Source organism: Carettochelys insculpta, chromosome 21 (genome assembly GCF_033958435.1).
Source record: "Carettochelys insculpta isolate YL-2023 chromosome 21, ASM3395843v1, whole genome shotgun sequence".
Taxonomy (NCBI): Eukaryota; Metazoa; Chordata; order Testudines; family Carettochelyidae; genus Carettochelys; species Carettochelys insculpta.
Window position 1 is genome coordinate 2167150 of NC_134157.1, and position 107994 is coordinate 2275143.

General features: G+C 49.0%; 4 protein-coding genes across 6 annotated transcripts; 3 read left to right on the plus strand and 1 right to left on the minus strand.

The window, feature by feature from the left end:
• Window positions 1-12646: 12646 nt before the first annotated feature.
• UAP1L1 (UDP-N-acetylglucosamine pyrophosphorylase 1 like 1) lies at window positions 12647-36494 on the plus strand. Its single transcript, XM_075015469.1, has 9 exons — window positions 12647-13063; window positions 21440-21644; window positions 24525-24700; window positions 25826-25998; window positions 26898-27091; window positions 28737-28877; window positions 30880-31065; window positions 32512-32578; window positions 34526-36494. The coding sequence occupies exons 1-9, from the start codon at window positions 12775-12777 to the stop codon at window positions 34619-34621; spliced, it is 1527 nt and encodes a 508-aa protein (XP_074871570.1). The 5' UTR covers window positions 12647-12774; the 3' UTR covers window positions 34622-36494.
• Window positions 36495-42853: 6359 nt separating this feature from the next.
• On the plus strand, window positions 42854-71938 carry MAN1B1 (mannosidase alpha class 1B member 1). Of its 2 annotated transcripts, none has more exons than XM_075015727.1 (13): window positions 42854-43075; window positions 45261-45369; window positions 46176-46303; window positions 47073-47233; window positions 49130-49239; window positions 53336-53521; window positions 54363-54511; window positions 55168-55356; window positions 57267-57457; window positions 58925-59045; window positions 62106-62303; window positions 63321-63452; window positions 65678-71938. In XM_075015727.1, exons 1-13 carry the CDS (start codon window positions 42956-42958, stop codon window positions 65879-65881), a joined length of 1998 nt encoding a protein of 665 aa, XP_074871828.1. In that variant the 5' UTR covers window positions 42854-42955; the 3' UTR covers window positions 65882-71938. The 2 variants fall into 2 exon arrangements, with proteins under 2 accessions (XP_074871828.1, XP_074871829.1); XM_075015728.1 differs by lacking the exon at window positions 42854-43075 and adding an exon at window positions 43537-43560.
• Window positions 71698-103777, minus strand: DPP7 (dipeptidyl peptidase 7). The gene is made up of 13 exons (XM_075015731.1): window positions 103573-103777; window positions 103093-103206; window positions 98840-98979; window positions 98169-98332; window positions 96263-96398; window positions 92121-92202; window positions 90552-90718; window positions 87644-87704; window positions 78204-78322; window positions 77970-78126; window positions 77140-77204; window positions 74337-74407; window positions 71698-72096 (listed from the first exon to the last, which is right to left on the minus strand). Exons 1-13 carry the CDS (start codon window positions 103691-103693, stop codon window positions 71976-71978), a joined length of 1518 nt encoding a protein of 505 aa, XP_074871832.1. The 5' UTR covers window positions 103694-103777; the 3' UTR covers window positions 71698-71975.
• Window positions 78348-87633, plus strand: LOC142024075 (kelch-like protein 9). 2 transcript variants are annotated; one of them, XM_075015729.1, is made up of 4 exons: window positions 78348-80224; window positions 81953-82205; window positions 84200-84360; window positions 86119-87633. In XM_075015729.1, exons 1-4 carry the CDS (start codon window positions 79172-79174, stop codon window positions 86416-86418), a joined length of 1767 nt encoding a protein of 588 aa, XP_074871830.1. In that variant the 5' UTR covers window positions 78348-79171; the 3' UTR covers window positions 86419-87633. The 2 variants fall into 2 exon arrangements, with proteins under 2 accessions (XP_074871830.1, XP_074871831.1); XM_075015730.1 differs by lacking the exon at window positions 84200-84360 and having other exon boundaries at window positions 86119-86416.
• Window positions 103778-107994: the final 4217 nt, after the last annotated feature.

The following is a 107994-nucleotide window of genomic DNA, read 5'->3' on the forward strand; positions in this document are numbered from 1 at the left end:
TGACACTCTCTTGTCTGCTGGGGTCTGGGGATCAACCCCGTGGCTGCAGAGAGCCAGGCTAGGGCAGGCAGCCACCCACACAGCCTGGGGGCAGGGAGCTGGTGATGGCCAGGAGGGTGAGCCTGGAGGCCTGACCTCCCCTGGTCTGGCACATTCCCTACTTCGGAACCACTCAGGTTGCAAGGGTGCCGGACCAGGGAGGTACAACCCGTACTGCCTTGTGCTCCACTTGGGTAAAATATACTGGCTGACTTGGACGCAATCTGGTGCCAAAAAAGCCCCCCACCCCACCAGGCGGTTATATGGAAGAAGCTGTTGGGAGTGCTCACAGTGACTCCCCGCAGGTGGATCAGTTACATTACAGGACAGTATTGAGCCGGAAAAGCATCAACCCAGGAAATGGGGATGGGAAGGACCCCAGGGCAGGGACGTGCAGGCAGAGGAGCCCTGAGCGGGTGTTTCTCAGTGAGACATTGAGGCTTTATTTGCAAAGGCTGAAGCCTGTGACGTCTCCTCCCGCCTCCTGGCAGGACCCACTCTGTTTGCTTTGGACAAGGCCTTGTGCTTTCCACAGTGACTTTTCTTTTCCCGAGCACTCAGCTGACCGGCTGCTCAGACTGGCCCCGGGAGTTGGCTTTCCTGATGACTGAAATCAAACCTCTTGATCGTCTGCTGCCGAGCGAGCCTGGGGCTGAAGAGACGCACACTGAACTCTTGTTGCATTCTTTCCCTTGTACTGTAGTTTCCCTTGACCTAATCCAGAGGTGTTCCACCCTATTCAATTTGCAGGCTCCTAACACTTTTCAAACAGACCCCTCTGGAAATCAGACACTGTTGGATGATGAACCTTGAGTGTAGGCAACGTTCTGCTAAGTCTTCCAGCCATGGGCGGAATAAATTTTGTTCAGCACGCCGTGGCATGCGCAGCTGTGCTCCACCAGTACAAACACTGCTGCTGCTCTGGGCACTCTGCTAATCAGCTGGGTGGCATTTGACTCTCCTTGTTGGCTAACTGAGTGCTCAGCTTACAGGGAACACTAACCAGAGGTGGAAAACAACTGTTCTATGGTAACAACCTTTCATGGACCCCTTAGATGTAGTCTCCGTGGTCCCCCCAGGGTCTGTAGGCACAGGTTGCAAACCAGGGATCTAACTCAGTGGCGTAGCCAGAGGGCCCACTTGAGTGGGTCCCAACTTTGGATGGGTGGGCAATGCTGGTGGTGGGGTTAAGCCCTGGCCCTGCTCCCCTGCTGCAGGGCTGGGTGGGACGTGGTAAGCTCCAGTGCCTGGACCCGCTCCCCAGCTGCTGTGCTGGGTGGGCTGGCCTGGGAGCAAAGTGAGTGGGCCACGACCTACTCAGGGCCACTTATGGCTACGCCCCGATCTAAAACTAAAAGCCACCAGGGAGCAAGTCTTGGCATTGCTCATTGTCTGTCTCTCTGTGTTTGTCTGAGTGCTGATAAAAGAACACATTTGAACTACAAAACTCTTCCGCTGTGAGAAACAACTCTGGAGGGTTCCCAGTCTAGTCTCAGTGTCCTGAAGAACAGATGCTGTGGCCTGTTTCAATTGAGCCATCCTAGCAGCTGCCAGTCCTATGCTGGGATGCAGGAAAGGGGTGGCAGTTTACCAATGCTATGCCAGTTGTTGGATTCACGTTTGACTTTAACTTTTCGCCCTATGTGCACTTTGCTGCCTCCCAGCTTGGACTGTAACAGCCCTCTTTCTGATTTCTCAGGTGGTCTAGTTCATCAAGCTTTGAATTACATTAGAGTTAAAAGTATCAGAGAGGGAGCCGTGTTAGTCTGTATCTTCAAAAACAACAAGAAGTCCTGTGGCACCTTATAGACGAACAGATTTTTTGGATGCTCCAAAAAATCTGTTCGTCTATAAGGTGCCACAGGACTTCTTGTTGTTATTAGAGTTAAAAGCTTTAACCAACATGTTAGATCCATTCATCTGGAGAGCGGTGTGGAACTCACTGCTGCAGGAGCTCACCATGCCCTACGAAGCGATTGGATTTGAGCAAAGAGGTGTGTCACTGCACAGCCACGAACAGCATTTGTTGCTAGGCAACTAACATAATTAGGATATTTGATGTGATGCTGTAAGTGGATCGCTATGAGCGACAGGAAGGAATTTTTCACCCCCATGTGCAGAACTGTGCGGCTGGACCAGCATAGCACAGTTGTGACTTGCCTTTCTCTGAAGGCTCAAATACTGACTGCTGCTGATGGTGGAGTCTGTGGGGCAGTAACTGTGGGCTAGTTCTGTGTCTGTTCAGACCACAAAATGGGGCGTCCTGAGCCATTCCTACAGGAATTCCTATGACAGCAGCTGGGCAAGGGCTCTCAGGAGATCACGCACTCCTTAGCGTGACGCACACCAGGGGATCGCAGGAAATAAATGCCGACCGCACCAATTCAGACATCACGCAGAGAGAGACCTTGGCCACACAAAAGCTAGGGAAGGATGGCAGGGGCACTTCAAAGCCAAGGCCCTAGTAAACTCAACAGATTCTTGACTGCTTCATGGGAACAAGAGAAACTTACGAAGCAGAAGGCGAGGACTGGGGGAAGGTTTACAGGGCAGGACAAAGCTGGCAGAATGGAGGATTCCTGAAGAGTGGGGCTGGGTGCTCTGCTCACCAGGCGAATGCATGGTAGGCGTGGTGTGGCACTGAACGGGACTGTACCTGAGTGGGTGCAGCCAGAGTCTGCTCCCAGCTCTGGCCCGTTTGCCTCCTGTGGGGTGAATGAGGTGGGATGGCTCTTAGGGAAGTCCCACCCCCGCCACATGCACACACCAGGGTAGGACTGGTGCAGGACCAATGGATGCGGCCCATCAGCAGCCAGGCAAAGCTCTTGTAAGTCAGAGTAGCTTTTAGGGCTGCTCTCTGGGACTGGCATCCTGCTGTCCCCTCAAGCAGCCCAGGTCATGGGAGGTGCAGAGCTGATCTCAAGCTGCCTTTGTGCCATCTCCCCCAAGCGCCACCCCAGAAGCCAGCACAGAGCTGAGCTGGACCTTTCCCAGAGCTGCCCAGCATGCAGACTGCTTGCGTGTCCCCTGGGGGCTGCATGGTCCTTCTGCCGATGCCTGCTGCCAGCTCCTCCCCTTGGGGAGGGTTTGCTCCCCAGCTGCAGAGTGAGAGGGCAGTCCCGGTGCTCATGTTTTGGCTCTGCATGGGCAGCAGAAGAGCTCCTCATGTCTTCACCTGTATGCGGCCAGGGTGACCCATAGCCTCACCCTTGCTGGAAAGGGGCCATGCATACCTGCTCTGCAGCACTGCCTGGGGGCTCTCCTTGGTGCCTCCATGCTGTGCATCTCAACCCTGCGCGGAAGCAGTACTGTCTTTTCTTTGGGCTGTCCCTCTCCCCTCCAGCCCTGGCGATGCCAGAGTGACAGTCTACCCCGTCCCCCTCTGTTAAAAGAGTTTGGCGCAAAATGGCCATCCAGTTAGTGAACAGGGCTATGCAAATCAGCCAGGACACCAGGGCTAGCAGATGGAATCAACGGGAGGCAGTGTTGCCTAGTGAAGAGAGTACTAAACTGGCTCCCCGGATACCTGGTTCTACCACGGCCTGCTGGGTAACATTGGGCAAATCATTTCAACTTGCTGTGCCTCAGTTTCCCCATCTGACCTTCTTTGTACAGCACTTTGAGATGTACGGGCAAAGGGCTATGCCGGCCTGCGAACAGTGGGGTGGGGGTGGGAGAAAGGGGACAACTGACCCAGGGCTTGACAATTCAAAAGGGCCTGCAGGGACAGGCTTCATCCTGCTGACAGAGACCTGAGCCTTTTAAATCGCAGCTGGAGTGCAGCGCTGAGGGCTACCTGGGACAGGCATGGCACACTCTGGGTGGCACTGAGGCTGCCTACAGAGGCTAGTCCCAGTCCTGCCCCTTCCGGGTCACAGAGCTGGCCCCAGCAACTGCCCCAGCAACTGGCGAAGCTGTCGTTCCCATTGGTGCTATGTAAGAGACAGTCATGATTAATTCCATGCCATTGTACTGATACTGAAGAAATTCTGCAAGTCACCTTTGTATGTGGGACAAAGAGAGAGCTGGGCTGGGCTGGTGAGATCTGGCATTGTCTCCAGAGGACAGGGGTTTGCAGGGATCTGGGGGCTGGGCCAATCTCTAGTGTTTGTGGGATGACACTGATGCCTTGGCACCTTGACGGGTGATTTGTCTCGTGATCTGCGCCAAGGGCTGGGTCCAGTGCAGTAAGCAGCAGAGGTCTGTGCATCCACACAGTAGCAGATTATCCCACCGAACACAAAGCGCAGTTGCTGGGTCTGATTTGAAAGAGCAGACAACCAACCACAGGTCTTCCATGCAGCACAGTGGGAAACTGAAAACTGACATACAGGCAGGTGCATAATTCAGAACGCTGGAGTTTCAGTGAGGTACAGTATATATATATATAGAGAGAGAGAGAGAGAGCGACAGAGACAGAGAGAGAGAGCTATCTCATAGAGCTGGAAGGGACCTGGAGAAGTCACTGAGTCCAGTCCCCTCACAACTCAGTAGGACCAAGCACTCTCCCTGAGGGATTTTTGTTTGTTTGTTTGTTTTTAATCTAATTGCCCCAAACCCCTAAATTACCTCTTCAGGGATTTTGGAGCACAAGCTTTCATGGGCAAAGACCCGCGCCGTCACGTCTTTACCCACCAGAGCTTATGCTCTAAAGTATCTGTTAGTCTAGAAGGTGCCACAGGACTTCTTGTTGTTTTTGAAGATACAGACTAACACGGCTACCCCTCTGATACACTTCAGGGGTTGAGCTCACAACTCTGGGTTTAAGCAGGCCCATGCTCAAGCCACTGAGCTATCCCGCCCCATAGTCACAGCTTCACCCTGCCTAGCATTGCTCCTTGTAGTCACGGTCCATGCCAGGCGTGGCTGCAGAGCTACAGAGCCTTTTGACCTCGCCAGTCCTTATTGTTTGTTTTGCAAGAGGGCCCCTCCTGACTCTATCCCACAAAACAGGAATACGGCCCTAGCCGCAGAGCACATGATGGAAACTGTCTGCCCTCACTCCCTCTGAAAACAGGATGCTGCAGAGAGGGTGAGACTGAGGGCACCTGCTCACATCCCCTCTTCCAGGGCAGGAACTCGTGTCTAGCGCTTCCCAGAGGAGGGCTGGCAAATGCCGCAGCCACTCTTCCCCTTGGGAGCTGTCGTTCTTTTCGTTACGCCTCCTTTCTAGTTGATCACTTGTTGCGACCAATGCCTGAGTATGACTGGATCACAGCATCAGTGTGGGAGGCAGAGGGAAGTTGGGGGCGGGAGCATAACTCTGGGGCCTGTATTCCCACCAGGGCTGGGCAAGGTGCAAACTGCATTGCTTGAGGCTGCAACATCTAGTGTCTTGTGACACTTTGTGAGCAGTGTCAATAACTGCAACTTATAACAAGTTTCTAATTTCAGCAAGGGCCTAACTTTATGCAGTGGAGGGATTCCCATTGAGAGCAATGTCAGAGGATTAGATTTTTGTCATTAAACATTGACAAACATCAATTGCACAGTCCACACACAGACCTATGGAAAAATCTCTCTGTCCATACTAACTGGAACGTGCAGAATGAGAGGAGTGGTTCTTGTGAACTTATCAGAGTTTGCTTTAAGGATATTTACTTTGGAGAGCATGGGACGAGGGGGGCTGGAGGGGACTGGGAGAGGTCATTTAGTCATGTGGTCCAGGCCCCTGCTCTCATGGTAGGACTAAGACCATTCCTGAGCCGTGTTTGTCTGACCTGCTCCTAAAAATCACCAGTGATGGAGATTTCACAGTCTCCTTGAGCAATTTATTCCAGTGCTTAACCACCCGGACAGTTAGGAGTTTTTTCTATTGTGCAACCTAACCTACTTTTGCTGCTATAGAAGCCACTGATTCTTGTCCTTGCCTCAGAGGAAAACAATTTTTCTCCCTCCTCCTTGCAACAAGTTTTTGTGTAATTGAAACCTGCTCTGATGTCTCCTCTGTCTTCTCTTCTCTGGACTAAACAAAACCAGTTCTTTCCCTCTTCCCTCATAGGTCACGTTTTCTAGACCTTTAATCATCTTTGCTGCTCTTTGGACTTCATCTCATTTGTCCCCATCTTCTCTGAAATATGGTGCCCAGAACTGAGCACAATACCCCAGCTGTGGCCTGACAAGTGTGGAGTAGAACTAGGGTGATCATATCACAGAATCACAGGGCTGGAAGGGACCTGAGGAGGTCATCTAGTCCAGCCCCCTGCTTCAAGCAGGATCAACCCCCACTAAGTCATCCCAGCCAGGACCTTGTCCAGCCAGGACTTAAAAACCTCAAGGGATGGAGAATCCACCACCTCTCTAGGCAACACATTCCAGTGCTTCACCACCCGCCTGGTGAAGTAGTTTTTCCTAATATCTATATCTCCCCTGGCTAAATATGGGACTTGGGGAATGAATCCTGTCCCAGCCAAAACGGGATGGATGATCACCCTATCTGGGGTGCCGGGACCAGGGCTGCTCCCTTGCCAGCGGTGCTCCTGGCTTCCCTGAGCTGTGGGTGGCAGCCAGCACTGCCACGCAGTCCAGCTCCCAGCTGTCCCAGCTGCGGGAAGCCAGGCGGCTCCAGCTCCAAATCCCTTGGGGCCACGGTTCGCCCCTGCTCGCTCCACCCACCCCCAGCCCAGCTTCAGCTGAGCTACTGTCCGGTCTGGTTCCCAGCTCCCACAGGTGGGGGGAGCCAGTGAACCCTGTGAAATACAGGGCAATAAGCGCCTTTTGCAAAAGAAATCAGGACACCAGAATGGCGCCCGAAATATGGGGCTGTCCTGCCGAAAACAGGACGGACGGTCACCCTAGGTAAAACAGAAGACTTACCTCTTGGATTTTGCTTAAAACGGGGCTGCTAATACAGCCCAGAATGATGTTCACTTTCCTTCCAGCAGTATTACACTGTTGACTCATATTTAGCTTGTGACCCCTTATGACTCCCAGATCTCTTTCTGCAGTACTCCTTCCTTCCATTTGCCATTTTGTACGTGTGCTCCTTTTCAGTGGAGTACTTTGCATTTGTCCTGATTGACTTTCATCCCATTTACCTCCTAACTTTGTAAGTGTTCCCTTCATGGCTTTGAGTACACTAGCACTTTTGTCAACAAATCTTTTGTTGGCTAGAGGCATGAAAAAAACACCTATGTATCACCATATGTTTCACCGACGCAAGCATTGGTGTGTATAGCACTAAGCAGACAGGAGAGTATCTCCTCCCACCACAAGCCACGCCCAGTGAGTGGCAGTAGCTAATTACAACCAGGGAGAGAGCTCTCTCCTTCCGGCATAGAGTGACCACACAGGAGACGTTACAGTTGTGCAGATGGAGTGGTACAATTGTGTCCTGTAAGTTCTGTAGTGCGGATGTGGCCTCAGTGAATATTTTGAACTATTTGCCTGATGTGGTGACATGTTTCGAAGCAGAATGGGGCTGGACAGAATGGAAAGGACAAGCCAATCATAGAATCCTGGGGCTGGAAGGGACCTCAGTAGGTCATCAAGTCCAACCCCCTACCCAAAGCAGGATCAACCCCAACTAAATCATCCCAGCCAGGACTATGTCAAGCCAGGACTTAAAAACCAAGGGGCAGCCCTCCCTGCTAGCTCTAAGGGAATGGAAAAAGTGGGGGTGAAAACCCCAGAAATCACATTGTCATTATTAAAGACTAGGGACAAACCCACACTGCAGGTGAAAGAAAACAGAAAAGGTCAAACTTCTGTAGCCTGGCACCCTCGGGATCTCAGGTGCCGAACATGACGATTTGCTGGACCATGGGAGGTCAATATTGTCTAGAACATTACCAACACCCCCACTGCTTACTGAGCTCCTAGAAGACATTTCGGGGTAAATTACAGCTAACTAACAGCACAGAACACCGACAGCCAGGACCAGTGGCTGGAAACAAACTTCATGGGACCAAGGGAAACTTGGCCACGACCATGATAAGTGGTCGTCCAGCAAACTAAAATCATGCCAGACCACGGATATTGCCAGACAAGAGGGCAGGATTAGAGAAGCTCAACCTGGATAAACGTAGAAAGAAAAATTGTGATTGCAAAATACATAACCAATCCGGAGGCTGTGTGCCAAGGAAAAGCCCTGAGCTGTGATTACTCAGCTCCTGGCGTGGATTTGTTCTGTCAGACTTTGTTACGAATGCCGTCCGTTACACAGCACTACGACACCGAGGGTGCGCCAAGGCCTTTGCAGTGACAGAAATGTTTGAGCATTGGCCTGTGTGATGGGGTACTGGGGTCCCCCAAGCTCTGCACCCTGTCTGCAGGCAGGAGAGTCTCTCACTTAGCAGGAGAACAGCGGGTTTATTAGCCGACAGGACACAGCATCGTACAGAGCAGTCAGTGCAGCAGGCAGACACAGCCAGTCCAATCCATGTTGGGGAGAGGAGGCCCCGAGGGGCCCCCAGAGCCGGGGCCTGGCCCCCTCCTTTGTCTCTCTCTCCCTCAGCCCAAACTAACTGCTTCCCAACTCCCAGTTCCAATTCAAACCCCTCAGGCTCCACCTCCTCCTTTGTCTGCAGTACAAAGGTGTTACCTGGTCATCAAGGTTACCCTCAGCAGGAGCCCCACACCCTCTGTGAGTCACTCACACACACACACAGGTATCCCCCACTCCATCACATCTCTCCCCCCTTCCAGACCGAACTGAGCGGGGTCACTCAACTGGTGACCTGGGGAAGTTCGGGGCTCTCCCCTTGTGACAGGGCATTGGCTGTACCCTCTGTTCTCCCCTCGATGTGCACCACCTCCACATCATAGTCCTGCTGGGGGAGGCTCCAAGTCAGGAGCTTGGTCTTGGCCCTTTTCATGTGATGCAGCCGGGCAAGTGCCTTTAGTTCCCTTGGGTTGGTTGGTCTCGCTGCTTCGGCCCCGGTCCGTCAGCCACGTTCTCAAGTCAGGCGGGCAGAGCCCATACAGATGCTGCAGCACCAACAGATCAAATAGTTCTTTTCTGGTCTGGGCCCTGCCCTGTCTGACCACCAGCCCATACAGCTGCTCCGGCCAATGTCTGGAATTCAGTTACAGTCCAGTAAAAGAAGGTACGAATGCTTCCACCCTTGGCATTTAGCCAGACCACCACAATGGCTGTGTGCCTCAGTTTCCCCTTCCATGCCACACAATAGGTTTGGAATGTTCCTCCTCATGTGAGAGGTTGCAAGACTAGTTACAGGGAACAATGGTGACATTTCAGAGTTACAGACTCCTTCAACATACAATTCATGCTTCTACATCAATGTCATCATGTCAAATGGCTCTTTCCAAACATTCAGTACATAGTACAATTCTACAGCTTTTGGTAGCAGCACCCCTTGGTTACAGCAGTCAGCGTGAGTAACAGAACAAACCCATTGCAACTGCACATTTACGTTGCTCTTTGGTAGACCACAACCTTTGTGCAACATCCTCGAGAATCTGGTATTTTGGGGATAAATGGCTGAGGCCTTTCTTAGCACCATCAAGTTCTAATCTTCTCTCTTGCCCCCTGGGGTGGAAATTTGATCTCTCTGGCTGTGCCCTCCCTTCTAACAAGAGCTGGGCCATTGATGATCTCAGGGAGACGGCCCCCTCCCAGCCAGCCTGGAAATTTGCAAACCAAACTGCTTTCTAAGAGTTGTTTTGTGAGTCCCAGACGCAGAATCCACATGAAGGAATCCCTGTTTATCCCTTACTGGCCCACCAGGCCCACAGCACCTTTGTCCTTTTACCTCCAACTTCTGCCTCCCTGTGGAATCAGAATTGGAGTCCAGTGTGAGAATATAAGTGTTTCTAGCATCTGGAGATGGGGAATTGCTGAACCTCTCCTGCATCCTACAGAGATTGACTGTGCAGCTGTTTTACTTGGTTCTCACAGGGCTGCTCACATTCCCTGATAGTTTTTACTTTACTTGCACCAGCTTCCAATTCCTGAGAAACTTTTACACTGTCTGCTTTGGACCCTTGCAGAGCACAGCCAGTGGTTTCACACTCAGGCAGGTCCTGGCCATCAGGAGCTGAAACAAACTTCTCCCCAGGCAAAGGGCTGCTCTGGCTCTTACAGACAAGCACCTTTCCTGTTCACTCTTCTTCACCTCACTACCATTTTCTGCAGTCCCCACAGACGGGTCAGGAAAAGTTTCAGGGAAATTCTCTTCCTCAAGAGCTCCCCCAAACAATAACTCACCCCTGTCTGGCTCCACAGGGGCACTGCTCCCTTGAGCCACAACCAGCTCCTGGGGTTCACCTACACCCAGGATCACTTCTGGCCCATCAGGCAGATTCCCATGTAATCCCCCTCCAGGCAGACAGCCAGTACCACCGGACAGAAGGTTAGGGTCCCTTTCCTCCCTTCTGCTACCAGCTCCTTTATCTTCATCAGTCAGCATAACTCCATTGCCCGTCTGTTCTTGTGTCCTGGTGAGAGGATGACTCTGGTAGGACAGAGTCCTCTCACCCCCTCCCAATAACACCTCAGCATCAGGCAAAGAACAAGTACCAGAATCGTCTGGTCTCTGGGATTCCCTGATGATCCTAACTGGATTAGACCAAGTTAAAGCATCATCCCCCCTGAGAGACACAGAGGTAGGCCCACTTCCCATCTGGGCTTCAGCTGCCCTCAGATCCAGCTCTGGGATCTTGGCTCCATCTCGAGCCCCCACAGGCTCAGGCAAAGGATTCACTTCCCCAGAAGCAGAAGCACTTTTCTTGCACCAAGGACCAGTGTCCTTAGCAGGGATACCACTGCCCATCCCAGAGCCATTCCCTCTGCTCCAGCCCCCATGGCTGGATTCAGAGACACACCTGGAATGCTCTTTTCTGGTGGATCCTTCTCCAGCCACCCTAGGCTGAGGAATCCTCCTCAGACAATGGGCTAGTTTCCTCATTGGCACCTTTTCCAAACGCAGGCTCTGCTCTCTCCCCAGGCTGCTGCTGCTGCTGTTCAACACAGACAGACAATGGGAGACACTCTCTCCTTTGTCCCAGCCCCCCGGCTGGTCTCCACACACACCCAGAAGGTGAAGCAGCTTCTCTCACAGACAACTTGCCATTCCCAGTGGATCAGCTGCTTTCCTGCACAGACACACAGGCACCTTCCTTGGCCCAGGCCTGGAAAACTCTTCGCAGGTCTGTCTTAGCCACTAGCAGATGATGGGTTGGAATCGCTCCTTCCCTCCTTGAGCTGTGGCAGGCCACTCGGTTCAGAGCTCCAGGCAGTCCAGGGTTCCCTGCCCCGATCCGGGCTCATCTCTGCAGGATTCTCCCCAGCCCTCAGCTCCGCCACTGCACATCCACGCTGCCTTGTCCAGCTTCTTTAATCTCGATTCGGTTTCCAGGTGCTGCCACTTCACAGCGGAGTTGCTCAGCGTGGTTGCAGGCTCTCAGGCTGATGCCCTCTGCACCCCACGATTCCTGGAAGAATCCCTTCAGTGTGCCAGGCTTGTTGCGGGTCACAAGCTCCCCGGGGTTAGGCCGTAGGCCCCTCTGCCCTCTGGGACTGACTCCAACAGACTCCCAGCGGAACCCCTTCTTCAGTGTGACACCCGCTCTCAAGGGCCATGAGCACCCTGTCTTGGGAAGAACTCATTCAGCGTCAGCCTCCTCAGGGGTCACTTGTTCCTGGGGGTTGGGCTCTCGGCCCCTCCACCTTCTGGGACTGACTCCAACAGATTCCCAGGAGTAACCCCTCCTCGGGTGTGACACCCCCTCTCGAGGACCACGACCGCAGTTGCCTGGGTTCGGCCGCAGGCCCCTCCGCCTTGGGGAACTGCACCTCACTGCCCTTCAGCACACCTGGGTCTCGCAGGCCCCTCTTCTTCTTCCGTGGCACCCGTCACTTACTACTAGATGCTCCATCCTCGGGGTGCAGAACATCCCACTCCTGACACCAGTGTGATGGGGTACTGGGGTCCCCCAAGCTCTGCACCCTATCCGCAGGCAGGAGAGTCTCTCACTCAGCAGGAGAACAGCGGGTTTATTAGCCGACAGGACACAGCATCGTACAGAGGAGTCAGTGCAGCCGGCAGAGACAGCCAGTCCAATTCATGCTGGGGAGAGGAGGCCCCGAGGGGCCCCCAGAGCCGGGGCCTGGCCCCCTCCTTTGTCTCTCTCTCCCTCAGCCCAGACTAACTGCTTCCAACTCCCAGTTCCAATTCAAACCCCTCAGGCTCCACCTCCTCCTTTGTCTGCAGTACAAAGGTGTTACCTGGTCATCAAGGTTACCCTCAGCAGGAGCCCACACCCTCTGTGAGCCACTCACACACACACAGGTATCCCCCACTCCATCACAGCCTGCTAAGCCGCGGGTTGTGAGCTCCGTCCTTGCAAGGGCCAGTTAGGGATCTGGGGAAAATAGGTTTAAACCAGGGATGGTGCTTGGTTCCGCCCGAGGTCCCTTCCAGCTCTACGAGATGCGCGTAAGTGTTCAGAGTGACCTGCGTGGGGCGAGAGGCCGGCAAAGGGCACCACACCTCCCAGCGAGGGGAACCTCCGGTGTGCCGCGGCACGCAGCGCGCCTGGCGGGGACCTCAGGTGTGCCGCGGCACGCAGGCCGCTGGCGGGGACGCCGGCGGCGAAGGGCGTTGCAGCCACCTCGCTCCGTCCGTTTCCCGCGGGCGGCAGCCGGGGCGGGCCCTGCTCTGCCGAGCGCTCCCCGCGCGGGTCCCTGTCACTCCTCCTGCCCCGCCCCCGCTCCTCCCTGGCCGCGGCCGCGGCTTGCCGCCCGCCTCCCCGCAGACCGGCCGGGGCCGGGCCATGGCGCCGCCGGCCGAGAGCCGAGCGCTGCTGGAGCGGGCCGGCCAGTCCCACCTGCTGCGCTTCTGGCCCGAGCTGGCGCCGGCCGAGCGCGACGCGCTGCTGGCGGCCCTGGCGCTGCTGGGCGCGGAGGAGCTGGGCGCGCACTGCCGGCGGGCGGCCGAGGCCCGCGAGCGGGAGCGCGGGGCGCTGCAGCGCCTGGACGGCCGGATGGAGCCCGTCCCCGCCGAGTTCCTGGGCAGCGTCAGCAGCAGCCAGCCGGCCGCGCTGGCCCGCTGGGAAGCGGAAGGTGGGTGCGGGAGCGGGGCCCGCTTCGGCGCGGGTCGCCCGGCCCTGGGCCCCCTGCTGGGCCACGCGTTACTCACCGCCGGGGCGCGGCTGCTCGCCTGCCTCCTGCCGGCCGGGCCTCGGGCCTCCTCCCCTGCCCCTCTGGGCCGCGCCGCCTTCCTGGCCCGGGCCCAGTCACTCACCCCTCCGCAGCCGGGAGGCCGAAATCCCTTCTTCGGGGAGAGCTGGGAGTCAGAACACGTGGTGACGCCGCCGTAGAAAGTCAGGGTGCGCCCACTGCTTGCGGGCCGCGCACAGAGCGGGTCTCCCCGGCTCCGAACAGATCTGGGAATCGGGAAGGGTTCAGAAAAGGGCAGCGGTGAGGTTAGGAGAGTGGGTGACGGCTGGCGAAAGACAGGGACTTCCCTTCCCCCCGCCCCGCCGCTGAGTAACAGACGGCTAAGGGAGGGTATAACCAAGGTTTGTTAAATCACGGCTGGAACGAAGAAAGTCATCAGGGAAGTGTTACCGACTCCTTAGCGTAACCAAGAAGCAGGAGTCACTCAATGAAATTCATTAAAAACGTCTGCCCTGTAGCCCCTTAAAGAGGAACAATTTTGTTTATCAGGTAAGTGAAATTCAATGACATTCATAGGCAGCAGATTCAAATGAAAGAATTTCCCCTCAGTCAACCTGTAGAAACTTTGCTGGAGAATGTTGTGAAGACCAAGACCATCTGTAACAAGGATAAAACAACTGGGTACGTAGGTGCAGACAGGTCTGTCGATGGCTATGAGCCAGAACAGGCAGGGATGCAAAACCACACTCTGAAGTGTCCCAGGCCTGTTTGCAGAAGCTGGGAATGGGCGACAGCCCGGCTCCCTGATCACCTGACCTGTTCATTCCCTCTCAGGCATGTGGTTTCTGCCACTGTGGCCCTTCTTGTGTCCTCCCAAACTTTTGTTCTTCTTGGCCCTCCTCACTTCACAAGCTGAGCACGTCTGGAGCATTGCACGTCTGGGCAGTCCCGGGTGCTTGCGCTTTCCACTGCCCAGGTTGAATACACACACAGTATGTGTTCTAAGTTAGTGGTACAGAGACTTTATCGTGGGAGAAATAAACTGACAGGCCGTTAGTCGGGGGGTGGGAAGCTCAGCAGCCTTTCATCTCTCTGGTGGGCATCAGTGCAGCAAGCCAGACTGGGTGTGTCAAACTTGTCCGTGGGGAGAAGGCTGAGTACTTTTTTTTAAAAGTGTGTTTGTGGGCTGCGATTTAATTCCGGGCCATGTGCTAGTTTCAGTCCAACAGCCAAACTCCCACTAATGACAGCAGAAAGTTTGCCCAAAAACTCAAGGGTGTAATATAGGCCTTTATGTCACAACCAATCTCTCAGTGAAAAAGTTACAGACTCGTGCAGTTTCTTTTTGCTGTGTTCGGTGGCAATGGGCCTCCCTTTAAGAGTCCCGCTGTTTTACCCCAGGCTTGCTGTCGCTACAGCGAGTAGGCAGATTTCTCACCCCCCCCACCCCCCCCGTAGAGCAGGGATCGGCAGCACCTTCGGATAAGATGGTGGTGGGCCACAAGGCATTTTGTTTACCTTCAGCATCCGCAGACGCAGAGCCCCATAGCTCCCAGTGGCCATGGTTCACTGTTCCTGACCAATGGGAGCTGCAGAAATGTGTTGGCTGCCACTTCCCAAAGCTCCCGTTGCCGTTCCTGGACAAGCTGTGCGCACAAGGAGCTGCAGGGGCAGTACCTGCAAACGGTCAGTGCAAGCAAAATGTCTCACCTCCTGCTAATGGTTTTCCCTGATGGTTTAAGAGCCAAGAATTGCGAGCCACTGCCCCGGAGTAATCGGTTCAGGCTGTGTGCAGACTCAGCTCCAATTGCTTCACATTGAGCAGGGCTGGTTTACCCTCTTGTGGGCCTGATGCAAAACGTATCTGTGGCCCTCATGAAGGCAGTGGGGCTCGGCACAGCAGAGGCAGCTCCACTTTGCTCAACCCAGCTTGGGGGTGCAGTTTGCAAACCAATCACAAGGCCTGGCACTGGATTGCTCTGGCTGAGGGGCCAGACCCAGTTGTGTGGATGGGTTAGACAGGTCCATAGTGGCCCCTCTCCGTTGTGGGCCTGGTGCTATTGTAAAGCTGGTACTGACAATGAGGTTTGCTTTGCAACTCGGAGGCTAAACGCTTAGCTTAAAAAATTTTAGGTCTAAATTTTTTGACCGTTTCCCTTTTGTTGAAGGGGTCCAATCCACTGCTCTCCAGGGCTCGTGTGAGTGCTGTTCACTGCTGCTTGGATCTGCTGCGCAGCGTCAGGGATTTGCTTTCTTCTTCCCCTGCTGACCACTGTTGGGATTGTGTCAGCACACGCTGTTTGGCAGAATGAGACAGTCTGTTTTTCCTGCGACATCTATTTCTGTACAGTACATGCAAAAGGAGGCTCGGAGCAGTGTTTGGGGATAATTATGGATCAACACTGGCTCTCTGCTGAGCTTTCTGTGTGCTGCTGACAACACATCAGGCTGGGTTTCAATGCACATTGCAAATTTTTCAGTTGCCTGTGGGAAGTAGAAGTAACATTAATCATTTGTCATGACAGTTATATGTGCATTTGTAAACAAGAAGTGGGACCAGATCCATGATTTTAATTATTTTACTTAACACTCTAAAAGCACACAGCTTAAATATGTTTGCTAATTTGTCCTGCGATTGCCCCCATTGTAGTTCTAACTGTTGTGCATCCACACACAGGAAGCTGCGGGCCCTTGTCAACAAGCTTCAATCCAAGAACATTGCTTTTATGCCCCAGTAATTAAAGGTGTGTGTTGTACTGCAGCTCTTACGCGGAAGGATCCCAGAGTGGCTCCACCCTGTGCCTATTGAGGTCAATGGCCATCCTTACAGTGACTTCAGGGTAGCAGGATAAAGCCCTGTGCGGCATCAGAAACCCCTTAGAAGGCAGCCGTCTGGCTGTCCATTCGGCGGCAGCAGCCCCATTGTGCTGCGTTGTGATCAGGGGAGTGAAGAGCACATTTGTTGTTAATGTACGTGTATCGCCTTAGTGCCTAGGAGACCGAGTCGTGGAGCAGAAGCCCATTGTGCCAGGCTCTGTACAGGCAGGCTGGGTCAACATGAGCCCCTTCCTTTTGGAAGGGGCGTGTTAATGAGCAGGTTTGAAGGATGCTAATGAGGTGCTGCCATGAATATGCAGCGCCTCATTAACATAATGACAGCTGTGGTGATTCGAAAGTTGCCAGTGGAGATGGGACCTTCCGAAAGGACCCCCTCAGTTTTCGAAAGCCATTTTTCCTATCTGGTGTTAGGAAGAAGGGCTTTCGAAAACTGGGAGGTCCATTTGGAAGGTCCTGTCTCCACGGGTGGCGCACAATTTGAAAGCTGCGCTTTTCAAGTCACCATGGCCTTCATTATGCTAATGAGGCGCTGCATATTCATGAAAGCACCTCATTAGCATCTTTCAAACCTGCTCATTAACATGCCGCTTCCAAAGGGAAGGGACTCATGTAGATGTAGGGACACAGAACAAGATGGTCTCCAAAAGCAACTGCTGGGGGGGAGGATACAAAGGGGCACTGGCCCCATGCCCCCCGTGACTCCTCCCCACACCACTCCCACCCTCTGCAGCAGGGTGTAGGGCTTGGGACAGGCCCCCCAGGCCCTGCTTGTCCTTGCCTTGTCCCCACTCCACTCCTTTTCCCAAGCCACTGCCCCTTCTCTGGCCCCTCCCTGCCTCTTCCCACCCTTGCTCTATTCCTGCCCACCCCCACACTCCACCTCTTCCCCCAAGCCCCTCCCCAAGTGCCATGACTGGGGGCTCAGAGAGTGGAGCAGAGCAGACTGGGACGGGGGCTTCTGTTTCCGGGGGGCGAGGTGGGGAGTGGGTGGCTGACCCCCTGCTGCTGATGCCAGGTGTCCCACTAGTCCCTCAGGTTGCTCGGGCCCTGCAGGGCCTGGGGCAGTGGCCCCAAACCAGCCGATGGATGTGGCCCCTTGCCCTTCCCCCATGGTATTGGAGGGCACGTGATCCTTTGTGCACCCCCACGTGTCGCCTCCCCCAATGGTCGCTGCCCCAACAGCTGGTAGTCTGAGTCTGGAAACGAGGAGACGACACTGATCAATGAGGGAAGGAACTTGTGAAGGCAAAATGTGGATATTTGGACTGGAATTGCACCAGACACTGGGCTAAAACTGCTTCCCTCCTGGCAGGTGCCATCTTTGGACCCTTCTTGTGCACAGAATAATCCTGCCAAGGGGTGTCAATATGCAGGCCAGTTTTACTAATGGTTCGGATTAGCCTGTGTTCATGCTAAGGCAGGAGGGGAGCTGGGGTGCTGCACTTCAGACACAGCCCTTTGCTGCCTCAAATGCTGACAGAACAGCCTGTTCTGATGTTGGCACCCCAGTGACAGAGAGATGCTTCATTCTGCCCCACTGTTCCCTTAGTTGCTCCTCTCTCTGTGGTATAATTAAAAGAGCCACACAGCAAGCTGGCTCACCGTGTGCACCAGAGACTGACTCACGTCAAAAGGAGAGTCCTTGTTGCCCCAGGAAAAGACTATCTAGAGCCAATGAGACGTACACAGTGAGTTTTCTACCTTATATTTGAGAAGTACATGCCTATTTTGTGCAACCTCCCCGTCAGGCTGTACCCAAGAGAGTTTCTTACACTGTTGTTTTACTGTTCAGTCATTGCCCAGACATCCCTTTAGCAGTCTAAAAATGTGGCATCGTTAGCCTTCCTTTGAGGCTCCAAGCCTGCTCCATCTGCTGTTGCTTTAAATTTGTTTGCGTATAGTTGGGCTGACAAATCAGCCCAATTCTTAAACACATATGTGCTTATGTAGCTGGCTTTTAGCTCAAACTGTAGAGACGTCTGAAAGAAGCTGCAGAGGTCGCGGGGTCGAGTGCGCCCGTGGGCAGTTACACTTACAGACAATATCACAAATGGTAATGATGATGGGTGCTGTCTGCTTGATTACTGGAATCCCGCCTCAGGCATTCCCTGTTGCGCTACTAGTGTGAAGGAGATCAAACCTCCTGAACTGGCCAGCCTAGGGCCTTGCCTTTCCGATCAGCACTGCACCAGCCTTGCACAGCCTGGTCCACGCACACAGATTCTGGGGCCTTAAGTGTACTGGTATAGTTAAAAGTGATACACATCCCCTAGTGTGGATGGAGCTATTGTGGTATACTGTATAGGCCGTTCCTGTAAAGGAAAGGGGCAATTCATACTGTTGCAAGACCTCCTTATATGGGTACACCTGTATCCACAGCAAGGAGTTATTCATTGTCTTGATTGTCATGCTGACTTAAGTGGCTAATGACTGTGAGCATCAGCCTCAGGTCAGACTGAGAAGGCGTATGAACACCCCACGCTGATGGTATGTTTTATAATTAGATATCCTCGTGCCAGTACCAGGTGTGAACTCCTGGATCGCTAAAACAATGTTACCAGTTAATCCCCTCACACCTGGAATTCGGCCTGTGGCCCATGGCTTGCCTTGATATGGTCCACACAACTCGGGGCGCACCCCTCGCAGCAGTGCAAGCTGGCACCTGCACTCCAGCACACAGGGACCATTATGGCTGGGGCACCAGCTCCCCACTACTGGGGCAGGGGGAGACCCGAGCCTCATGGGCCCGATCCAAACAAGTCTGTGCCAGAACTCAGACTGGCAAGGGGAGGATGCAGCTCTGTGGGTTGCAGGCACCACCCTGCTGCTCCCTTGGCAACTGCACATCTACACAACGCACCTGCTATTTCAAAATACATGCACACTAGCGGCTGACTTATTTTGGAATTGGTGAACCTCATTTCACGAGGAATAGTGCCTGTTTCTAACGAGATATTTCCAAACAGATACTGTTCAGGCAGGGAATCGTACCTACTTTGAAATAAGCCATAGTGTGTTCCATGGCTCTTGAGATATAGAGGGCCATTTCAAAATGTGTTTTAGTGTGTAGCAGGTCATTTCAGAATAAGGCTGCTGTGTGGACATACCCTGAGAGAAGATGGAAGTGGGTAGCAGCAAGGAGGGATCTGTAAGAGGCAATGCACATGCCCATCATGGCCTGCTGAGCATTGTAAAATAGCCCCATAATTCCCATTTTCTGCTCCAGTGGGGAAATGGGGTTTAACTCCTCCTAAATATCAAAGTGATTGGATTTGTTATGGGGTGTTGCACATTTTATTTTTTTAATTGTAGTGTGGAGATGTGATCCGTGTGCTGAAATGTGTTCTCTCTCCGGGGGTTGTGTCCCTTTTGCTGCGGTGTGCTGAACAGTGACACCATAGTCTGCAATTATAGGTTTCTTAAGTGCTGTTGTTTTGGCATTACAAGCTATTTTGGAAGTGATAATATTCCCCCTGTGCCTGAATATGTCACCAAGACGTATCTGAGCCTTCTAACCACGGACAAACAAAGAACTGGCAACAAACAAAGGAGTGATGTTGAAAGCGAACTCTTAGCTAACCAGCTCAATGCATCCTTCATGCATATCTGACACCAGAGAGGGGTTTGGTCCCTAGCTTTTACTGTTGGAAGCTGGATCTTTGCTTTGTGTTTTGATGCTGGCAAAGATGAGATATGTCAAGATGGTCACAGGCCTCTTCTTCCTTGTGGTCATAGATGTGGACAGCTGTTTGCTTTTCTTCAGATGTAAAGTTGTCAGGAAAAAATGGCTGTGTGAAAACAGCTCTTTATTCAGTGTGTCTGCTGCATGTTGGAGTGAAAAACAAGATGATACACTTGGTAATGTTGCAGAGCTGATAGAGCACAGGTATACACTGGGCTTATCCCTTGCTCCTGCTGATTTCAGCATTTAATGTAATTATATATATACACATACATACACACACACACGCACCTCCCAGGCCCCTGTCCAGAGATCCCTGCCCTACCTTCTGCACCCCTTCCCCTGCCCTGTGCCCCAACCCACCTTCTGCCCTAAGTCACCCTGCCTCTGCCCCGCTCACTCCTGAACCTTCACTCCAGCCTTCAAATAGTATCACTGAAAAATGCATGTACACTTTTCATTTATTTTCAAAAAGTTCCTTCAGTTAAAGAGCTGAGCAACACCAGCTACGTCTGCTAGTACAGGGGTTGGCAACCTGCGGCTCCAGAGCCGCACGTGGCTCTTTAATGAATCATTTGCAGCTCTGGACACTGCTGCCACTGACTTCTCTGCGGCTCTCTAGAAGCCCCCTGACAAGAGCCCCTCAGGCAAGGCCTGGCCACAGAGCTGCCTCAGGAGGGCTCCCCACTCCACTGGCAGGTTTCTGACCCCAGAACACAAGAGAAATCTGGGGGTATGCACGCCCGAGCCACACGTGGCTCTTTGAGCAATCAAATGCTCTGAGCTGCAGGAGCACAGTGCACCACTCTGCGCATGTGTCCCTCCCCGGCGCTTTGAGGGAGAAGCACGTGACAGTGGCGATGGTGACGGCGGCTTCAGAGAGTCGCCGGCATTGGACTACAGCAGGGAGGAGGGGGAAGATGTGCCTGGCTCCAGAGGAGGGAAGTGGGGATTGGGTTAAAGAGTGGGGGGATTTATAATATTTTTTAAAAGCGGTACTTTGTCAAAACAAGGTTGAGAAACACTGTGCAGGGTTGATGTGAACATTGCTCCTTCCTGCTTAAGAGACTATCCCCAGGCACAGTGTTTTGCTGGTCCTCATTTGCTCTCCGACCCAGGGTGAGAGAAACTTAAGATTTCTAACTGGTACAAATCATTGCGTGTGCTCTGTTCTTAAAAAAAGCAGAGCTTGATGTTACTTAGTAAGGACGGTCTCGTGTTCACGTGCATTGTGGCTCTTGAAGGATTGATTTTGTAACTGAATTTGAAAAAATGGCTCTTCTCACTATTTTGGTTGCAGACCCCTGTGCTAGTAAGAACCTAAGAATGGCCATTGAGGGTCAGGCCAAAGGTCCATCTAGCCCAGTATCTTGTCTTCTGACAGTGATCAATGCCAGATGCCCCATGGGAAATGAACAGGGAGCACCTTGAATTTGATTCATCTTGGGTGTTGCCCGTTTGTGGTAACTTGCAAACAGAGAACCCCAAGAAGAAAAGCTCTTTACCATAATTGTACACGTCAGCACTGACGAGACTTGTGCTTTAAGATCAGGATGTCAAAGGTTCAGTTCTTGCCCTTGGTGACCCATCGGGGTGTGGTTTTCCATATAACCTTTGAGAATGTAACCGCTGTGTTGCCTCAGTTTCCCTAAATACTGGGAGAAGCTTGTTCGTGTCTGTACAGAACTGAGCTGCTGTGCACCTACAGAGGAGCACAGACACCTCCATTGCTTTTGTTTGCTGAGCCGCCCATTTCCTTCCCCCTTGTTTTTCTCTTGTGGGGCTTCTGTCCCAATCAGGTTTCTGTCAAATCGCTCAGAACAAAGTGGCTGTGCTGCTCCTGGCTGGAGGGCAAGGAACCCGCCTGGGGGTGGCCTATCCCAAGGGGATGTACAGCGTGGGTCTGCCCAGTGGTAAGACCCTGTATCAGATTCAAGCAGAAAGAATCCGCAAACTGGAGCAGCTTGCCAGCAAGAAATACAGCACAACGTGCACCATCCCCTGGTAGGTTTCGTGATACTGTATATATGTTGTTCGTTGTCTTTCTAACTCCTAGAGGCCCCAACCCATACCCCGGCCATTTTGTGCTAGGTGCTGTACAAGCACCCCTTAAGGGACAGTCCTTCTGATGTGAATAGACAAGGCAGACAAGGGATAGGAGGGGCACTGGTAGCACAGAGAAGGGAAGTGATTTGCCCATGCTCACCGAGTTCATCCTGGCAGAGCTGGTGCCTAATCCACTGGACTCTTCAGCCACAACCTGTTAGGATTCTGACAGAGAGACACAGATCCCACAGGGATGGGTGGGTTCTTCATAACCACTCCCAGGCGCACTGACAGTGGCAGGGCGTGTAGGCTTCTTGCCTTCCTCTGATGCCTACTTAAGCTTGGGCAAACCCTGTGGCACAGGTTACAAGACCCAACACTCATCCTGTTGCTGGGTTGTTAAGTGACACCTCTGCCTGTCCCAGGGTAAGTGACCCTGCCCTCCATTTCCACGTAGATTCTTTGTTAGAGTGACAGCAAGAAATCCTGAACAGCAATTCTTAAAATGGCTCTTCTATTTTAACCACCTGCTGTGACTGTCCAGCTGTGTGTAGAAATGCAGAGGGCACCCCGCCCCATAATTCACCCCAGGCCTGACACACTTTCTGTCCCAACTCACCACTGGCAGTATCTGTATCTAAAAGGGGTAGTGTACAGTACGCTACGCAAAGAGGGGATACACTGCTCGCTGATATTATTGTGTGATGTATGTACAGAAGATGTACAAATAATTACAGATGTGTGCTGGAAGTAGGTTCAGCAAGCAGTATATAAACCCAGCCCATCCTTGACCAAGACGTGCCTTTCTTCAGCTTGGCTGTCTCCAGTGTAAATTGTTTCTGTCCTTGCCTCGCTCAATGGAAGTACATTTACATATAAGGTAAACTAGCAAATGGGGGTAGATCACCACCTAACAGTCACCAAGAGGGATGGAGGTTGTACCCCAGTGAGCCTCCGTGCTTTTGGAAACCGAGATAATGGCCTTTTGGGAAATAACAGCAGAAACAGAAAGCCATTTGGGCAACTATCACCTCAGAAACACACAGGTAGTATCTGAGAGAGGTGGATCCTTCAGCCAGTGGGACTGAGGTCTCTAGGAACGAATTAGAGATGAGAATCCTGCTTAGAGAAAGATTGTGACTTGCTGAAGTTACATTTTAGTCTGCAGAAGGTCTTCAGCTAACCAGCGCATGTGCCCTCTCTCCTTTTTGGAGGTAGGGAACTAAATAACTACTAGTGGCTGGTGAGAGGGACTGCCCACTGCACAAGGATACGTCTGGGGAGCTTGGAAATTGGGGTTTACGGATTGTTACTGCAAGGCCGGTTTGGGCTGGGCAAGTCCTGAAGAATTTGCGGGCAAGGCAGGCAAGCTGGTGCGTTGGGTAGGAGACGTTGCCTGGCAGCATGTTATCACACAAATGGGAAAAAAGCAGTTCCCAGTAGAACGCTGCCAAAGACAGGAGGGAGCCTTGAAATGCCGTCTGTTTTAAAGGTGGTTTATATACAACTGAACTCGTGATCCCATGATTGCCAATGACTTATTTCCTTTTCCAGAACTTTAAGGCTTCGAAACAATCTAAATGTGCAACATGCAAATAAATAATTGTGTCGGAGGGTGGCGGGTGTGGAGAAAGGAGAGCACTGACAGCGCAGTTCGTGGAGCAAGTTGTTGCTAGCAATTCATTGTTAAAATACAATTGAGTTCTTGTAAACTTCACTTCCCTGCCTGGTCATAGGTAAAGCAGAGGCACAAAAACATCCCCGAGTCCTAATCCAGTTGCTGTTTGTAAAGCGTTACCTAAGCACAATGTTGCTTTGCTGTAGCACTAATGCAGTGTTAGTGGAAGTACGTGTAACACTGTGTGTATTTGACCAGATTTGAGAGGGCTCATGGTCCAGCACTTCTGGAAATCAGGCTAGTTATTTTTAGACTATAAGTTGATCCCATTTGGCATGTGCCTAGTACTCCGTTCATTATGAAGGAGACAGTTGGCAAATGCAGCAGAGCAAACCCTAAGGCCAGTTTATGCTGCAGTCAGGGCGCAGTAAGTCCCCTGTACATATTGACATTGGGCCGACCAGTGTTGGTGGTGTCTGCTCTGATATATAGGAAGGAGATCTTGTTTAGGCTTATAGTAATGGGATTTGTGGGTGGTGGGGGGTGGAGTTCATGAAAATGAGCACTTAGCCTCCTTGTATTAAGGGGGAAAAGAAAATTAAAGGAAGGGGAAAGGGGAGAAGAAAGACAGTGAGAAAGGAATAAAAAACTGGTGGGCAAATCCCACCTAGAGCTGTGAGATCAGGAAGTATTGCTGTGTTTTGCTGGCAGCAAAGAGGCACTTGAAAACTTAGGTTCAAGCTACTGGAAATTCATCATTGGTCCATGAGACCTGGCATAGACCAAAACCCACTCTGAGCCCTTCTTCCTCCCTTTCATGATAATTGTTTGAGAAGGCTGAAGAATTTTTCTATACCTTACCTTGGTTGCTAAATGACCCTCTAATGCACAGGTGTCCAACTCATTTTTGGAGAGGGGCCTGTTTAACTACGGTCAAAACACACATTCAGGCCTACGCTATTTCTGGTAGATCTCCTACAGAATGGACCAGAAATGGAAGCCAATCGTAGAACTTTGAAGATCAGTAGTAGTTGGCTCATTCTTTATTAAATGCTGTAGTTTATTTAAAGTCCTGAGAAATTACATCTTTCTAAAGTTTGATCTATGAGTCTTTTCTGTAAGGATACATCTTGCTTAGGTCATGTGTGTGTGCGCCTGTCGGTCTTTATATTATTTTAACTGCATTTCATCCTGACACTTCAGCTTCTGTTCACCTGTAGGTACATCATGACAAGCGAGTTCACACTGGGGCCCACAGAGAAGTTCTTCATAGAACACAATTACTTTAACCTGGAGAAGAGCAATGTGGTCATGTTTGAGCAGAGAATGCTGCCAGCTGTAACATTCGATGGGAAAGCCATTCTGGAAGAGAAGGGGAAAGTTGCCATGGCGCCAGGTACCCTGCAGTTTGCCCATGATAATCGCAGGAGGGTAGCTGCAAGTCAGGAATGAGACGCATGGGCAGAGCTGTGTGTGTGAGGTAGGAGAGAAGGGAGGGGTCAGGATTACAAGAACTGAAGTCCATCAGCAGAGCTTCTTATAGGCTGCTGTTTCCTGCTTATGTTGTGCCCGCATCCAGTCAGTGTTACTGGTTATGCAGCAAACACCAGAGAGAAATGCACTGAGGGTGGGGAGCAGTTGCATACCTGGGATTTTCTTCAGGGCAAGCATGGAAACCTGGGTTTTCTAGCAAAGGAAAATTCCACATCGGAGCTAAATGTGTCCAACACTGACAAAGTATCTGCCTGCAAATAGTGGCCTCCTATGCTTAGCTTGTGCCTAATTAAAAGAAGCAGCAAATCTGGGGAAGTGATGTGCCATGCCGGTATTGTTGCAAGGGTGACTCCTCTGATGCCAACACTAGCACTGGCTTCTCTTGGAGGTCTTTGGAGTGTTGTAAAGGGATAACCAAGTGAGGACGATCCGCTTTATGGTTATGTTGTATAAGCAGTCACAGTACTTCATATAAAAAAACCAACTGTTAAAGGGAAAATCCAACAGTTTTTTAGCATGACTGTATAAAGACAGCAGGCCAAAAGTGTACCCTGTTTTTTAAAGCTGTTCTTTGGCTGTGACTGAGCTTGAAGCTTTCAAAGACAAGGAGAATGGCTGCCATTTCTCTGCAGCTGTTTAATTCCTCTGTAAGTCCTGCCCTCCAAGGCATTCAGAGTGCCTTACAAATGTTGGTGAACAAAGTTCCCAAACCTCTGTTATGGTGTAGGTCAGCATAACTATTCCCACTGTGCCTCTCTGTTACCATTCTCACTCTCTGTTACCATTGTGCAGATGGAGTAACTCACGCACTGTGGTGAAATGACTTGCCCAAGGTCCGGCGGTATGTCAGCAGCAAAGCCAGAAATACACCATGTCTGAGCTGACTCCCAGTCCTGTACTTTAACCACTAGAAAAATCCTCCTTGTTGTAGATTGTTCAAGGCATGTGGAACCTGTGTTCATTCAGTGCATGGTTGGAGTGGCTGGCCATTAAGGAAATGGGCCTCCTTCTTTTTTCTGCATTCCAGATGGCAACGGAGGCTTATATCGCGCTCTGGTGGACAACAAGATCTTGGAGGACATGGCACGGCGTGGTATCCAGTATATCCATGTGTACTGTGTGGACAATATCCTTGTCAAAATGGCTGACCCTATCTTCATTGGCTTCTGTGTGTCTAAAGGGGCTGACTGTGGTGCTAAGGTAAGGTGGTGCTGATGTTGGATCACTCCCCAGCATGGCTGTTCATGTTCGTGTCTAGCAAAGAGCTACCAAAGAGCTCTGGCGTGTGTGCCACCATTCAGCTGAGTTCTGGTGGACTGGTCCATGCTGATTCTACCTTGCTACCATGAGGAGAGCTGCATCAGTGATGAATCATGCATCTGGTATGTACCATTATAGGTGCAATTATAAAACCCTTTCCGCAAGGTACCATTGCAATCAGGTTCACATTATTTTATGGGCCTCATCAAATTGCACAGGAAAGTACACATTGAAATTGTTTCTCTTCTGACACCCTGCTCTTTCTTCAGAGACCCTTGACTGACGTAGTGACCAGGGGCTTGTGTACACTGGGGTGTCTTTTACAAACACACCAGTCTGGACGCTCCCTTGGTGGGGATCAGATGGAGCAGAGCTAGTACATTTCAGTGATAATACAGCAGCAGGCCCTTGATGCTGATTTCATTTGTGCAGCACACAATTAATAGTGTTAGCACAGGTAAGGATCTTACGAGAGGTGACTAGAAATATTTTGCATTTTATGTTTGGTCAAATGAAAGGCGTTTGGTAAGAAAAATGTGCCCCAGAATACCCTGTTCTCTCTGAGCATTGCATTTCTTCCAAATGGTTTGGCTCGTTAGCTCATTGAATTCTGTCCAATAAGTAAGGTTCGTAGGGGGAAAATGCCCCGCCCTGCCCCGCCATGCTGCCTGGGGCCTATGGCCATATCCCCTTTGATGCGCTGTTATGACATTTGAAGATCAGCACATAGTAGAAACAGGCTTTGCACTAGCACTCAGCAATGCCGAAGGGATTAACTGCACCTCAGTAGAATCCCTGCCTCCTGACTTCTCCCCATGTCATCTCTCTTGTGGCTGCAGGTGGTGGAGAAGGCCTATCCCACAGAGCCCGTTGGAGTAGTATGCCGTGTGGATGGGGTCTATCAGGTGGTGGAATACAGTGAGATCAGCCTTGACACTGCCCAGATGCGGAGTCCTGATGGGCGGCTGGTGTACAATGCCGGCAACATCTGCAATCACTTTTTCACACTCGACTTCCTCAAGACAGTGGCACAGTAGGTTCCACTGCGCCTGCCAGTGGCTTTCAGACTGCAAATATACATGTAAAAACTACCCTGGCTGCTGACGTGTGCATGCTTCTAATATGGGTAATTCCCCACCCCTCTCTGCGAAAAACAGGTGCATCCTCTCAAGTCCCCCTTGCCGCCTTTATGAGGACTGGTTGCATGCACTGGTGTAACCAAACCAGTCTAGTACAACATTGCAACCCCCTAATATAGATGTGGTTTAACTCAGTTTAGCTCAATCTGGTAATTACCGAATTATGCTAAATGGGTATAATTGCAGTTTAAATCTGCTCACAGGGGAATGGGATTTGCCCTGGTGTAACTGAATCAATCCCAGACGGGTCAGTTATACAGCCCTGAGTTTGTTTGTGACTCTACTCTTGTGGAGATTTCTGTCCGTTGTTAGGAAACTAGCCACAAGTGGATCTGCTATGCCCTACTCCTCTTCAGTCTGATTTGCAATCTTGTTTGCAGCTCTGGCAGGGATGTGCTTCAAAGTCAGCTCGTGCTGTCTCCAGTGAGGGACTGCACTCAGCAGCAGGGTAGGGCTGATTAAAGAGCAGCTCTGAAGGAGTCGGGTCATGTCATGCATCTTCGACAGCTGACAGGAAAGTTTTGGCCCTGGTGTGGGATTTCAAGAGCAAGTGCGGGGGAAATGGGTGAGGAGGTCTTTGGGGCTCGGCCATGGCTGTAGAGGCTCTCTTCATAAGACTCGGCAGGAAAAAATTGGCAGTTCTGCGTTTGTTTTGTACCAAACCTGAGCAGAGAGTCTGCACTTGTTGATGGAATCACTGTGGTTCCTTCATCTTCTTAAGAAAGTAAACCTACAGGGCCAACACGGATCAGACAGGGAGGGAAAGAGCCACCCAGTCATGACCTCTAGCAAATTAAAGTCACACCAGTGGGTTCCAGTGGTAATACCATTTGGCCTTCCATTCAGGAAAAGGGATCTGAAGGTTAAGGGAGTAGGCACGATTACTGGGCTCTGGCAAGTAGTGGTGGGGATGGAGCTGTCCAAGGAACACCTGGGTGCTCCAAAGAGTGATGCAGGTGATTGGAGTCAGAGCTGAATCAATGGCTCAGCACAGTGGTGGGGACGCTGTGCTGCACTTGGGGGAGATGCAACCCTGAGAGGTTTTAGTATGTAGAGACAGATCCAGTGAGCTTTTTTCAGTGTCTGTTCAGTCTTGGGTCAGGCAAACTTTTATGGAGTTCAGTGCTAGGTTTGCTGAGTAGGGATCTTTGGCCTTGGGTCACTAAAGAGCTGGTGGAATTAAGGATCCCAATCAAATTCCAGCTCTGGCAGTTACATTTTTGAAAAATCTCTTCCTGCCTTTTCAGTTGGACAGAGGACTCTTCATTTCCTGCCCTACGCCCTTGCCTATGGTTGGGGGCACCGAATGTCTGCCACATTTCCACACAGAGGTGGCTAAAAGTCTGTGGTTAGTGCAGTGATCCCTGAGCATAATTTAGGTCTCCGTGTGGGAAGAGCTTTGGAATGATCGGCACTCAGGAATGCCAAGAACTGGCAATAGTAGAAATCAGCTGTCTTCTTCTGACACCTGAGATTTCCCTGGCTTTTGCTTGGTAGGAAGTAAATTAATTTGTTTTTTCTCCTTTTTCACCCTGGCAGGAAATATGAGCCCCACCTGAAGCAGCATGTAGCCCTCAAGAAGGTGCCCTATGTGGACGAGGAGGGAAATCTAGTAAAACCGCTGAAGCCAAATGGAATAAAGCTGGAGAAGTTTGTGTTTGATGTGTTCCAGTTCTCTAAGTTAGTGGCAGATGTCAATCTTTTCCTTCTCTGTTTTTTTTTGTGCAGCACGCCCACCTGGGTAGCACAGCCTTGGACATAGACATTGGGGTGGCTGGCAAAAATACTTGCAGCTGCTGAGCTACCTTGGCATTGTGATGGCCCCAAACACTCTGCCAGCTTCACATTTCAGATGTCCTGTCTGGCTCAGTGGGTTCTGGAGTGTGTAGCCCCAATACCGGTGACCCGTCCCGTGAATGTCTGCAAAAATGACTGTGCCCTCTGTTGGTGGTTGTCTGGTGGCATGGGGCTTTGTCTTATAGGTGAAAGAAGGAAAGACCATGCAAAACCTACATTTGCTAAATTCTTAGGTTTCTATGGCAAGCATGACTCTGTTAGATTTTACATACATGTTAAGCCAAGCTGTTCAATTAGCACTGCATGCAGATGTAACACACAATTTAAAGATTGTATGGCCAACTTACAACTGCTGTTAGAACAACTGGCTGAATTTTAATGCATTTAAAAGATCAGTCTTAATTTAGGTTTAATCTGTGAAGGAAAGGGAGTTACACTTAATAGCTCAGGGATCTATCATCATTCTTATTCTAAACCCCATCTTCCTGAGTCTAGAACTCCAGGTTGAAATATAAATATAACAGAACCTTAGCCTGAGTGTGGTGGCCTCTTGGGGTTTTGTTTGTTTTGTTTTGTTTCATTTTGTTTTTTAAATCCATTTATACTAAAGAGATATAATTTAAGATTGAGCTGTCCAAAACTGGATCCAGCTCTTTGTGATGTACAACTGCTTGCACAGTAAATCCTCTGTGTTTTGGAAGCATTATTTTTTTTTTAAATAAACAAGCATCCCTGAAGGGTTACTGATACAGACACGTCAGCGTGTGCTGCCTTGCCCTAATGGACAACTCTGCAAAAGTAAGCCAGCCTACCAGGATGGCAAAATAATTCTGCTACAAAAACAGATCCATGTTTCCAAATTTGAAAGGGCTAATTATAGACAAGGATTTTTGACTATGACAGAATGCATTGACAGATGCCTTCCACATATGAAATTCAATAATGTGCAGGTGCTGCTCCCATTTCTTGTTACTGAAACCAGCAATTGGGAAGGTATGTCTACACAGCCCACAGCAAGCAGTGAGCCTTCCAGTGCAGGAAGTAGCCTCAGGCTCGTGGGGTGCTGTGCAGATAGCGCTTTGACAGTGAGCTCCAGCATGAGCTGCAGGCTCTGAATTCTTGAGTGGGGGGTGGGCTTCGCTATCCACTCTCCAGCCTGAGGTGCAACATTAAGGTGCTGTCTGCACAGCTGCTTTTAGAGCGCTAGCCTGCTCCCTGACCTGGGATGGGAGGTTCACTTCTGCAGCTGTGGAGAGACACACTTAATATTCTGCTTGACTGTATTTTGCAGGGGACTTGTTCGCAACTGGGGCTAGCATTGCTGACCCCAGCCCCTCCCGAAGAAAGAGATTTCACTAACTATGACAATTTCTTTGTTTAGAGTTGAGCTGGACCAGTTTGTAACAGGTTTTAATGTGCCGTGTAGCAGGGCTTACTCACTCTAGCTTCCAGCCTAACTCCTGCCTCTCACTTCCTGTTGCTTGTAAACCACCCTCCAGGCTCACTCTCACTTGCTGACCACCCTTCTAGCAGGGCTCCCCAGCCAGCAGGTTGCTGCTCCGTGAAGGTTATCTCTCTTCCTTAGGCCTTCTGCAGAATTGTCACCTGCCCTCTTCACAACAAACTTCCCATCCAAAGTGTGACTGGCCCGCCTCTGGCTGTCCTTACTTTCCCTTTAACTCCTGTGTTCCCATCCCAGGACACTTGTATTTAGTCATTCTCTAGCTGGGAAGGCTGGATAAGCCTGGTTAGCTGTGCTGGGGCTATGCTTTATCAGCGCTACCCAAGATAAACCCCACCCTGCGAAAGCTGTAAGTGTTTGTACTGCCAGGAGAGGACCAGGGTTAAGCTGCTCTCTTTCCCCACCCCTCCTCTTCACTGACAGGAATTTTGTTGCATTTGAAGTTCTGAGGGAAGAGGAGTTCTCCCCATTAAAAAATGCAGACACCGCCGACACAGACACGCCAACCACAGCTCGGCGCGCCCTCCTTTCTCAGCATTACCGCTGGGCTCTGAAGGCTGGAGCCAAATTCCTGGACGAGAATGGCAGCAGGATACCAGATAGGCCCAAGTGAGACCCTCTGTGACGTGTTCTATTGTTTCCCTCCCAGGCACCACCAGAGCTCGGCTGGTTTGGGGCCCATACATTGGTGCTCAGAATTTGTCACTTCTCAGGATAGAATTTCATGCAGGGGTTGGTTGGTTCTTCTCCTGGCCTTTTAACAACATGCTGCTGGAAAGCGATATTGATAACTGCTCCTGCTGCGTTAGTGGTCACAGATCCTGTGTAAGGCTGAGATTTATTCGCGGGTATTTTGAGGAAAATCATAGACAGGTCAGGGCAATAAACAAAAATTCACAGGCTGTGACCTGTCTGACTTTTACTATAAATGTTTCTGACTAAACCTTAGCTGCCATTGGGGGCTCAGGGGACTGGGGGGGGCTGTTGCACTGGGGGGGCAGGTTCTGTCCCACCACTTGCTGCTGCAGGGGCCCAAGGACCAGCATCTGGTGTGGCTGATTGTAGGATGGCTCCAACAGCGCTGTGCCGTTGTCCTTGGGCTGCCTGAGCAGGTTGCCCTGGAGTCAGCCACGCTAGCCACTGGAATTTCATGGAGGTCACAGAAAGTAATGAAATCCATGATTTTCATCATCTCCATAACAAACTTGCAGCCTTAATCCTGCGTAAAGGCATGGCTCACCTGAGAGGTGCAGGTCGCAGGGCAGCCAGTGTATAGCTACCCTTCCTGGGTTGAGATGCTCTTCATCAAAAACTCTGGCAGAGGCTTCTGCCAACAGAAGGGTTGAGGTTGCAGCACTATAGAGTGGTTGTAGCCTGAGTTATCTCACAGTTGCACAGGAGCTTGTTGTGCATCTCCAAATGCCCATGGTGCTGGATGGAAAGAGGGTGTGGCCAAGGAGAGTAGTGAGTCAGTATTTCACCTCCATGCACCATGGAGCTCTGGCAGGACTTAAGGCTGATGCCCAGCATGGAAATCCTGACATGGAGAACGTTATCAGTCAAGTTTCCTCTTGCCATTAAGGACTTAGATGTGTAAGTTACCCCACTTGCTGCAGCTGTTGTGACTAGAGCCCCAGTACTTCTCATTGTACAGCAGTGTTCTTGTTCTGTTGGGTGCTAAGTGGTGGTTGTCAGCTACTGTGCAGCAATCCTCATGACAGACACTTCTGTTCTCAGACCTCATTCACACAATCTTTTCCTTCTGAGGGACTGTTGTTTCATCATCCCATAGTCCAGTAAACCTAGAAGCTGTTGATATTAGTTGAAAACCACATAATCAAAATCAGCAGGCATTTGTTTCTTTGGTTTTGAAATTGCTAAGGAATGTTAGCTCCTCCTATTTAATCACATCAGGGTTCATACTGTCATGTGACCTGGGCTTAATCTCTGAATGTAAACTACTTCTTGCCCTTTTCGTAGCCTGTTGAACTCTCCCCAGCATGCTCTCATTGTACAGCTGTATAGAGAGATTTAATCCCATGTTTTCTTCTTTAGTTTATCAGGAACTGAAGATCCTCCTGCTGTGTGTGAGATTTCTCCATTAGTGTCTTATTTTGGAGAGGTGAGAATAATTGCCTTGGCAGATATTTTTAATGGGTGGGTGGGTGGGTGTGTGTTTCCTGTTGAGAAAACCAGTGTGTTCATCTTGCAGTTTCTTGGAAATAGGGAAATGGTTAGACCACGGGGCCTGGGATTCGGGAGCTTTGAGTTACATTTCTGACTGCACCACTGACTAACTGAATCCCTTCATCACTGTGTGGATAAGATTTGTAATACCTACCTCCCCTGGGGCTGGGAGACATCATTAAGATTTAGAAATGCTTTTGAGATCCTCTGACTAAGAGCTCTCTGGAATTGTGCAGTATGATGACTACCACATTGATCAGGTCAGATTCTCAGGTGGGGTAATTCTGCACTCTGATTTACAACACATGAGGAGCTCTCCCATACTGAACAAAAAATACTTTGCAACAAAACTGCTTGGTATATACTTTGCCGCCTTGAGAGACTGGATTTAAGATGAACTCTGTGGTGTCTTGTTTCTGACACTGTCTTTGTAGCACAACTTTATGGCGGGAGGGGAGGAGAAAAGGATCCCTTCTTTCCATCTCTACTTACAAAACCATGTGGGAGAGGCTTTCTTTCTGTATTTCTCACATAAGCCCACTTACAGCTACAAGATCCCCTTGAAAGGGAGAGATCCACTGAAACACGATCCCCAAATAAATTCAGGGGACAAGTGAAGAGAAAACAGGGACAGGTGTGGAGGTCATTGGTCCAAAATGCGGGAGCCGGGAGGGGATATTGAGCAGAGAGCCCCAGACAGTGTCCACTGCCACCTAAAGGTATTGAGAGAGCCAGCAGATGCTGCCCAGAGGAACTCTGCCTGGATTCGTGAATGGCTTGAGGAACAAAAGTAGCCCCCTACCCCCAGTCGCAGTTCCCCCGCAGCCAGCCTCCTCTCCCTGGTCTTGTAAATGGCCACAGCATGCAGTCTTAAGTGGGGTAGGTAGGATGTGAAAATAGCCACATAAGAATGACATAAGGGACTCAGAGAACATTCTGGTGAAATAGACTTTTCTTACGTTTGGTCTATATTAAAAAAGATAGGTTGGCACAGCTGCATTGTTCAGGGATGCAAAAATCTCCCCCTGCCCCCTTGAGATATCTATGACAACCTAACTTCCAGTGTAGAGTAGAGTACAAGGTGGATGAGGTTCTCCATTGACCTAATTACTGCTTCAGAGAGGTGGATAACCTACACACCTGAGAGGAGCCCTCCTGTCAGCATAGAGAGTATATACAGTGTTTAAAGGTGGAGAAGCCCATGGAAGGTTTTTGGAAACACTTGGGTCTTGTCTTCAGACAGAAAAGTAAGTGTGTTCTTATCTCATGTGAGGTCACACAGAGCAACGAATGTGAGGCAAAACTGGTGAAGACGAAGCAGTTTGTCATTTTAAACTATGTTTGCACGTTGCAGTAAAGTCAAATATGTTGACTCTACTGTGGCAACTTACTTTTTGCCCATGTGCTGAAGCAGAGCTCAACCATGTGCATCTATCCCAGCTGGGAATTGCAGTTTTGCTGGTTTGTAGACATGGCTAAAATCAATTACCTCACCCTGCTAATACACTTAACTACAAGCTGCCTTGTATTCACTAGGATTTTGTCTTGAGTTAGTTAGCAGGTGTGTTGTTAATGCATGTTAATCAATCAGTTTCTTCCTCGTGAGGATGCACCCTTGGAAGTCTGTGGCAGCAGGGTCTGGCTGTGCCATTCCTACTGACTATAATAGGCACTTGATGGCTAAGCCCTTTGCATCTCCGTGCAAACACAATGATCAACTTTGTAGCCAGCTGGGGCTGTTTGTCTGTACTTATTTCTTTAGACAGAGAGCCTTTTGCCTCCTGGTCTGTGAGTCATCCTTCTCCACCACTAAATACACTAAAATTAACCAAGTCTGATGTTTTTACAGCCTGACTATATATTGTTTTTCTATATTTTTCAGGGTTTGGAAACACATATGAAGAACAAAGATTTCTATTCGCCCTTTATACTTGAGGAAAGCAAAACAGAAATGCTAGAAGATGCTAGAATGAATTAAAAATAAAAATCTGGCCATCAGCTCTGCGCTGGCAGCAGACACTATTAAACTTTTGGTTTCGCTATTAATAGTAGAGATGATTGGATTGCATTTTCAGATTGATGTTAAATGCTAGTCACAATTAAGCTGACAAATATAGAGACACATACTTTAATTCTGTTTGCTAACTTTGAAGGCAGCATACTTATCTGAGCATACTTGTAGGTTCAAGTCTGAATGAAGTTATATGTGTGCTCTAAGTTACTAGAAAGATTGTTTGTACATTTAAGCCTTTTCCTTTTATTTTACAAGCGTCCATTGGGACTGTCTACATTGCAGCTTAGTGTGTGTAATTCACCTCTCACTACATCTCATTGCCATCTACATAATTGGGGTTGTGTCTGCATATGAAGATTAATCTGACACCAAATTCTGGAAAGTTCTAACTTCCCTCAAGTATCATTCCAACGTCCAAGACTGGGCCCTTTCTCCTGCATATTTGGGATTTTTTTCCCCACCTAATACTACAAAGAGCCCAATTCTGCAATCATTGCTCATGAGTGATCCTCATTCAAGGAGCCCAAATGAATGGTATTGGGGCTGCTTATTTCACCAGTGCTCTGAATGTGTGATGTGTTTCTTAGCATATGGTTGCAGAATCAGGAATAAAAGGCAGCCTCTCCAGATGTCACCTCACCGAAAATATGAAGAAGAGGGAGATAATGTGAAGAAAAGGGATTCTGCTTGACACTGCTACATTTTTAGGTTGTGCTGTAGTCTGTAAAAATCAGTACAGAAATGGTTTTACAAGATCCTTCCACTTCTTCTGTCCCGAGGCAATTTTTTTCCATTTTGCTTTAAGTCATATCTCTAATGTTTGAACGTTATCTAAGTGCCTTAAAACAAGAATGGGAACAAATCCAGATGGTAAAGAAGACTGTTAAACCCAAAGAGCAAGAAATATTTACTCCTAGCTTAAGCTGTGTAAGCAAAAAACAGTAATGTGCCTTCACACTTTAGTGGAAGGGTGTGTGTCCAGTACTTATTACTCTTATTGTCAGAACTTCCTTCTTAAAGTTACCTTTAAATTATGTTCTGTAAAAAATGCAAGACTGATAACTTGAGTTATTAATTAACAGTACATGTGTAGCAAACTGCACCTCAGTCCTGATCTGGGAGAACTACCTGTAAGGCTGAGATGAAAGAGCCTTCTCCTTGGACTGTGCAGTACTTACTCTTTGACACTGGTGTGCTTTGTGGTAGAATGCCAGTCTACTGAAATGTGCACTGAGATCACCAAAGTCATTTCACAGTTGTAAAATATACTGAGTCTCTTGACCAAATACTGCATCTGGAGATGCAGTTTTACAGGTGTTGACAGTAAGACATTTTGTCACCCAGAGTTCCCCCTCTCTGCTGTAACAGCCATTTTATAAAGCTACAGCAGCAGTTGGGGAATACGTTTACTTTGGATTCTGATATTTCAGCTGCCCCAACAGGGAAACTGAAGAATTTTTAAAACTCCTGCCTCTGAACTGTACCTAGAATTTTGATGAAATATTAAAAAATAGCCTATAGAGTGTTCATAATGTATACTCTGGGCCCATAATTTTTAAAGAAAGCTTCTAAATTTAGACCACCAGGTTTGCACCTGTGCATTGTATCTGTACATGAATTGCAAATAGCATGTGTAACTGCTACCTTAAAGTGTGTGTCTAAATTAAGCATTTGCCTTTAACAGTATATAATATAAATTGTAGGATTTTCCTGAGGTAATTCTATTTATCGGTCAAGTTATTGAATACTACCTGAAGACAAATCACAGAGTGGCTATGTCTACACGAGCCCCAAACCTCGAAATGGCCAGGCAGATGGCCATTTCGAAGTTTACTAATGAAGCGCTGAAATGCACATTCAGCGCTTCATTAGCGTGCGGGCGGCCGTGGCACTTCGAAATTGACATGCCTCGCCACCGCGTGGCTCGTCCCGACGGGGCTCCTTTTTGAAAGGACCCCGCCTACTTCTAAGTCCCCTTATTCCCATAAGGGGACTTTGAAGTAGGCGGGGTCCTTTCAAAAAGGAGCCCCGTCGGGACGAGCTGCGAGGCGTGTCACTTTCGAAGTGCCGCGGCCGCCCGCATGCTAATGAAGCGCTGAATATGCATTTCAGCGCTTCATTAGTGAACTTCAAAATGGCCATTTGCCTGGCCATTTCTAAGTTTGGGGCTAGTGTAGACACTGGCCAGTGTCTCTGGATTGATGCTTGTTGTCAGGCACAGATGTTTTTTTAAACTACAGTGTGCTTTAAGGATACCTTTTTCCCATAGAGTGCCTCCACCACACATAGTTTCTTCAGAACCTGACTTACATTTCAGACCAACTCACTTTCATATCATGAACATGTAGCAGCTGATACAGGTTTTTATAATGTTTTCAAATGGGAGCTGAATCAAAAGGCTGAATGTTCTTTTCCTGGATCTTTGAGTCCTAAACTGGAACATTAAAACAGATTTGAAGGGAACTTTTTAAATACTAATTATGTGTTTCTGTGATATACTGTGTGAAAGTAATTCTAGCATTTAGTCTGAATTACACTTTTTACCCGATTTTATGTCTCCCAGAGTCTTCTTGACTACAATTCTATAATAAAGATATTGCTGATTTCTAGTCGGTTTTCATCCGTGTTTCTTGCATGTGGGTAACACACTGGTATTTTGTCCTTGCATATCATGGGTGTTGCCAGTGCTGCTGGGGAACACAAGCATAATATTATTGATGATCCATTTTAAAAGATATTGGCATAGTGCACTTTCTTCCAAAATCAGACTCTATGACAATAACCAAGAAATTGAGCACAATAAAGTTAAACATTACGTGTGATATATTTTTCAGCAGACTGTTTATTCATAGCCTCAATTTTTCATACTTATCCTACTGTATCTTGGAGCTAGTAACAACGCACTAAGTGGAAGGGAAATAAATTTGGGTCTAAAATAAGAGGTGTGCCTCTTGATAACGTACAGTTGCGCAGCATGGTTCTGAATTCAGTTTCACAACTGGTGATTTCTGTAGAAATTCTCATCAAGGTGATATGAGGAATACCACTTTAACATCATACATTAGTAATCACATTTCAAAGGGACCCTATTTATGGTAAATCCACAGAGAAATTGATTTTTTACAAGCAGAAAACTGGTGATGTCTGCTGGCTTGCTGAGCTCTAGTACTTTACAGTCCAGGGAAATTTGTTATACGCCTTCCCAAAAACTAGGGATGTTTCCTGCTATGCCCATTGCCTCCTCCATCCATCAGGATGAGTTTTCAAAATAAACTGAATTTTTAAACTGCAGGAACTGATAATTTATTATCAAAAGAAAATAAACACCTGGAAACTATACCAATTGGTTCAGAACTCTGGAATAATTAGTCTTTGTTTCTGTAGCATTCATCAGACTATTTTTTTATTATTATTTTTCTCATTTACTCCTCAAACACTTTAATGAGCTACCTAGACCATGGGTCTGACCCAGCATGGTTATTTTTATGCTCCTATCTGGCTGCAGTTGTGGTTTTGGGAGACCTCTGTGGGTTTGTCTACACTGCTGGGGTTTTTTTTCAGGAAAAAAACTTTTTTCCAAAGGGGTTGGGGTGGGGAAGCATTCACACAGTCAAGTGTAATAATCTGGAATAAGAGGGCTTTTACCTCAAAATAGTTACTCGAGCCAAATGAATGAATTTCGCCAACCCACTCTCCCTTCAAGGTTGAAATTGTGTACTGGGCAGAGGTATTGTCAACTTGGCTCCCAGGAGGTTTGACATCATGCGTGTGCAGATAGTCACTCTAGTCAGTGCTGCTGACTCTGCTCCTTTTTGCCAAGTGTCCCAAGACATCCTGCAAGCCCTGTGAATTTTAAAAGGTAGCCATTGCTGCCAGCTCTGCCCTTTTTTTCCTTGATCAGCAAACCGTGAAAGTAACCTGTGCTGCAAGTTCTGGGTTTTTTTTTATTTGGGAGCACAAACCACTCTGCTCTCCTCCTGCATGCCCCCCCTTGGCAAGCCTCAGGTGGCCCCCCATGAGCCCCACAGCTTCTAACATGTCCTGCCCCCAGCTGCGTGGCTTTGCTGGGTTTCTTGTCCCTTGTTGGACATCTGCTATCTTTCTCTGCTTTCTTGGTCCTCATGGCTTCTGCAGATCAGTCTTCCCAGGGTGGCTATCACTTCAAAAGGGGCTCCTGCTGGGATGCATGCAGAACTTCTGGATTTCCTGAGCACATGGGGTGAGGAGTCAGTTTTCTCCCAGCTTTGTGGAAAATGGAAGAACAGGACACCTATTAATTGATTTTTCATTTCCTGCAAGAAGGGGGTTATAACTGAGATCCAGACCAGTTTAGGGCTAATATAAAGGAGCTTCACCAGTCATACCACAGGCAAACAAACATACATTCTGGGGCTGCCCCATACATGAGTTGCTCCTTTTCAAAATGCTTTGGCTGTGTGAATGCAATTTTCCAACATTACCTATTTAGATGTTAGAACACTGAAATAAATAATGTTGAAAAAACCCCCTGCAGTGTAGACATACTGTGTGATCTTAAACCTAGCCAGTGTTCTGGAGACCTGACCAGCTATATCTATCTTTTAGATTGAGCTCCTCAGTAGAGTTGCTGGCTGATTACTCACCCAGATCATGTGTGTGGCCCTAGCTGTACTCTCCTTATTGCCTTGATGTCTGGTTGTGCTTAGTTACTGGCCAGGTGATCTGCTTCTGCCCTCCAGCCTGACATGAAAGTTTCCTCCTTGTTTTCACATAAATTATGAAGCACACAGCAGGCTGCCACCATGAGGAGAATGTTGCCTTTGCTGAGGTGAGTCAGGAGGTTCCTTGAACCTGGCTTTTAAACAGCCAAGTGCACATTTTGCTACCATTCTGCATTTGCTCAGCCTGTAGCTGAACTGCTCTTTACTGCAGTCCAGGCTGCGTGTGTATGCCTTCATCAGCCAAGGTAGCAAGGGCTAAGCTGGCTCACTCAGAATCACTATGGGCAACACCACATGTCCAATGATGATTTTTCTGGTATCAGAAAAAAGTCCCATTTTGTAGCTTTCTAAGCAGACCAGAGTTCCTACAGATTTGCATGTCATGCACCTTTCCTGACCATACCACACTGATGTCGGTAAAATGACCCTTGTGATCCACATCTACAACACCATGGAGGAGTACCCCTTGCAGTGTATCTACTCTGTGGCATGGTAGTTCCATGCCAAGACAGGGATGTGCATTCCATCTATTGCCATGCAAAAGTTAGGGAACCCCATTATGGCAAAACCATCCACTATGTCCTGCACAATTCCCAGAGTCACCATCTTTCATAGCAGAAGGGTATTGATTGCCTTGGCTACGTGGATCACAGCTGCCCCCATTGTAAATTTGTCCACTCCAAATTGATTGCCCACTGACTGGTAGCTGTCTGGCATTGCAAGCTTCCACAGAACAATTGCCACATGCTTCCAAATTGTCAGAGTATGTCTCAGTTTGGTATTGCAGCAATTCAGGGTGGGAGAAAGCAATTCACAAAGTTCAATGAAAGTGGTCTTATGCATGTGGAAGTTCTGTAGCCACTGCCAATTGTTCTATACCTGTAAAACAATGCAGTCCCACCAGTCTGAGCTTGTTTCACGGCACCAGAACTGGTGCTACACTGTGTACAAAGCATTGAGTGCAGCCAGCATCTCCCTATTCCTCCTCTGCAGTGTCTCATATTCATATATGTGTGATCCTCCTCGGAGTCTTCATCACCCTGGCGGCTGCTTAGGTTTTGCACACACTGCAGCACAATGTGTGAGGTGCTTACAGTACTTGCCATAACAGTTTTAAGCAGTGCTTTTTTCTAGAAAAAAAAAGGTGCCAGAACTCAAGTCTGATGATTTCTTTTGGGGGTTAGGCTTTTCAATTTTAATGCTATGGTCCAGCTGCTGAAGGGGCTCCTGCCCTGGTCCCCACGCTGCTGTGCGACTGGCAGGGGGCTCCGGCCCCAGTCTCCACACTGCTGCAGGACTTATGTGGTGCTCCCGCACCGGTCCCCGCGCTGCTGTGGGACTGGCGGGGGGCTCCTGCCCCAATCCCCGTGCTGCTGCGGGACTGGCGGGGGGCTCCTGCCCCGGTCCCCGCGCTGCTGCGGGACTGGCGGGGGGCTCCTGCCCCGGTCCCCGCGCTGCTGCGGGACTGGCGGGGGGCTCCTGCCCCGGTCCCCGCGCTGCTGCGGGACTGGCGGGGGGCTCCTGCTCCGGTCTCCGCGCTGCTGCGGGACTGGCGGGGGGCTCCTGCCCCGGTCCCCGCGCTGCTGCGGGACTGGCGGGGGGCTCCTGCCCCGGTCCCCGCGCTGCTGTGGGACTGGCGGGGGGCTCCTGCCCCGGTCTCCGTGCTGCTGTGGGACTGGCGGGGGGCTCCTGCCCCGGTCTCTGTGCTGCTGCGGGACTAGCAGGGGGCTCCTGCCCTGGTCCCTGCACTGCTGTGGGACTGGCGGGGGGCTCCTGCCCCCGTCCCTGCGCTGCTGTGGGACTGGCGGGGGGCTCCTGCCCCGGTCTCCGCGCTGCTGTGGGACTGGCGGGGGGCTCCTGCCCCGGTCTCCGCGCTGCTGCGGGACTAGCGGGGGGCTCCTGCCCTGGTCCCTGCACTGCTGTGGGACTGGCGGGGGGCTCCTGCCCTGGTCCCTGCGCTGCTGTGGGACTGGCGGGGGGCTCCTGCCCTGGTCCCTGCGCTGCTGTGGGACTGGCGGGGGGCTCCTGCCCTGGTCTCCGTGCTGCTGTGGGACTGGTGGGGGGCTCCTGCCCCGGTCCCCGCGCTGCTGTGGGACTGGCGGGGGGCTCCTGCCCTGGTCTCTGTGCTGCTGCGGGACTAGCGGGGGGCTCCTGCCCTGGTCCCTGCACTGCTGTGGGACTAGCGGGGGGCTCCTGCCCTGGTCCCCGCACTGCTGTGGGACTAGCGGGGGGCTCCTGCCCTGGTCCCCGCGCTGCTGTGGGACTGGCGGGGGGCTCCTGCCCCGGTCTCCGTGCTGCTGTGGGACTGGCGGGGGGCTCCTGCCCTGGTCCCCGCACTGCTGTGGGACTAGCGGGGGGCTCCTGCCCTGGTCCCCGCGCTGCTGTGGGACTAGCGGGGGGCTCCTGCCCTGGTCCCTGCACTGCTGTGGGACTGGCGGGGGGCTCCTGCCCTGGTCCCCGCGCTGCTGCGGGACTGGCGGGGGGCTCCTGCCCTGGTCTCTGTGCTGCTGTGGGACTGGCGGGGGGCTCCTGCCCTGGTCTCTGTGCTGCTGTGGGACTGGCGGGGGGCTCCTGCCCTGGTCCCCGCGCTGCTGTGGGACTAGCGGGGGGCTCCTGCCCTGGTCCCCGCGCTGCTGTGGGACTAGCGGGGGGCTCCTGCCCTGGTCCCCGCGCTGCTGTGGGACTGGCGGGGGGCTCCTGCCCTGGTCCCCGCGCTGCTGTGGGACTGGCGGGGGGCTCCTGCCCTGGTCCCCGCGCTGCTGTGGGACTAGCGGGGGGCTCCTGCCCTGGTCCCCGCGCTGCTGTGGGACGGGTGGTGAAAACTTTTCTGGTGTTCTAAGGGACAAAAGGTGCTGGAACTCCGTTCCGGTGCTTTCCACCAGAATAAAACCGGCGCCTGCATGGCTACGAGGAGGGCACCAAACACTTTCTGCCGTTGCTTTCCAAAGCGACCCATCCCGTGGGCGGCACAGGGACGCGGACTAGCTGACCGCGGGGGGGATGGCGGGGAAGTTCAGGAGCTCACCTGCTCGGGGCGGGGGCAATCCCCGCCCGGCGCAGCCTCACCAGAAGGGCGGCAGGGCGCCCCCAGCTGCGACGGTCCCCGCCCAGGGTGAGCCGCGCGGCACCGGACGCCCGCCGGGCTGATGCGCTGCGGCGGGGGACCGGCCCGGCCCCTTCTCCCGTACGGAGAAACAGAAGCGAGTCTCTTTCCCAGGGCGGCCTCGAGACGCGCCTCGCCACCCCGGCGCGCGGGGCACCGCTCGGGCTGTCGGAGGAGCCCCCGCCCCGAGGCTGGGATTGGGGGGCCGGCCTGGACGGGGGGCTCTCGGGGCAGGCCGTGGCGGACGTGTGCGGGCAGCGACGTCGCTCCGAGCCCCGCAACGGGAGCATGGGGTGCGCGGCCGCGGCCGCGCGTTGCTAAGGGTCCGCGGTTGCTATGGGCGCCATAGAGCGCCGCCAGCGCGCGCGGCTAGAGCGGCACCCGGAAGCGGGCTCGGCGGGCGGCTGCGGGGCCGGATGATGGCGGCGGGCGCGGGCAGCGGCTGGCCGTTGGGAGCGGGGCGCGCGCCCGGCTCGGGCTCCTGAAGCCGCCGAGATGTACGCAGCGCCGCCGCCGAGACGGGACTTCATCTCGGTGACCCTGAGCCCCGGGGAGGCGGCGGGCGCCGGCGGCTACAACAACAGCAAGGCCTGGCGGAGGCGCTCCTGCTGGAGGGTGAGCGGCGCGGGGCACCCTGTCCCCCGTTGGAGGGGAGGGGCTGCTTCCTGCTGGGGGGCGGGCCCCGGGGGAGGTAGGTGCCCCGCCCCCCAAGCTGCAGGTGCGGGACCGGTGGCGGGTGAGGGCCCTACCCGCCCCCGCCGGAATTGGGGGGACCCCGAGCCCGGGGCGTTTGGGGGAGGGGAGACCAGACCCTGTTGGGGATGCGGGGGTGGGCGGACGCCGTCCCCTGTAGTCAAGGGAAGAGGGGGCGGCAGAGCCCCCCCGGGAGCTGGCGGGCGGGGCCGTGCTCGCCACTGGCGGTGGAAGCGGGTCGGGGATCTCGGACTCACCCGGGCAGTGGCGGTCTCGGTGAGCGGTGTCCAATCCCCCTCACGCTGAAAGGACCCCTGGGTGGCCAGGAAGAGGCCTTAAGGCCCTCGGCAGAGGGGAGGTGGGTGACGGAGGGCAGCATGTCCCCTCTCCCAGCCTGAAGGACGGAGGTAGGATGAGCCTAGAGGAGCAGGCTGGGCACTTGGATGCCCCTTCTTTTAGCCTACCCATCTCAAGGAAAAGAGGGAGGATGCTGATGAACATGCCTAAGGGGAGGGTCTGGGGTTACACCAGAGGAGAAAGCACCTGAGGAACTAAGCATTTGTACTTGCCCTAGGGAAACAAGTAGGGATAAGGATAAAAGTAGCCCAGGGTATAATCACCATAAAAGGTGATATAGGAGATCGAGCAATATCTCTACAGTAGTATCAGTACCCCTGTGTGTTGAGGGAGGGGATGTACAAGATCACTGCATAGTAAGGATAACCAACCCTACCTTGCCTCCCAGCCTGGAGTCGGGGAGACTGGCAGAATTAAGGGGGATCAAGGTGGGGCCAGCAGCCGGGGCTGTTGCCAGGAGCAGAACTGGATGATGCTCCTCCACCCCACTCCACGGAGGCTGGCCTGAGCCCCAGCTCAGCCCCCTTCAAAGCATTCCTCCCTGCTGCTGCAAGCCTCACAGTGTGGGGACCTCTGCTGCACAGTCAGCGGTTTGGGGAATAACAGGAAACATAAGTCTGTGTTGGTTGACAGGGAGAAGAATGTTGATATAATAATCTTCACTGAACTGTTTATGGCCTGTAATTGCTTGTAGCAATATGGATTCAGCAGGTCTCTCAACACTGGTAGAAGTGGAGTGCAAGGTTTGTGGGAAGTACTGTGGAGCAGAAGAGCCTCTGGGAAGCTCAGAGATGTGTCCAAATGCTGCTTTGCACACTGGGGGAAGGGTTTACCGGTGGAGAAAGTTAGCTGCAAGCTGTTACTTTGTTTTTTAAAAAACCCTGGTAAAATAGTATGGTTACTGGTCAGTATGGTGTGGGGGCATTAAAATATACAAGACCCAAAATGCTGTTACTAGGTGCAGTTTACTGAATATGTCTAATAGAAGTTTGGTCTTTACGGTAGTCTGTCTTATGATTTCGAAGTATTCTGGTGCAAAAATAACTGTCCTTAATTTTGAACCGTCTTTTGTGTTCTATTTTCTTGTTAATTATGCTGTTGTGTTATTGCACTTTCCAAAAGCTGAATGTGGGTGCTTATTTTTGGTAGCAGTCTCTAGTTTACATAATAGTTCCACAAAGTGCGGTTGTCAGAGGTGTGGGGTCTTACTTGTCCTATCTAGTTTGAGATGCTTATTTTATTTTTAAGCTTCCTCCTTTGACGCACCAACAATATTTTCGTTCCCCACCTTTTTTTTGCTCTGCTTTGTATGACCTTTATACATACCTGGCTGGCCAAAAGGGAGGTGTCTCTTGGCTCTTTTCCAGATCAACGTCTGGGCAGATGCATAGATCAGTCAGTGAAAGGTTATTGTAAAAATCCATGTAATGTAAAGATCGGTGTACTGTAGCTGATGTTCTGTCTGGGATATTTATCACAATGCAGTTTCTCTAGTCTCTACAGACTCTGGCAGTGAGTGACCCTGATACTGTTCTCCAACCTAGCCTACCACATGCCAGCCTGCCGTGCTGCTGCTTTTGCTATTGTTGACAAACTGTTGGATTTTCAAAATAGAAGACTGTGTAAAACTTCCAAATAATCAATTTCTTGCTCTGAAAGAACTTATGTGGGTTTATTTGTAATAGCAATTGGCTGGCTTCCTACCTTTCATGATAAAGGTTCTTCCTCTTATTTATTTTCTCTCTTGAAGAAATGGAAGCAGCTTTCTCGACTGCAGCGGAGTGTAATTCTCTTCCTGTTTGCCTTCTTGGCAGTCTGTGGAGTCATTTCGTATACAAACATGGGAGAACAGTGGAAAAGTACGTCTTACATACAGTTCAGGGGTGCCTTAATAAATGTCATAAATGGTTAAAAGATTGCATGATCTTAGTTTTTATAATTGTTTTTTTACAAGGAGTCGTTGAGTACCTTGTATCCAGTAAATTTAGTAAACGTGGCATACATTTTATTGTAAATGTAGAAATTACCCTATCATCCCTTTTGGTCCTTTATTCTGAGTATCTGAAGTTACATTTTGTTTTGGCTAATATTGAGTTTAGAGGTTGCAGAATTCCCTAGTACTTAGTTTAAAAAATAAAATTAGAAGGAAAAAAGGCAGCCCAAACCTGAAAACTTATAGGGAAGGATAAACAGTCATATCTTCTTTGATACTGTAAGCACAAACCAACCCAACGTATTACTGAGGTTTGTAATTTAACTGTCAGTTAGACACGTAAACTTTGTTGGCTTCTGTATCTTTTCTTCTTCCGAAGTTATCACTAGCTATAAGGCCCACTGATTGGGGTGCGGGGAGGGGAGGGAGCAGCAAAGGGAGCAGTGGCCCCTTTGAAAAGCCATGGAGTGCTGTGCACTTCTCCACAGTTGGCTGGTGCGGGGGGCGGGGGAGCAGGCCTGACTGCCCCAAGCCCTGCCCCTTCTGCCTGTGGCTGTGCCCCTTCAAGGGCCTCCCTCCCACCTTGCTGCTGCTAAACATATAAATACAGGTGACCACCTTAGGCACTGTCTACATTTGGTGGCAGGGGAGAGTTAGTTTTCTGGCTAGCATCTAAATTGTTAATTCCTTTTGGTAGGTAGTTTGTGTACTGAATGTGTGTTACACATATAGGTCTAACCAATAAATTATCAGAAGATCAGAAGACAGAATCAGAAATCCCTGGTTTGAAACCAGCAAATCCAGCCGTTTTACCAGCACCACAGAAAGCAGATGCCAACTACCCAGAGCTTTCACATCAGGTATTGCAAGAAAAATGTTTCTCTTAAACCTGGCTATTAAGAATTATGAAAGCTGCAAGTAGCATTTGGTTTCAACAGCTGTAATGGGATAAGAAGCAACTGCCTATAATAAGAAATTAATTTCCTAGGGGTAGAGAGCTCAACTCTCCAAAAAGGCTTTGGTTCCACTATAGTGTTTTTGGTTTTTGTTTGTATTAGTTGTTTTAAAGAGAAAAGAGTTGCTCTCATTCCTCAGAACTCTCTTTCTAGCTCAGTCTGAAGGAGCTAGCCTGCTGTTTTGTGTGATCACTAAGATGCACTAAAAGCATTTAGGAGGCGGGTAAGATATTTCTGGATTTCTCAGTTGAAGCCACATAGCCTTTATTTAACTGTGATTTTAAATGTTCAGTATGTTTCCTAAACCACTGGTGTGCTTATCAATACTGATAATTCAGGCTTTTCTAGGCTCCCTCTTTCTGTCTTGATGAAACTGTTTGTGCATGACCTAGACCTATTTGTGCATAACCTAGACCTGATACCTGTTATCTAAGGAGCAGTTTTACCAGAGGTAAAACATTTGAACATGATTTCCCTCCTCTGCCCTTCTGGTTGAGATGGAAGGTTGTATGCTGTGACCTGTAGTCCCCCGGCCTGCATCTCTTCATAAAAAATGTAGGTGTTCTCAGGTTGCATTGTACAACACTGGGCTGCTTTTGGACAGGGTATTGACCACCCAGGCAGTAGATCATACACATCTTGACTGACTTTGTCCATTGCTTTCCTTTCTTAGAAACACCCAAAGCTGCTTCACATCCGACGTGGTCCTCCTAATCTGCAGATTAGACCCCCACGGAGAGATGCCAGGGCAAAGGCTCAAGATGTTGCTGTCAAAGCTGCACAAGAACCTGGCCAGGCTGATAATGAAGGGAAAACAGAAAAGTCTGTTATTAGGTAGGTAGAAATATTTCCAACAAGTTACAGTTTGCTGAAACAATCTTCTAGCCTTGCTTTTATGCTCTCGGAATCCATTGGGAATAAGATGAATGTGCAAATTGTGAAGACTTCTCATTGTCTGTCTAGAATGGTAGTTTATTTAGGTATGTTTGTTTGGCTTTGTGTAATAGAAGACAGTTGATTTTTTGCTAGGTTGATTTGCTTGGTTAGATTAGTTTTTGGTGCCCAAAGGCTGCACTCAGGATTCAAGGCTCCAAATGCACAGTTAGACACAACCCTTACCCTGAATAAATTGCAGCCTGTTTGGACGATTCACTCTTATCATTTAGTTGATAATACAATAGCACCATCATCATTATCTTAGGTCTGATATACATCTGCAAATTGAACCAGTATAACTGTCACGGGTGCGGGGTTGTGTTCTTTTGTAACCTGTGTAATTAGGAATACAAACCTGTAGTATGGATGACCTTCAAAAGTATAAAGATACCTTATAGTGGTATAGCTTACTCCCCTACCCATATGGAATAGCTACATTGGTATAAAGTTCCTTTATGACTGCATCTATGCTAAGGAGAACAACAAGAAGTCCTGTGGCACTTTATAGATTAACAGATATTTTGTATCTTTGCCCACCAAAGCTTATGCTCCAAGATATCTGTTAGTCTATAAAGTGCCACAGGACTTCTTGTTATTCTTGAACTTACAAACTAACATGGCTACCTCTCTGACACTTATGCTAAGGAGCTTGTACTGCTTTAGTCATATTAGCCAATCCTGTGAAAGCAGTACAGCTTGCCAGTGTAGAGTCTTGGTGTTCACAAGTTAGGGAATAAACAGCAGCATTTGACTTCATCATTCAGTATAGAAACCTGATATTTTTGTGCTAGACATATTTTCCTATTATTTTTCTCACACTTGCTGCCGTTGGTGTGGCTCAATTGATAGCAGAAGTGGCATTTTATCTCCACTATTGTTCTAGCTATCTAATAATCTGAACCCTCTCAAAATGATTGTAGAATGTTATCCATGCAGGTGCTTCCACATTGCTACCACTGGTATAATGGCACTGTTGGCAGCAATCATGCGCAATTTAGGAAGACAACTTTATTGTAGGTCTGCAGCATGCTAGTAACTATGTCAGTATTAATGCAATAACATACAAGCCTTGTGCATTTTATAAATAATGTTCTTCTGGGAGTAGGTAAAGTTCATTGAGCTACTGTGCAGAAAAAGAGGAGGGACATTTTCAAAACTGTTATAGCTCAGCCTGAACTTTTCTTGGTGGTAGTCCTATTTACCTTCAGGAGTCTCACTGTGTAATTCTTTTCCAAATTACTTTATACTGCCACTTTGAGGAAAGCTAGTTATTTACTGTGACTCTTTCAGTATTAAAAAAAAAAATGTTGCTGCTATCCTGTGTTCATTGTTAAATTATTAATGGTCATTGGCATGGTACCATTTTAATCAAGTGTGACTATTTTGTGCAATATTTTCAAACCTGAAAGACCGCACCTGTACTATTTCAAAAGCAGTCACTTTTCATTCATTTTGTATTGATTCCTTTAACAAATTCCATAACAGTAGCACTAGTTTCGTGGAGTCCTAAAAGCCTTCGCATACATATGTCTTAATTCAGTTCAGTAAAAGGTTCATTACCATGTGTCTGAAAGAAATCACTATAAATAAAGATTGAGCCAGTGAGTTGGCCTTTTCCTATTTTGTGCTACAATCAAAATATAATTTAGTTCCCTGTTTCTTAGGCTATTGTGAAAACATGAAATGAGCAATGTTTCAGAGTAGAAAGGAGTATAATTCATTTTGATTTTTGTCTCTACTTTATACTAGTTTCATAGTGTTGCAATAATAACTTGTTCTTTCTTGTACTTGCAGTTGGAGAGGAGCAGTAATAGAACCTGACCAAAGCACTGAACCTCCTTCCAGTAAAATAAAGGAACCAGAAAAACCTTCATCTGTGGAAGAGCAAGACCAGAAAGAGCCAGGTAGTAGGCTAGAGACCACTACCTTTCTCATTACTGACCATGAGATGTAGCTGTTTCTATCTGATTATTCACATTCAGAACCAAAGTTATGCAATCCTTTTAATCAAATTTCCTATTTTTAGCTGAGATAGAGTTGCTTCCTGGGGGAAACAATTGAATGAAAAGAGATCATGCATAGCTCATTTACAACATCTAAGTCCTGCAGCACCCTTGATCTGCTACGACAACCAAAAGATGCATGTTTTTTTCGAGTTTTCTGTTGATTCGCAAATAATGCTGAGAATATGAAAATATTGATGCACAGATATTTCATCGGATGTACTTGTTGTTACTATGGCACAGCATACATGGCAGTAATTGCCAGATCATGTATCAGTATACCACATACGATGCTTGCTGCCACAATGCACATTACCATTGCCTGCCTCTTCTGAATGAAGTGTGGGTTTTTGCTTCAGATATATATTGAGTGCTGTACCCTAACCTTGTCCTGAATACTGCATGCAAACATTGAATCTTCCATTTCATTACCACAACCAAACCACAATAAACTATAAGCCCTAGGGTGTTTTATTAAGGTAAGTATATTTAAACAGATCTTGGAATCTTGTCCTTAATGCAAGTGCTGTGTGTATTTTTGCAGCAGCATTAACTCCTGTGAAAGTGAACATGAATGGAAACAGGATGGCGTTACACTAGGAAATGTTTTTGAGAGGCTCACAGTTATTGGCTTCTCCTTTGCCTTGCCAGGAGATGACATTTTTGAATTGGGGAGCACTATAGGCACCTGCTCTCAAGCACATTCCTTGCTCAGCAAAATGTACATACCATCCACTGGTGAAACACTTAATCCCTCCCATATAAATATATCTTGCTACTATTTTTTCCTGATTTGCGTGACATAGAATTCTGGGGCTGGAAGGGACCTCATGAGGTCATCTAGTCCAGCCCCCTCCCCAAAGCAGGATCAAACCCAACTAAATCATCTCAGCCACGACTGTATCAAGCTGGGACTTAGAAACTTCAAGGGATGGAGATTCCACCACCTCTCTCGGTAACTCATTCCAGTGCTTCACCACTCTCCTGGTGAAGTAGTTTTTTCTCATATCCAACGTACACCTCTCTCTGTAACTTCAGACCATTGCTCCTTGTTCTGCCATCTGTCACCATTGAGAATAGTCTCCCTCCTCTTTAGAGCCCCTTTCAGGAAGTTGAAAGCTGCTATGAAATCACCTCTCAGTGGTCTCTTCTGCACACTAAATGAGCCCAAATCCCTTAGCCTCTCCCCACAGGTCATGTGCTCCAGCCCCTTAATCATTTTCATTGCCCTCCACTGAACCCTCTCCAGTGCATCCACATCTTTTCCATATTGGGGCACCCAGAACTGGATGCAATACTCCAGATGTGGGCTCACTAGTGCCGAGTACAGGGAAGTAATAACTTCTCTACATCTACTGGAAATGCTTCTCCTAATGCACCCCAATATGCTGTTAGCCTTTTTGGCTACAGGGGCACACTGTTGACTCATATTCAGCCTCTCCTCTACTGTAATCCACAGGTCCTACTTAGCCAGTTGGTCCCCAGCCTGAAAAATGCTTGGGATTTTTCCGTCTCAAGTGCAGGTGTCTGCACTTGTTCTTGTTGAACCTCGTCCAATTTCTTTTGGCCCAATCCTCCAATTTGTGTAGGTCACCCGATCCCTACCCTCCAATATATCTACTTGAACCCCTAACATAATGTCATCTGCAGATTTGCTGAGGATACAATCCATCCCTTCATCCAGGTCATTAAAAAATATGTTGAACAGTACTGGTCCTAGAACTGATCCTTGGGGCACTCCATTTAAAACTGACCACCAACCAAACACTGAGCCATTAACCACAACCCTTTGGGCCCATCCATCAGTACAATTTTCTGTCCATCTTACAGTCCATGTATCCAATCCATATTTCCTTAACTTATGGGCAAGAATATTGTGGGAGACTGTATCAAAAGCTTTGCTAAAGTCACGGTATATCACATCCACTGACTTCCCCGTGTCCACAGAGCCAGTTACCTCATCACAGAAGCTAATCAGATTGGTCAGGCAGGACTTGCCCGTGGTGAATCCATGTTGTCTGCTCTTGATCACTTTCCCCTCTTCCAAGTGCTCCAAAATGGATTCCTTGAGGATTCCCTCCATGATTTTTGCAGGGACTGAGGTAAGGCTGACTGGTTGATAGTTCCCTGGATTGTCCTTTCCTTTTTTTAAAAATGGGCACTACATTTGCCTTTTTTCCAGTCTTCTGGGACCTCTCCCGATATCCACGAGTTTTCAAAGATAATAGCCAAAGGCTCTGCTATGACATCTGCCAATTCCCTAAGTACCCTTGGATGCATTAAATGTGGACCCATGGATCTGTGTGTGTCTAGCTTTTCTAAATAGCTCTTAACCCGTTCTTTCCCCCATACTTTCTCACGTTCTTGTCCTTGTTTAAATGCACATTCACTCCTGTCTTTGGCCTCTCTTGCCTGATTTTTTTTTTTTTCTCCTCTGAAATTGAGAAACACGATGGCATTGGAAGTAGACTGTATACCCTGATATTTTCTGTGTTACACCGTGAAGAGGAGCAGCATCCTCTGCTTGGAAGACTAGCTGTTTAGAGAGATGGCTTGAAAAGGACAACTTTTTCCCAATAGTAGTTTACTGGTACCTTGGAGACTGGTCTGAGTGAGGGAAGTGACTTCCTCCATTCATTTCTCACATGCTGCTTGTAAGGGCTACCAGGAATAGGCAGTGGTCTCTTTTGTTGCGCCCTCCAGTGCAGCAAAGAACCTGGGAATCTGCTCTCTGATGAGCTAGTCAGGCAGCGTTCCTGCTTGCTGCAAAGCCTGGGTTTATGTGTAGTAGCATGCTGTGCATTGGCATCCTGGTGTCTAAGTGGGACTGGAATCATGAACTATTATTAAGACTGCCAGATTCTCCCATAATAAGATCCTGTGTTCAGCTGTTTGTAATTTTGCCAGACTTTAATTACTTGGGCTGAATTTTTTCATGATGGGTGTCTGTCTCAGGCTGAATATTTTTTTAGAAAATTTCATCAAAGTCAAGGCTAGGAAAAATAGGTTGGTTTTGCTAATTCTGGTGACCTTGTCTTTGAAAAGTTCTGGACCTCCACGCTTTAAAGCAGGGACTTGAAAATAGGCAGGAGATGAATGAGACAGGACTCCTGTAGAAAAAAAAAATATGATTATGTAATTAAAATTTTATCATAAGGCATACACATAAGGGACTGACTTAAGTTTGCACATGTAACCTTAATTCTGGGATAGCCTGAATTAAAAGTGTTTGACTTGGCAACCTTACACAAAAAACGATGTTGTTATTGTTGTGTGTTTCTCTAAATATTGTTTTTGTAGGGCTGAATTTAATGTTAATGAGATCTCCATAGCTGCCTCACGAATCATTGGCCAAAATGTTGACTGTTCACTGCAGTTTTAAAGACTATTAGAAAGGAATAGCTTCAGCTAACTGGAGGCAGTGTAATATAATATTTAGTTGCGGGGATGGTTGAGATCTCTTGGGCTGTGGCTACACTAGCCCCTTCCTTTCAGAGGGGACATGGTAGTGAGGCACTTCAGCAGATGCTAATGAGGCACTACCATGAATATGCAGTGCCTCATTAGCATAATGGTGGCCACACGTGCTTCGACAGTCCCGCTTTCTAAACGCACGCTGCCTCTGTAGCCAGGGGCCTTTTGAAACAACTCCCCCGATTTCAAAAGCCCTTTTTCTTCCCAAAAGCAAACAGGAGGGAAGGGGCTTTTGAAATCAGGGGATCTTTTTGAAAAGCCTCTGGCTGCACGGGTGACGTGCGTTTCGAAAGCAACATTTTTGAATCGCACACAGCCACCATTATGCTAATGAAGCACTGTATATTTATGGTAGTGCCCCATTAGCTTCTGCCGAAGTGCCTCGTTGCCATTCCCGCGAGGGGGCTAATGTGGCCACAGCCTTGATGTTTGGGTAGCATTTGTGGAGAAGAGTCTCACGTGGCCGCATAACTCTGAATTTCAACACTCTCTTGAACAAGGTGTTTTGTGTTTCCATTCACAGTGCCCCTAAATGAACATCAGATGGCAGTGATAGAAGCATTCCACCATGCATGGAAAGGTTATAAAGAATTTGCCTGGGGACATGATGAGCTGAAGCCTTTGTCCAAATCGTACAGTGAATGGTTTGGACTTGGACTTACACTAATTGATGCTTTGGACACCATGTGGATTTTAGGCTTAAAAGAAGGTAATTTTCTTTCTACTTCCTAACTTTCTCCCACCTCAGTACTTTTCTCAGTCCACTAATTGCCACTGAAGCCAACTAATCATTTTGTGTTTGAAGTTTGAGAGGCAGAATGTTTTATTGCACTAGCTTTTGGGGATCCTCTGTATCTTTTGGAGCGATATGTAAACAGAGGTAAGTGTTTACACTTTGGCTGAGCAAATTCCATTTTGTCCATGGGGAAAATCTAAACATTTCATATGAAGATAGAAACACCTTAAACTGCATGCTGTATGTAAAATAACTTGTGGAGTAATTTTGCAGGCTGCATCTATTGATAAATTGGCATTTCTGCTAGAAATTGGAGATTGGATTATTAAGTTTGCCAGTTATTTCTGTACTAACACAGCCAGTCCCTATGGTTGTGTTACGATAGCTAAGGTGCTGCAGGAGCCTCTTACAAATGCAAAGCCAGCCTGGAGTCTCTTAACGTCTGTATGATCACTGTTAACAAAGATAGGTATATATGGAACTTAGTCAACAATTCTATATGCAAACCAGAAAATAATTTAGTATTGAATTTGCAGTGCTTACAGGAAAAGCAAAAGCTAATAGCTTTTGTCATTACTGCAAGTTGGTGAAAGACAGAAGCACACTGACGGGCAGTAGCTTTGATTTCAGTAGCCTTAACTAAAATCTAAAAAGTCTTATGGTGAAAGTGTGCCAGATTGCATGGCTAGTAAAATACATATTAGAGTGCAGCTTGTACAATCAGTATGATCTATTTTTTAATCTGGTCATTTGAGTATGCTCTTGTAAGTACAGTTTGTTCTCTGCAACAATCATTCCCTTCGGTACCCTGCAGAGTTTGAAGAAGCAAAGAAGTGGATAGCCACTGGCTTAGTGTTTGACAAGAACGTGGATGTGAACCTTTTTGAGAGCACCATTCGTATTCTTGGGGGATTGCTGAGCACCTACCACTTATCTGGAGATAGCCTCTTTCTGGAAAAAGCTGTAAGTGAGTGAGTCTCACAGTTCCAAGTAGAATGTGTGTCTTGTTTAAGGGGAAGTTGCAGGAAGATCGTTCGGAAGGTACACTGCCACGCTTTTCCACTCTATTCCATCATTACTGCCTTAGAGAGTTCTTGAATTTTTTTCTCATCTTTGTCTTCCTTGTATCATCAGACCATGAATACCTTAGGGTTCCATTTTAATGAGAATTTCACTTAATTCTTAATCTAAAGACTAAAATGATACATTTAAGGATTTTTATCATATTTTTACCTAGGTAATATTTTTATGGGAAGAATGTCCTAGTCAATGAATGAAATGGTTCTACTTTGGTTCCCTATCTTGGGAAATACTGTGGTATTCTCATGCCCCCTTTCAAGTGCAGGGACAAAGGCACAGTGCTTGCATTTAGGATAATCCCACCATCTCAGATTTGAACACCTGGTACACGTGATGTGCTGAATGAACTACAGGGTACCACAGTAGGAACTAGGTAGAAGCTGTATGCCAATTACTGTTAAACCTAGTCATTGATTTAATATTTGCCTCTGTCCCTCAGAGGGAGTCTAAAATTAAGCTACATGTTTTCTTCCTGATTTATGTTTGATTGCTGAGAGAAATAATAAAGATTTTTTTCCATGCTCTTGGTTTTTCTTTAGAAAGACATTGGGAGCAGGCTCATGCCAGCATTCAACACGCCCTCCAAGATTCCATATTCAGATGTAAACATTGGCCGAGGCACTGCACATCCACCCCGTTGGACATCTGACAGCACTGTAGCAGAGGTGACCAGTATTCAGCTGGAGTTTAGGGAACTCTCTCGTCTCACTGGAGATGAGAAATTCCAGGTACAGGAGAAGCAGTTGTCATCTTCTCTTCCGCTCTCCACTGCCACCTATCAGGCTCCACCCTGTTATTGGAGAGGCTCCCTTAAATTGTCTGTGTGTTCGTCTCTCCTTCCATTCTTCTAACAGGTATCAAATATTTCTCACCGTGGCATCTGGAGCAGGTTTCATTAGGTTGATCAAAGTAAATGTAATTGCATTGGTGATCTACCTCCTACCAAACTCCATTTCTAAAACTTCTGATCTGGAGCAATTTTATGCCTAATCATGCCATATGCATCACGATTCCTGAATAGCCGCACAAGTTTTCTGGTTACTTGTGAATTCGTGATTCTTACAGTCTCTCAGCTAAAGAGAGTTAAATGACGTATCCAGTGGGAAGTGGGGGCTGGGGGGTGTAGGGAGAGAGGATTACTTTTTCTCTTTTTTTCTTTTTTTTTTTTTTTAATATCACAGAGCTCATAGTACAGGTGAATAATTGTTCCTTTCATAAGAAGCAATTTGCAAGAAAAAAATCCTTGTTTTTGGGATGCATATTGTATTTCTTGTGGTGGTTTTTGGACTAAATTACCTGTAACTGGTTTTTCAAAATACCAAGCTAAAGATAAACTATATGGAGCTGTAATCTTATTAGTACTTAAATTCTTTAGGAGGTGCTTTGATATTCCTTCATTAATGCTAGAATTGAAAGCAACAGAATTTCCTTCACAAGTGGCAGGTTTCTTATCAGTGACTCATTCCAATTATGGGCATGATGTGAAGGTTTTAGCTAAGAGAAAATATGCCCAAAGTACAGGTACTAACAATTTCAAAGGTAGCAGGAGATGTATTCTTTTTCTTTGGAGGTGGTTTTATATCTATATATTTTCCACTGCAGTTTTGATTTTTAATGAAACAAAAAAGCAGTCCTGTAGCACCTTAAAGACTAACAAAATAATTTATTAGGTGATGAGCTTTTGTGGGACAGACCCACTTCTTCAGATCTTGATTTTTAATGAGTTTACTTCACACAGTTCACAATTTTTTGTGTGTTTTAGTACTGCACTAACATTGTCTCTGTAAAATGTAAAAGGCTAAAGCGACTGGGCTTGATTCCTATAGCAACTGCGTTTAAGACTTTCAATCTTCTGAATTTTATGTAACAGTCACTCTTTTTAAAGTGAACGTCATATAGTTGCAGCAAAATGATTATTAAAAAAACCAGCAGGCATAACGTAATACTTACGTGTTTATATTGTTCCTGCATTTTTTCCTTAAACAAATAGGCCTATCTTGGCTCTTCCAAATTACTGCTATTAATGAAGGGCCCTTATTACTTTCCTGGATTTTTCCATGTCTTGTCTGCCACTGTGCTGCAAGTAGTTGAAGGATTCAGGTAGGGCCTTATGCAGTTACTTACAGGAACTAATGCAGTAAGTTATGCATGTGAAGTGGTCCGTAGCTGTATTCGTGTCATAAAAATCTGTTTGAATAATAAGCTGGTGCTGTTAGCAGCTTAAGTTGAACTACAGTATTACTGAGAAATATTTGCGCTTCACTGATCTCCTCCAGAACAGACGTGGTTAGAGGTGTTGCTGTTCAGTCACAACAAAGGCTAACCTATTGTTCTCACAGTTGGTGGTCTTTGACTTCTAAACTATTGAGGGACCTGATCTCACCAACATCACCACCCCTGGCTAGAGAGAGTTATGGTATTGAAAAGGAAAGGTGATTAAAAAAAAATCTTTTAACTATCCCCACTTCACATTTGCTGTAGTTTCTCTGAAGCCAGAAGCAGCCACTGTAATGGAAAAAGGAAAAATCCCACAACTACTGCCTGCTTGTGGCAATTTAAGTAACATTAAGCTGTGTACTTTCCTTCTCATTCAGTGTATGTTTTATCCTTTTTCTGTCCTTTCTCTCTCTCTCCTTAGAAAGCAGCAGATGCAGTGATGAAGCATGTACACTCCCTCTCTGGGAAGAATGATGGGCTGGTACCCATGTTCATAAACACCAACAGTGGGCAGTTCACTCATCTGGGTGTCTATACTCTGGGAGCCAGAGCTGACAGCTACTATGAGTATTTGCTCAAGCAATGGATCCAGGGTGGGAAAAAAGAAAATGAGTAAGTTCTTCCTATGTCCCTGTATCGGTTTAAGAATGATGTAAGTTGTAAGACTTGCTACCCTAGATGCCAGTTTAGAAGAAGGAGTATCTTATGCAGGCTCTGACGTGAGCATATTTGTGAGTAGTTTGAAAAAAAACCCACAACAATCTAGATCAGCCAACCTATTGGTAACTACAAAGCAATGTGGGGATCAGATTTCACCTTGCGACTCTGCTTCCCCCTACCCAGGGTGCTGAAGGTGGCGTTTGTTACGCATATGGGAGGGATTAAAATCCATTTGCTGCAGTTTCTGTTGTGTAGATAAAGTGCTGTTGGTTTTTAGGAAGTATTACTTTTATTTTGTCTCTCCAGAGATGACAGGCATTTGGCAGGCTCTGTTAGAGAGGAGTTAGTAAAGAACCTGCTGAACATCTGTGATTATCCCATTTTTAGCCCAATTATAAGACTTCTATTTTAATCCTTTGCCTTGGATTCCAGTATTTCTCTCTTGTCTGGTCTGGATAACTGGAAAGCACCTTGTTTTGGGATGAGAGGACTGGAAAGGTTTGTGGAACTAGGGCAGTGTTATTGTGGGAATGAGAGCCTTTCTGTCACATATATGCCTTTTGGAGATTAAACTTGCCTCCAGAAAAGGGACTCTCACAGTTAATTGTGCTGTCACCCCTCTTCTCATAATAAAACTTACTGCACCACCCCAAGGTGGAGGACTGAAACTTGACTACACCAGAACCTTCCCACCCTAAACTGAGGGGCCAAAGCACGAGGGCATCAGAGCCAGGCATGGGGCTTATAACCTGAGTCCCACTTCCCAGGGCTGAAGCTCATGGCCTTCAGCTTCAGCCATGTGCAGTGGGACTTGGGCTTCAGACCTGGGAGCCAGCAAGTGTAAGTCAGACCTGTTGATCCCCATTAAAATGGGGTTGCCACCCACTTGGGGATCCTAACCCACAGCTTGAGAAATGCTGCTCCTAGAGGAAGTCCCTGCAGATAAATATGAGGAAATCTTTAGGGGATACTAGTATGACTACTGGCAAAGCTGTAACTGTTGTGTAGATGTAAAACTTCAGTCTCAATTGGTTGTGAGTCCAGCATCTTTCACAAGAATTACAATTCACTGAACCCTTCTTTACTCTTCAAATTTGTTTTAATTATCAGGCTAGTCTCAGAAATCAATATATTATTAAGAGTTTTTCTCCTAAATACCTCTGAAGGAAGCCAACACTGATTACGTGTAGTGCAGATATGTACCAGATGTGTTTTGTATACACAGGATTACTTGGATTTTTGCTAAGGTCTTTAGTCAAATATAAAACATTAAGAAATGCTTACTGAAATCAGATTGCAAGTTTCTGCTCTATAAAAAGTGAGGCCTTTGAGATGCATGTTGTATATCTAAAGTACAGTTGGATAAATCTACTTTAAAATGGGCTTATTGGGGTCAACCAGGAATTGTTTTAATTTCAGACTATTGGAAGATTACATGAAAGCTATAGAAGGGGTGAAAAAGCACCTACTTCGGAGATCACAACCCAGGAAGCTTACTTTTGTAGGTGAACTCGCACACGGCCATTTCAGTGCCAAGATGGTAAGCATGCGTACCTGACTTTTTTTGCATGGCTCTCACAAGTATCATTGTATTCCCCCTCAGCTCTTTATAGTTTTGTAGGAGAGAGATCTTGAGTACAGAAGTTACAATAGCTATTTGATCAAATGTTTATTGTATATGTGTGAACCAAAGGTTTTGATAGTGGCTGATGGAAGATCGAAAAACTGACAGGTGAAAACTGGCCAAGGATCCTTGGAATCCACCTTGTGCATTTTGACTATACTATGATAGCGTAGGAAGGGTGGTGGTTTTATTTCTTTCTGTTCATTCTGTGGACAGGTGCTATCTTAGTTTGCAAGGCAGCTGGATTCAGGTCACTGTAGCTAGGTTACAGGTAACAGTCCCTGCTGTGGACTGAGGCCCTTTCTTAAGCTTTTATTTGCTGATCGGAATCTCCCTGTGAGTTTCCCCTGTCCTTCTGCTGCAGTAAACACATTCAGTGCAATCATGTGTTACATCATTCCAGCACTGAGATAATGACTATTCTGTGTATTATTCTTTTTTTCTACAATGGAAAAATACAAGGAAACAGACAATCTAGTTAGAGCACATGTGGAAGCCAGGTGATTTGGAAGTTCCCTTATTAGCTCCGCTGCAAATCTACTGTGTGACTTTGGGCAAATTTCTCTATCTCTTATTTCCTGCCTTTTAATTGGCAAATATGTGGAAATATATGAAATTCTATACATGTGTTATACAAGATGTCAGATTCTTTTTAAAAAAAACCCATGAATGAACTCCTCTTTGCAAAAGTTCTCTGAGTGCTTTCTGTGTAAAATATCATATAAAAAAATTGACAAATATTTAAGCAGTGCTTAGCTAATGTATGTGTATATCTGCCCTCTTAACATTGTATGGTCAGACACTTTTACAGAATTTCATTTATCATATCTGCTTGAAGGATATGGCTGGTACCTCACCATACCTGACTAGTTAAAAAGCTGTTAGTGTTGTTACAGAAAACTCTTTCATATCTGGCATTCTATTATCCAGAACTCTCAAATAACCAGCATTTTAACCATAAATAAATGTTAGTTACATTTCCCATAAGTACAGTAATAGTGAAAATAAATACAAAGAAATATAACAGATGGAGCATAAGTTTACAGTTTACAATACTATTGTTGTTGGTAAATAAAGTAGTCTGTATGCATTTTTGCTTATTTCTTAAGATCTAATCCTGTTTTTCTTTCGAGTTGTACGTTGCTAGGTATACCTCTCTCTTATGCAGAATATTTGAATATCTGGCAACTTCCTGGTCCCGGGGCTGCCGGATGTGAAAGAGTTTACAGTACTTCAGTCTCCATATACTGATATTGCTGCCGATATTGATCACTGCCTGTTGAATTGGATGGTGACCTGGAACGCTCTGCACAGATGTTTTCTGGGAGCCTTGTTAACATAGGCTCATCCACTCTGGCCACATCTACACTAGCAAGTTGTTTTGGAAAATCAGGCCCTTTTTTGAAAGAACACATCGAGCATCCACAGACAGAATGCACTCTTTTGAGCCGAAATCGAAAGAATGCGTCTCTTCTTCCAGAAGCCCTCTTCCACTCCTGCATTGGGAAGAGCGCCTCCTTTCGAAAGCTTCTTTGGGGGGGAAAAAAAACATGTGGATGCTCCATGAGCCCTTTTCCCAAAAAAGCAGTCCTCCTGGTGCCATATTTTTTGATCCCTGGCCCATTCTTTTGAAAGAGCGGGGACTGTGTGGACACTCTCTCTCAAAAGAGCAGATTGATCTTTTGATCCGCTTTCTTGTGTGTGGACGCAATCCTTTGAAAAAGATCTTCCGGAAGCTCATCTTTCGAAAGATCGCTGTAGTGGAGACATGGGCATTCTGAGATTGGCAAGTATGGTGATTGTGGTGGTCGGTACCTGGTCATCCCTCTGGAAAGGCAGAAATGAATAAAGCTCCAAATTTAATCTGTAGTCTGTTATTCACAATATCAGTAGTGCATTGGCCTTACTGAAAGGGACTTTTAATCTTCTTGTAAACTGAATTGCCATGACAATTATACATGACATAGGTTCCCAACTTGTTCATGTGCTGGCTTTGTTGACTATTAAATCATTAACATAACATTTCACAGTATTCTTGAAAAGATAACTACATGTGGTTTTGTTGCCTTGGAGTGTTGCACATCCCTTTAAGTGATAACTGAATAATAAAGCTGCAGGGTGTAAAAATTCTGAAGGAAAGATCCTTGTAACCCTTGTGCTCCTCCTGCTGCAGAGGAAGAAAATCCAATGTCATTGTGTGAAATGTTGGCTGTGTACAGGGCAATGCTGAAGAAGCCTGACTTCAGGTATCAGGTTTCTGACACTCACATGGATAATAATAATAATGGATCCAGTAATAACTATTATGATCATTAAAGTGAATTTTAAAAAGTTCTAGTGCTAGGAAAGAGGTTCAACTTTACCCCAAACTTTGTTATATTCATATTAAGAGGATTGGATCAGCTTGTAAGCTCTCTGGACCATTTAAAATGTTTAAAAGAATCTCCTTAAAGCATCACACAAAGTTATGATGTGATATAAAAGGACACTGACAACTTCAATTTTTTTCAGCTTGATGCTTTCTGAGAGAATCTCATTGAAATGTTTTGTCTGAATTCTTTTAAAAACAAATTTTATAATTTTTTTTTGTTCCCCTCGTGATTTGATTTCTAAAGGTCATTCAGTTTGTCCTTGCTAATTGGCGGTACAGGCTAACAAAGAAACTGACTTTACAGAACGTATTATGAAATACACCAGGCAGATTGAACAAGATGAGATTTTTTGTTCCACAATCATCTTTTGGTTTTAATAATTTAAGGTGGTACAAATATCAATTGCAGCTACAAGATCTTGTGACTTCAAATTGACAGGGAGCGTCTTTCAGTAAGGGCACCAGCCTCATGTCACGCTACATTTCTATGTAACAAATAATTGTGGTCTTTAAGTGCGCTCTCTGCTTATTGTACTGATACCAGGAAGTTAAAAGTATTATTTGTTTTAATATTTCTCACAGCAGATGGTGCCTTTGTCTTGCAGGATCATCTAGTTTGCTTCTTGCCTGGAACATTGGCTCTTGGTGCTCACAATGGCCTACCTGCTGATCACATGGAGCTGGCCAAAGCCCTCATAGAAACTTGCTACCAGATGTATGCTCAGGTAGAGACAGGCCTGAGCCCAGAGATTGTGCACTTCAATCTCCGTGCACAAAAGGACCAGAAGGATGTGGAGATCAAGGTAAACAGCTCTATACAAGTACCACTACAAACTGACTGCTGTATATCTCTTGCTTTGCATAGCTCTGTGCAGTATCACATTATTGCTATGAAAATCCCAGTAGAATTTCTACACCTGGAGAAGTATGTTTCTTGTTCTGATGGGTAAACTTCCTCTCGCAGTCTCTCCACATGCAAACACTCACTAGGCTTTACATTTTTGAATGATCTCTTAACATTCACAAGATGAGTTGGATATAACTATTTGAGGCATGTATGAGAGAGGAGGCTCATACAAATGTAGGGTTGGAAGTGACCTTGAGAAGTCAAGTCCACCCATGCAAAGGCAGAACTAAGGAAAACTATCCCTGAGGGGTTTGTCGACCTGTTCTTTACAACCTCCCATGACAGGAATTGTGTATCCTCCCTTCAAAGCCTAGTCTATAGCTTAATGACCTTTTATAATTAAAAAGTTTCTTCTGACATCTAACCTAAATCTCCCTTGCTGCAGATTAAGCTCATTATTTCTGTTTTACCTTCACTGGACATGGAGCACAAATGATCACAGTTCTCTTTATGGCAACATATTTGAAGACAGTCATTAGGTCTTGCCTCAGTCTTTTTCTCAAGACTAAACACGTCCAGTTCTTTTAATCTTTCTTCATAGTCATATCTCCTAAACCTTTTATTGTTTTGATTGCTCTCCTCTGGACGCTCTCTTCATGTTATCCAGGGCTTCCCTAAAGTGTGGCACTGAGAACTGGACACAATACTCCACCGGAGGCCTTACCAATGCTGAGCTGAGTGGGCCTGTTACCTCCTGACTCTTACACAAGACGTTTTTTACAACTGCATTGCACTGACTCATATGCAATTTGTGATCCTTTATCGCCCAGGATCCTTCTCAGCAGTATTACTAGCTAGGCAGTTAATTATTCCCAGTAGTCACCAAAGAAGCTACAAGGTGTAGTCCAACTAGTATTGCTCTCTGATATGTGTCCTGTTCCATGACTGAATTACGATCTTTGCTTTTTGACAGCCTGCAGATAGGCACAACCTGCTGCGACCTGAAACTGTGGAGAGCCTGTTCTACATGTACAGATTCACTGGCGATAAGAAATACCAAGACTGGGGTTGGGAGATCTTGCAGAACTTCAATAAATATACACGGGTAAGGCCAGAGCATTGCGCAGCGACGGTCTCAGGACCGTAGCTAGGCAAAGTGTTCTGGCATATAGGGACTTTCAGTAAAGCTCAAATTGCTCATTTTCCAAGCACCATAAAATATCTCATTGGTCAAACGAAGCATAAAGAGCATGACAGGCTTCAAGGCACAGTACATATTATGCTCTATGTACTTGCCTTATGCATTTAGTACTTAGCCCATTAAAGACTTTTCATTATATTGATAATAGCTGTGTATTAAGAGAATGATGATGAATTATTTTTAAGTTGTTGGAACAGAGCTGTCAGCAGCACAAAAATGCTGACCCATGTCCAAACAAGTTTTGTTTTGTTTTGTTTTCAAGGGGGGGTCTCAGCATTAACCTTTAGCAGTTGCAGTTCAAATTTCTAAGGGACTAGGATTTTTTTCATGCCAATACAAAGTAGCTTCATGGTAACTCGCTGACTGCAAAGCATCAGTTGCTCTAACTGCCAAGATACACATAGCTGTCTATGAACGTGTGTTCCTAGTGTCCATTAAATCAGGAGTTCTCAGCCTTTTTCTATCTGAGATTCCACTCCCTGCCCACCCCCCACACTCTCAACTTGCTAGAAGAACTCTGGTGCCCAGCAGGGTGGAGGGTTGGGGGCCATGTGGCTCTGGCCACCAGGCGCAGGCAGCCCTCAGGCATGGGCATAGTTTGACTTCTGTTTTGAGAGGGTGGGTCCCAGGGGGCCACAGGCCAGCTCCACACAATGGGACCCAAGGAGGGAGTGCCCTCTTCATCACCTGACTTACCTCAGCAGACAACCCAGTCTGCTTGGTTTGGGGGGATAGGGCAGCCACAAATTATACCTGGGGGGGCCAGGAACTCAGCTCTAAAAGTTTAAAAAACTTCTTAGCTTGCAGGGGGACGGGTGGCTGGGGGACTCTGTGCAGACGGGTAGCTCAGGGTGGAAGAGAGAGGTAGTGGGTGGCTGTGTGCAGGAAGATGAGGTAACCCAGGGTACAGGGAGAAATATAGCTGGATGCTGTGTGCTGGGAGGACCCCCTCCACAGTCGTTGCTCACTGAGGGCTCTGCTCAGGTGGCTCTTACTGTCTATGTGAGCAGTCAAGGGGGTCTGGGAGCTGAGACGCAGCTGCAGCCCTGGACACCAGCAGCAGGAGATCGGGAGATGCTGTGGCTGCCCTCTCCAGATACTGCCAGGCTCCAGCCTCTGAGCAGGCCGGGGTGTGGGACTTCAAGGGACTTGGGAAGGAGCTGTCCGAAGGACTGACCCACTCTGAGTAAGGCTCTGTAGTTCAGGGCTGTGTGGTTAGCAGCACCTCTTCTGCTCCCCCAACTCTGCCCATGGGCTTGAAGCTTCACCCTGGTAGAAGTTGCTGCTGGTTGGGGTTCAGGTGTGAGCTCCACAGCCCGCATGGAGGTTGCCGACCCTGAATTGAGAGCCGCTGTGTAAGATGAGTAGTGATGGTGACGAAACATTCTGTTTCACAAATGGGACGTCATTCCCCTAAAACTTATCTTTTAACAAAGATCTCTTGATAAACTTTGAGTACAGCCAAGTTTCACTGATCCGTCTTTGAAGCTCTCTGCAGAGTCTGCTGTGATCATGTCAGAGTTAACACACTAAGCAAGATCTGGCTGGTCTAGTACAATAGCTGAGTGGAAGGTTTCAAAGGAAAAAAGAATGCTGCAGAAGGTAGTGCTAATGTCTACGAACATTTATATTGAGACAGTGCCCCAGTACAACCTCAGAGGAGCACAGTTTCTAGATGTATTTTTTGGATGAGCTGTAAAATTATGGACCCCATTGCTTAGGGCCATAGGATCTTTCTTGACCTTTGCTCAAGAGTATTGGTATTAACTCAGTTGTCCTGACCAATTACACCCTGTCAATTACAATAATTGCCTCAAATTTCTTCTGCAGTTTTGATTGGTCATTGTCCTCTTCACTTGTTTTAGTAGCATTTTTCTGCTGGTAAACCTGGAGCATTTCACATGATATGGCTTCATTTTCTCTGTAATTTGTGTATACATTTGTAAAGTGCTTTGGAATCCTGCCGAATTGAAATTCTCTGTGTTAGTTGCAGAATATTATTTTGAAAGCTGTGCGTGCTTTTCCAATGCTTATTTTCACCTTTTTAAATCAAAATTGAGATTTGTAGATAAATCAAGTTCTTTTTGGGTTTTATAAATATACAGCATTGTTAATTGCCTTTTGCACAGGTTTCTTCTGGTGGTTATACTTCGATTAACAACGTCCAGAACCCCAGTAACCCGGAGCCAAGAGATAAGATGGAAAGCTTCTTTCTTGGGGAAACACTCAAGTATATGTTTCTGCTATTTTCAGATGATGTAGACCTAATCAATCTTGACAAGTATGTATTTAACACAGAAGCTCATCCCCTTCCCATCTGGGCACCAGCATAGAAGTACTGTGTGTCCCTTCTGCAGCAGAATACTATTACGTTGAGTCACTTTATTGTTTGAACTGGGGTAGCAGAGAATTGCTATTTGCCGTTGCTTATGACTTTTTTTTAAAGTTGGAAGAGCATCTCCAATTTAGAGAAATCTGTCAGTCTTACATCTAATTCCAGGCTTTAGCTCGGGGATGGACAACCTGTGCACGTTATACTGCTTTACCTGGATTTGATGCAGCCATCAGGTTGGGAAAGCAATTGCATTGTGGACCCTGCTTTTCATAGGTCTCTGAGCAACCAGAGGCTCGCTCATTCTCGGTACATTTGGTTAGATTTCAAGACAAAGGCAAGTTGTATAGCACAGGCTTGCCTCTGGAGAGAAGGGTGTATTGAAGAGCGTGACTCCAGCTCATTTGATTGTATGAGCTTCTAATAGCGCCACACGGTATGTGGGGTAAACAAAGAGCTATGCCATTTTCCCAATAAAAGTGGGGATGTCAGTAATGTTGCTGACGCTTTGATCTCCTTCCAAACCAATGAGCTGTGCAGCGTTATGTTTTGAAGAAAGAAGTTACAAAAGCATCTGCAGTACAGTATCTGAATTTTATTGTGCACTTTGAACAATGTCTTAGAACTGTGGCTAAAATGAACAATGGAAAGTTGAGTACAGAACTTGCTGCTGATTTGGCTCAAAGAGGTGTACAATTTTGTAGATGTATTGCAACTTTTTTAACTTATCTGCAGGAATGCAGGAGACTGTGAAAAGCTAACAATGTACGTGTGTGCATATATCTATCTATCTATATCTATATATATTTGTATCAGTTAGACTCAGGTATTCTGACTGAAAGCTGCTTTGTGAGATTGGGCTATAGGAAGACTGGTGAGCACATTTGGTGCAATTCAAACTCTCAACCTCCTTTCAGATCCTGTATTTTAAAAATGTTAGGTTGGATCAGTGAGGCTTGCCATTGTACAGAGTAATTCCTATTATTTGTCTTGCTATGAATTAACAAGGAGAGAGTGTCAGTTTTTTTTTTTTGTTTGAAGCACCTTGCTTGAAGCTATTACATTTATCTGGAATTAAATGTAGATGGTCTGAGGGTCTTCTAAAGTGGGTTCAAAATGTGGTCTTACTGCAGGGCATCCTTACTGCAGGGCACCCTCTTGCTAGTACTGCCAGTAGAGTCGTGGAGGGTTGTTTGCCTGCTCTGTGGCAAAACAGACCTAGTGTTTATGTGTAAAAGTGTCTTCTAGGAGCCTAGGGGTCTTGGATTTTTATTTCTAGATATGAGTGTAAAACACTTTTTTTCTTCTAATTCTGTAGCTAACTTATGCAGTCCTGTGCATAGCAGTAAGTTGTAGGAGAAAAGTGCAAGTTCACATGGATTTTAGGGTTTCTTTTACAGTCAGCATTTCTGTTGCCGCAGATCTCACTCATGATGAGAGATTACAGGTACGTGTGTAGAGGCATAAGCCACTCTCAATTTGGGGCTCAGAAATCATGGTGATATAAAGCTGACCCATAGCAATTCACTTTCAATTCTATTTGTAGACTTAACTGTAAATGCAGCTGTTTTGTAAAATAACCAATGTCTTTATAGCTTGTCTTGCACAGACTTTGTCTTGATAGAGTAGGACATTATTGCAGTCTCTGGACCACTTTTTAATCTTTAGGCTGTACTCATCATTCCTTGTACTGATGATGGCTCATGAAAATGAAGAAAGAATTACTGAAAATTGTATGTGTTTATACATATCTTTTAAAAATTTTTTGATGCTGTGAGTTGGGGATTTCCTGATATGACAGGCTAATGCAGAATGAGGTGATCCACAAATTCAGGAACTTTAAAAATAATCTTGGAATTCACAAGATCTCCCCTTTAAGTGCACATTGGAATTTAGAAGCCATACATGAAACTAAACAATTGTTTTGTTGCTTGATTTCCACAAGGTTCGTAAGAATTCCAGAGTGTGCTGATTGTATTTAAAGGAGCTTAAGAGCTGATTTTCAGCAGGTGGATATACACCTTAGTGCAGAGACCATATGCAAGACTTTGTCTTACTTAAGCCCTGTGCTGTGCTAAGGTCATAAAGTGCAGCTGTACTCTCAGAGGAATTTGACTGCAAAAATATAGTATTAGTTCCATATTGCATAAGATCATTATACAAGTAGAAGAAACCTCTCCCCGCAGCCTAAATTTCTATTCGAAACAAAGCTATTGCTCTGATTTATTTCTTCTCTTATTTTGTGCTTTTTTTAGGAAACTAACTGACCCTAACTCTGGTGGCTTTTTATCAGATCTGACCTTTTTGCTAAGCGTTGCTTAATATTGGGCAACATTCTGTTCAGTGTGGAACAGAAACCAAATGTCAGTTTGAAACTATCACGTATTACACCTGAAACAAGTAGGGTCTAAATAATCTGACAGTTGGCAGTCTGCTCCCTTTCTGACTATTGAAGAGGAAGCTTTAATTGCTTTTGTCATGACCTGCTTCCATACCCCCTCAAATATACTTTCTTGTCTCTGATCTGTGACATTTAAAGGCGCAGTACTCCACCTTGAAGGCACAGCACATCATCTTCCTACTTTCCAGGCCTGATAGGACCAGTGCTCATTCTTGGTTGGAACACTTCCATTCAGGTACTTCGTGGTCCTTTGAACCAAAGCCTTAAGTGCAGTGAATATAATCCATCTACTTGGCATCTACACTTACTGAATCACTTCCATACACAAATAATGACCTGTTGTGGAAAGGCCATAATTTAATCCTGTGATGTTAAAAACCCTTTTGCCATGAGCTTCAGTGCCTTGTCTAATTCAAACAAAACAAAGTGCACGCGCTCATACTAATCATTCATACTTGTGACTGTCTCTACTGAGGAATAAATACTGCTTGGTTTGTTATCTGTGGTCAGTCAGGAAGTACTGCATACTTACAGGGTGAGTCTAGTAGTAGGGTCTCATCTAGGTACCACAGAGTTTAAACCAGGACTTGGAAAAATCTCCATTAGCCCACAATATATCTGAAGGATGGATATGGGTCAGAAGTGAAATCTGTTTTTGGAAAAAACAACCCTACTGCTACCCTTAGGTACAGGCATGTCTACCAAAGTGCTATGCCTTGGGTCTGCTTCATATTTTATGTGGACCTGTTAGGAATCAGATTAAATCTGAAGTGTTAGTCATCTTCTCCAACTGCTCAGAGGGAAAGAAGCTTTGTTTTCAATTCCCCTAGTGCCTCACTGTCATGAGCGGTTGAGGAGGGGTCAAGTTTCTTCCATGGTAGCCTTTTTTAGCCTTTTTATGGTGGTGCTCCTCTGAAAGTACAGTACTTATTCCTGTAGCTGTGAGTTTTTCCAAGAAGCAGACTGAAAATGAAAGACATTGGAACTCCTTGCCAGAAGGTTTTGTGAAGACCAGCACGTTAATGGGGTTCAAAAAAGAACTAGACAAATTCATGGAGATTAGGTCCATCAGCAGATGGTGGCCAGGATGGGTAGGAATGATGTTCCTAGCCTATATCAGAGGCTGGAAATGGATGACCGGAGAGGGATCACTTGATGATCAACTGTTCCATTCCCTTTGGGGCATCTGGCATTGACCACTGTTGGAAGACAGGATACTGGGCTAGATGGACCTTTGGTCTGATCCAGTATGGCCGTTCTTATGATGTATTGCTGCTCTCAGGATTCTGAATAGTAGCAGTGAAACTGACAAGTCTGGCTAGTTTCATGTTACTACTTGGTAGTCTGCAGTAGCTCTGTGGTTGCAGCCATAAAGAAAATACTGCATTTATTCACTGGTGGAGGGTTATTGGCACAATGCAAAGGACTAAAAACTTCCATTTTTTAAATGAAATGTTAAGTAATTTTGGAAGTGATCATGCAAGCTTTCTTACTACCCAAGGAAAGTTTCTGACTTGTGTGGATTTTTCCAAATCTGAGTTAAGATATTATTTCTGTAGCCACCAGCTGCATTTCTGGAACTCGCCCCTACCCTCCATATGACTGCGTATGAAATTATAGTGGAATATAGAGTTCTGTTAACATAGCCACAGTTAGAGGTCTTAAATGAAGCAGGCTGGGCTTGGGCTGAGTTGGTGGGAAATATCTGCTCCTCCTGCCGGCTGGTGAATGCATGTCTTATGAAAGCATTTCTAGTTCTCTCCCTGTTTCTCTAAGCCAGTTATTTTTATTTCCAGGAAATGGTGTACAGTCTTGCAATAGTTGTGGCTATCTCAGTTGCCTCATTATAGGATACACTTGACAATGAGGTTTCCTCCCTGTATACCATTTTGTTTTACCCAGGGCATAAAAACTATTTAAGGAAATCGGTGCTGAACTGGTGCCAATTTTGCCCGCCACAGAAATGTGCAGTAAATTGTGAAGCATGACTCTTCCTTCCCCCAACATCTGCATTTGATGGAGCTACTTGTGACAAGATGAAAGCTAAAGTATGCCTCTGGGTCTTGTAGTATCCAACTTATCCCCACACTATATCGTGCAAAAGCCATTACTGTTTGACCTCACCAGTGTTGCTTGTACTTACACTTCACAGCCTTTCCTTTTTTAGCCACTTTCAGGCATTAGATTTGTTCCTGCGTAGGAGATAATCTACAGTTGTGGCTGTCCAGGGGCTGGGAATGCTAGAAAGGAAGTATGATCAAGAAGTGACTCCTGTAGCACAACAAGGATAAAAGGTTGCCAAGAGAGACATCCAGCAGGCCTTGGCTTATCTTGGGAGCTAGAGGTGGGCAACTTATTTGTGGGGAGTGGCGGGTGACTTTACTCTTCTTCCTGTCTCTTCCCCCATAGTGACGTTTAGCAACTCCTCTCATGAGGCACTATGAACCCTGGAGTGCTTCCGCACTAACCTGTGTGAATCTACTTACTGTTCCCTGCCCTGTGTGGGAAACTTACTCCTGGTTGCTGGAGGCTCTGCTTTGAACTATGTCAAAAAATATCCATGAGTGGCCCAAGTATCTGTATGAACCAACTATGACATGATGGAAGCAGAGATCCCCCAGATTAATATCAACCAGCACTGAACGCTTTGCTGAGTAATGGTCCGAACCTGAACAAGTGCTGCACTATGCCCACCTAAGGAACATGAGCCTGGGATGACCTCTTGGTGGTGGCTTTCCAAATGCTTTTCCCACCCTGTGCAATCATTGTAAGTTGATCTATTCCACTTTACTGCATATAATTAATTACTCAGATGTAATATTTTTGCAGTCTTGCTAGTATTTATTGGTACACGGTATTTGCAGTAGGTAAGAGTCTACCTGTTAATCTGCAAAGGTGAATTTATTTCACTTCAAAAGGTGAGAGAAATGCCCTTTTTATACCCTCTTTGGTGGAATTCTATCACATACTTTAATAAACTTGTAATTTATTTTAAAATGTGTAGGTGTCTTATTGGAAGTGACTTACTCACAATGCTGTTTCCAGTACAATGAAGTTACTGCAATGTGGACAACTGGACAGTGTACACCCCCCAGACTTTACACTCTCCAATGCAGCAGAGTAACCCATACATTTTTAAACAGTCAAAATAAGCTTTCGGGATAAACTGGTCTCTTCAGCTTATGCCTACAGCTCGCTGATCTTTACAACTAGTACCCTCACTCTACTGCACAAATCACTTAAGAGCACTGTTAGCATTTCTTTGAAGATGACGTTTCTAGCAGAACATAAGCTTACATGTACCCTCCAGCTTTGTGTAATACTAGAGGTCGCTGTGGGCTGTGAATAATTATGCCTTCCTCTCTCATTCTGATAAGCATGTACATGACATAGGACCCATTTCATTAAGAATGGTCTAACACTTCCAAGCTTTTATTCTCTCCTCCCGTTACAATTACAGCATTGCTACGGTAAGCTCTGGCCAATACAAAGTGCTGTTGCCTTCAGTAAATGGATTTGGCCTACTTGTTTTCTTTTGAAAGACTTGATTAATTCACAGGACACTTTAAACAGGTGAATTTTCTTCCGCGTGGTAGAACCACTTACACTGACATTTTCATTATATGGTCAGTTCAGACTTCTCTCCTCGGACTGCCACCCTTGTGTGCTCTGGCGAGTGGCTGGCTGGATATCTTCACTTTGACATCTTCTCCCAGGCCTTCTCAGTCCTTGCAGATTTCACCCAGTCATGGATAATTCTTGCTTCTAGGTTGCGTGCATCTGTCACAGATGGTGGATCAGCTGGATTGTGTCCTCTGTGGGGAATGCCAGGCAACAGACGAGAGTTAGTTGTCCATATCCCAACATGAGCATACAGGTACTCAGAGGCCATAGCAGTCAGGCTCAGGATTTCATTTGTAAACAGTCCAGTAGAGGCGGGGAACCTTTTCTGGAGCAAGGACCACTGACCCACAGAAAAATCAGGTAAGGGCCACACACAAATGAGAAGCACAAAAACCCCAAACCCCACAAACACAATCCTCGCTGAGCTGGCCCGCAACCGCAAAGCAGGGGCAAGAAAAAAACCTCATCTTATTCATGGAACTTGAGGCATCAGCATCCCCCTTGCTGTCCAGCCCAACAGGGAGGAAGGGCTGCCGCGGCTCAGGGCCTCCCCCCGCCCCCGACCAGATTCTTCTGGGGGCCCAGGGCTAGATTTCGTCAGTCTCCCCTATTTTTGGCCCTGGAGCCTGGGCTTAGGGCATGGTTTCCCAAACGGGAGGGTGTCACGAAATTCCAGGGGGGTGCGTGCAAAGCAACCCAGCCCCCCCAGTAATGCTCCCCACCCAAAGAAAGAGCCAGGCTTTGCTTCCAGCTGTCAGCCGCTGCTTTTTTTACGTGGATGATTGGATGATTCAGTGCAGCTGCTATAAGAACCAGGCAGCTGGCGAAGACCCACATGGAGTTAGCTGCCTCCTGTAAAGGTGAGTGAATGTGGGTTGCAGCAGGAGGGAGAGGAGGATGGGGTTAGATGGGGGGCTTGGGGGTGCCTGGCTTTGTGTGAGGGCAGGGGCTTCAGCGGGTGGATTGCAGGGCTTGTGGGGTTCAGGCAGCTCGGGCTGGCAAGAGGGTGGCTGGCCCCAGAAGCGTGGGGCTCGGGCGGCTGGTGGGCAGGCAGCTTGTCCTGGCAGTGCAGATCTCAGGTGGGTGAGTGGCTGGTGCAGGCAGCTCTGGGAGCCGGCACAGGGCTCAGGCACCCAGCCAGCTGGGACTGCAGCAGACACCGACAAGGAACCAAGAAAAACTATCTGTGCTTATTTTTAATTTTAAATAACTTTATATCAAATTTTTGTGTTTGTTTTAAATTACAAATTGAATTTTTTGTTAAAAGTGGGGGGTTGGATGATGGTGAAGAAGAGGTGGGGGGTGTGTGAGGGTTCCCCAGAAATCAAATGGGGCGTGATGCCGAAAAGTTTGGGAACCACTGGCTTAGGGCATGCCAGGGGGCTTCCAGGGAGTAGCTGAGGTGGGAGTGTGAGGTCTGGGTCTGAGGCAGGATGCAGGAGTGGGCTGGGAGGGAGGGTGCTGGGTCGGGAGAGGGGATTGGGGCACATACCTGGTGCAGCACCTGTTTGGAGGGTGGAGGCGGCATAGGTGGCCCCGGGCTGCCCTTTGCTTGCAGGCACTGCCCCCTGCTGCTTCTAGGCTAATGGAAGTGACCAGGCCAAAGCTGCTCCTTGTGCTGCCGTTCCCTCCCTACCACCTGGTGGAAGGGGGATACAGCCGTGCAGGGAACAGCTTCGCCCCACCAGGCCGAGCCAGCCATGCAGGGGCTTTAAGCACAGGCTCTCTGCTGCTTTTTCCCCTGCCCCCCACCCCACCAGCAGGACACCAGGGAACACTGAGGTTCTTGTGTCTAGGTTAGTTCCAGCCACAGAGAACAAGTCTGTAGCCATACTGCCTGCTTGCCATTCTACTGTACCACTTTCAACTACGCTAGGAGCGTACAACCCTGAGAAATAAGTTCCACTATAACCCAACGTACCCATGGGCAGGTGGCCTGCAGGCAGAGGAGCCCAGGGCTGCCCCGACTTTGGGGAGCCTGGGGTGTAAGGCACGCTGCTCCCCTCTGCTCAGTGTTCCAGGCCCTCCAGCCTTCCACTGAGGAAGAAAAGCTTGAGAGCTGGTATGTCATCATGCGGCACTCTGTGTAGGCCGTCATGAGTTATGGGGGCGGACTGCTGGCTTGAGGGGGGAGAGAAAGCACCTGTCTGTAAAGAAGCTTGCATTGAGAGCAACTTGGCTAGGGCCCTTCCTCCGCGGCACCACCAAGTGAACTTGATAAAACAGCAGGTTGGGACCAGCTACATTTCCATGCTCAGGGTGAGGCAGAGAGGTAAGAAACCAGCTCTTCTTCCAAAGCAGTGTTTCAGCAGCGTACTGCCCTGAGAGCCTGGTGGGCTGTCTCCTGCTGAGGGTACTATTCTTTCATTTTCGGGATCATCCAGTCCAAAGGGGAGGTAGGAAGCAAGCCTGAATGTGCCAGGATACGTACCTGAGATCCAGATGGTGAGCACCTCCCTTAATTGTTATTGCAGTTAGCGAAGAGCTGAGGTTACGTTTTATCTGGAACAATAAGATGTGCAAGTAAGAGTCCTTGTACCAGACCAGAGTGTGGAATACAGGCTTCAAAAATCAGAGCGAGAACTAGGCAGGGCAAGAGGACACTGACTGAGTTATTAGGAGGACAAGTAGTGGTTTGCCAAGATCACCATAAGCCCTTGTTTTCCTCCCACTCCCAATAAGTCAAATCTACTCTCCGAAATGAAAGTGACGTTATACATAAAAAGTATCAACTTGTGTGTGCAGTTTTATTTCCCCAGTAGAACAATCTAACAGACCTTCCTGAACCGTGAGCTTTTCGGTGTTACCACTGGTCCATCGGACTGACAGATGATGCGAGAAAAGCTGAAGGACTCTGACTTTTTTGCCTCTGTCTTCACAGAAAAGATCAGCTCCCAGGGTGCTGCCCTGGGCAGCACAGTATGGGGAGGAGGTGGGCTGCCCTCAGTGGGGAAAGAGCAGGCTAAGAACTATTTAGAAAAGGACGACACACAAATCAAAGGGGCTGGATCTAATGCAGCTGAGGTGCTGAGGGAGTCGGCTGATGTGATTGCAGAGCTATTGGTCACTGTCTTTGAAAATTTGTGGTGACTGGGAGAGGTCCTGGGTGACTGGAAAAAGCAAACGTGGCACCCATCTTTAAAAAGGGAAAGAAGGAGAATTTGGGGGACTACAGACTGATCAACCTCACATCAGTCACCAGAAAAATCACAGAGCGGATCCTCAATGATTCCATTTTGAAGTGCTGGGAGGAAAAGAAAGCGATCAGGAATAGTCAACATGGATTCACCAAGGGCAAGTCGTGCCTGACCACCCTGATTGCCTTCTGTGACAAGGTAACTGGCTCTCGATATGCGGAAGGCAGTGGATGTGATACACCTTGATGTTAGCAAAGCTTTTGATACGATCTCCCATAGTATCCTTGCCAGCAAGGTAAAGAAGTATGGCTAGGCTAAATGGACTGTAAGATGAAGGGAAAGCTGGTTAGGTTGTTGGGCTCAACAGGTAATGATCAACAGCTTGATGCCAGGTTGGCGGTCAGTTTCAAGTGGAGCCCCCCAAGGGTCTGTTCTGAGGCTAATTCTGTTCAACGTCTATATTAATGACCTAGACAAGGGGGTGGATTGCACCCTCAGCAAGTTCACAGATGACACGAGGCTAGTGGGAGAGGCAGATACACTGAAGGGTAGGGATAGGGTCCCCAGTGAGCTAGACAAATTGGAGGATTGGGCCAAAAGAAATCTGATGAGGTTCAACAAGGACAAGTGCAGAGTCCAACACTTGGGATGGAAGAATCCCAGGCACCATTGCAGGCTCAGGATCAACTGGCTAAGCAGCAGGTCTGCAGAAAAAGACCTGGAGAATAAAGCAGATGGGAAGCTGGGTATGAGTATCGAGTGTGCCCTTGTCACGAAGGCGGCTAATGGCATATTGGGATGCATTATTAGGAGCACTGCCAGCAGATCTAAGGAAGCGATTATTTCCCTTTATCCAACACTGGTCAGGCCACAGCTGGAATACTGCATCCAATTCTGGGCCTCCCATTACAGAAAAGACGTGGATGCACTGGAGAGAATCCAGTGGAAGGTGACAAAAATGATCAGGGGGCTGGAGCACATGACTTACAAGGAAAGGCTGAGAGGTTTGGGCTTACTTAGTCTGCAAAAGAGTGTTTGTGGCGTGGGTTGAGCAGCCATCTGAAGCGGGGCTCTGAAGAGGATGGAGAGGGGCTGTTCTCAAATGTGTCATGACATAAGGAGCAAGGTCTCAAGCTGCAGTGGTGAAGGTCTAAGTTGACTGTTAGCAAAATTGTTTTGGCTAGGAGAGTAGTGAAGCTCTGTAAGGGGTTATCTAGAGAGAGGTGGTGGAATCTCCATCCCTTGAGGTTTTAAAGACCCAGCTTGACAAAGCCCTGGCTGGGATGATTTAGTTGGAATTGCTCCTGCTTTCAGCAGGGGGATGGACTTGATGAGCTCCTGAGGTCCCTTCCAACTCTATGGCCATGTCTACACTAACTGCTGATAGGAATAAGGGGATTTTGAAGTTCCCAGGGTCCTTTTGAAAAGGAGCCCCGTCTGGACGAGCCCTGACAGCAAAAAGCAGCAATTTCGAAGTGCCACGGCTGGCGGCATGCTAATGAGGCACTGAATATACATTTCAGCGCCTCATTAGCAATCTTTGAAATGGCCATTTGCACGTCCGTTTCGAAGATTTGGGCTGGTGCAGACGTAGCCTGTGATGCTATGCTGAGGAGAATGAATTCAGTTTTAGTTTGCACAAGTCTTATCTTCAGCCACTAGAAGCCAGGGTGATTGCTGTAGCTCAGAACAGGCAAGCAGCTGGCTTTCCCGTGGCAGAGGGAGTAAGAGGTCATACAGCCACAACTCGTTCTAGTCCAGTTTCACCAAATTCTGAGCCAGCAGAAGCTACTGCAAAGAGCTGTTACGGGTATCTACAATCAAGTGGTCACTGCTGCAGCAGAGCCAATATAATCAAATCCCCTTTTTAGCCCACGAACAGCCTCCCTGGTAGACTGTGACTGTTTGCCACAAATGTGCTGGGGCTACCAAACAACACAGCAAAAACACCTATTGAACAGGATGGGTGTTACCAACTGCTGACAGCCCAGTAGCCCTTGGACATTTCTGTGAGCCTGGCTTACCTCACCCCTTCTGCAGCGTTAACAGCTGGGGTATCTCCCACTTGTTCTCAGCCACCGTGGTGCAAATACTTACCCCACCCCCTGCCCATGGATCCAAGTCTCCGTTTGAAAATATGATGTTGCTTGCAGTTTTCAGGTCTGAAATTGACAGAGGTGACATCCGAGAGGCCTTGTTACTTTCCTGCTCTTTAACAAACCCTGTTTAGATACGTCAGCATGGGCGAAGGAGAGTGGAACATTTAAAAAATTCTTAGCACTTCCTTTTGGTCTTCCACTTGTTTGTAAGCGAAGCCCAGTATGGGCTGTTTAGAGGGCCAGGCTTAGAGTTCACCGCCACCATCACCCCGTCCCCAACTCAATGCACGCAGAAGTACCAGATGCTCAGAGGCAGAAACGAGGCTGTGCCAGGAAAAGACTGCTGCCCATTCTTACAGGAAGTAGCCGGCCCTGTCCAGCTGCAGCTCCACTCCCCACATGACCCGCACCACTCTCTGCTGGTGTCAGGCTGCTCTGTATGTGCAGGACCCAACAGGGAGGGAGGTCACAAGTCAAATGAGGAGCTGTGAAAAGCCAGCAGGATGTCAGAGCTGGGAGAGCGGGTCAGCGCCAGGCAAGAGGGCAGGGCACAGCAACAGTCAGAGAGGGATGGCAGTCGGGAAGCATTAGGGAAAAGGGGGAAGAGGAGGGACTGAAGACTGGTTGATTTGGCTGCAGTCTCTGAATGAGAGAAGCTGCGACTGTAAGAATTGCTTGCACCTGCAGTTCTGGGTCTATATTCGTGGTAAGTGAGCGAGCCCGGCCCCTCAATGCTATCAGCCATCCAGCCCAGAATGCCAGAGCGCCGGCGAGGTGCAGGGGAAGAAGGCAATCATGCCAAGGCAAAACCAGCTACACGCAGCTTACCGCTGCCCCAAAACATTGTCTGCAGCCAGTCCCTGCGCGGGTGCACGAGCCACTTGCTGAAGCAGTACTGCTGTCTCAGGGCCTCCGTGTACAGCATTTCAGGGAACATGTCTGTCACGTTGGTGCTGCTGAAGATTAAGTTCATCTCGGTACAAGCCTGCGATAGAAACAAAAACTGTCAGGATGGGAAGAGGGAGGATCTGTAAAGCCCACTGATTCTTTCAAGCCACATACCTGATAGTCCCACGCCTCAGCATCTGGGCCAGTCCCACAACCAGTCGGGTCAGCACATGTGATGTACTGTTTGTATATGTCGTAACATGGCACAGTCCCTGTTGAGTTGTAGAATACTCCTGGCAAGCAGAAAGATTGCTCAGCTGGGCTGTCGGTAGCTTAATGCCTGGCCTAACTAGAGCCACCGCGAAGAACTTGAGCTGAGAGGCCAGCCAGAGAAGATGTAAAGATCGGGGATAGAGCTAATGTGCTGTTCTGAGCTAGCTTGCAGCAAAGGTCGCAGCTCTCCAGCTGCATAGTCATTAGATCAGCAAACTGTCCCTGTCTGTGTGCTGCAACACCCGGTGTCCGCAACAGGCCCCTGGCTCTTTTTGCCTCGCTGACTCTCCCATCTCCTTCTAAATCTTGTCTGTGCTCCGTGTGAGCCTGACTAACACACTTCAGCTGTTGTAGGCTCATACGCAAACCACCCTGCATAAGGTTAGGGGCTGTCCACCCCCCAGGATGAATGAACTGTGGCTCAAGCCAGCAACTTAACCCAACTGGCCCTGCAAAGAGAGAATTTTGTTTGATCGCTGGCTGAAAAAGGGAGGGCGACAAGCCCAGACTCGCCTAGCTGAAGACAAGTACCTGACCAGCACCAGCCAATCAGGCATGGCATGGGAGCTGGAGGAGCCCGGGTGCCTTTGTGTGGACGAATAAGTGGCAGATAGAGAAGAGAATGAAAGTCTGTTTGCTGCCTGCCACTCAAGGGAGCACAGAACAGACACACCAGCGACAGTACCCAGCCTGCAGAGCACCCAGCACTTACTGAGCCTGCCCAGTGTTAGACAGGATTCTGGGGAGTACGACAGAGGCGGCTGCCCCAGGCGAGAGACCGAAGGCCCCACTGGGGGGAAGAAGTCACTGACTGAAGGCACCGGTGGAGATTCCTGCACCCCTCCTGGTCACACGGCAGTTTCCAGGAGATGTCGCACAGCCCCGGGAGCCGGTCTCTCACATCAGACACATACCTGGCTAAGCTCCTGGAGGGAGCGGGCAGCCTCCGCTCACAGAACGCGCTGTGTGATGTGACACTGGAGGCGGATGGGGTTCGCTTCCCAGCACACAAGATCATTTTGGCTTCGGTGAGTAGTTACTGCAAGGTCCTGTTTGTTGGAACCTCAACACGTGCTGGGAGCCCTGACACGAATGTCCGGCTGAAAGCCATCAGCGCTGGGGGGCTGAGGAACGTTCTCAACTTCATTTACTCCAACACGCTGGAGCTCTCCCTGCAGAACGTTGAAGAGACCTTCAAGGCGGCACAAACCCTGCTTATCCGGGAGGTGCTCAAGCTGTGCCTGCAGTTTCTGGAGGAAAACCTGAATCAAAGGACTTTCCCGGACACACTCCGCATTGCAAGGGGGCTTGCTCCAGGAGAGCTGAGACAGAAAGCCATGCGCTACCTAAGGCGACACCACAAACAGATACTGATGGATCCTCAGGGCCTGCAGGAGCTGGACAAAGAGACCTTGTGTGAAATCATAGCCCAGACGGACGTGGAGGGATGCTCTGAGCTGGAGCTATTCAACGCTGCCATAAGCTGGCTGCTGCATGACAGCACGAGGCTGCGAGGAGCAGCAGATATTTTAAGGCAAATCCGATTTCCTCTCATTCCTCTGCAGGATCTGCAGAGCTGTGTGCAGGAAACACCCATTATGAGGTCAGACTCCACCTGCCACAGGTACCTCCAGGAGGCTCTAAGCTACCATGCCCAGCTGTACGCTCAGCCAGCCCCTCAGACCCAACGCACAAGCGTCCGCACCAGCACCTCTCTGCTGCTCGTTCTCGGTGGCAGAACCACTGACAACAGGGTCTGCAGTGACGTGTGGGCAGCAGATGAAAGCTGCAGTGCATGGCGAAAGATCGGTGAACTGGCCACCCCAGTCTACAATCACTGTGTGGCTGTGCTCAGTAACTTTCTCTTTGTCATCGGTGGCCAGTCCAGCTTTGACCCCTCTGGGAAACAGCCTTCCAATGAGGTAAGGTGCTTACGGCGCTTTGGATTAGGGAGACTCAAGTGATCAAAGGGAAGATGGGGCAGAGGTTCTGTTGCCACAAAGGCTCAGATCTCACTGGGCACCTGGAGACCATGCTCAGAGGTCTTGAGTTTTCACCGCCTCCCCAAGGTCACTTGGCCACGCAGGCATTCAGTGTAACTGGAAAATATCAGAGCCCTCACTGAGCTGCCCAATGGTCACTGGAAAGTGCTGGCCTTAGACACGGTGAAGACAACAGCCCTCGGGCTCCCGGCAGAGAGAGGCTCATTTCAGAGTGGCACGGTACGAGAAGGGTCTCCCTCCAAGGAGCACTGCTCAGGGTGGCTGCAGGGTAACCACCAGGGCAAAGCCGTTGTTGCTCTCCCAGCAGCGGCGTGTTTGAGGTCGGTGTGGAGTCGTCATCTCCATGCTGGTCAGGGCAGAAGTGCTCCTAGATGTACCACCTCAGGGGATGGGGCTCTCACCAAGCCCCTAGGGAGACACGGTAGTCCAGTCAGACTCTCCATCTTTGCTTAGCACCTTCCACTTCCACGACTCGCATCAGAAACCCTCATCTGCCAGCCCCAAACCAGGCCAGCCTCCAACACCTGAACTAGTAGAACACCAGCCCTCGGAAACTGATCCTCATGGCCTTTGAGCTCTGCTGCTTGGTCCAGTCCTGCTTCAGTGGGCTCATAGCCAGACCCTCCCATCTACTCTACAGCTCTCTTTGAAAAAGCCCCATTCCTTTTGCCCACAATAGATGCATATGTCCACACACAACCATGATACCTGCCTCAGCTCTAATCTCCCCCCCACGCAGGGTGCACTATGGTTTTGCTCCCCTCTGGAGTGCAGGGGGCGGGGCTAGGGAGGCTGCAGGTGGGGCGCAGTGCTACCAGGGAGAGGGAACGCGTCAGAGCAGACCAAGTAGTAGCACTGGGGTGTTGGTGGTAAGAGAACAGTGCGGGAGGGCTGAGCCGTGGCTTTCAGCAGAGCGTTACCAGCCAGGTGCAAATTGCCATGCCAGCCTGGCTGCTGTATAATTTCACCCCGAAGAAGCCAGCTCTGTCCAGCCAGGCAGACCACACAGGTTGTCCTGCCAGCATGTCACGTGGGTGGGGTGGGGGTTCCTGGACAGCCCAGCTCTCTTCCTGCAGCACCGTGGATCTGCTTGCACTGGCTTTTTGCACTTGCGCTGTTTAAATAAGCAGCTCAAGGACCACTCACAGCTTTTGCTGGGCCTAGAGTTAGAAAAGCCCTGTAGCCCCACATGCAGACAAAGCTGTCCAGGCTCATTAGCTGGGAGGCACATTGGCTCCTTTCAGACAGCACATTCAGGCTGGGCTGTATTACCCCTCTCGGCTGATGCCGGGGCTCTAGCATAATCCTGGGGTGGGACTGCCGCAGGTGGAGATGTACCGTACTAATTCTAATCCAGCCAGCTTGTGTAGTGGAGCCAGGAACCTCTGGCAATGCAGGCCTCAGCATGGGCCGTGTGCCCAAGTAATCACCCCGGGCTTGGGGCAGGCTCATACAACCCATCCAAAAAGGTGCAGCATCACTGCTCCAGTTCCCAGGCCACCTGACTGACGCTAGATCAGGCACGGCTGCTCGAGCTGCCTGTGTTGGGGGGGTTCCCTAAGCCATGCCAGCTGGATATCTCGCCCACCACCCTGGCTAGCTAACTGCCTTGCTCCATGACCATTGCTCCCTCCGTTGGGGTCCCAGGTGTTCCGATTTGATCCCCGCGACGCATCGTGGCTCCAAGTCTGCAGCATGCTGGAGAGGCGAACCCGCTTCCATGCGGACGTGCTGGCTGATCGCATCCTGGCCGTGGGTGGCGGGGCGCTGCTGGGGAAGCTCACCAGTACCATGGAAGCCTATGAGCCTGCAGAAAACAAGTGGGAGCGTGCGGCTTCCTTCCCAGTGCCAGTGGCTGACCACACAGGCACGACGCACAAGGGAATCCTCTATGTTTCAGGTAACGTGGCTCTTGGAACACAGGTAGCTTCCTTGCTTTTCATGGTTGCTTTACAAGGTGACTCAGACTGAACGAGGTCCATGTTTGGACAGGTAACTGCCCAAGGAAATCTACAGTGCTGCATGAGCAGGCTCGTGGGGGGGGGGCAAATGTGCCCCCTCCATGTGCAGTTTCTCTCCCTCCCTGCTGCACTGTGCAGGGTGGGGGCACCAGCAGGGCATAGTGAGGGAACCTAAGGTGCGTTGGGAGCTGTAGTTCCTTGGTGAGGCCCTGCCTGGACAGCTGGCCCTGGAGCAGGGAATGGACTACATTTCCCAGCATGCCCTGGGCCACTAGCAATACGAAAGGGAGGGGGCAAATATTCTGGAATATTGTTTTTCACTTATGCTATTACAGGAAGATCGCAGAAGGTAATATCTATAAAACCCTTGCTGCTGTATGATGTTTTCGTGTAACAGTCACGTTACCAACCACTGCTTCCACTCAGATTTTTCATCGACCTATCTTATGCTCACGCATTGGATGACAATTCTGAACTCCTTTACAGTTTTAAAAAAAGCCCCCTCCCCCAACAGCAATTCCTGCATACAGGCCCCAGGAGGTTCGACTGGCGCGTCGGTAAGTGGAGTAATGCCGCCCCTTATGGCGGAGGAAGACGACTTCCACTTCCACTTCCACTTCAGTGTCCGAGTAGTCGTGAAACCCATCTCAACTGTAATAAACCCTGGAGCCCCTGCAACGCTCTTGTATCAGCCAGAGTGATCATCTGATACAGATCAGCAGGAAGGCCCTGTGGTTTGGGCCCTAGCCTGAGGCCTGAGCGACAGGGGTTCGTTTGCTCCTCTACAGACTTCCTGTGTGATGCTGGACAAGTCCTTTGGCCTCCATGCCTCAGTTTCCCACTCATCCAGCCGATGAGGACAATGATACTCCCCCTACAGACAGGGGGGTGGTGTGAGAATGAATGCCTGAAAGCACAGTGAAGTGCTGACATATGTGGTGGTAGGTCACAGAAGTTAGACAGGAACACAGGACTAGAAGGGGCCTCCTGGCTCACTGAGGCTAGCCCCATAACACTGGCAGGACAATCACATAATTCCATTCACAGTGGTAGCTCTGGCCCCACAGGGGTCTTGGCCACAGCTCTGTCTAATCATACTGAACAGTTAAGCATCCAACACTAGGATAAGAGCTGAAAACAAAACGTGCTGTGTCCAAGTGTGGGGGGAGGCGGGGGGGAGGAAGCATTTACAGAAACCCTGGGAAAAAAAAATTGAGTTGACTTTGTGGTCAGCCAGATTTCACATCCCAGCCTCCCTTTTGTCTCAGAGATCTGACCCTATCTGCATTCTTCAGTTCGGCAGGCGTGAAGGGATGAGCCCGTCAATCCTTAGCCTCCTGCCCCAGTGAGCAGAAGCTGTATTACAGCTGCTGCCCTGAGAGCTGCAAGTGGCTGGTGTCTTAGAGGCAGGGAACCATGACTAGGAATTGGCCAACTGATGCAGATTCATGAATAAGACGTGACCTTAAAAAACAAAGATGTTTGCATAAGTTTCTGTTTAAATAGCCACGTCTGTCCAGAGCTGCATCCTGGTGGCAGAGAGATCACGCCCCCGTCCATAAGAAAGGCTGTTCTCATTTCCTAGTTGGTCCAGAAATACCCCACCTGCCATAAAGTCTTGTGGGGGAAAAGCTTTTGCAGGAAACAAGAGATTCTATGTTTTAGAACCTCCAGCCGCCCCTCTGCAGACACCACTTGTAATGTCTCCCTGGTCTTTTGGGGAGGCAGCTGTCCCCGCCTTCAAGAAGGAGAGACGGCTGCATCCAGGGTACAACACCCGGAAAGATTGCATCCCTAGTGCCGACACCTTCCTGGCACCATCACGTTGGCGGTGTTGGCTGGCAAGGCCTCTTTGTGGCCCCAGCGTGTTTGAGCTGCTGGGGAGAACTGTTTTTTCAGGGGGAGGGATTCGAACAACACTTCTGTCTTCCAGGGGGCTTTTCGGCTGGCAAGACCTTGAGGGACACATACAGCTATCTCCCTCGCCTCCGGCGCTGGGTTCCTAACCGGGCCATGGCCTTTGCTCGGTGTGACCATGGAATGGCTGCAGTCACAAATAAGATCTACTGTATTGGAGGCAGGACCTTAAATGCTGTAAGTTGGGATTAGTTCTTTTGAAGGGCCAGGCTGGCCCCAGACACAGGCTTTCCACTTCCAGGTCCTAGTCTACAGCACTGCGTTGCTCCAGTTTGACGACACAGTATAAACTTCATTAATTTCAATGGGTTTCAGCCTGGTCGTGTATTAACCCAGTGGTGCATCAGGCCACTAAGCCTGCACAAAGGCTGGGTCCATACAATTATTCTCGAGTTGCTGCTCTGTTACAATCAGATCGTATTTACTACCACTATGCAGAATATGTACAGTATCAGTGAAAATGGCTTAAACTAAAGCAGCTCAACCGATTCACTTCATGCGAGCCAAGAGAAATGCAGAAAGCCAGGAGGACAGGGATGCTCCAAAAGGTAGAAACCTAGCGTGGAACTGGGAGGTCTGGAATCAAGTCCCTGCTCTGTCACTGATTTCCTGGCTGACCCTGGACAAGCCACTGCAGCCACAGTGGCACAGCGAGGCCACTGCAGTAGCACAGATGCTCCAGGCGTCAAGGGGTGAGGCTTTTCTGTCACTGTAGGTGAACAGTCTCTGAAAGGTGGTCGTGATGTTGAGGGAAGAGTTCTTCTGTCACCCAGTGTGGCAACAGGTACCAAGTTTCTTCCAAGCTCTGAGCGCTGGAGGTAGCTCAGTCTATAGACCAGGCCTAAGCCTTAGTGCCTCAGCTCCCCAGCCACACAATGTGGAGAACAGCAGGGCCCTGCCTCCCAGGGATGCTGAGAGGGTAGACTGTGCTGCTGCTGCACTGGTTACCACAGCAATGAGGCCCACTGAAGAGAGGAATGTCCAGTAAATCCAGTTTCTAAAGCTTTCTCAGCTCTACTCAGCACTGGGGGTTAACGAGGCCAGCAAAGGCCTTTCTGTTAGAACAGGGTCCGGTGGCAGCCTGCCTTTTGAAAGGCTCCTCTGCGCCCGTCCACAACCTCTAGCTGCCGAGGTGGAGAATTCCGCATGTAACAAGCAACACTGCTCCAGCCAGGCGCTGTACTGCAGCAGCTCCTGTGGCTTTCCCAAGCCCTCTGCCTCCAGCCCCTTGCTCCCTAAGCTGAGGCTTAATGCATAAGGGCACACCTGGTCTCTGCTATAAGTGATCTCAAGGGTGACTAATCGGGGGTGAGGTAGTTTCTGAGGCCTGCCCTCAACTGGAGCCCTCTGGTTTATGTCTGTGATTTTGACCACCTGCATAGCCCAGCTTGGTGCCAGTTCAGACAGGTACTCAGCAGGTTAAATGGGGGGGATGCAAAGACCCCTGGCCCTGAAGTGGTACACGCAGATGACGGGTTGATACAGGAGGAGTCAGGGATGACACCCGACCTACCTCCCCCCACTCCCTCCCAGCTTCCTTTGGCTGCCGTCCATGACACCCCATAACCCATTTTTCAGAGGATACTCTCTACTGTCTTAATCTATGGGGCCCAGGCCAGAGCATGGGCTGGCTCAGGTCCCAGGTGCGCTTGCTTTCCCCTGCATTCTTCTCCCTTCCCCAGAGAGGAATGAACCCTCTTCAGCAGCAGTCTCTGATGCCATGGGGGTATTTCATTTGCATTTCTTAAGAGGCCTTTACTCTGACCTCTACATTTCAGCTGTGCCTTGAACCCTGGGGTGGGCAGCCAGTTTAACCAGTTCTGCTAGAGCCCCTGCAAGGGGGGTGGCGATGGGTGGGATGACGGAGTGCAGTGCTACAGGGCCGCCCACCCAAGCCGGCACATAGCAAATCGGTGCTGATCTGCTTCCTCGCAGGCCGAGGAATGGATTCAAGTGGCCGAGACAGAATATTACTGTCCCGTAACCGACCAGTGGACCACGCTGACCCTGTCCCCCTTCGACTGCTGCCAGTTCAGCGCTGCTGTACTCCACTCCAGACTCTACATCACAGGAGGCGGAGCGCTGCGACGCATGAGTAAAGAAGACAGCGTGTTCGTCTATGATCCTGACGGGCAGGTATGGAAGAAAGCTGGCGTCCTGCCTACTGCTCTGGTCGACCATGCCGCCTGCGTGATTCAACTGCCCTGCGCGGTGACAGCTGACCAGCAGAAGTGAGGAGCAAAGTCCTCTCCTGCTGGCAACGGCTGAAAGAGATCTGCTCTCATCCCATTATCACCAACAAACGGGAGCCCCCCTGGGCTTTGTAAAGGGAGCAGGAAGTGGATGTGGGAAAGAGCGGCTCTGTCGAAGCACAGGGCAAATGCCCATAGCATTTTAGCAGCTCTCCTCAATTCCTAGCCAGGTGTCGTAGCTTGCGGACTTAGGAGCAGCACTGGTTTGGTTTATCCATTACGCTGGGGTGTGCAGTGCTGGGTGCCGATTGGAAGAGGAGGGTGGTCCGAGCAGCAGTCCCCGGGGTTGGATGCTTCTGATTTTTAAAAATAAAGGAGTAATTTCCCCTTTTGAAATCACTAAGCTCTACACACTTTGTTAGGAGGAAAGGACGTGTATTTACAAAGCAGCTGTTCTAAAGAAGTTTATTCTGCAACCTGCACTCAACATTCTTTTAAAATGCCAAACATCTTCTTGCAAGTCCCCGTAAGCAGTCAAGTTAGAGACCTGTCTTGCCTTCATGAGCCCAATAATAATGCAGACAAGTGTAGATTTTTAAGGCTAGAAGGGACATTCAGGGTCTTCTAGCTGACCTCCAGCACACACAAGCCAGAGAACCTCCTGCAGCAACCGCTGAATCAAGCCCGTAACTTTTGGTTGAGCTGGAGAGTGAGTAAAATTTTCAGAAGGGCCTAAGTGACTGAGAAGAACAGGTGTCACTGAACGTCAATGGGCCTGAGGTGCTGGCGGGGTGAGTGTTACAAGATCTGATTGCAGCGTATGTAGCTGTGCAGGTGCTGGCTATTATCCAGCTAGCCTGGGTAACAGCAGCAATGAAGACTTAAGAGCTCAGGCTAATAACCCAAGTTCATACTCAGTGTCTCAAGCATCCTTGTACTGCAGCTGCTAGTCCACACCACCAGATTTCGCTACTACTGTTCTCCTTGCTAGCGAGGTTAAAGCATACCCATCTGTGCTGCATTCATACGGTCCCTTGCAGGGCAGGCACGCCTGAAAAGATACTTGAAAAAAACGTGCAAGACCCAAGAGCATAATTGTCACGTGGGAGATGAAGGTGTAATTGGCCATCTGTGAAGCATTAAAGGTCCTTGCACCACTGCAGTGCAAAGTGTTCCACAGCCCCTAATCAGTACGGGATAACTCATGGTGCCCTAGTGCTGCCCAAGGAAAGTTTCAGATATGACTAAGCTGGTAACAAGTGACTCACCAACCAGAGCTGCCAGCCCTTTAATGTGGACCTGGTGTGCAAGCATCTGGTCACAGGCAACCTGCAGAAAAAGACACGTGCACTGAGGTCAGTTTCCAGGCAGATGATGTAACTTACAAGTGATTCAAAGTTAATTTGTGGGTTTCAGTTTCACCAAGATTATCCTGCAAGTGTAGAAGTCTAGGACTGGAGAAGGACAGGCCAGACCCAGGCTCTACGGCCAGAAGGGACCCTTGGGACTATCTAGTCTGACTTCCTGCACACTGCAGACCGCAGCACCTCACCATCCACTTCTGCAATAAGCCCCTAACCTCTGAGTTGCTGAAGTCTGCAAAGCAGGATTTAAAGACTTCCAGTGACAAGAGTTGCCACCATTGACTTTAATTTAAACCAACATGTGACCCATACCCCACCCCCAGGAAGATGAAAAATCCCTATGGTCTCTCCAACCTGAAACCCTGCCCCAGCCCAAAACGGCCAGTGGTTGTACCCTAAGCATGTCTGGGAGATCCCAGCCAGACACCTGAGAAAGAGTTCTCTGGGTAACTCAGAGCCCCCCTCATCTAGTGCCCCGTCTCCAGCCACTGAGCATATCAGCTGCCAGCAGCCGCAGACGCCACATGCCATTGCAGGTGATTTCAGCACATTATCCCCTCCCTGAACTTACTGGGCTCAGTCTTGGACCCAGTTAAGCTTTTCTGCCCCACAGCTCGCCTTAGGAGGCTGTTCCAGAACAACACTGGTGCTTAGAAACCATCATCTCATTTCAAGCCTAAACTTGTTGATGTCACTTGACATCCATTTGTTCTGTGTCAGTGACTCCTCTTCCCCCCTTGCCTGCCTCTCCGATGTATTTAGAGAAAGCAATCGTATCTCCCTACAGCCGTCACTCGTTTAGCCTGACAACCCAAGCTCTCGTGAGGAACATTTTCCATTCCTCAGATCACCCTGGCAGCCTGCTTTGCACTTGTTCCCATTTGAAATCAGCGTCCACAACAGGGTAGGCCAGATCTGCAGGCAGTACTTCAGATAACCACTCGATTACCTGTTCTCTTCATTCCCTCTGAAGCATCTGGCCCTAGCCACTGTCGAGAGACAGGGTCCTGGGCAAGATGGATCAGTGTGACTGTGAGCACCATGCAACTTCAAAGTGCCCTTACCCCCACTCTCACTGGGCAATGGGGGGGGGGGGGGGGAAAGAACCCCACCCTGAACCCTGAGGGCATAACCTAGCCCCACCCCCTCACCTGATGAGAAGGCTGGGGGAGGGACTACCTGTATGAAAGCTCCAGCCAGAAGCCCAGTTGGGCCCCAGCCAAGGGAGGAGCTAGATCCTGACCCTGAGCTCCCATGCGGGGAGGCTGATCACCCCTTTGGGAAGTGGAAGGCTGGTCCAGACTGCTGGGCCCACAACTAGACCTCACCGAGGAGCTACCAGCCAGGAGACACCCCACTCTACCCAAACTCAGAGGAACTCGACCAGCTCCCCAGAAAGGTAGAATCGGGAAGATGTGGAAACAGCCCAGGGACAGTGGAGTCGGCATGTTGCCGTGTGAATCCCACTGACCCCAAAGGCAGATTGCTCTGCTGCTAATAGGGCCCTGGACCGGGCCACAGAGCAGCGCTGGCAGTCTCCCACTCTCACCGTTACAGGCACATGCCTGCGCCTGCTGGTCCACCGTCTTGTGAGGCTCTTACACTGAACTGCTTGTTTGCCTTGCCCAGAACCAGGGCACAGACCTAGTGAGGCCTGAGCGCAGTCCTGGGCCCCAGAACTAAGACCTTCCAGGTTGACAGCCCCAAGTGTTGTCCCAACCCCCAGGACGGAGCTGCCAATTCTACTTACCTATTTCATACATGTGCCAAAAGGTTGAATTTCTTATATGAACATAACTGAGATTTCTGTTGGCTTGGATTACATTGGACAGGTTGGGGAGGTGGGGGCCCTGCAAACTGCAAGGATGAAAAGTGGGGCCTAACAGACAGTTTGCTCACCCCTGATTTAGATAATGACATAGAGAGAGCACGTACAAAGAGTTCAGATGATGCCAAGCTAGGGAAGCTAAATCTGAGTCAACAGTTGCAAAAAAATTCTGGGATGTATTAGCAAGAGTGTTGTGAGCAAGACAAGAAACAATTCTTCCATTTTACTCCTCGCTGATTTATACTCCAGTTGCAGCCTAACGGCCAGTTCTTGGCACCACATTTCAGGGAAGACGTGGACAAACTGGACAAAGTCCAGAAAGAGCAACAAAAATGAGGAAAGGTCTAGAAAACATGACCGGTCAGGGGAGAGTGAAAAAGCAGAGTTTGTTTAGTCTGGAAAAAAGAAGACAGAGGGGACGTAACAGTTAAGGACATAAAAGCCTGTTATGAGGAGGGAAAAAATTATTCTCCTTAACTTCTAACAAAAAGCAAAAGGCTTAAGTTGCAGCATGGGAGGTTCAGGTTGGACATTAGGAAAAATCCATCAGGGTGGTTAAACTCTGGAATAAATTGCCCAGAGAGGTTGTGGAATCTCCATCTTCAGAGACTTAAGAGCAGGTTGGAGAAACACCTGTCAGGGATGGTCTAGACAGTACTTGGCCCTGCTGTGAGGGCAGGGGGCTGGACTTCCTGAGGTTTATAAAGTTGTCTCAAGTCAGACAACTGAAAGACTGAGATTTCTAGTGCAAGTAGATACTTGTAAAAGTTCAGGTCAACATTCTCGTATGGTGTGTAAGTTGACAGAAAGCCGAGTGTGGCTGAGGCTAACCACAGCCATCCATCCCTGAGCAAATCAGTTTCACATTTATGTAGTGAGAGGACCCAAAAGAAAAACAAACCCACCATTCCAAACAAGATGATATTCATTGTCCTCAGAGGGTTTAAGAACTTTTCTTGATCCCTTCAGCGCCCTGGCACTCACCTTCACTGGGTAAGCAGGCAAGGGACTCAGGAAGTCGGCTTTATAAGGATAGTCTACCATAGCCAGCACCACAAAGGCATTTCGAGCAAACCCAAACAGCTGGTAGACATCTTCCCTGGAAGAAACCTTCTGGCACAAGGACATTTCACTGCTGATTCTATCATAGGCTGCAGAGGGGAAGAAAAGTGATACATATGCTCCTAAGAGTGTAAACTGATACCATGGAGCCGTGCCATGTTGTGTTCATTTCAGTGGCTCCCTAGTCAGGAGTAAGATGAAGCTATGAAAACAAGAACTGGGTTTGTAATACTACGTATTAACTTACAGAAGCTTGAGCATCAAGGGGCAAATATCTCCCACGGTGTAATAACCCTGTGTTCAATTTACCCTGGCTAACATGAGAATCCCTCCTCTTAACACAGGTGGTGTCAACACTGACATTACAGCAATGCAGCCAGGCCAACCACTGCATTTTAAGTGTAGACAAGCAATTACTCCTTTCCTCTCAGGGAGCCTTCTCTCTCCCCAGAAGGACATAACACCCTCTGGAAGCTAATGAGGATTGCTGGTTCCATGCATCAGGAGGGTCAATTCTTTAGTTTGCTCCTGGAATTGTTTTCATCCCAGTTAGTTCTGCAGAGCCCTGGCAAAGTGCAGGTTGGTGCAGCCCCAGCTGAATTCTCAGTGCAGATTCTGAGACAGATAGCAGCAGAAAGAGCCCTGCTGCATTTTCAGATCTGAAATTGAATTTGCAGAGCTGGTAGGTAGGGAAGAAATGCATCTTCTTCCACTTGGGATCTGTGAGAGTAACAGAGAATAAACCAGGGCCCACAGCATCACCACAGCTCAGATCAACTTAAAAGACAAACACCCTCGGGAAGAGCCGGTAAATCAGGAGAGCTGGCTGTGCAGAGGAGCCCTGGTGCAGACACCCCAGGGTAGCTAAGGCCTGGCAAGTAGGAGACTGCACAGCACAGTGCTGAGCTACCATCAGCACCACCAATTGCATTAGCAGTCCCAGCACATGCTGACTTTACCTCAGGGGAAAGCAGTCAGAACAGGGACAAGCCAACAAGAAGTGAAGACAGGAAAAGAAAGAAGGATGGACGAGAAAAACAGCATTCCATAGGGTTCCAGTAAGAAGCTGCTTTGGATCATCAAACAGTGGCTGATGTCACCATCAGCTTGCAGACAATGCACGTCACCTGTCTGAGCACCCTATGTTCACTGTGTAACACACAAACAACCTCCCCTCCTCCCAAGGCCTTGTGTGCCGGAAGAAGTTACACCTGCCTAACTAAAGATGTTATTTTAAATGGGTTTAGTTAAACTGGTGCAAACCTCTGCAGACACACTTATTTCCGTTTGAGTGGGTCTCACTTCAACCTAACTGAAATCGAAATAAGCCACTGTTAGCCTTAAAGAAGGATCTGCACGGGGGTTTGTGCTGGTTTAAGCAAACAAACAATCAGCTTAAAGACAGTAACTCTCTCAGTCTGAGAGGACCATGGAGACTGCCCCTGCCCCTGTCTGGAGGCACTGTGCGGTGAGCAGCCAGGCGCATCTCACCTCCACTCAAGGAGAGGTCATTGATCTCCCGGAAGGCACTGCTCACAGCCTTGACACAAGCTGGGCTAGAGCTCTGAAAAGTCTAAAATGGGAGAGAGAGAGAGAGAGAGAGAGAGAGAGCGCAAGATTAGAGCAGTGAAACACAGGAAACACACAAACATGGATAACAACTCTGAGGAGGGTGCCCAGAACCTACACTCCTCCCAGACCTGCCTAAGGCTCTGGGAGAGAGTTCAGGTGGGAACAGGGGCCCAGGGCGCAAGCTCTGGGACAAAGCATGGGTGCTGGGTGGATGCTCAGAGATGGGGCAGGGTGAGGGGTGCAGGCTCTGGGAGGGGGTCCAGGATGTACCATGGGCCATATAGCTCAACAGCCCTGGCTCTGAGGTCTACAGCCAAGGGGAGCAGCTCTTACATCCTTGGGCAGCCAGTCAAGGCAGAAGCACCAGGAGCCCCGAACGAACAGCACACAACTTTGGCAAATCACAGGTACCCTCCTATGGATGGCACAGATACAATCTCTGCCCTCGCCTCCAAAGGCTCCTCCACCCATCCCCCAGAACCCTAAGCTGCACGTCCCTCCTCCCGGAACGGAATGGCAGCCAGTCTGTTTTCTCCCAGCTCTCAGCTACAAAGGCTGTCTCTACACTAAGACAAAACTTCGAACGGCCATGCAAATAGCCATTTCAAAGATTAGTAATGAGCTGCTTTTTGCTGCCGTGTGGCTCATCCAGACAGGAATCCTTTCTGAAAGGACCCCACCAACTTTGACATCCCCTTATTCCTATCAGCAGCGCGGCAGAGAAAAGCGGCAATTTCAATGAGCCGCGGCCAGCGGCATGCTAATGAGGCGCTGAATGTGCATTTCAGCACCTCATTACTAATCTTTGAAATGGCTATTTGCATGGCCGTTCGAAGTTTTGTCTTAGTGTAGACACAGCCAAAGAGTCAGACAATCCTTTCTCCTTTCAGTGTTCAGTGACAGCAAGGGACACACCAACCAGGCAGGAGAAAGCAATGGGTGACAGAGCACCAAGCCTTGATTCTTATTTATACTAAGGCCGCTTTGGAGCATTCTCTCACTGCAAAGGTGCCCTGAAAGTAGGAATTAATGTTGTTTAGCCAATAGGCAAAGCTGCCTCCCAAGAGTAGTAGATCAGGACTTGGAAAATTTGGCTTCCATTCCTGGCTCTGCCATTGACCTACTGGATAACTTTGAGCAGCTCAGTTCCTTGACCTGTGCCTCAGCTTCCCTTCATCATTTCTAACCTGGCAGTAACGATACTTCATTTATTTGTGAAGTGCTGGGAGATCTACTGATGAAGCAGGTGACAAGCAGTTTGCCTATTCAACTCAGCCTTGTGAAAATGCATTTAAAAACATGGCCACGTCCTTCATTTCTACACTGGGCCATCTTTACCATGGGCCTGACACCCCCCCAACTCCTCCATGGGTTTGGAGGCTCTGCATTTATAGAGTCCTTTGGAGAGCCTGCAGATGCGTGACTCTGGTGAAGCGGGTCTTTGCCCACGAACGCTCACGCTCCAAAATATCCGTTAGTCTATAAGGTGCCGCAGGACTTCTTGTTGTTTTTGAAGACACAGACTAACGTGGCTCCCTCTCTGATACTTGCAGCAGCCTGCGCTCCACTCGGAATTACTGCAGACTAACTCATGCAAAGTGAAGGAGGGGGAGAAAACTACTTCAAATGACTCATGAAATGTGGGATTTTATCAGATTAACATCCACAGGTGCATTCTCTCACAAGGGGGTCAGGACAGCAAGTAAACACCAAAGTGCCTTTTCAAATGCACACATCACTGCTAGGAAGATTCTTTCAAGGTGAAAGGAAGCACTTGAGACTGTTTGGATCTTTCCATGCAGATAGCCTCAGTGCTGCAGATAAACACACTTGAGGAACAAATGAAAAAGGTGGCGTTGTTTCTTGTTAAACACAAACACCCCGCAAAAATCCAGCGCCAGGCCTGTGGGATAATTAACGGTGCCGTTAATATCTAAAGCAGAGCAAGGTGTTGCATGTTACACACCGCTTTAGGGAAGGACTTAACTTCACATGAGGAAGACTGCTCAAAGCTAGGCCAGGCAGGTGGTTTCAAATATTTAGGCTATGTCTACACTAGCCCCCTGCTTTTGAAAGGGGGATGCTAATGAGACACTTTGGGATATGCTAATGAGGCACCTCATTAGATAATGGCGGCCACGGCACTTCGAAAGTGCTGCTTTCGATCTTGCGCGGCTGGTCTACACAGGGTGCTTTTCGAAAGGACCCCGCACACTTCAAAATCCCCTTATTCCTATCCTGTGCTGTGATGCTATAGGAATAAGGGGATTTTTGAAGTGTGTGGGGTCCTTTCAAAAGGACCCCGTGTAGACGAGCCTCACGCAATGGAAAGCGGCACTGTCCAAGTGCCACGGCCGCCATTATGCTAATGAGGCACTGCATATTCATTGCAGCACCTCATTAGCATAGCACAAAGTGTCTCATTAGCATCCCCCTTTTGAAGGGGGAGGAGCTAGTGTAGACACAGCCTTAGTTTTTAAAATCTTGTTTTTAAGGTATGACATCCTGTATTCCATTAACAATTTCAGACCAGTATGAGCAATGACAAGGCAAATGTGTCAGTATTTCACTGAGAGCATTGCTGCTTACCGCCAGGAGGGATGAATTCCCCTGCCCCAACTCACAGGCAACTTCATTTTAAGTTGCAACAGCAAGGGGTTTGCAGAGCGCCCTTGTCAGAAGTCATTAATCACAAGGGACGAGAAAAAGGCTACAGATCTATGCTCGGGTTCAGTACTGGCATAGGGCAGGGCAGGGCAGGGCATCCTGCAGCAGCTGGTCTTCCTTAGAGTTTCCATTCCAACTTCTCTCCCAGCCTAACATAGTGTCACTAGGAGCTGGCCCTCTGGAGAAGCCCTGCCACTCGGGCTACGTCTACACCGTGAGATACATTCAATTTTATTAACGCTGATTTTGTAACGCTGCGTTTTATAAATTTGAATTTGAGTAGCCTCATCTTTCCACAAAGTCGAGTTAGTGCTGCCGCACTAAATCGCCAAACATCGACTGTTGCAGCAGTGCATTGTGGGAACCTATCCCACAGTTCCTTCAGCCCCATAGCATTCTGGGTTTTTTTTGCTGGTGCAGTATGGGAAAAAATGCCCCGCAAGCGGTTGTGGGTATGTGATGTCATCTTCCCACACTGCATTGCCCTCATTCCCCTCCCCTGGAAAGCAAATGGCTGTTTATTCAGAAGGATACCACCCGCCCCCGATGACTGCCAGTCCTGACAACCTTAAATTCAAGGGCTTCCTGTTACCTTACTTCCTACACACCTGGGCTGTGTCTACACGAGCCCCTTCCTTTCAAAAGGGGCATGTTAATGAGCGGGTTTGAAAGATGTTAATGAGGCGCTGCAATGAATATGCAGCGCCTCATTAAGCATAATGGCGGCTGCAGCGATTCGAAAGTGCGGCTTTTGGAATTGCGTGCCATCCATGGAGATGGGACCTTCCGAAAGGACCTCCCAGTTTTCGAAAGTCCTTCTTCCTATCTGGTGTTAGGAAGAAGGGCTTTTGAAAACTGGGGGAGTTTTTCGGAAGGTCTCGTCTCCCCAGGCGGTGCGTAATTCCAAAAGCCGCACTTTCGAATCACCGCAGCCGCCATTATGCTTAATGAGGCGCTGCATATTCATTGCAGTGCCTCATTAGCATCTTTCGAACCTGCTCATTAACATGCCCCTTTCGAAAGGAAGGGGCTCGTGTAGACACAGCCCTGGAGAGCATCAGAAGAGCAACTGACCAAAACAGACAACTGTGGGGGGCCTTACAGGATACATGTGGGACTCCTCTGGTGGCCAGTAAAACCAGTTTAAACAGAAGCTGTTTCCACACTACCATTAATCCCAATTCTTACATCTGAATTTACTGTTAATTCCACTCGGGTTGTCGGAGTAAGAATATCAGCCGTAGTGCCCCTAAATTCGAAATAATGGTACTTGATGCGTGAACAGTCGCAATTCAAAATCAAGCTGAGTGCCTTAGATTCAAATATATGCTGTAGTATAGACATAGCCTTAGAGGTAAGCCAGCCATTGGTCCTCCAACGAAGCTTCCACTTACTGCAGTGACAGCTTGGAAGAACTGGTTGGGGTCTCCAATCCCAGCCACAGACAAGACAGGAGCACTCGCAGCTAGTGCTCCAGCCACAACGTTCGGGTATTTGATTCTCATGTAAGCACTCAACATTCCTCCGTAACTGGGGGAAGAGGGAGAAGAGGGTTATTATATTTGGCAGTTGTGATCCAAAGTAAACTTGTTAGGTCATTGCCCCCACCCTATGGGGCCCAGCTGAAGTCCTTCATCGAGATTTCAGTCATGGGAATTCAGTCTCCAGAATGCGTCAGTCCCTGGCCTCACTCTTGGGCCTACCAGCTCCTGCAACAGCTGGGTCCCTTCACACATCACTGAAGTGCTATACGCTATTAACAGCCTTCTAGTTTCCATCAGCCCAGGCTGAGTGCGACCTGGAAACGTTCTGGTCAGAAGCTCTTTACTGAATTATGTTTCCTACGTTCCACTAGAAAGCGTTTTATTGCAGTTGTACATTGAACAACCTTATCTCCTGAAGTTCTTGGGGTCCAGCACTGATAGCCCAGGGACAGACACAGGACCAATACTAACTCATACACTGACACTGCACAGTGACCTCCACTTCATGTTATCTAAAGTGCCTGGGACACAGGACTGCCTGCCTGCCCTTTGGAGTTGCAGCCCTGAATACCCGAGATGCCTTACCTGATCCATCAAGCACTGACCAACACTGACTGGCTGAATAAGATGAGGAGATGAAAGTTCCTTTCCAACTGCCTTGTCAGGAGAGATTAGAAACTGCCTGCTCAACAACGTCTCCTATTTTAGACCTTCTGTCCTAGCATGGGACTGACAGCCGGTAGGTGGCCCTCACCCAGACAGCACACATTTTAAATAAGCAGCACATAGCAGGAATCAGTGTCAGGAAATTAACAGCAGCAGCTAGGAAGGAGGGGCATTCCAGAGTTATACCTAGGACGTCCAAATGCCCAGCATGCTACAGTGCAAAAAAAAAAACTCAAGTGAGAAAGCAAGGAAACCTGGGAAGGGTGCATTTCTGCTGGAAGGGGAAGCCAATAAGAATAGAATCACCTCAGTTAGGGAAAAGCACAGAAATGGGATGGATAAAATACAGCCTGCAGGCTGGATCCAGCTCAACAAGCAGCCAGATCTGGCCCGCAGGCACCTCCGTCAGGCTCCCTGCCAGCCCTGCCTCTGCTCTATGCTCAGGAGCAGCTCTCTGAACGCTACCAGTCAGGGGGTAAGAGGGGAGAGGCTTTGTGTGCTGCCCCTGTCCCCAGCAAAATTTTGCAGGGGAGACAGGGTACAAAGTACCCTTACCATTCTCTGGGCTCGTAGCATTCAGAGGCAGCCACACATGGCCCCTCCAGACAGTGCAGGGGCTTGGAAGGCAGGGAACCCTGGCTGAGGAACCATCTGGGCTGCTGGCTGGGAAATGCCCAAGTAAGTGCCTCCCAGCCAGACCCTGTCTCTGGTACCCCTGCCCATCTGTCGCCCCAACTCTGCCTCCCTCCTGCCCCCTTACTCCATGTAGCTAAAACCCTTTGCACCCCCCAGCTTCTGCATACACAACCCCTCCCATTGCATCCCAACCCACAGTCACAACCCAAAACCCTACAACTCCCTCTCAGAGCCTGCACTCCCTCCTCCACCCCAGTCTCCTGCCCCAGGTCACAATCCTTTCCTTCACCAAACTCCGTCTCAGATCCCACACCCCTCCTGCACCCCGATCCCTCACCCCAAGCTCCCTTCTGCACTCAACCTCCATCTCAGCCACACTTCCCCCATTAATAGCATGGAAGAGTGCAGCCCTTGACCACTTACCAATGGGATGGCCGCCCCCATCAAAAATTACTGTCCACGCCCAAGTCTAGAGAAAGAAGATAAATACCTGGAGAGACAGGAGAGCATTTACCTGCCTCCAAAGGCAATGACTGGGCAGTTCCTGGCACCATACTGCTTTTTAAGCTCTGTAATGAGCACTGCATAGTCAGCCAGGGCTTGTTCCACAGTGAGCAAGCCGATATTTTTCCGCTGCATTGACAGTTTCCCAAATGGAAGAGATTTCCCATAATACCTCTGAAAGAAAGGAGGCGGCATAGTGATGTGGGACCTGCCGCATCATAACTCCCCTCCTACTGAACGTTATTCCCATCCTACAGCTGTTTGGTGGCCTACATCAACAGCCCCTTTGTAATGGACAGAGAGCTTACATGGGTGGTAAATCAGGGAAGAATTTGACCGAAAGGTTATCAAATTATATGCAAATAGGTACCACACCCCCACATAGCTGGAGAACGTTGTGAATTTATTGAATGTGCAGTGCCACTCCAAACATCATATATAAAGCATAATACAACCTAGGTTTTGCTGATTTAACTGTTATTTATACTGTATGGCTGATGGGCATAATAAATAATGCAGAGTACATGGTTCAGTAAAGCAGAGTCCTTAGCATGTCTTTGGCAGGTGCACAGCCATTTCAGAGTAAGCGATAGGTAACCAATTAACCTGGGACTGGAAGGAGCTGCTGCTGGCAATATCTGGTGGAGATAAAACCAGGGAAAAAGTTAACAAAGTACTCACGTGCTCAGCAAAAATCACTAGCGCATTCTCCACTTCTGCCAGCTCAAGGATGAAGCCAGAATTCTGAGCATATCCCCAAACGTCTCCTTCATTCCCAGTGTAAAAGAAGATGGGCCCAACTCCATTCTTCCAGAATTTAGCTGTATATGACAGTCATTAGAAGCAGATTAGAGAAAACACCAAAACAAAACAAAAAATAAAATCCAAGCCCATCAAAGATGACAAGGCTCTGGCCCTCAGCTAAGTTAATGGGGAGCTTTGGAGGAGCAAGGACTGTATGACGAAGATGAAATCTAATGATATGACTCACTGAAGAATGCAAACATTCCAGCTTTAGGGCCATGTGCCACCCCAGTTCTGAGCACCTAAGGGTGATAAATCAGCATTTTAATGAGAGCTGTAATAGGGATGTTAATGGTTAACTCATAGGGATTGGAGCTGCCCCCCTATTCAGAGCAGGAAGGGGGTTGCTCCAGCTACACGGGGCCCACCATGGGCAGAGGCACTCCAGCCTAGCCGGAGTACTCCTGTCTGCAGCAGCCCTGGAAGTGCCCCGAGTGGGCTCTCCAGCCCGCCCCCCACCATTTAATCGGTTAACTGGTTGAACTTAGATCCCTGGGAGACACCACTAATTACAACAGTAATACTTTTAACTATATTTATAATTCAGTTGTGAAATCACAGATTCAAATCAGGGGCATGGATTCATTCGCAGAGGTGCATCTTTTGTTTCCCTGACATATGTGGATAGTCAGCAGGGAAATACTGAAGAGGCAATTTCCCACTAAGTGGCACTACAATCAAATATGCCATATGAAAAAGATCATCAAAAATGACTAGCAATTCTCTGAAGAACCAGAATGATTTGGTCTCACAGCCAACCCAAGCGTGGGGGATTTTTTTACATGTTGTGCATTTTCAGACCGAAACTTTGGACAACTCCCAGCAATTTCATGAGTCAGCTGACTTACTTGCTGACAGAACTTATTTGGCCAGTTATCTTCAGTAGTTTCAAATCCTTAATGCCCATCCCACAAGGCCCACAATGCGCACACACAAAAATGTCCATGCGTGGGGGAGACATACACAATCCCACCCCCACCCCAGATATTTTGCAAATCAACAGAACTGCAAGGCTGATGTTTCATTTCTTTTAGAAACATTTAGTTTCAGTTTGCAGATTTTAGCCTGACACTAGGCTCAAACAAGCATAACAATTCTGTTACAGCATCTCATTCAGTGATTTAAACAGCCAACCATTCAATAAACTGGACGAGGATACAAAACTGTTACAGAAGACATTTCATCATAGAGCTATGAGTGGTCTCAACTCTTCAAACCACCCCTGCCCCCAAGCAGATTCTAAAATGGGCTCAGTTGATTGACTGTAGCCCTCACCCAAAAAATCCCTGAATCTCAACACACTTTCTACTTCTTCCTAACAAAGGTTTATTCCCTCTCCTCTAAAAAGATTCCCCCTCCCAGCAAAACTTGTTTTGAATTAAAATTCAAAGCAACGTTTCCTGTGACTAATAACATCTTTACATTTATTTGGTCATTCAGTATTTGAAACATATCTTTCTCTGAAGGGGTCCCAAAAGATGGCTCACCTCTAGCTGAATCACAACATACACCATTGATTATCAGAGACAAATTTGCTGGCTTTTTTCACTAACCAGCACAGTTCAAAACGTTAAAGCTCTCAACTGCTTGCAAAACAGTTTCTTGATGAATCTTCCCCATTCTGACCTGACCTGGGTGGTTAAGACTGACTGCAAGGAAACAGTTTGAATACCCAAGACCAGATTCTGCTGTCAATTATAGTTAGCATAAAATACAGTAGAACTCCAGGGGTATGATAAGGGATTTACATACGGGGAAACTGAGCACAGTTTGGCTGACTTTTTATCATGGAATGCTAGCACTGGAAGGGACCTCAAGAAGTCATCAAGTCCAGTCCCCTGCCCTCATGGCAGGATGAAGCACCATCTAGATCATCTGACAGATGTTTGTCTGACCTGATGTTAAATATCTCCAGAGATGAAGATTACACAGCCTCCCTAGGCAATTTATTCTAGTGTTTAACTACCCTGACAGTTAGGAGGTGTTTCCCAATGTCCAACCTAAACCTCCCTTGCTGCAGTTTAAGCCCATTGTTTCTTGTTCAGCAAAAAAGGACATGAAGGAGAATAGGTTTTCCCCCTCCTCCTTGTAACAACATTTTAGGTACTTGAGAACCGTTGTGTCTTCTCTTTTCCAGGCTAAACAAAGCCACTTTTTTCAATCTTCTCTCCCAGATCATGTTTTCCAGTCCATTAGCCATTTTTGTTGTTCTATTTTGTACCTTCTGCACATCTTTCCTAAAATGTGGCACCCAAAACTGGACACAATACTCCAGTTGAGGCCTAAGCAGTGCAGAGCAGAAGAATTATTTCTAGTGTTTTGCTTACAGTATTCATGTTAACAAATCCCAAACTGATGTTTGCTTTTTCTGGAACATATCAAAGTACTCCCTTCCCTCCCACCCGAACACCTCTAAAATGTAAACCCCTCAGCAATGCAGACTTTGAGTCTCGTGATTTCCAGGACATGTTTAACTACTGATTAATCATTTGTTTTCTCTGCTGTGTTCAAAGTATTAAATGCACAGAAGTTATCAAAATAATACAACAGGAAAGCAACAAAGGCTAGTTCCAGCCTCACTTAGCTGGTCACTCCATGGCTATGGGGTGGCCACATCTTGGATAGTGCCATTAAGCTCTGCACAGCTCATTAACAACACAACAAATGACAGCCTGGAGGAATGAGAGAACCAAGAAACATGATTAGGAAATTCAAATTGATCCCAGAAGAAAGATTAAAAGAGCTAAATCTGCATTGCTTGATTAATGCTACAGTAGCCTGTCTACAGGTATGTGATGGACATAAGCCTTGAGGCACAGAGGGATGCAAAAAATGAGCTCCACAGTTTAAAAAATAAACGAGAAAAAATATAGTAATGCGCTTTGACTGTGGAATGATCTTCCAAGACAAGTAATAATAAAAACCACATCACTGGAGATCTTTGAAACTGGGACTCAGGATGAAACAGTACAGATGGGGATGGAACCTTATTTTGGATCAGGAGCCACTGACCCATAGAAAAATCCATCGAGAGACACAGACAAGTGAGAAGCAAAAAACCCACAAAACTCACTGATGCGGCCCCTAATGGAGACACCTCACTCCCCACAGGCTCCAGTTCTCCAGGCAAGGGGGCGGGAAAAGAGGAATTGAGGTTCAGGGTTTCCCCCAGACCAGGTTAACTCATCTGAGGTGGGACCAAAAACAGGAGGGTTCAGTGTGCAGGAGGGGGCTGCTGAGGAGCAGGTGTGGGGTCTGGGCAGGAGGGAGGGTGCAGGAGCAGGCTGGAGGTGGGGTCTGGGTGGCAGAGAAGGTGGCAGAAACTGGCTGAGGGGGGAGGTCTGAGTGGGATGTGAGTGCAGGAACAAGCTGAGTTTGGAAAGATCTGGATGGGAGGGCAATGCAGGAGCAGGGTGGGGAGCCTGGTCAGGAGGAGGGGGCAGGAATGGGCTGGGCGAAGAGGGCTGGTAGGAGAAAAGCCCCTTCAGGAAGCTTTTTTCTCCTGCTGCAGCCTGGCACCCTGTCTCCCCACACTGCTCTGACTGGCTGGAATGCCAGCCAGTCAGAGTGGTGGGGAAGCCTCTTGACAGGCAGCACTAAGCTGCCCTTCCCCCAGCCAAGGAAGGGGAATGAGAAGTGACAGCAGTGCATGGCTGCAGCCCTGCCTCCTGCCCCACCACAGGCCCTGGAAGAGCCCATGGGCTGGAGGCAACCCTGGCTTGCTTGATCTGGCCTGCAAGGCTCAGGGATCCCCACCCCACCATGAGCCCTATGCCAGGGAGAGGAGCCCAGAGCATTGGGGTCTGGATCCAGGCAAGCTGTGGCCCAGAACTTGACCACAGCCCCTGGGCTCCCCACCCCGAACTAGTAGAATTCTTCCTTCTTTAACTTACTGTGCTCTTGTAGCAGAACCAACCACCAGCCCTTGTGTTCTCACCAGAGGGATACTTCATGCCTCATTCCAGACAAATAACAGGACATCCAAGTGTCTGTGAAAGTTTCACCACAGTTCCAAAAACCACCAACAGATGAGCTGCACCCAACTCAGGCACTGCAGGCTCCCAGCAGATCAGTTCATAACAACACACTTGCGGCTGACCCAGCTCTGCCCAAGCCCGTAAGGCACCTACCGGCTGTGAGGTACCGCTGCAGGAAGGTCTTGTTGCCGTACGAGTCAAAGTTGAAGTGATCCAAGATCTGCTCAAAATAGTGCTCCGTGTAAAGCGGCCCCAGTGGCTGCCGACCTGCGGGGTGCCCAGCAGGTTAGGCTCACAGCATTCGCCGGGGGGCCCAGTGGAGGCCAGGCCGGTGGGACGCAGACAGGGCCCAGGGACAGGGGAGGGGAAGACGCAGGGCAGGCGGCTCACTCGCAATGGGACAGATCATGGAATCACTGAACCCGAGGGCTGGAGGGGACCTCAGGAGGTCAAGTCCAGCCCCCTGCTTCAAGCAGGATCCACCCCCACTAAATCATCCCAGCCAGGACCTTGTCCAGCCCGGACTCAAAACCCTGCAGGGACGGAGATTCCACCACCTGTCTGGGTAACGCACTGCAGTGCTTCACCGCCCGCCGGGGAAACATCACAGCCCCGAGCCCCCGGCACACCTACCCCGTGCGGGCCGCGGCTCCCCTCCCTGCCCGCGGGACCCCAGGCCCCGCACCAGCGGCAGCGCCAGGAGCAGCAGCAGCAGCGGCGGCGGCAGCGGGCCGGCGCTGGGCCGGGTTCCCATGGTAACCACCGCCGGGCTCCAAGCCCCCGCGCGGCCCCGCAAGCGGCGCCGACGGTGAAGTCGCACACCCCCAAGAAAGGCGCTCACGTGACCGATGGAGGTCACACGACCAGATGGGGGTCACGTGACGTCTCGGATCACGTGCGTGTGTGTGTCATTTCCACCCAGGCGCTGCCATAGCGTTTGTCGAGGCTCGTAGCCCAGCCCTGCCCTTGGGGCGGGGGCGGGGGCGGGCCAAGCGCCCTGCCCGAGCGAACGGGGACTGGGACTGCTGCATCCCTGCAGCGCCAGCATGGCCCAGGGAAGGGCGAATTGCAGGGAGTGGGGTTCATGTGGCTGGTGCAGCTCCAGCTACCCCCCATCGAGCACGAAACCCATGGCTGCCACACAAGGCACGCCCAGCCCGGCCCGGCCCTGCCCACCCGCCGCGGCCCGGCACGGCACGGCCCCAGCCCGCCCTGCCCTGCCACAGCCCGGCATGGCCCCAGCCCAGCACAGCCCCAGCCCGCCCCGCCCCGCCACAGCCCACTGCAGCCACAGCCCACCACAGCCTGCTCTGACACAGCCTGCCACAGCCCCAGCCCCCCCGCCACAGCCCACCACACCACAGCCCATCCTGCCACGGCCCCAGCCCCCCCCCACCACAGCCCACCACACCACAGCCCATCCTGCCACGGCCCCAGCCCACCCCCACCACAGCCCACCACACCACAGCCCATCCTGCCACGGCCCCAGCCCACCCCCACCACAGCCCACCACACCACAGCCCATCCTGCCACGGCCCCAGCCCACCCCCACCACACCACAGCCCATCCTGCCACGGCCCCAGCCCACCCCCACCACAGCCCACCACACCACAGCCCATCCTGCCACGGCCCCAGCCCACCCCCACCACAGCCCACCACACCACAGTCCATCCTGCCACACCCCCAGCCCGCCCTGCCCTGCCACAGCCCGGCATGGCCCCAGCCCAGCACAGCCCCAGCCCGCCCCGCCCAGCCACAGCCCACCACAGCCTGCTCTGACACAGCCTGCCACAGCCCCAGCCCCCCCGCCACAGCCCCTCCCGCCACAGTCCATCCTGCCACGGCCCCAGCCCCCCCCCCACCACACCACAGTCCATCCTGCCACGGCCCCAGCCCGCCCTGCCCTGCCACAGCCCGGCATGGCCCCAGCCCAGCACAGCCCCAGCCCGCCCCGCCCCGCCACAGCCCACTGCAGCCACAACCCACCACAGCCTGCTCTGACACAGCCTGCCACAGCCCCAGCCCCCCCGCCACAGCCCCCCCCACCACGGCCCCAGCCCCCCCCACCACAGCCCACCACACCACAGTCCATCCTGCCACGGCCCTAGCCCGCCCTGCCACAGTCTGCCATGCTGCAGCCTGCCCCACCCCAGACCCAGCCCGCCACACCACAGCCTGCCCCACTACAGCCCCAGCCTGCCACAGCACAGCTGCCATGCCACAGCCCCAGCCACAAGACAACTGCACACTCCCCACCCCTTCAACAGACTGAGAGATGAGTTAGAGAGGCACACACAGGGATGTTGTCAATAGCATCATGTTCTCACTTCACCCTCATCCTGCCCTCACCCCAGAACCCATCCTCCCCAACTCCTGCATCCCTGCACACCTCCAGCCCCTGGCTCTGATTCCTGAACACCACCCATGCCCTCCTGCCCCCACAGCCCCCTGCCCTGAGCCCTCTCCTCTAAGCTCCTGCCCTGATTCCTATACCTCCACATTCCCACACGCTGTCCTGAGTCCTTCCCCCACCCCGCAAAAGGAGGAATATCACAGTACCCATAAGAAACTTAAGTTACTTTCACCCCAGGGTGGCAATCCGAGGCACCTGCCAAGGCATTCAACAGCAACCCCCTTGTGACTAAACTTGGCTCCCCCTTGAGCACGGCACACTGTGCCTTAGGGAGAATGGTGGCCCTGGGCAAACTTGTGTTTGGGTGCCCTGGCCCCATTGCCTCCTCCAGCCCCTTAACTCCTCTGCTCCCCACTGTCTCCTCCCACCCCCACCCACCACCAAATCACCCCCAGCCCTCCCACTGCCTTCCCCACAATCCCACAGTGCTTCCGCCTGCCTGGGATCTCCACCGTCGCTTCTGGACCCTGCTGCCTTCTCCACCACCTCTCCTATGCCCTGGCCTCTGCTACCTCCCTGGGTCCCATTGCCCCACCTCACCCCCCATTGCCCCATCTGACTTCCGGAGTTTCAGGCAGGCTAGCCAGACACTGCTTAGCAGGTAAGTATGGCTGTGAGCCTGAGGGAAGCGAGGGAGCTTTGCAGACTCACTTGGCAGAGCTGTGCTGCTCCATCAGTCTCACTTCCCTACTCCGGGTACCACCTGGTGGGGCTCAGTGGGATCTCTCACTGCTGGTGCATTTCCTTCAGCTGTGCTCAGCCTGATTCCTCCTGGCAGAAGTGAGGGGCTGCACGCAGCTGCTCCAAACCCGGCACATCACCTCTGGGTACTGGTGTGGCTCTTCCAGTCCTGCCTGCGCAGGAATCAGTAGCTCCATTTTCACTGAAACGGTATTTTATAAACAAGCATCTCCTTTTGATATCTCCCACAACATTCTTCCCATAAGCTGAGGACGAATGGATCGGATCCGTGGGCTGTAAGACGGATAGAAAGCTGGCTTGATGGTCGGGCCCAGCGGGTAGTGGTCAATGGCTCAATGTGTGGGTGGTGGTCGGTTTCAAGGGGGGTGCCCCAAGGCTCAGTTCTGGGGCTGGTGTTGTTCAACATCTTTATTAATGACCTGGATGAGGGACTGGCTTGCACCCTCAGCAAATTTGTGGATGACACAAAGCTAGGGGGAGAGGTAGATACCTTGGAGGGTAGAGAGAGAATCCAGAGTGACCTGGATAAGTTGGAGGATTGGGCCAAACAATGTCTGATAAGGTTCAGCAAGGAGAAGTGCAGAGTCCTGCACCTGGGATGGAAGAATCCCAAGCACTGTTATAGGCTGGGGAGCAACTGGCTAAGCTGTAGTACAGTGGAAAGAGACCAAAGGATTATAGTGGATGAAAGGCTGGATGTGAATAAACAGTGTGCTCTTGTAGCCAAGAAGGCCAACAGAATATTAGGGTGCATTAGGAGGAGCATTGCAAGGAGATCTAGAGAAGTGGTTGTTCCCCTCTATTCGGTACTGGTGAGGCCACATCTGGAATATTGTGTCAAATTTTGGGCCTCCTGGAATAAAAAGGATGTGGATTTGCTGGAGCAGGTTCAGTAGAGGGCAAAGGAAATGATTAGGGGGCTGGAGCACAAGACCTATGAGGAGAGGCTGAGGGATTTGGGCTTATTTAGTTTACAGCAGAGAAGACTGAGGGGTGATTTAATAGCAGCCTTCAGCTTCCTGAAGGGGAGCTCTAAAAGGGATGGAGAGAAACTGTTCTCAGTGGTGACAGATGGCAGAACAAGGAGCAATGGTCTGAAGTTAGAGGGAGAGGAGTAGGTTGGATATTAGGAAAAACTACTTCCCCAGGAGAGTGGTGAAGCACTGGAATGTGTTACCCAGAGAGGTGATGGAATCTCCATCCCTAGAGGTTTTAAGTCCTAGCTTGACATAGTCATGGCTGGGATGACTTAGATGGGGTTGATTCTGCTTGGGGCAGGGGGCTGGACTCGACCTCCTGAGGTCCCTTCCAGCTCTGTGATTCTATGAAAATGCTTCATAGGTCCTTGGCCGCCTTCCTCCCTGCCCGTGTGGGTGGCTACCTTGTGCTCCTCACCCTTGGTCGCTCTTTCCCTCACTGCCTGAGGCAGGACTCTATCCCCTGCATCTGCTCACCCCCCGCTGCTCCAGAGACTCTACCTCGCCCCCAACCTGCTGTCTGGGTGAGTGGTTTTCATTCTTACTCACCATAGCCCGGTGAAGAGCTCGAGTGTGTTACTAGCAGATGTAGCCGGCATTGCTCAGCTCTTCAACGGAAGGAATTTTTGGAAAATAAATGAAAAATGGACAGGCGTTTAGTCAATGATGGTATGTTTCAAACATGAAGACAAATGAAGGCCAGAGTGAGGGCTCAGGGGTGAGCAGGGCAGGGGGTGGGGGTGCAGATGTCTCAGAACAGGAGGCTGGGAGGTTGCGGGGTTACCAGGGCAACCCATGTGGGTGAGGGTGATGCTGCTACAGTGGCAGCTCTTCCCAGGGGGCTGGAGGCTGTGCTCCCTGACCAGCAACTCCTCTTGGGAGGGAGGGATCTGTGGCTGTGTGCTTCTTGGGTGGGGCCTGGGACTTCACGGGTTGCCCCAGCCTCCAGCTGCTCCTCCCTGC

Coding starts and splice junctions, on each gene's coding strand:
- UAP1L1 (XM_075015469.1), top strand. CDS start 12,775: ATGGCGCCGCCGGCCGAGAGCCGAGCGCTGCTGGAGCGGGCCGGCCAG. Junction 21,645..24,524: donor ACAACGTGCACCATCCCCTG/GTAGGTTTCGTG, acceptor GTTCACCTGTAG/GTACATCATGACAAGCGAGT. Junction 24,701..25,825: donor GAAAGTTGCCATGGCGCCAG/GTACCCTGCAGT, acceptor TCTGCATTCCAG/ATGGCAACGGAGGCTTATAT.
- MAN1B1 (XM_075015727.1), top strand. CDS start 42,956: ATGTACGCAGCGCCGCCGCCGAGACGGGACTTCATCTCGGTGACCCTG. Junction 49,240..53,335: donor GCAAGACCAGAAAGAGCCAG/GTAGTAGGCTAG, acceptor TTCCATTCACAG/TGCCCCTAAATGAACATCAG. Junction 57,458..58,924: donor GGTGGGAAAAAAGAAAATGA/GTAAGTTCTTCC, acceptor TTTTAATTTCAG/ACTATTGGAAGATTACATGA.
- LOC142024075 (XM_075015729.1), top strand. CDS start 79,172: ATGTCGCACAGCCCCGGGAGCCGGTCTCTCACATCAGACACATACCTG. Junction 80,225..81,952: donor GGAAACAGCCTTCCAATGAG/GTAAGGTGCTTA, acceptor TTGGGGTCCCAG/GTGTTCCGATTTGATCCCCG. Junction 82,206..84,199: donor GGGAATCCTCTATGTTTCAG/GTAACGTGGCTC, acceptor TCTGTCTTCCAG/GGGGCTTTTCGGCTGGCAAG.
- DPP7 (XM_075015731.1), bottom strand. CDS start 103,693: ATGGGAACCCGGCCCAGCGCCGGCCCGCTGCCGCCGCCGCTGCTGCTG. Junction 98,333..98,839: donor TAGTGATTTTTGCTGAGCAC/GTGAGTACTTTG, acceptor CCTTTCTTTCAG/AGGTATTATGGGAAATCTCT. Junction 78,127..78,203: donor CTGAGGCGTGGGACTATCAG/GTATGTGGCTTG, acceptor TTTCTATCGCAG/GCTTGTACCGAGATGAACTT.